Below are 144,179 nucleotides of genomic sequence, written 5' to 3'. Positions count from 1 at the left end.
TGGATTCAGTTTTCAGTATTTTGTTGGGGATTTTTGCATTCACAAGGGAATTGGTGCACACAGTTTTCTCTTCCTGTGATGTCTTTATCTGGCTTTGGTACCAGAGTAATTCTGGCCTCATAGGATGAGTTAGGAAGTATTCTGTCCTGCTCTATTTTTCGGAAGAGATTGAGAATACGTGATGTTAATCCTTCTTTAAATGTTTGGTAGAATTCACCAGTGAAACTCTCTCTCCCTGGGTTTTCCTTTGTTAGGAAATTTTTGATTATCAATCCAGTCTGTTCACTCATATATAAGTCTGTTCTGATAGTCTATTTCTTCTTGAGTCTATTTTGGTCTAGTTTATGTATTACTAGGAATCTGTCCATTTCATCTAAGTTATTGTAATTTGTTGTCATACAATTGTGCATAGTATTCTCATAATCTTTTCTTTTAATTTCACTAAGATAGACAGCAATGTTCCCCTTTCATTCCTGATTATAGTAATTTGAGTCTTCTCTCTTTTTTCCTTAGTCTATCTAAAGTTTTGTCAGTATTTTGGATCTTTTTTAAATAACCAATTTTTGGTTTTGTTTATTTTCTCTATTGTTTTTCTATTCTCTGTTTCATTTATCTCTAATCTTTATTATTGCCTTCCTTCTGCTAGCTTTGGGTTTAATTTCCTCTTCTTTTTCTAGTTCTTTAAGGTGTAAATTTAACTTATTACTTTGGGATCTTCTCTTTTTTTTTTTTTAATACATGGGCTGTTTTGTTTTGTTTTGTTTTGGTTGTGCCTCGCAGCTTGCACGATCTCAGTTCCCTGACCAGGGATTCAACCCTGGCCCTCGGCAATGAAAGCCCAGAATCCCAACGACTAGGCCACCAGTACTCCCTAGGATCTTCCTTTTTAAAGTAGGGATTTGCAGCAATAGATTTCCCTCTGAGCACTGCTTTTTCAGCATCCCATAAGTTTGGCTATGTTGTGCTTTTGTTTTCTTTTTCTTTTTTTTTTTACAGATTGCAAACGATATAATACTCTTTATGTGCTTTTGTTTTCATTCATTGAAATATATTTTCCAGTTTCCCTTGTAATTTACTCTTTAACCCATTGACTAAGAATGTGTTGTTTAATATCCACATATCTGTGAATTTTCCAGTTTTATTTCTGTTATTGATTTCTAGTTTAATTCCATTGTTGTTGGAGCACATACTTTGTATGATTTCAGTCTTTTGAAATTTATTCAGACTTATTTTGTAAGTCTGGTCTATCCAGGGGAATCTTCATGTGCACTTGAGAATAATGTGTATTCTGCTGTTGCATGGAATATTCTGTATGTTTCTGTGTCTGTTAGGTCTAGTTGGTTTATAGTGTTGCTTAAGTCCTCTATTTACTTATTATCTTATGTCTAGTTGTTCTATCCATTATTGAAAGTGGATTATTGAAGTCTTCAAATACTATTGTATAAATGTCTATTTCTCCCTTCAATTTTGTCAATTTTTGCTTCATATATTTGAGGTCTCTCTTGGTAGATACATGTATGTTTATAATTGTTGTACCTTCTTTATTGACTTATCCTTTCATCAACATATAATGTCCTTCCTTGTCTCTTGTAACAATTTTTCATTTAAAGTCTATTTTTTCTGACATTGGTATGGCCACCCCAACCCTCTTTTGGTTACTGTTTACATAAGATATCTTTTTCCATTTTTCACTTTCAACCTATTTGTGTCTTTGGAGTTAAGTGAGTTTCTTGTAGGTAGCATATAGTTAGTTGGCTCACGTTTCTTCCTTTTAACTGCACAGTTTAATTTATTTACATTTAAAGTAGCTACTGAAAAGGAAGGACTTACTTCAGCCATTTTTCTCTTTGTTTTCTGTGTCTTACGCCTTTTATTATTCCTCAATTTCAACATTGTCTTCTTTTGTATTTAATTGATTTTTTGTATTGTAACATTTAGATTCCCTTCTCTTTTCCTTTTATGTATTTTTAAAGTTATTTTCTTAATTATTACCCTGAAGATTACAATTTATATCTTAAATTTATAGCAATCTAGTTTTAATTAATACCAGCTTTGCTTCAGTCCTATACAAAATTCTCCTCCTATACAGCTTCTTCCCTCCCCATTTATGTTGTTATTGTCACAGATTACATTTTTATACGTTGTGTGTGCCCATTAACATAGATTTATAATTATTGCTTTATACATTTTCCCTTTTAATCATATAAAGGGAAAAATTCAGTTTAATTTTAATGTTCATAACACACAAATCTTGGGTAGCATGTCTGTATTCTAAATAGCACCTTGCACATTCAAGTCGCTGCTAAGTATCATAGTGTCCTTGTCTAGAATAGAGAGCTGTCAGATCTAAGTTCTTAGCACATTTCATATTGGTCTGAATAGCTTGTTTAGATCTTCCAAAAGCACTGCAGTTGTTTCTGACCCCTTTCATGTTAAGCACACATAGAAAAATTCTAATATTTGCACAGCTTCCTGAGATATGTGACCAAGGCAGCTCATAGCTTGAGTCCACTAAGCTTAGGGGCTCATTCACCTCAGGTTCTAACTCATCTTCCCAAAGACTGAAGGAGTCAATATTTGGTTTTACATATTACCTGTTCACGGCATATCAATTGAGAAGTTATGCTATACGTCATTCAGCCTTCATTCTGGATGGAGAATTAGCCATTCAAGGGAAATTAAAAAGAAAAAGCAGCGTGTCCTGTTGTAGGTGGGATTATAAAACATCCCTCAAGATTTCCCTCTCCCTGGTGTGCATGTCCTGCATAATCCCCAGGACTGTGAAAATGATGCATTTTATGCCTATGATTAGGTTATGTATGTCCTATGGCGCACTTGATCTTAAATAGGGAGATTATGTAGTGGACCTGTCCTAATCACATGAGCACTTTTAAAAGTAGAGAGTTTTCTCCAAAGAAGAAGTCAGAGAGTGAGCTCCAGCTGGCCTGGAATAAAGCAAACATCCATGTTGTGAACTGCCAATGGAGAGGGGCAGCTTCTAGTAGCTAAGAGCATTCCCCAGTCAACAGCTAGCAGTAAAATAGGGACTTCTGTCCTGCAGCTGCAAGGAAATGAATTCTCCAACAACCTGAATGAGCTCGGAAGCAAATTCTTTGCTAGTCTCCAGCCAACAGAATAATTTCAGCCTTGTGAGACTCTGAGCAGAGAACACTGCTACACCATGTGTGGACTTCTATAGAACTGTGAGGTAATAAATGAATTTTTTTTTAAGCAGCTAAGTTTGTGGTAATTTGTTACACAGCCATAGAAAACTCATATAGTCCTTTTCCCTGATGGTTTATAGAGAAGACCCTCTTAGAGACAAATGTGTGAAAACATACCCTATAACTCTGAGTGATGCTATGGTTACTTTCTGGGATTCTGTAGCAAGAGATCTTAAGGCTTTATGCTACTACTACAAGCATACCTCGGAGATATTGTAGGTTCCATTCCAGACCATAGCAATAAAGTGATTATCACAATAAAGCGAGTCACACGAATTTTTTTGTTCCCCAGGGCATATAAAAGTTATGTTTACACTATACTGTAGCCTATTAAGTGTGCAAAGCATTATGTCTAAGAAACAATGTACATACCTTAATTGCTAAAAGAATGCTAACCATCTTCTGACCACGCAGGGTTGGCAAAACCTTCAATTTGTAAAAACCGCAATATCTGCAAAGCAGTAAAGCAAAGTGCAATAACATGAGGTATGCTTGTATATTACTGTTTCAGGGTCTCACCTGAAGGATGAGAATATTAGTTGTATTAGTCACCAATCAGTTGTGGATAAAATGTTAGATGGGAAACTATGAATGGATGGTGATAAAGGCTTAGGGATATGGGCACTTGGTGGAAGAAAGGAGAATAAGGAATAGGTAACAGGAAATACATTGACTCCTGCCATATGGAGATTTGGAGAGTGAGTAAACAGTCAAGGTATCTAGGAAGTTGTAGTAGCCACTGCCTAGGGGCTGAAGCACAAGTAGCTAAGGAGACAGAATAAAGCATGGGATATGGCTTAAGAGCCTTGTAAGCAAGTTAACTAGTATGGAATTAGAAACAAGTTTTTTTGAAACTTGATTTTGTGTGTGTGTGTGTCTTGTACTTCTTTATTTTCCTTGTGTTCTTCCTTCATTTTTTTTTGTCTTTAAAAATTTCAGCCTTTTACAGCTGTGCTAAGAGAAGCCAAGCAAAGAGGAAATTGTTCACACTTGTGCCAGAGATTTAATGAGAAAATAGTGTTCCTCTGGAGGCCAGGCATGGCAGTTTGATCTGGAAGAGAGGTTTCAGGAGAGTATTTCCTGACAGAGGCTGCTTCAGAGAGGTTAAAATTTAGTTAAAACTGAACACTCCTGCTGTGACTGACTATAAAAGGGTGGCACAAGGGAACTTTTCTCTGGTGATGGAACAGTTTTGTATCCTGATGGTAGTGGTAGTTTACATGTGATAAGATTTCATTTAAAAATACCCAAAGAAATGAATGCATGTAAAACTTGATGAAATCTGAATAAGGTATGTATGTAATTTATAGTATTGTGCCAACGTCACTTTTCCTGGTTTTGATAATGTACTATGGTTATATAAGATGTTATCACTGGGGAAAGCTGGGTGAAGAGTACACGGGAACTCTCTACTATTTTTGCAATTTCTTATGAGTCAACTTATTTCAAAATTAAAAATGTTGAATTGAAAAAAAAAAAGAACACCCTTAGATTTCTGGCACCAGCCAGAAACTGCTTCCTGAAATTGCTAGCCTGATCCAGACAATGAATCAAGTGAACAGTGTTTTTACAAAGTTGTAACAACCATGAGACACCCACTAAAACCCAGCCCTATGACAGAATCACAAAGCACCTGGACATAAGAGGCTCTGCCTCATGCTGCTCTGTCAATATCAGGGCTGCAAACACATTCTAAAGAAATACTAACCATGTCTTTCAATCCTCTAACTCTCTCTTCACCTTCCATCCCTAAACCAGCCAACTCTCCTATGGGAATTAATACCGAGAAGTGAGGAGCAGAGTGTGTTAAGCAAAGACCAACAACACCGTTACTGAGCTGATTGCAAGAAAGCCCTCAGGCCTCTGACTTACTGTCCTGCTGGTACATGTTATACACCACATGGCTTTACTTATTGTCATCTCTCTTGTATCTCTATGTGACTTGATAATATGATGCACTATCTCAAAAGCTAGTGCTTGGCATAGAAACATTGAGAGACCCAAGTAGCAGAAGGCTTTGTATGCACTAAGCAGCTGTTCATTAGGGCTACCTCCCTCCACTGAGAGAATGCAGGCACCTGACACGTTAGCTTCCTGTTTTACCATCCAAGCACACCAGTTTTTGCAGACGTCTATATTTTCTTCCTCCTTATCTCCCTTTGTGTCTTTAAAAAAAAATATGCTTTCTCTTCTTTAAAATCCAGGCTTGAAGAGCCCCCCAAACTACGCCATGCACCCCTGGTTTAAAGCAAAGGGAAAAGAAAATGCATTTTAAAGGAAGACAAGGGTGATATAATATATAAGAACCCTTTGCCTAGGCTAGTATTGGTTTAAGGTAGTTTTAAAAAAAAAAAAAAAAAAAACAGCTTGAGTTCTAAACTTAACCAGATGGAAATGTGTGCCTGCTGAGAGTTGGACCTAATTCAAAAAAGATTGTTAGCCAATAGACAATCCAATTTAGACCAGCATGTGCCAAAAATGGTCAATCAAGTTGTCGAAGTGTGACTCCCCCATAGCAGATGTCACTGTCTCTCTGAAGGCTTTTGAGTGTCATCCTTTAGCATAGAGGTGGGTTTTATACGTGCACACATAGACATAAATAAAACCTTGGTCTGTAGCCACGCTTTATTTTATTGCACTGTGGCCCCATCACTCTATCAGCAAATAGCATAAGCCCTCTCCCTCTCTTAGGGCTTTTAAATGAATACAGATTTTGCAAATCAAACAAAAGCTATGAACATGCACAATTAATTCCAAGCAACTATCTTTACTTTTCTCATTTTTATGTTCTTCTATTGTATAAGCAACAGAAATCTGAGACCATAATTGTCCACATTCTCATCACCTAATAAAAGTCAATATTTTTATTTGTCCATGTTACTTTCTATTCCTTGTCCTTCTGCTTATTCAATTTTGACATTTTCAATTTTTTTAATATGGATCAGAAATGAAAATTTGTCCTCCTAAAAACAGGTACACACTAGAAGGGCTCTGCTTTCCCAAACCTGGACAATAAATGGATATCCAAAATACAATTATGACCTTTACTGTACTTAATGGTTTAAAAGCCCCATTCATATCCGTTGCTTCATTACATCCTTATGACAAGCTTGAAAGGCAGACAGGACTCTAGGAAACTGAAAAAAAGTAGAGGTTCTCTTGTCATCCCTTCTCCCTGGTTAAACCAGAATACAAGCCCTTCCTAGGCAGAAGGCCAGTGTGAAGAGCTTCAGAAGCATAGAGGAGGCTGAGGTCATTTCTAAGTGACCTGAATGACATTTGAATGGGGTATTGAAGGATGGGTAACATTTAGACCTGTAGAGATGCCAAGGGAGGGAATAGAAGTTAACAGCCATAGCAACAAGTTAGGAAAGCATGTGACATATTCAGCAAACTGTTTGCTGGAGTGCAAGATACATGAAGATGAATCATAGGAAACAAGGCTGGATAGATAGGCTGCAGCCAAATCATAGAAGGTCTTGAATGCCATATTTAAAAGTTTAAATTGTTTTCAGTAGGTAGTATGGTTTTTTGAAGGAAAAATATGCCAAAGAGTTCTTGCATTATTGGGGTTCTGTTATTTTCTAATCAGATGATCTTGGGCATATTAACCTATTTGTGCTTCAGTTTCCCCATCTGTAAAATGGGTATAATAACAATTCCTGCTTCAGAGGATTATTGTAAAGATTAAGTGAGATAATGCATGTAAAGCACATGTAAAGCATGTACAGCACTTAGGACAGTGCCTGGCACATAGTAAGCAGTCTGTAAATGCTAGTTATTATTATTATCATGTAACAGTTCCATCATCAGGCTCTGTTTCCTCAACTGTAAAATGAGGAAGTAGGACTATTTAATTTCTAAAGCCCCTTCACATCTTCAACACTACTTATAATCCTCATCTTCTTGCTCCCTCTTGTACTATGCTATCCAAAAGCCCCACCTCTGAGATAGTGGGAATTTTGGCTTTTTATAAAGAGAAAGATTAGAAAAAGTGATCACCAAGCCCTAAAATATTTCATCCAGATGAGTAAACTGCAAGTGTTTAACTGAGAACCTGCAAGCTTTCTTTAGGATAATCACACCCAACTGTGATAAAAAAAAAAATCAGTTTGGATGAGCAGTCCCAATAATTGTTAGATGCTCTGGACTGGAGAAGACCAGCTTGCTCTCAAAAACAAAACGACTCCCCAACCCACATGCACACAATTGTGTGGATTATGAAGCACTTTCACATTTCAGCCTCACACCAACTCTGTGAGATTATTATTACTATCATTTTTACAGATGAGGAAATTAAGGCACAGAGAGGGAAATGACTCTTTCAAGTCATACAGCTGGTTAGTGATAGAACCAGTACTCAAACCCAGGTTTCTAATATTGTTACCACCACAGATCACCACGTCCACTCCATCAATGAGAGATCTAGAAACCTGGTAACTTGCTCAACTTAATTCAAAAAGGCAGACTGAGCCTACCAGAGAAATGGCACCCCATTTGGCTCTCTGTAGAAATACCAATAACAATATTAACAACATAACTTTGTGACAAAGCAGTTGGAACCATTACAAAAAAGTGCGATCTCTTGCTTATGTGAGAACTTTCTCCCCTTCCCCATTTGCTTGGAAAACTGAAGTTGGACCTAAGCTCTGTTTTTGTTGAGAACAAGTAGATGGAAGCAGATTCTGGATCTGCAGTTAAGAAACATGGATTAATGTTTTAAATGAATAAAGAATACTGCTATGGAGAACAGTATGGAGGTTCCTTAAAAAACTAAAAATAGAACTACCATATGACCCAGCAATCCCACTACTGGGCATATACCCTGAGAAAACCATAATTCAAAAAGAGTCATGTACCACAATGTTCATTGCAGCTCTATTTACAATAGCCAGGACATGGAAGCAACCTAAGTGTCCAGCAACAGATGAATGGATAAAGAAGATGTGGCACATATATACAATGGCATATTACTCAGCCATAAAAAGAAATGAAATTGAGTTACTTGTAGTGAGGTGGATGGACCTAGAGTCTGTCATACAGAGTGAAGTAAGTCAGAAAGAGAAAAACAAATACCGTATGCTAACACATATATATGGAATCTAAAAAACAACAAAAAAATGGTCATGAAGAACCTAGGGGCAAGACGGGAATAAAGACAGAGACCTACTAGAGAATGGACTTGAGGATACGGGGAGGGGGAAGGGTAAGATGGGGCAAAGTGAGAGAGTGGCATGGACATATATACACTACCAAATGTAAAATAGATAGCTAGTGGGAAGCAGCTGCATAGCACAGGGAGATCAGCTCGGTGCTTTGTGACCACCTAGAGGGGTGGGATAGGGAGGGTGGGAGGGAGGGAGATTCAAGAGGGAAGAGATATGGGGATATATGTGTGTATATGTATAACTGATTCACTTTGTTATAAAGCAGAAACTAACACACCATTGTAAAGCAGTTATACTCCAATAAAGATGTGGGAAAAAAAATACTGCTATGTCAAGAGATAATGTTTCAACGTATTAGTAGAAATTGACCACACTTTGTGCTAATCTATTTGCACTCAGCACATTGGTCCTTGCTTTAAAATTATGTTTTCTAATTACAGGCCAATATCTTTGATGAATATAGATGCAAAAATTCTCAAGAAAATATTAGCAAACCAAATCAAACAACACATAAAAAAGATCATACTCCATGACCAAGTGGGATTCATCCCAAGTTCACAAGAATGGTTCAACATACACAAATCAATCAATGTGATACACCACATCAACAAAAGAAAACACAAAAACCACATGATTATCTCAATAGATGCAGAAAAAGCATTTGACAAAATTCGACATCCATTCATGATAAAAACTCTTACTAAAGTGGGTATAAAGGGAACATATCTCAACATAGTAAAAGCTATTTATGACAAACCCACAGCCAGAATAATGCTCAACGGTGAAAAGCTGAAAGACTTCCACTAAAATCTGGGACAAGACAAGGATGCCCATTCTCACCATTTCTCTTCAACTTAGTCTTGGAAGTCCTAGCCACAGCAATCAGACAGGAAAAAGAAATCAAAGGTATACAACTTGGAAGGGAAGAGGTAAAATTGTCATTATATTCATATGACATGATACTATATATAGAAAACCCTAAAGATTCCACACAAAAACTATTAGAACTGATAAATGAATTCAGCAAGGTAGCAGGATACAAGATTAACATACAGAAATCGGTTGCATTTCTTTACACTAATAATGACATATCAGAAAGGGAATGTAAAAAAAGCAATACCTTTTAAAATCGCACCAACACCTAAAATAGTTAGGAATAAACCTGACCAAGGAGGTGAAAGACTTATATGCTGAGAACTATAAAACATTAATAAAGGAAATTAAAGATGATTCAAAGAAATAGAAAGATATCCCATGCTCTTGGATTGGAAGAATTAATATTATTAAAATGGCCATATTACCCAAAGCAATATACAGATTTAAACTGATCCCTATCAAATTACCCATAACATTTTTCAGAGAACTAGAAAAAATAATCCTAAAATTCATATGGAGCTATAAAAGACTGAAAATTGCAACAGCAATCCTGAGGGGGCAAAAAACAAAGCAGGAGGCATAACCCTCCCAGACTTCAGACAATACTACAAAGTTACAGTAGTCAAAACAGTGCGGTATTGGCACAAAAACAGACATATGGATCAATGGAACAGAATAGAGAGCCCAGAAATAAACCACGCACCTATGGTCAATTAATCTTTGACAAAGGAAGCAAGAATATAAAATGGGAAAAAGTCTCTTCAGCAAGTGATTCTGGGAAAGTTGGACAGCTACATGTAAATCAATGAAGTTAGAACACACCCTCACATGATGCACAAAAATAAACTCAAAATGGCTTAAAGACTTAAATATCAGACAAGTCACCATAAAACTCCTAAAAGAGAACATAGCAAAACATTCTCTGACATAAATCGTACCAATGTTTTCTTAGGTCAGTCTCCCAAGGGAATAGAAATAAAAGCAAAAATAAACAAATGGGGCCTAATCAAACTTACAAGCTTTTGCAAAGCAAAGGAAACCATAAACATAATGAAAGGGCAACCTATGGAATGGGAAAAAATATTTGCAAATAATGTGACCAACAAGGGCTTAATTTCCAAAATATACAAACAGCTCATACAACTCAACAACGAAAAAAAAACCTAATCGAAAAATGGGCAGAAGACCTAAATAAACATTTTTACAAAGAAGACATACAGATGGCCAATGAAAAGATGTTCAGCATCACTAATTATTAGAGAAATGTAAATCAAAAGTACAATGAGGTGTCACCTCACACCAGTCAGAATGGCCATCATTAAAAAGTCTACAAATAATAAATTCTGGAGAAGGTGTGGAGAAAAGGGAACCCTCCTACACTGTTGGTGGGCATGTAAGTTGGTGCAGCCACTCTGGAAAACAATATGGAGGTTCCTCAGAAAACTAAAAATAGAATTACCATATGATCGAGCAATCCCACTCCTGGGCACATATCTGAACAAAACTATAATTCAAAAGATACATGCACCCCTATGTTCATAGCAGTACTATTCACAGTAGCCAAGACATGGAAACCTAAATGTCCATCATCAGATGAATGGATAAAGAACACATAGTACATATATAAACAATGGAATACTAGTCAGCCATAAGAAAGAAAGAAATAATGCCATTTGCAGCAACATGGATGCAACCAGAGATTATCATATTAAGTGAAGTAAGTCAGAAAGAGAAAAACAAATACCATATGATATCATTTATATGTGGAATCTGAAATATGACACAAATGAACCTATCTACGAAGCAGAAACAGACTCACAGACATAGAGAACAGACTTGTGGTTGCCAAGGGGGGTGGGTGGGGAGGGATGGATTGGGAGTTTGGAGTTAGTAGATGCAAACTATTACATACAGAATGGATGGACAACAAGGTCCTACTGTATAGCACAGGGAACTATATTCAACATCCTGGGATAAACCATAATGGAAAAGAATATAAAAAAGAATATATATATTCATATATATATATATATATATATATATATATATATATATTCTTATATATGTATATAACTGAGTCACTTTGCTGTACAGGAGAAATTAACACAACATTGTAAATCAACTATACTTCAATTTAAAACAAAGTTATTTTTTCTTACCGTACCCACTGAACTGTAAGCTCCTCAAGAGCAAAGAGGGCATCTTCCTCAGCATCTTCCTCATCTGGGTCCCCTATAGTAGGAATTTTCCTTGAACTTTGCACATTAGAGACACTAGATAATAACTACTTGTTCAGCGAATCTATCAGCTCTTTTATTGGCTACAACTTAAGCCAATGATTCTCATCCTGTTTCCTATTTTGTGAAGTGAAATGAAAGGCCATCTTGTCCCCTCCCATAGTGAAAAATCATTAAGTGAAATTAAGTTTGTAAATCGAAGTGAAGAGCTAAAATCTCTAGCAACCCTCACTGGCTCACATTTGTGATCTTTAAAGTTCCTGCCCTTTTTGTTTCTCTCTTTATGTAAGAACAATAAACAAAGTTTTATGGAACGGCAAAAAATAAAACAAACAATGAAGATGTTTTTAATTAAGAAAGCCCTACATAGTGGGCAGCTCTAGCAGCTCTAGATGCCAATGATCATTTGTGGGCTGCACCCTAATAATAACAGCCATTATTGATCAGTTATTATTGGAAGAAAGTTATCTCACCTAATCCTTATTACAACCCATTTTATATCTGGTGAAACTTTACTTCAGTTAGTTTAAGGAGATAACCTAAGATCACAAGGGATCTGCATTCCCAAGACTGATACTAGAGCCAGTGATCTTGACTATGTTATATTCCTCTCAAAGCCTTGCTCTAGGTTTTCTACATCTGGAGGAAAGCCATCATGTGGGAAAATTGACCCTAAAAGAAATCATGAGATAAACAATGATCTTTAAAGATAAATGTATCCTGATTGTATCAAAAAAGATTGTAACTTTAAATTATAAGCAGTTCAAAATATTAATTAAATAAAAATAGACCAGTAGTTTGTTATTTTAAAAGGATATTTACTAGAGGTAGTTAGTTTCTGATCTTATGTTCATTTTTCTAATGTAAAGTACTATTTATACTTTTTGATTTGTACTCAGAATTGTTACTAACACTTTATCAGAAAATGACCTTCCCCCCCACTTAACTGTCATTTTAAAAGACTTCTTGCATTCTTGAGTGTGTGCTTTTAAAATTATCATTTGGTCCCAATTTTTCCTATTATAGAAGCCCATCTCTGGTTTTGTAATGAAAGACATTGAAAATGTGATTTGATTAACAAATGTGCTTTGTAGTAAGGCAGATTTTATTTAAAGTAAATATATTTAAATCACAGGTTAGGAAGACTTGATTTCATAGAACCATAAAATACTGGCATTGGAAGGGAAATTAGAGGTCACTCAAACCAACCCTCTGTCTGACTCATGAATCAGATTATTAACTACAACATCCCTGACATTTTTCTTGGAAAAGTGCTTTCTTGTTGTTTGCTATAGCCTTAATGCAGGTTCTTCAACTCAGCAGTAGATGTAGGCTTCATTTTAAAAGGTACACACTAATACACTTTAAAGCAATGACTCATTTTTTTTACTCTTTTCAGATTGATTTTGCATCTACATAAGGAAACTAAATAATGAATTTTTTTATTTGCCAAGGCTAATTGAAGTAGATACTTGTGAGGTCACTAGGAGACAAGTCATTTACTATTCAACAGGTTAATCACGAATATTGGTGAGTTATTTTTTGCCAGGCTGTATTAAAAACGAGAATTAAGGTGTTTTATTTTAACAACAACAACCAACTTATTTTGTTTTTTTTTCCTTTGCTAAAACACATATAATTATTTTAACAAGACGTGAATATAAACTCTCAAATTGTTTACTTAGTGACTTGTGTGTGTGTGTGTGCGTGTAATTAACCATAATTTTAAACAAAAATCAAGGCCTTTTCCATCCAAAAAACTGAAAGTATTTTATGTAGAGAATGCAGTTTTCATCTTCAACATCCTATTTTTTTGTACACATGAAGTACTAGGATTCTTTTAAAATATTTTTCAAAATTCTTCTTAAAAATGAATTTGTCTAATGGGAGAAAATAATCCCTTTTTATCTGTATAAGAAGCTTTCTGGTATTAAAAACCTAGATCTATCACTGTGAGCATCTGAATCCAGGTATTTATAAGGTTTCTATCCATTTGCCAGTGTAACTTTGCTGAAAGTCTCAATAATGACTATATTGTTGAAGGATTGATCGTTGACAAATATTTTCTGAGAGCCTGCTTTGTACCAAGTGCTGTGCTAGAGGCTGGGGATGTAAACTTGATTCCAACCTAGACCCAGTTCCTACCACTGAATTTAGTGGGGGAGTCAGAGATGTTAAAAAAGCAATTATAATGCAATGTGCTTATAACAGAGGATTGTACACAACATAGAGAACAAACTAGCTACCTCTGCCTTGGTAAGTCAGGGAAGTCTTCACAAAAGGACTGACTTGTGAATTGGACTGATAGATAAATAGGAGTGCACCACGCAGAGAGCATGGGAAGGAGATGGAATAAGATGTGCAAAAGCATGGGGTATGAATAAGCATGACATGTTAGGAAAATTTTAAGAAGGTTGGTATGACTGGAGGGTACACATGTGGGAATTAAGTGGTAGGAGATGAGGCTGAAAGGATAGATAAGATAGAGTTGTGAAAAGCCTTGTATGCTAAAGATGTAAGGATGATTTTCCTGTCAGCATTGAAATGCCATTAATGGTTTTTAAACAAGGGAATGATAGGATGAGTTTTATATTTTTTAAAAAGATCATGCCAGTTGTGATATGGAAAATTAAGTAAGGTCAACAAGAGCAAAGTAGCAAAACTGATGAGGTTTCTATAATAGCCCAGAATGAAGGGTTGACCTAGAGCAGTGGCAGTAGGAGCAAAAGGAAGGGGGGCATATTCAACAGAGATTTCTGAGGTAGAATAGATTTGGATGAGGGAGAAAAGGAAGACAAGGATGACTGAGATTTCTAGGGGACAGGGTGGAATAGTAGGGAAGGTAATAAGTTCATTTTGAAGTACCTGTAAGATAGCTAGGTAGAGAGGGCATGTTGGCATATTTATGTAGTTCAGAAATATATCCCAGATACTGTTATCACAGGATGCTTGCTAGACATTTGTGTCAGATTCTGTCTTTCAGGTCTAGCCAGGACCAACTATTGAAAATTCTCTGAGAGAGAGACAGAGCCACATGCTCTAGTATGAAGGTATTTGTAAACTTTTGAGACCTATTGATTAGCTGAGAAAACTTTTCTAAAATGTTTTACTCTATGTAATTAGAAAATATAATTTCTATTCCACATGAGTCTCAGAATACAAATACATTGGTTCCCCAATGCCTATTGGTTAAGTGCCTACTTTCCAGGCCAGGCCCTGAGCTAGATGCTGGGGATAACAGGATGAGTAAGATGTAAGCCCAGCCCTCCAAGTGCTCAGGGCCTAGTAAGAAATATGTAGAGGCTTTTCTGGGATTCCCTCAAACTTTGAAGTCATCTCCCTGTTCTCTTAAGTTTAACTGAGATTTAGGGAGAAAGTGGGTAAGCTTTGAAAAGAAGAGACGATTGTCTTTCTAACTTAAGGTCATGCCAAGATAAAATTCTCACAGAGAGAGACTTCAGCTTCATCAGCTCTTGCTTTACAATCTTACCACAAGAAGTGGGCTGTTGGTTTGGACCTAGAAATGTTTGTGTCATATAGATTTTGCCTCCATTTTGGGAGAACAGAGTTCTGCTTACAATGGCTAAAACACGAAGGTCATTAAGGCAGTTAATTTTTACCACACTGATTATATTTTTCCTCACATATGTACTTTATTTTTTCTTTCTGTGTGAGTAATGGAAGCCCTCAAACCAAAGGCCTTTAAGAATGTGCCTTCTGAAACAGGGACTTAGGTTGTTGTGCTTGCTCTTATACTAGGTAGTGTCTATTTTTTTTTAATTTATTTATTTATGGCTGTGTTGGGTCTTCGTTTCTGTGCGAGGGCTTTCTCCAGTTGCGGCAAGCGGGGGCCACTCTTCATCACGGTGCGCGGGCCTCTCACTATCACGGCCTCTCTTGTTGTGGAGCACAGGCTCCAGATGCGCAGGCTCAGTACTTGTGGCTCACGGGCTCAGTTGCTCCGCGGCATGTGGGATCCTCCCAGACCAGGGCTGGAACCCGTGTCCCCTGCATTGGCAGGCAGATTTTCAACCACTGCGCCACCAGGGAAGCCCCAGGTAGTGTCTAATTTATTCCTTTCTTTTTTTAAAAAATACTGTTTATTATCTCATATTTCTTTTTTCTTTTCTTGCATTTTTAAATTTCATCTCATTTGATGCAGAAAAAGCATTTGACAAAATCTAATACCCTTTCATTAAAAAAAAAACTCAATAAACTAAAAATAGGAGGGAACTTCTTCAACATGATAAAAGCCATATATGAAAAACCCACAGCTAACATTATACTCAATGGTGAAAGACTGAAAGCTTTTCCCCTAAGATCAGGAACAAGAAATGGTTGCCCCCTCTCAACACTTCTATTCAAAATTGTAATGGAAGTTCTAGCCAGAGCAATTAGACAAGAAAAAGAAATAGAAAGCATCCAAATTGCAAAAGAAGAAGTAACACTATTCCTTTTCATAAATGACATGATCTTGTACCTCAGAAAACTTCAAAAGTCCACAAAGAACTATTAGAGCTAATAAATTAAGCAAAGTTATAGGATATAGCAGGGGCCATGGACCCCCATGGACCAGTCCTTGGCCTGTTAGGAACCGGGTGGCACAGCAGGAGGTGAGCAGTGGGCGAGCAAGTGAAGCTTCATCTGCCGCTCCCCATCACTCCCCATCACTTGCATTACCACCTGAACCATCCCCTTCCCCCACCCCAATCTGTGGAAAAATTGTCCTCCGTGAAACCGGTCCCTGGTGCCAAAAATGTTGGGGACCACTGGGATATAGAATCAATGCACAGAAATCATTAGTACTTCCATACAGTAGCAATGAACAATCCAAAAATGAAATTAGGAAAACAATTCCATTTATAAAAGCATCAAAAACAATAAAATACTTAGGAATAAACTTAACAAAAAAGTACGAAACTTATATTCTAAAACTACAAAATATTGTTTTAATAAATTAAACATACATAATTGAAAAGACATTCCATGTTCATGGATTGAGAAATTTAATATTGCTAAGATGGCAATACTCCCCAAATTGCTCTACAGGTCCCTATAGAATAGGTAAATCTATAGAGACAGAAAATAGATGAGTGATTGCCTAGGCTCAGGGGGAGATTGGGGGAAATGGAAAATTACTGCTAATTGGCACAGAATTTCTTGTTTCTTTTGGGGGCAACAATCGTGTTCTAAAACTAATTGTACAACTCTATGAATATACTAAAACCACTGAACTGTACAATTTAAAATGGTGAATTGTTTGGTATGTGAATTGTATCTCAATAAAGCTGTTATTTTTAATAAAAAAACATAACAAGTTGAAAGCATGGGGAGAGAGAGATGTGAATGTTGCTGAAAATTGCTGGCATGACTGGGGCAGCTGAGGCTAGGTGGTCCCTGCTGATTACCAAAGGAGAGAGAATATCCCAGAGTTGGCAAAATAAATTCTGCAAAGTAAATTACTGGACAGGGGTTAGGATATTGTAACCTAATTATGTTTAAGTGTTGCCAGGAAATGTGCTCCCAATCACAGTCCTCTCAGCTGAAACTTGTCTTCCACCATTTTCTTCTTCCCTGTGGCACTTAACTGCAGGTCTCTTGTATTCCAGAGCTGCTGCAGCCACTGCTGCCATCACTGCCATCACTGCCATCACTGCCATCACTGTCAATGTCTGCCAAAGATGGTGCTACCACCGGGAGCTGATGTTAAGGACCTTATTTTCTGCGCCATGGGTCTTCTTTTAGCCAGGATATGCCTCCATTTTTAAGCTTCATTTAATAAGAAAGCTCCCAAAGCAGGGCTGCCTCGTGTTTTTTAAATCTGCCTTATTTTTGGCAAAAGAGCTGTCAGTGTTCTTCCTCCTGTCACACACTTTTTAAAACTCAGGCTTGAGTGTCCCAAGACCTGGGCCAAAGAACAAACTAAGTGGTAGACACTGCAACTGGTGCTCTATTCAGTCTTACCTTTCTTTCTCATGCTATCCATCCAACCCTGTCAGCCTCCATTCTTTTTTTCCATAGGATGAATTCTTTACCAGAAGAAGTCTCAATCCCTCATCTAAATAGATCACTAAAGAGACTACCCCACCACTCCTCTAGACATGTCTGAATCCTATGCTAAACAGTATGTGCTTAAGCTGAGACCCCCTGCTCTATCCCATAACTGACATAATTTTCATTCAATCATTCATACCTTATTTACTAAGCACCTGTTATGTGTCAGGCCCTATTCTAGACACTGAGGATACAGAGGTGAACACAGTGCAATCCTTGCCCTCATGGAGCTTCTGTCTTGAGGGGGACAGACGACAAATAAGATATTATATAATTTGTTATTTAATTGCAATTGTGCTCCATAGGAAAAGTATAGGCTGTGGTAAAAAGATTTGATAGGAGGATCCAACCAACATTAAGGCAGCAGGAAATCTTTCTTGAGGAAGTGATACTTCTGCTGCATTCTAGAGGCTGTGGGAGAGTTAATCAGGTGAAGGGGGTTGAGGCAGAGAGATGAGATTTTCAGACAGAGGGAGCAATAGTCATCATTCGTTCATTCATTCATCCTTTCCTTTGTTCAACAAATAGTTATCGCAGACTCACAGACATAGAGAACAGACTTGTGGTTGCCAAGGGGGAGGGGTTGGGAGAGGGATAGATTGGGAGTTTGGGGTTAGAAGATGCAAACTATTATATAGAGAGTGGATAAACAACAAGGTCCTACTGTATAGTACAGGGAACTATATTCAATATTACGTGATAAACCATAATGGAAGAGAATATAAAACAGAATGTATACATATGTATAACTGAATCACTTTGTTGTACAGCAGAAACTAACACAACATTGTAAATCAACTATATGTCAATAAAAAATAAATAAGTAAAGGTAACCATCACGCACACAAAATAGTTATTGAACACCTACCATGTATCAGGCAAGATGTTCCATGTGCTGGGATACAATAGTGAAAAAACAAAGAAAATCCATGTTATGTTGCTTACATTCTAAAGAGAGAGGGGCCAAAAATAAATGACATAAAAATGTAAAACAATTGGTATGTTAGATGGTAAGTGCTATGGAGTTCAAAAAACAGCAAAGCATGATAGGGAGTGCTCATGATAGGTATTGGGAAGGGGGGTAGAGTGCAGCTTGCAAAGATCTAAGGTAGGGATGCTCCTACTACTTTCCAGAAGCTGAAAGTAGGTAAGAATGGCTGTGAGGCCAAGAGTGGATGCTTGTACTGCTCTCACTACTAGTACTATCTTCTATTTATATAGCACTTTGTTTTCATGTACATCATTTCATACACTGCCCAGTCTTTCCCAGTCCTTGTCAACACAGCATAGTTGACCCTTCTTCACCAAAAGCTTTGATTCAGTGTTTTGTGGGGACCGTTTCCATGGGAACACACCTTCAACTTTATAATGGAAGTCAAGAGAGAATTAGAATTTTCTTTACAGAAATGTGTTTTTAGCCAACTTTGCTGGGTTACAAGCATGTTTGTGGAAATTAATATTTTAGAGCTTTAAATTCTAGCTGATTAGGTCAGACAAAAGTGAAAGCATGTTGGCAGGATGACCAAATGTGCAAAGGAAGAGAATTCTGATTTCCAGGGGAAGGCAATATTCAATGACTTCTGCAAAGCAGGGAAGCTGTGGATCTAGCTTTCATAGAAGGTGATATGTAGCTGAATGTTCAGAAGTCATGTCTTCTCTAACAAGTAGTCAAGTCAAATCCCATCAGCATGTCTGTAGAGAATGAGTCTATATCGCATTTCCAGAATGAGTTCCTGGCACACCTGACACACTGCATGGCATTCAAAGAAAAGCACTGAGAAATAGTGTAGGTATTAGGGTTTAAAGTGGAGGAGAAGAGGGAGACATTAAAGCTACTGAGCAAACACCTTTTAGTCTGGGCTTTGTCATTTACTACCTATATGAGTCTGAACAAGCCTGAGCCTCAGTTTCCTTACCTGTAAAATGAGAATGGAATACACCTTTCACAGGATATTGTGAGAAATAAATGAGATGGTGAGTGTGGAAAGTATTTTAGGATAACAATAGGTACTTTTTTTGAGATTTTAGTATCTACCAGAAACAATTTTAAGCATTTGACATAAATTAACTCATTTAATCCTCACAACAACCCTAGGAAATTGGTACTATTATTATTCCTCCCACTTTACAAATGGGGAAACTAGGGCTCTGAATTGTTAGGTAATTTACTCAAGGTCACACAATAAACCAGGATTAAAACTCCAGAGACCATGCTCCTACCTCTTATACTACACTGCCTAGGTAGCAATTCAAAGGGTGACAGAGTTAATTTCTCAGAAGGAGGATATGAAATGTAGCTAGTAAATGGCAGAAATAGGATTCAAACCTTGGTCTGTCTCCAAAGTCTGCGTTTTTTCACTATGCAGCTTCCTGAAAGCACATAATAACAGTAGCTATCATTTGCTGACTGTCTATTTACCAAGCACTTTTTGTATAGTCCCACTAATCTTCGTAAGGTAGATAACCCTACAAGGTAGTTATTGTCCTTATCTGAAAGATGAGGAAAATGGGCCTCAGAGAGTTGTTCTTTGCCCAAAGTCACACAGTTCAGGGTTTGAATACATATCTGCTTCACACCAGAGCCTATGTCAACTGTACCTTGCTACTATCCTTGCAAAGTGTAAAGGGCACAGGTGTTCATTGTTAAAGTCAGAGTGCACGACTAGAACTCAATTGATATTATTTTACATGAGGATGGTACCAATTAGCTAATGCCTACAACATCCACCATCTGATTTAAGGTGGCACATCTGCTTATTTCTGGTATCCCCCTCTTTCCTAGTTCTTTCTCTCCCCTCCAGCATCTTTCCCTCCTTGTCTCCCTTCTCTTTCCTTCCCTACTGTCCTTTTTTCTCTTCCTGTTTCCTATTCTAACCTCCTCTCCCTCTCTATGGCCACCTAAGTTCAGGCAGGGAAACATGGGGGCATCTTCTGTGGGATGGGTTATCTTCAGGGTCGCACCAATCCTGGAACTGAACCTCTTGTAGAGACAGTGGTCCCAGTCAGGGTGGCCTCATATTAAATGAGGAGCCTGGCGATTAGCCCAACCTCATCCGGTTTTTGATAAACATGTTGACTCACTGAGCTAGGCTCAAGAGGGAACCAACTTCTTTGGAGATATCCATTAGGAGCACTCACCTGTGGGGCCATGGCTGATATAAAAGTATACATAGAATCTTCAGCTCATTCACTTATTTAGATGTTTTATTCTTCAAATGTAAGTGCCTAGCACTGTCTGAAGAATGGAGAGACAAAGAGAAGGAAGCAAGGTTCCTGCATTCAAGGAGATAGGAATTCTCAGTTCAGTGTGAGAGTGGACACATGCCCAAATATTTGTAATACACCAAGATAAGTACTTTAATAGAGATTTATACTATATTAGGTACTGTAAGAGCTCAGAGGAGATAGCCACTCATTCTTTTAGGGAAGGTAGGAAGAGTCGGGGAGGCCTTTGGTAAGGAGGTGGCATTCAACTAGGCCTTGACAGGTGAGCAGCAGATCACCAAAGAAGGAGGGAAGGCCGTACCAGGCAGAACAAAGTACTCTTGCAAAGGCATAGAGGCATGAAAGAACACACAGCTTCTGGGAATAGCAAGTAGTTCAGTATTTCTGGTAAATGTTCAACTGCATCACTTACCAACTATGTAACTGGGCCAAGTCACTTGCCCCTCTTGGCTTGGTTCCTCTTCTGTTAAATGGTAAGTATAATGCTAATGGTCATTTTCTCCACTAAGATTGTATGAGAAGCAAATGAAATGGTTAACATGGAATTCTGGCATCATGAGGAGGTGTGAATTTAGCCATTCTTTTCAACTTTTAAAGGCTATGTGATAGTAGATGTGAAATAAATTTATAAATTGTAAAGCACCATACAAGTGTGCATTGGTATTATTATAAATCTCATGGACCAAAACTGCAGCACCACAGGAAAGCTCAAGAGTTTAGTTTTCTCTTTCTGACTTACTTCACTCTGTATGACAGACTCTAGGTCTATCCACCTCACTACAAATAATTTTGTTTCTTTTTATGGCTGAGTAATATTCCACTGTATATATGTGCCACATCTTCTTTATCCATTCATCTGGCGATGGACACTTAGGTTGGTTCCATGTCCTGGCTATTGTAAATAGTGCTGCAATGGGATAGGGAGGGTGGGAGGGAGATGCAAGAGGGAGGGGATATAGGGATATATGTATACGTATAGCTGATTCACTTTGTTATACAGCAGAAACTAACACAACATTGTAAAGCAATTATACTCCAATAAAGATGTTAAAAAAAATGGTTCTGATGAACCTAGGGGCAGGACAGGGATAAAGATGCAGATGTAGAGAATGGACTTGAGGACACGGGGAGGGGGAAGGGTAAGCTGAGATGAAGGGAGAGAGTGGCATTGACACATATCCACTACCAAATGTAAAATAGCTAGTGGGAAGCAGCTGCATAGCACAGGGAGATCAGTTCGGTGCTTTGTGACCATAGAGGGGTGGGATAGGGAAGGTGGGAGGGAGATGCAAGAGGGAGGAGATAGGGGGATATATGTATATGTATAGCTGATTCACTTTGTTATACAGTAGAAACTAACACACCACTGTAAAGCAACTATACTCCAATAAAGATGTTAAAAAAAAAGAGTTTAGTTTTCAGTCACAGTGTTCAGCCACCTGACTCCAAGCCCTCCTCCAGTTAGTTTGTTGGGACTCCCCACTCCATCCCCTCACCCCCATGGCTACTTTTTATTAGTTTATGTGAGGGGATATGTGAGCAGTACTATTTCCCTGTACCCAACCTCCATCCTATTCTTACCTTCTTAGCTTTTTGCCCCTGGGCCCCAAAGGGGAACATATATCCTTCCACTTTCCCCTCCTTACTCCACTCTCTGCTACTTCATTCCAGGAGTTTCAGGCAGCCTTTAACTCTACTGCTTTATTCAAGCATCTTAATTGCAGCATCTGGGACCCAGGATTGTAAGTTCCAAAGTCCTATTCACAGTGTCTCCCAGGGTGGGGGTGGTGGTGTGTGTCCAGGGGACACCATGCAAACAAACTTCCTGGTGGTCTGCCTTAATCTCCAGGGATTTGTTGTAGAATAAACAGTTGGGTTACTCTTGTTTTTTAAAGAGTTGGTAGTTAGATAGAATTTGGTAATCAGGCATGTTTTATTCGGATCCATGAAATGGGCAGGATATATGTGCCCTGGGTAATTAATATTGTTTCACAGGAAGCCCAAAGAGAATGAATGTTTCTGGAAAAAATGGTAAGCTTTCTTGGATGAGTCCCTGCTTCTAAGTTCTACTGAGGTAATGGACTCTTTAACTTATCTTTGGCAGTAGTCCTTCAGTCACACCTACCTGCAGATGGTTATATCCGACCCCATAAATGTCATATGTATATGTTTCCTTTCTGGATAGACGCAAAGCTCATAAAGGGCAATATCTATATCTTGTGGATTTATGTATCTCCATACCAGGCCTAGCCTAGCATTTGGCACATAGGGGGTCAGTTAATTGAATGAATGAATGATAGATATATAGGTAGATAGATAGATACTTGAATAAATCAGTAAATGCCAAAAGACATGCTAAGGGAGAAAGTATAGCTTGAATTGGTAATTCTCAAGAAATCCTTGCTGTTTGGATTATAATACTACAAGGAGTAACAACTGCCTCCTGGTGAAAGGGGAGCTAATACTTTCCCAGAGGCAGGCACTTATTCTAAATCATAACTCTGATAGTTAGGTAGCACGTTGTTGCCCCAAGCCTGCCTTCCACAGCTGCTTCCCTCTATGCCAGAAGTAGAAAGTAAATCAACCATTTTAAAATGTCAACAATAACCAACTGAATACCTACTATATGTCAGTCACTGGGATAAGTAATGAATTACACAAAGATGAATAAGACATAGTCCCTGGCACTGAAGAATTTTCCCTCTGGTAAGAGAGACAGAACTGTATTCATAAACCTCTAATATAGATGGGAGAATATGCTGTGTAACGTCAAAAGAAGGGGATATTAATTTGGTCTTAGAGAATGTAATGGGTTGAATGGTGACCCCCACAAAAAAGATACACCCAAGTCCTAACCCCCTGATACCTGTGGATGTGAATTTATGTTTATGTGGATAAAGGGTGTTTGTAGATTTAATTAAGTGACATATCTCAAGATGGGACCATCCTGGATTGACTGGATCGGACCTAAATCCAATGACATGTGTCCATATAAGAAGATGAGCAATACAGAGATACAGGCAAGAAGGTCATATGAAGATGGAGGCAGAGATTGTGGTTATGCTGCCACAAGTGAAGGAACACCAGGAGCACCAGAAATTGGAAGAAGCAAGGGAAGATCTCCCCCTAGAGATCTGGAGGGAGAATGGCCCTGCCGACACCTTGATTTTGGATTTCTGGCCTCCACTGTGAAATAATGAGTTTCTATTAAACCACCAAGTTTGTGGTAAAGTGTTGCAGGAGTCCTAGAAAAGTAATACAGGGGGATTAAAGAAAGGCATTAGAAAGGACATGACACTTCAAGGACCTTAAAGGAAGAGAAGGATTTTTTTTTTCTTTAGCTGCTGCAAAAAGCTTTATTGTTTCCATTTGGTCCAAGGCTTGGGAGAGGGCTCCAGGGTGGTTAAAAACTGCCTAGTGGCTGCCGAGAGGGGCTTCAGGCAGAAGCCCTGACACCAAAGGGGCTCCTCAAAGGCCACTGGGCTCCGGAGGCTCCTAGTCGTACTTGACGGTGAGCCTTTCGAAGAGATACTCGCCCAGCCCAGCCTGGGGACCAGCCAGCATGCAGAGGTTGGTCAGGTGGTCACCCATCTTCTTGATGAGTTTCACCTCTTCATCTAGGAAGTGGCTCTCCAGGAAGTTGCAGAAATGGGGGTCTGCACAGGCAGAACCCAGGGCATGCAGATCCAAAAGGACCTGGTTCAGGTTCTTCTTCATGTTAATGGCGGCTTCCATAGCATCCTGGGTTTTACTCCACTCATCCTGAGATGGCTTCTGCACGTTCTGGAAGAGGGCGCTGCCGCTGTGCTGGTTTTGCCTTTTCAAGAGATGCTCGGCGCCCTCACGCTTCTCTTTGGCCAATTCGCGGAAAAAGTGGCCCACGCCCTCCAGAGCCACATCGTCGCGGTCGAAATAGAAGCCCAGAGAGAGGTAGGTGCAGGAGGCCCGCAGATGCATGTTGACCAGGTGGTTGTCGGCAGCCTACACCTCGGTGGAATAATTCTGATGAATCTGGGAGCTCACGGTTGATCGGTAATAAGGAGTTAAGCTCAAAAAATGGTGTTGGCTGGTCCCGGTGACCAAGGATAGATGAGTGGCTGATTCCGAAGGTTGCGACTGGAAAAAGGGTTGGAGGGTGGTCAGAGGCTGGAGCAAAGGGCATCCCTGGGTCTGTTCCGTCCAAACACTGTTGAAGCAAGAGACAGATCCGGGGGACCACCGAGCGCACTGCCAAAGAGAATTTTGATGTGCAGAAGAGCACAAAGGGAATTCCAAGCTGAGGGAACAGCATAAGGAAAGACATGGACATATTAAATAGAGGATGTCCTGTGGTTGGAGTGCCAGCTATGTAGAGCTGGAAAGATACTGGAACTATTTCATGATTATTAGCCTGGGGATTTTGACATTTTGTTATTCAGACTTTAGGAAGCCACTGAAGATTCTGACGGTTTGAAGTAACGAGAGAGAATACCCTGTTATTTAACAAAGCTGAGGACACTCGTTGACTGCTCTGTGTGTGTGTGTTGACTCCACATTTCCGAGATGCCAATGGATTGGTTTGTATGTTTGTATACCCAGCCAAAGAGGGTGCTCAGGGAGCATTTGTGTTACATGGATGGGAACATCTCTTTTCTTGCCTTGTTCTGCGCTTGCTCTTTTGAAACACATCCTCCATTCTTGGCAGGATCTAATTAGGACCACATATTTTGCTGCATAATCCCCAGTGCAATGTCCTTGGGGATTTGACATGATTGCCTATATGGATGGAGCTGGAGAGGTTAGTTCAGGGAAGGCCAGGCCTCAAACTCAACCAGAGCTTCTGTTTCCTTCCTAAAGTAATCTTTTCTCACTCTCCTTTTACCTGTATTATTTGTTCCATGATCTGAGACAGTCATTATTCACCACATTACACTATCACCATCACCATCATCACCACCATTACCAACGTCAGCAGTAGGAGCAGCAGTTATGAACAGAGTAAAAGGAAGATACAACAGGAACTACTAGTGTGGATAGAAGGAAACTCACGACTTCGTCAATGACTTAGGAAAGCTTTCCTGCAGAAAGGGAGATTTCAGGAACTTCTGGAATACATGCACAAGCAGACATATTTATTTTATGCTTGTATATGCCAAGCCTTTTGCCAGGTGTTTTCATACACCTTAACTCATGAGCTTCTCTCTGTGAGGTAGAGATTATAATTGTTAGCCCCTTTTTACAAATGAAGAGATTGTGGCTTTGAGAAGACTCTGTAAACCATCTAGGATTACACTAGTAAGGGGCAGAACCCGAGGTCATTTGATTCAAGTCCAGTGCTTTTCTACTACGACACAGCTCAGCTTGCTTTCCTCTGCCTGGGTTGGTGGCAGTCAGGGAATGAGGTACACTCTGGGGTACTGGATTTTATATTAAGAGGACTCCTTTAAGGTCCTTTCCTTAAAGGAGAAGAGGGAACCATGTCCAAGAAGCCTTGAACCAGATGTTTCCAAGGCTAGTTGAGCTCAGTCTGACTGGGTCTCTTTACTCTGAGGCTACTGTTCAAACCACAAGACTACATTGCAGTTTCCAACAGTGTACATTTGGCACTACTAGTACCTCCCACACTAAATAAGGCCTGTGAGTCCGTGCCTGAGAGGGAGATCACACTGTGCAGGGCAGTCTGATGGTGCCCAACCCAAGGAAGCTCAAAACCCACATCATACGTTCCATACATTATCCACAGAACACAGAATGCACAGCCGCATGATGGAGAGCTGCATTTCACTGTGGGATCTGGTTAAAGATGCCTGCTGATCTCTGTCCATGGTCCTGCTCTAAGTCTGGACACACTCACCACCCACCAACACCCCTACTACCACCTTGCTTAGGCCCTCCTCAGTGCTGCTAGGCCACAAACATTTGGCCTGTGCCTTCATCTGGGGCTTCTTCAATGGCCCTTGGCAACTGAAGATGAAAATGGTTTTCTCCAGACCTCAGTTCCCTAACTTTGAGTCATGCAGCCTGTTCCAGCATGTTTCAAAGGCTCATCCTGAGAAAGCGCTCAGTGGGAGAAGCTGTCCTTGCCTAGGCTGGCTTTGAACACAGCAGCCAAGGCATCTGAGCATGCTGAGAAAATGGGGGCAGGACACCCCAGACACGCTTAATTGGAACCAGCACTTCACTCATTTGGCTTTGATTTGTGGGCCCAGATGTTACAACTCAGCTCTACCTTCAAAGAACAATGAACTCAAGCAAAGGGTTTTGTTTGTTTATTTGTTTTAAGGCTTCAAGGAAGGGAATGTCCACAGTGGGGCATTGTTTTTTAATAGATTGTCATGAACAAATGACATGATGTATGTGAATGTCCATCATAAATCACAAATGTTCATCATTGCTATCATCTAAACACTAAGGTTCAGTGCCTCGTCTACCTACCTAATGTGTGACCATGACCTTTATTTTCCACGTTTATAAAGTAGAGAGTGAGAATTCAAGGGTAAAATGTCCTAAAGTTCCAAAGCCTTCCCAGTCTGGCCCCATTCAACCCATCCAAATTTGGCTTCCTCCTTGGAGCAAGCCCTGGCTCCAGCCATGATGTTCATGTCACTGATTCCCAAATACATTGCTCACAATTCCTCTTCAGCACTTCCTCAGCTCATGCTCTTCTCACTGCCTAGCAAGTCCTACTTCTCCCCCAGGGCCACCCCTACCTGGCACATGCCCTGGGGAACCCCAAACTCCTTTGGTCTCCTGACCAAAAAGGCCCTGACTTATTCTCACCTCTCACTCAGCCCTCATTCTGCACTGCCTGAGAGTATTGCTCTCCTGTGTTTCCATCCCTAGGCTAATAGACTTTAGGTTTCTTTGAGGTAAAGACTATGTCTTTAGTTGTCTTTGTTTTCTCCTCCTGAGACCTAATACAGGTTCCCAACCAAACACTAACTGAATAGCTCATAAATGAAGATCCCCTTGCTCCTCCTAGGGCTGCTGAAAGAAAAAAAAAGTGACATGCCTGTCTATTGTCAGGAGGGAGAGAGCTATAGTTTTCTAATGCTATTTACGACAAAGGAGGGAAGTATTGAGGCAATTTGTCAGTTCCATTATATTTAATGGGAGCCCTCAATGTGCTGGGTGCTGCCCCGCAAATATTTAATGGGAGCCCTCAGTGTTCTGGGTACTGCCCCTCAAACACGAGGAACAGCTAATGCTGGTTTCAATTCACTGCCCTCTCAAATCTGCCCCCCACCCCGAGTTCCTTTGGTCCATTCTTTGGAATTCGCAAGGGAAAGGTGCCATAAAGTCCCAGCCAGAGGCCATTATTATGATGGTTATATAGTCTCTGGGCACAATGGTGGTACATTATATGAAAAATAATATGGTAGTTTCCTCCCTTGTATATGCATGTGATACTGTGATAATGTTATTCTGTTATTCACCTTATTTTATCCCTGTGGGCTAAGGTAGAAAACAAATTTGAGCTGAAAAACATCCTATGTCTGTCCTCAGCATGATGGAGAGAAACTTTCTGGGTCCAGCTCCAGGATAGAAGCACCTCTTATGTCCCCAAAGTTTCCAGACACTATAGTTCCCTTCACTGGGAACAGGCTGAATTGTGGGACTGTTAGGGAGTATGGCAGGCTAAAAAATCACAATACCCATGACACTCGCTTGGCATCTGAAAGGCTGTGACCATTTTGGAACACCAGTTCCAGAGGCTAAGAATCATCCAGGCATGCAACATGGAAATAATGGAGGAGTTAAATATTTTCCCCAAAGAGAAACTCCAGTAAACTCTTTTTAATCTTGCTATCAAGCTCTATTAGCCAGTGAATAAAGAGATTATGCTCTCCATTTCTGCCATAGAGAAACTGAAAGTCAGAGAGGTTCAGTGATTTGTTGAACATCACACAGTTTGTCAACAGCAAAATTAAAGTCAAAACCCAAGATTCTAGGTCCTAGTCTCATACTCCTTCATTATTCCACTTTGCCCCAATGGACATGCTACAATTGACTGCTAAATAGCAGGGGCCAGTTGTTCCCAAATGGCACCTTCTTGCATTGAAGTCTTATGGTGACTCTCTCCTTTAGATCTACATTATAGGGAGAACACTATGTAAGAGATCCTTTGTTACATTTTTAGTCGGTAAAACCCCAGGGAAAGGGGCAATGTGAGCTAAGACAAGGCAGCTAAGACAGCTGCCTTGACCTGAGTTCCACTTCAGACAAGGCAAAGAATGTAGTGAAAATCTGATCAATGCCTTATATTCAGTGCTTCTGTTGTGCTAGGCACTGTGCTCAGACATGGGCACCAAAGTTACAAGTACCTGCTTTCAAGTGAAATCAGTATCTTGAAGATATCCATGTTCATTTCAGCATTATTAACAACAGCCAAGATACGGAAACAACCTAAATGTCTGTCGATGGATGATTGGATAAAGAAAATATTACACACACACACACTCACACACACACCTACACATTCACAATGGAATATTATTCAACCTTACAAAAGAAGGAAATCCTGCCACTTGTGACAACATGGATAAACCTGGAAGACATTATCCTAAGTGAAAGTAGCCAGAAACTGAAAGACAAATACTGCATGATCTCACTTACATGTGGAATCTAAAAAAGTTGAACTCAAAAATGGAATAGAGTGGTGTTTGGTAGGGGCTGGGTGTGGGGGAAATGGGGAGCTATCAAAGGGTACATAGATTCAGTTATACAGGATGAGTAAGTTCTTAAAATCTAAGGTACAGCATGGTAACTATAGTTAATAATACTGTATTTTATAGTTGAACTTTGCCAAGAGACTTGATCTTAAGTGTTCTCACCACACCAAAAAGAAAACAAAATCATAACTATGTGAGGTGATGGATGTGTTAATTAGCTTGATTGTAGTAATCATTTCAAAATGTATACATATATCAAAATATCACATTGTCCACCTAAATATATACGATTTTTATTTGTAAAGTTTAAAAGTACCTGCTCTCCTCTCTATAGGTGAACAGTCTAGAAAGGGAAGAAGACACATAAGCAGACAGCGTCAGTATCATATGCTGAGTATAGTGATTAAGGTAAACATGGGTGCTGTGGGAGCATAGAGGAGGACACTCAGGCTAGTCTACAGGTAGGAATGGAGCCTCAGAAGTTTTCTTGGAGTAACTACAACTAACAATAGTGCCTGGCCCATTGAAAGCACTCAATAAAAGTTATTTATTATTACTATGGCAATAGACATTATTCCTGCCCTCAGGGAGCTTGTAGTCTAGTAAGAGAGAATGTATCAATACATAACTATAACTTCATGCTAAATGGTCTGCTTGAGAAGAGAGAAATGGATAATAGCCCATATTCAATGAACGCCACCTATGTGCCAAGCCCTGTTCTAAGGACATTATGTATAATCCTCCATTTATTTCCCACAACTACCCTATGTTTAATTCCATTTCCCTCAAGTATAGGTGAGGCAACTGAGGCACAGAGAAGTAAAGTAACTTGCCTAAAGCCAAGTTAGTTACAACTAATGAATGGCATTAAGTAGTCACATACGAGAAAGGAAAAAAAAGCAGCCCCTTACATCTGAAAGCTGGCCTGGCACTCACAGGTAGGACATAAACCTGTTGTTCTCCTGCAGGACATAAACAATCTCACAAAATACCCACAACAGACAATATTACTCTGAGAACATCATAAAGTGAGACAAAGCAAAGCTGCTTCATAATTTAGTCTAAGCACAGACAAAAACAAGGTCACTGTGCCACCCACAAAAGCTTAATTCTCACTTTAGTCTTCCTTCCTTATAGATAAGATTTATTAAGGTGCTCAGTCATAGAATTGCCCTTCCTTTCTGATAGCATTCAATATAGAATGAACCCCTACTTTCTTAGACTCTCCCCCAAATTACCCAACCAAAGCTCACAATAAGTCCTTTCTACCACCTGTAATAAGGCCTTTCTACCACCCTTTTACTAAGACACCTCATAGTTTCCTATTGTATTAGTCTCCTAGTTCTGTCATAACAAAATACCACAGACTGAGTGGCTTCAAAATTTTTCTCACAGTTCTATGGAGGCTAGAAGTCCAAGATCAAGGTGTTGGCACATTTGGTTTCTCCTGAGACTTCTCTCTTTGTCTTGCAGATGGCTGCCTTCTTGCTGTGTCCTCACGTGGTCTTTTCTCTGTATTCATGTGCCCCTAGTGTCTCTTTGTGTGTCAAAATTTTCTCCCTTTATAAGGGCACCACTCATATTAGATTTGGGCTCACCCTAGCCACCTCATTTTAACTTAGCCACCTCCTTAAAGACCCAACTCCAAATACATTCTGAGGTATTGGGTGGTTAGGGCTTCAATATATGAATTTGGGAGGGGTCACAGTTCAGCAGTTACCCTTATTTTTCTTCACATTTATCCCAGTGACTGAAAGATGCAAATGTATTTGCACAGGGCCTGACAGATGCAAGATAAAGAAGATATTGCTTTTATTCTCAAGATATGTATATCTAACTTCTTTGTGGCTCAGTTTTCTCACCTGTAAAACAGGAAAAATAAAATTGTGTTTGTTCTGAGGCTTAAATAAAATAATTCATGTAAATTGCTTAGCATAGTATCTGGCACATAGTAGGGACTCAAAAAATATCAATTACTTGAAGATGAGCTATTATTTATAGATGAGTTTCACAGATATAAAATGAGAAGGAGAAATACAAACATATGCAGGCTAAACAATACACTGCTTAATAACCCAGAGATCACTGAAGAAATCAAAGAGAAAATTAAAAAACACCTAGAAACAAATGACAGTGAAAACATGATGACCCAAAACCTATGGGACGCAGCAAAAGCAGTTCTAAGAGGGAAGTTTATAGCAATACAATCCTACCTTAAGACACAAGAAAAGTCTCAAATAAACAACCTAACCTTACACCTAAAGCAATTAGAGAAAGAAGAACAAGAAAACCCCAAAGTTAGCAGAAGGAAAGAAATCATAAAGATCAAATCAGAAATAAAAAGAAATGAAGGAAACAGTACCAAAGATCAATAAAACTAAAAGCTGGTTCTTTGAGAAGATAAAATTGATAAACCATTAGCCAGACTCATCAAGAAAAAAAAGGGAGAAGACTCAAATTAACAGAATGAGAAATGAAAGCGGAGAAGTAACAACTGACACTGCAGAAATACAAAGGATCATGAGACATTACTACAAGCAACTATGTGCCAATAAAATGGACGATCTGCAAGAAATAGACAAATTCTTAGAAAAGCACAACCTTCCGAGACTGAACCAGGAAGAAATAGAAAATATAAACAGACCAATCACAAACACTGAAATTGAGACTGTGATTAAAAATCTTCCAACAAACAAAAGCCCAAGACCAGATGGCTTCACAGGCTAATTCTATCAAACATTTAGAGAAGAGCTGACACCTATCCTTCTCAAACTCTTCCAAAATATAGCAGAGGGAGGAACACTTCTAAACTCATTCTATAAGGCCACCATCACCCTGATACCAAAATCAGACAAAGATGTCACAAAAAAGGAAACTACAAGCCAATAACTCTGATGAACATAGATGCAAAAATCCTCAACAAACTACTAGCAAACAGAATCTAACAGCACATTAAAAGGGTCATACACCATGATCAGGTGGGGTTTATCCCAGGAATGCAAGGATTCTTCAATATACGCAAATCAATCAATGTGATACACCATATTAACAAACTGAAGAATAAAAACCATATGATCATCTCAATAGATGCAGAAAAAGCTTTCGACAAAATTCAACACGCATTTATGATAAAAACCCTCCAGAAAGTAGGCATAGAGGGAACTTATACCAACATAATAAAGGCCATATATGACAAACCCACAGCCAACATCATTCTCATTGGTGAAAAACTGAAACCATTTCCACTAAGATCAGGAACAAGACAAGGTTGCCCACTCTCACCACTGTTATTCAACATAGTTTTGGAAGTGTTAGCCACAGCAATCAGAGAAGAAAAAGAAATAAAAGGAATCCAAATCGGAAAAGAAGAAGTAAAGCTGTCACCGTTTGCAGATGACATGATATTATATATAGAGAATCCTAAATACACTACCAGAAAACTACTAGAGCTAATCAATGAATTTGGTAAAGTAGCAGGATACAAAATTAATGCACAGAAATCTCTTGCATTCCTATACAGCAATGATGAAAAATCTGAAAGAGAAATTAAGAAAACACTCCCATTTACCACTGCAACAAAAAGAATAAAATACCTAGGAATAGACTTACCTAAGGAGACAAAAGACCTATATGCAGAAAACTATAAGACACTGATGAAAGAAATTAAAGATGATACAAACAGATGGACAGATATACCATGTTCTTCGATTGGAAGAATCAACATTGTGAAAATGACTATACTACTCAAAGCAATCTACAGATTCAATGCAATCCCTATCAAACTACCAATGGCATTTTTCACAGAACTAGACCAAAAAATTTCACAATTTGTATGGAAACACAAAAGATCCCGAATAGCCAAAGCAATCTTGGGGAAGAAAAATGGACCTGGAGGAATCAGGCTCCTGGATTTCAGACTATACTACAAAGCTACAGTAATCAAGACAGTATGGTACTGGCACAAAAACAGAACTATAGATCAATGGAACAGGATAGAAAGTCCAGAGATAAAGCCATGCACATATGGTCACCTTATTTTTGATAAAGGAGGCAAGAATATACAATGGAGAAAAGACAGCCTCTTCAATAAGTGGTGCTGGGAAAACTGGACAGCTACATGTAAAAGAATGAAAGTAGAACAGTCCCTAACACCATACACAAAAATAAACTCAGAATGGATTAAAGACCTAAATGTAAGGCCAGACACTTAGAGGAAAACATACGCAGAACACCCTATGACATAAATCACAACAAGATCCTTTTTGATCAACCTCCTAGAGAAATGGAAATAAAAACAAAAATAAACAAATGGGACCTAATTAAAATTAAAAGCTTTTGCACAGCAAAGGAAACCATAAACAAGACGAAAAGACAACCCTCAGAATAGGAGAAAATATTTGCAAATGAAGCAACTGACAAAGAATTAATCTCCAAAATTTACAAGCAGCTCATGCATCTCAATATCAAAAAAAGAAACAACCCAATCCCAAAATAGGCAGAAGACCTAAATAGATATTTCTCCAAAGAAGATATACAGATTGCCAACAAACACATGAAAGAATGCTCAACAGCATTAATCATTAGAGAAATGCAAATCAAAACTACAATGAGGTATCACCTCACACCAGTCAGAATGGCCATCATCAAAAAATCTACAAACAGTAAATGCTGGAGAGGGTGTGGAGAAAAGGGAACCCTCTTGCACTGTTGGTGGGAATGTAAATTGATACAGCCACTACGGAGAACAGTATGGAGGTTCCTCAAAAAACTAAAAATAGAACTACCATACGACCCAGAAATCCCACTACTGGGCATATACCCTGAGAAAACCATAATTCAAAAAGAGTCATGTACCACAATGTTCATTGCAGCTCTATTTACAATAGCCAGGACATGGAAGCAACGTAAGTGTCCATCGACAGATGAATGGATAAAGAAGATGTGGCACATATATACAATGGAATATTACTCAGCCATAAAAAGAAACGAAATGGAGTTATTTGTAGTGAGGTGGATGGACCTAGAGTCTGTCATACAGAGTAAAGTAAGTCAGAAAGAGAAAAACAAATGCCGTATGCTAACACATACATATCGAATCCAAAAAAAAAAAGGTTATGAAGAACCTAGGGGCAGGACAGGAATAAAGATGTAGACCTACTAGAGAATGGACTTGAGGACATGGGGAGGGGGAAGGGTAAGCTGGGACGAAGTGAGAGACTGGCATGGACTTATATACACTAGCAAATGTAAAATAGATAGCTAGTGGGTAGCAGCTGCATAGCAGAGGGAGATCAGCTCGGTGCTTTGTGACCACCTAGAGGGGTGGGATTGGGAGGGTGGGAGGGGGACGCAAGAGGGAGGAGATATGGGGATATATGTATATGTATAGCTGATTCACTTTGTTATAAACAGAAACTAACACACCATTGTAAAGCAATTATACTCCAATAAAGATGTTTAAAAAAAAAACGAGAAGGAGAAAGGACAAGAGTGTTCCAAGAAGGTGGAATGGCAAAACGCAAGGCATGGAGATGAGGAATTGTAAAAGGGCCCCGTTTACTGCTCAGTGATGAAAGACCCAAGGAGAGTGCCTCAAACTTGAAAAGGCAACCCAGACCTTGTTGGCAATGAGATATCTAGAAGTATGATATCTCATACTTTGCCAGGGAAAGGGAAACAGACCCCTCCCAACCTGTGCTATTTCTGGGGAAGGGTTGTGTGACAGGCCATAGAGGTTCTGTTGAGGGTGACTGTGACAGTTGCACATAACAGGTCTCAAAGCCTGAGCTTTGGCAGCAAAATGAGGCTGCAGCTGTGGCAGCAGATAAATTTGAAATTGGGCCCTGCCAGACTGGAGAAGCTGTGCTTTGGTAATGGCTTGCTGGAACAAGTGCACACAAAGTAGCTTAGTTTTACCCCTTCTGTTCTAGCACTAGCCTTTCCATCTTTTGCCCTGGCTCCTGGTGGTGGTGACTCAGGGGATTAGGCCCCAACATTACACCCAGAGCTCCAGGAGTGCTGAATGGTCCCTTTTAAGATGCTCTCAAATCCCTTGCTGTTTCCTATTGGGTTCCCAGGAATTCTGAAGGAAAATGACCACCTAAGGGATTTCTCTATGACAGCAGTCAGGCACATCCCATATCCTTCCAGGCACATTCACGTTTCCTTCTTCTCTCCTTCTTTATTCCAAAAAACCCCTCACCCTTCTCCAGTTCTCTGGGGATTGTCCCTTCATCCAACCCTTCCAACACAACCCACCCTACTGGGGGCCTAGACTCTGAAGTTAAGGGTAGATAGAGGCTGACGCTTGGTGGAAGAAGCCATTGCAATATTCTTCCCCAAACTTCAGAGCGCCCTCTCGGTACACATAACTACCCTAAAAGGCGTGGGAGAGTGATGTCCAGCTGCGTGTCTGCTGGGGGTAGAACGCGTCACTGGCGCGGTGGACTGGGCTGGCTGCAAGAATGCGGGGTGGGGGGTGGAGGTGGGGTGGGGGTGGGGAAGGGGGTGCGCGCCCTTTATGACAGGTGGCCGCGCAGTGCGCGCTCCCGGGCGCCTGAGGGGAGGGAGGGACAGACGGACAAAGTGGGAGGGGGCACATGGGAAGGGACCGTAGAGAGGGTAAAGAGAGCGCGGGAGGAAAAAAGAGGGCTGTGGTGAGGAAGGGAGGTAGAGGGGGGATCGCGTCCAGCAAGAACAGCCCTGTTGGAGGAAACAATGGCAGGGGCAATAGCGATGGTGGCAGCCGAGGCAGTCCCACTCTGGGCACCTTTCTGAATGGGCAGAGGCAGCTCGGGGAGAAGAGGAGACCAGGCAGCGCCCGCAGAGGCTCTGAGAAAAGCGGCGCGGGAGGAGAAGGGGGAGGAGGAGGAGGTGGAGAAAGGCCGGGGCGGGGGGGAGGAGGAGTGGGCAAGAGGCAGGGGGAGAACCCGGGAAGGAAAACCAGTAGCATCAGCAGCAGCAGCAGCAGCAGCAGCCACCGCCACAGCAGTAGCAGTAGCGGCAGTAGCAGCATTTAGCAATAGCTTTAACAGCGATAGCGACAGTAGCAGCCGCCCTCCTTCTCTCTCCTTCCCGCGGACGGCCACAGCGACCGCACTGAGCAGGGCTCCAGCGCCGCGCGCGCAGCCCGCTGGTGAGATAGCTCCGGCCCGAGCAAGCGGAGGTGCACGCTAAGAGCCGACTCCAGGAGCAGCCGGCGGCCGCTGAGGCGCTGAGTTTCAGGGCCAGAACCTGATAGCTCTGAAGCCATCTAGCACCGCCGCAGCGGCGGCGCCTGAGGGAGATAGTCGCGTCCACCTGGCGGGCCCGGCGCATGGAGCTGAGGCAGAGGCGGCGGCGGCGGCGGCAGCAGTAGCAGCAGCGGCGGCGGGGGCAGCTCGAGCAGCTGCGGCGACGGCGGCAGCCCAGCCTTGACTGCGGCCGCTCTAGCCCCAGCGCCCGCTGCCTGAGCCCGCCGGCGACTTGCACCTCGGGAGTCGGCCCGGGAGGTGAGTATGAGCGCTGCCATCCAGCCCCCTGGCCTTCTCGCCAGCTTCCCGGTTGGTGCAGGTTGGCGGCGGCAGGGGGTGGAACGGATTGGGGGAAGCCGAGCGAGAAGAGGAAGGGAAAACAGAAGGGAGGACGTCTGTGTGAGAATGGCGTGCGTGTGTCTGTATACGAGGGAGTGAGGCCGCGAGGGCGAGAGATCCCGGCTAGCCCTGACAGGCACTGCAATCTAGGAAAGGCCTCTGTGCTTGCGCCGGCGTGTGTGTGTGGGGTGGGGGGGAGGGGAAACGAGCGGGCCGGAGCCGCCGGGCTTAGAGCCGGGCGGCGGGGGCCAGCTGAGTGCCGCTTCCTTTCGGGCCGGCTTTCGGGAGATCCTGTCTGGGGAACGGGCACTAACACTGCACGCTCCGGCGCGAGCGGGCAAACGCACGCGGCGGCGGCGACCGGGCGTCAGGGCCAAAGCGGCAAAGGTGCGAAGCGCGGTCGCCGGCGGCTCCCGTGCGCGCTGGGCTGCCCTGGCGACCACAGAGCGCCCCTGAGCACGCGCCACCCGACCAAGGCCGCGGGCGGGTCTAAGTTGGGGGCCTACCGAGCCTCACCCGGCTTGTCACCTTTGCGTAATTGGCCCGCGGCCCCTTCCCGCTCTCGGTGGCAGTCGAATCGACGCTTTCCTGCGTGGCTTCTGGCGCTTCACTCTGCCGCGCCCCGCAGCACACGTCCGCTCCGCTCTCGCACACCCGGTGGGGCGGGGAGGCCGCGAGCCCGCTCGGGGAGCGGGGCCAGGCTCCGGGAAAGTGTGGAAAACGCGCCGCTGAGTTGGCGCCGTTCTGCTGAGGAATCCAGTGGTTTCAGCATGAGTGCTTCTGTCTGTCTGATCCGTGAGGGACCGAATAACCCGCGCAAGGTTTTCTGTCTTTTTGAGAAGTTAAAAAAAAAAATCGGCATACCCATTTCGACACCAGCACATTTGATTTTCTTTGAGCTTCTGCATTTTGGAATAAGTGGGTTTCGTATTTTGCTTCTGGGTTTTGGCTCCCAGCATATTGTTGAATTCTGTGCACAGCAATATACTTAGCTCCGTGGCCTTTTCCTAACATTCCATTTTCTACACTGTTATCTGAAAAGACATGATTTGTGTGTAGGGCTGCCAGGGCTGTTTTTAAAAAGCATCTAAAGCACTTTAACCTGGGATTTGAATATCTCCTCGGTTGTTTTTGGTGGAGGAGCAGGGTGTGCTGATAGTTGCTGAGATATTTTGCTTGGTGAGAAAAGGTGCTCCATGGTTTTCTGTGAACTATAGGGATCATTTGGGTTTCGGGGAATGAATCTCCCTTACATCTTTTACACATAGGGTAACATGACCAAACGTTTTATTTACAGCCATGACGTTCTCATGGCTGAGGAGAATTTACACTTATTTAAAACATATTTTTAGAAGGGAACAAAAAAGGCCTAAGTAACTCATTTTACATATTAACTGGGAAACCGGCTAATCAAATAAAACTGGCTGAGTGTCTGAAACTCTATCCCAGTGAAATATGTGGCTGTGAATATAATTAACCATCTGTCTAGTGAGCAATTTAAATTTGGGCTGGTACATTTTTATTACAGTGTCTAATTTCTGGAAGACTTGGACATTTTACCCAACAGTAACAACAAAAACGTAGTCACTTACTAGGTCAAAGATTCACTTGTGTGATGGTGGGATTTCCCTTCCTCTCTCCCACACCTCATCTCTACTAGTCCCCATACTCCCTGACCTGGGAGGTCCAAACAAACCTCTTGCTTTTGCAAATGGCATATTTACAATAGAGGAACTCAAACTAGGCATGGCAGCTAGTAATTAGACATTTTTGTTTCTTGGAAATACCTTCCAATATTTTACCTCCCACAGAACCTAGATAAATTGCATGCATTTGAGTTAAAAAATATAATTCTTTGTGCACATGTGTTCAGACGGAGTAGGGTGATTCAACAAAATTTGTCTTGAAATTTGATTCTGTTTACTTTCTCTTATTCTAATTATCTACCTAGCTCTCCCCTAGCTGTCCCAACTGCCCTTCCACACCCCACAGACACACACTCACATACAAAAAAAAATCATATCCTTTTGTCCTTATAGCCAGTTTTTTAGGTTAACAATATTCAGATCTGTGATTTTAACAGTATGTTGAGAAACTGCTTTTTTTTGGAAATCAACAGTGTAAGATAGCATAACATGAAAGGACATCGTACATATTTTTAAAATGTTCCCTATGATGTGATTTTAACCAAAAATTTATTATGAGGGAAAAAAGAAATAGATTTTGGGTAAAAAGAAATAGATTTTGGGTGGAGATGAAATGGCCCTGGGAAGATTAGATTTCAGAGACCTCCACCAAATAGCTGTTGTTAACACAACACAACGTAACGTAACATAATATAATTAAAATGAACCACGGATTGATTGTGCAGTGAGCTAGAGAAAGTCATTTAAAGGAAAATGCTTTTAAAACAAATATTTGGCTAAATAAAAGCTCTGATAAATGGGTAACAATTATGTAAGCACATGGTAGAATTTGACATATGTCAAGTCTGTTAAATAAATCAACCTGTTCAGTGAATAAATATTCGATGCATCAATGCATTTTAAAACACGCACACACACACAAGCAAACCTATTGCACCCTGTTGCCAAAGTCAAACAAGCACAGAACACTGCTGCTTTCTCTCTGTTTTACCCGATCTGTCTCTCTTCCCTTTTCCTTTTTTTCCACAATTGTCTGATTACCTGTAAACTACCCAGTGAGCAGAGAGAGCTAAAGATGTGGTGGTGTTGACTGTGTTTAGGAGGTGGGAAAAGAGAGATGAGAAAAGTGATAAGGGCTGGATTTTAAACACATATGCTCATGGCTTTCTGACACAATCAACGGTGGAGATCCCAGTCTCACAGAAGTATTTGCTTAGGAGACGGACTAGCCTAACCAAATCATTTAGAATCATTGATTGCAGTTTCTGTGTTCCTAAGTCCAGTTCTAGTGAATACTTTCTTTTTCTCCAAACCCTTTGCTGGGAATGTGTTCCTTTTGGTCTCATTTTCTGTAGATAAGCACTATGGCTTGATGTCTTTCCCTCTCTTGTTCTCTGGTGGAAAAAGGACTGATGTCTTCAGGACCAACTACTATGCACATAATCTTAATTTTTCAAAAAGGAACTTCAATAGGTCATCTTCTCCATCTTCAGTAAGATGATTTTGATATAAGCAATTATCTACTATTTTCTCAAACACCCCAAAGTCCCATTTAAAAGTTATACCTCTCTCCCTCAGTAGCTCATTTTAAGTATTACACAACTAGCCTAAGCAAGAAGTTGCTCCTAATATTTAACCTGAGGGGGTTTAGAAGTTAGAGACCAAGATTATACTGTGGGCCTGACTACTAGAGTAGTGCCAAGCTATCTTCCATTGACAACAGGCATAGAGATTCATTTTGTTTGGGGGAAGTTAAAGCATTTCCTCTATGGAGGACTGTAAGTAGGATGGCCATATGTTGTGGTTTATACCTGTTGTCCCAGCATACTTACTTCACTCTCAACTGTCCCATTTTGGACAAAAAAATTCTATGGTCACCCTAACTATAAGTCACCTTTAAATCAAACTGTGCTTCTTGATTTGGCGAGATGGTTATATTTGTAAAACTTTCATGAGCTTTGAAGATGTCATAGTCCCTAATCAGCTCAGTCTGTCTTTTTCCTAGCTAAGAAGTCTTTCTGGAGGTAGAATCCCAGAAATGATTCAGGCTTTGGGCTTGACGGAATTGGATTATTGGGCCTAAAGACATCCCTCCAAAATGCATTTGTGCGTACACACACACACACATACACACACAGAGGTGTTGTCTGCATGCTGGAGAGTGGCTGATCTTACTTTCATGAAAGACTGGTAATAGGTTATAAGCTTAAAGCATATCAGGAGGCATTTAGGTTTAGAAAGATCATCCTGACCATAGTAGTTCTAAGACAAAAGAGGGTGGTACCAATTGAGGTGTGAATTCTTCTCTTTTTATTTTTATTTTATTTATTTATTTATTTATTTATTTATTTAGTTGCCATTCTGTGCGGCATGCAGCATCCTAGTTCCCCGACTAGGGATCGAACCCAGGCCCCCGACAGCGGAAGCACAGAGTCCTAACCACTGGACCTCCAGGGAATTCCCTGAATTCTTCCTTTCTTAAATTTTTTTATTGGAGTATAGTTGATTTACAATGTTGTGTTAGTTTCTTTTTAGAACACGTTTTGAGAAGTACACAGGTAAATCTCTGTCCAGAATAGTTTGCATGTGGTCTTGTCAAATATACAAATATATGAATAAAATTTTAATATACATATTTATATTACATATACAGTAAGTCCCCTACATACGCAACTTCAAGTTGCAAACTTTCAAAGATGTGAACGTGCATTCGCATGTCCAATCACATAAGTTAGTTCACGTGTCTGGTGTACATTGTCACGTGCATGCATCCTCTACAAGTGGTTGTGCTTTTGTGTACTTTACTGTACAGTACTGTATAGAGTACAGTAGTACAGTATCTTTATTTCAAGCCCAGGATGTCCAGAATCAAGCCTAAAAGCAGCGGTGATGTAGCTGGTACTGCTAAGAAGTGGCAGGCGATAACGATGGAAACAAAAGTGAAAATAATTGAGAGAGTAGAGAGACAAAAGGAAGAAGTAACTGAAGAACCGAAGAGATTCACAGAGCAGGAAATGGCAAGGGGATTTTCTTTATTTGAGGAGGCACTGTTAATTTTTGAGGCACAGGACCCGAGCCTAGAATGGTACACGAAGGTTGCAGCAGCCGTTCAGAATGCAGTCCAGTGCTACTGTGTCATCTATGACGAGAAAAAAAGAGCTACTACCCAGACATCACTGGATCGTTTTTTCAAGAGGGTAGATAGAATTGAATCCAACAAGGAACCAGAACCTGTGCCATCAACGTCAGGCCTGAGTGAAATTGCAGCTTGCCCTCCATCTGCTATTGCTGACGATCCTTCAGCTCTATCATCTCCCACCTCCTCTCCCTCCTCCAGTCAGTAACTCTTCTTGCCTGTTCACTCCATGCCAACCCCTGTATGCCAGCTGTTGTACTGTACTACTGTACTTTGCAAGGTACTGTACTCTAAGATTAAAAATGTTTTCTTTATTTTTTTGTTTGTTTTTAATGTATTATTTGTGTGAAAAGTATTATAAACCTATTACAGTACAGTACTATATAGCCGATTGTGTACCTAGGCTAACTTTGTTGGACTTACGAACATATTGGACTTAAGAACGTGCTCTCGGAATGGAACTCGTTTGTATGTACGGGACTTACTGTATTATGTATATTTCCATTTGCCTTTTGTGGAATGGACAACATGACTTTTTAAACTGCCTTCCAGTCTTAAGTGTCTGTGATTGGCTTTCATTGATCTAGGGTTAGAGTCAAAAGAAACTATGGCCCACAGGCCAAATCTGGCCTGCTATGGAAAAAGAAATAATGTAGACAAGAAGAAAATGTGAAGCCATTTAGAGTTGCTTTTATAAATGTTTTCAAGCTTCCTCTTCATAACTGAGCTTTACTTAGGCCAGTGTTAAACTGAGTCCACATTTCCTGAACACATGTCTATCAGCTGATATCTAGGGTTTGGGAGATTGTCCAGACCTGGTGGGGTGGCAGGGGGATGACCCCAAAAGTGAAATCCACATGTGGATTTTGTTTGTTTGAGTCAAAATGTCAATAGTGATCTTTTCTTTCCTGCCTATTGCAGTAACTTAAATTTTGTAGTGCTAATAAATTCTTCCTGTCTTCCTTTCCAATATTTGCTATGTCATTCCAGGCATCCGTGTGATTTATTAACCCAGAGACCAGGTCTCAGCAACTTGCTTGAACAGAGACCTGCTGTCTCTTTAGTTACTAAATAACTGGAACACATTCTGAAGAAGAGCTTTACTGAGTAGGGGAGTAGAAAAAGTAGGCCATCACTGTCTAGCTCGGTGGTTCCTAACCTTTTTTTTTTTGGCATGAACCCCTTTGAAAATGTGATGAATGCCAAGGATTCTCTCTTCAGAAACGTGCTCATTTAAATATATGACACTTTCATACACTTTCAGAAAGTCCAACCATGTATTGTGAGTTAAAAACCTCTGCACTAGCCTTTGCCCAGTTGTTAAAACAATTCCTGTTGCATGGCTGTCATGGTCAAGGTAACTTGAAATGGAAGACATGAAAACGACTCTTTCAAAAAAGGCTGTTATTAGTATACTTGTGGTTCACAGCTACTGTTATAAGCATTTTTCTGATTAGCCTTCACAGGCATTTTTTATTATGAAAAAGAGTCACTTAGCACTCATTTTGACATTACTATTCTCACCAAAAACAAGTCGTCTAGTTTCTCCAAATCCTTGACGTGTCAACTTTCAGATTCTTAAAAATGTCTGTTCAGCACTCACCCTCCACAGGTTCATTATTAATATATAAAATATATTACATAAAAGCTCACTCATGCTTACCTGCCCCTATCTCTCTCTCTTCTTCATCTCTCGCTCTATCTCTATATATTCCTCTTAGCCAGTGACCTTGACAAAAATAGGAAACTCTTGTTAGCACTGATTGTTAAGTACAGTGATGGAGCCAGAGAGGGAGGTGGTGTCCAGATATCTTCATAAGGACCCTTGGGACTCATGGGCCTTTTGCAGTATTAGCCATCCTGGAGATCTAACATCATATATTAAAGACAAAGCCCCTTAACCTCTGCAAACATGAATATATGTCACATCTGTGCCGTGCAGTTGTGATGGTAGGAATATGTGGTATTCCTGTCCATGAATAAATGTTTCTTGCCTGTCTCTTTGCTTCTTTTCTTAGCAGTTTGGGGTATGGCAGAGTATGAGGGCTAATGGAATTCTAAATCCGGATGGATCTATTAATGATCATTTCTAATTCAATTCAGCAAACATTTATTGAGCATCTACTATGTGCTAAGCACTGGGATACTGGGGAAGAGAAAACAATAAAACAGATTCTCCTGTCTTATAGAAAATTAATTTTGTTTCTGGCTGGGTCTTTTTACCATCTTTATTAATTTACCTTACCCTTTTTCTAATTTAATGCATTTTTCTATTATTTCTACATTCTCCCTGTTAGAAAATAAGTATAAATGTCCTCTTTTCTAACACAGCAGGAAATTCCCTACCAAACGGTTATTACCTCTAGCTAAGTTGAGACAAGATTTCCAGCCTCCATGGCACAAATGTTTCTGTTCTTATTTCTGCATTGGCTTAGCAGGCCCCATTTAATAGGGAGTAACATGTTTCTTTTCCCTGCAATTCTGAGGCAAGATTTCTATCATTGATATCATTGGTGATGTGGAATTGCAGATAGCATTAGCCATGATGTGCTGACCATTGACTCAAGATTTTACTCCTTAGTTATTGACTTCTGACTAATGAATTGAATGTACTCTGCAAAAAGCCAGTTGTCCATCTTTGAGTGGGTTAGTTTTTAACTCCTAGTTGGTGATTATATTAGTTTTCTATAGCTGCTGTAACAAATTACCAAAAACTTAGTGGTTTAAAACAACATAAATTTATTATCTTACAATTCTAGAGGTCAAGAATCTGAAATAGGCCTCACTGGGCTAAAATCAAGGTGTGAGCAGGGCTGAATTCCTTTCTGGAGGCTGTAAGGGAGACTCCATTTTCTTGTCTTCCAGCTTCTAGATTCTGCCCACATTTCTTGGTTCATGGACCCCCCTACATTCTTAAAGTTAGCAATGGTGGATTGATTCCTTACATTGCATCACTTCAATCTTGCTTCCATCGTCACATCTCCTTATCTGACTCTCACTCTTCTGCCTCCCTCTTCCACTTTTAAAGACCTCGGTAATTACATTGGGTCTACTTGGATGGATAGTACAGGATTATCTCCCTATCTCAAGGTTAGTTGATTTGCAAACTTAACTCCATCTGCAACCTTAATTCCCCTTGTGCCATATAACCTAATATATTCACAGATTATAGTAGTGACCCTACTTTGGAGGGTCATTACTCTGGCTACCACTTGATTTTTTTTTCTTTCCATTTTGAAATAATTATAGATTCACAGGAACTTGCAAAGACAGAGAGGTCCTATGTACTTTTTACCCAGTTCCCCCAATAGTTATATCTTGCATAACTATAGTATAAGACCAAAACCATGAACTTGATATTAGAACAATGGGTTTGTTTAGTTCTATGTCATTTTATCACATGTGTAGATTTGTGCACCACTACCACAATCAAGATAAAGTACTATTCCATCACCAGAAAAGATCTGTCTTGTGCTATCTCTTTATTGTTTTTTATAGTCATACTCACCCCCCTCACCTCCACTATTCCTAACCCCTGGCAATCACTAATCTTTTTAAAATATAAATCTATAGTTTCGTCACTTTAAAAATGTTAATATAAATGGAGTCATAGAGTATGTGACCTTTTCAGGTTCGCTTTTTTCACTCAGCATAATGCCCTTGAGATCTATCCAAGTTGTCTTCTGTATAAACAGTACATGCCTTTATAATGTTGAACAGTATTCCATGGTATGCATGTATCACAGTTTGTTTAACCATTTACCTGTTAGGGACATTTTGGTTGTCTCCAGTTTTTGACTATTACAAAGAAAGCTGTGCAGGTTAGTGTACAGTTTTTTGTGTGAACATGTTTTCATTTCTCTGGGGAAAATGCCCAAGGGTGTGATAACTGGGTCATATGGTAAGTGTATGTTTAGCTTTTTAAGAAACTGCATAACTGTTTTCTAGAGTTCCTGTACATAACTTATCACAGTCTACTAGTATCAACATTTTACCTGTTTAAATAAACCTTACCTCTCTTTAAGTCCTTTTATCCTCCCTCATTTATAATATTATAGTCCTAGATATTTCCTCTACATATATTTAGAACTATGTCAGACAGTGTTATAATTTTTGCTTCAACTGTCAAACATAATTGAGAGAACTCAACAGGAGAAGCAAAGTCAATTGTATTTACTCTTACTTTTACTCTCTGTTGTTCTTCCTTCCTTCGTGAGGTTTCAAGATTCCTTCTTCTATATTTTTCTTTCTGTTTAGAGAACTTCCTTTAGTCATTCTTTTATAAATTTATTTATTTATTTATTTGTTTGTTTATTTATTTATTTATGGCTGTGTTGGGTCTTCGTTGCTGCGCACGGGCCCTCCCTAGTTGAGGCGAGCGGGGGCCACTCTTCATTGCGGTGCATGGGCCTCTCACTGCGGTGGCCTCTCTGCTGCGGAGCACGGGCTCTAGATGCACAGGCTTCAGCAGCTGTGGCTTGCAGGCTCCAGAGCGCAGGCTCAGCAGTTGTGGCACACGGGCCTAGCCACTCCGTGGCATGTGGGATCCTCCCAGACGAGGTCTCGAACCCATGTCCCCTGCATTGGCAGGCGGGCTCCCAACTGCTGCATAACCAGGAAAGCCCTAGTCGTTCTTTTAGTGCAGGTTTGTTAGCAGTGCATTCTCTTGGTTTTTCTTCATCTGAGAATTTCTTGATTTTTCCCTGCATTCCTGAAGGATATTTTCACTGCATATAGGATTCTGAGTTGACAGTTCTTTTCTTTCAACTCTTGAAAAAGGTTGTGCCACTCCCTTCTGGTCTCCATGGGTTCTGAAATCTGCTGTCATTTGAATTGTTTTTTCCACTGTTAGTAAGACATAATTTCTCACTGCTTTCAAGTTCTTTTAAAAAAAGTGTCTGTAGTTTTCAAAAGTTTGACTCTGATGTGCCTTGGCATAGATTTCTTTGGTTCATCCAGTTTGGAATACTCTTAGCTTTCTGAATCTGTAGGTTTATGTCTTTTGCTAAGTTTGGGTAGTTTTCAGCCATTATTTCTTTGAATACTTTTTCTGTCCTGCCTTCTTTATCCTATTGTTCCAGGCCTCTTATAATGATAGGAAAGTTAGATATTTCTTTATAGTCCCACAGAGACCCTGAGACCCTGTTCGTTTTTTTTTTTTCAATCTAATTTTCTTTGTTGTTCAGATTGGATAATTTCTATCATTTTATCTTCAAGTTAGCTGATTCTTCCCTCAGTCCTCTTCATTCTATTGTAGAGCACATATATTGAGATTTCTAAAAGAATTTTAGTTATTGTATTTTTCATTTCTAAAATTTCCATTTGGTCCTTCCATGTATCTTGTATTTCTTTGCTGAGACTTTCTATTTTTCATTTGTTTTAAGAGTGTTTGTAATTGATTATTGAAGCATTTTTATCATGGCTGCTTTAAAATCTTTGCCAGATAATTCTAACATCTCTGTCATCTTGGCTTTGACAGCTGTTTGCTTGCCTTTTTCATTTAGCTTCAAATATTTCTGGCTCTTGGTATGATGAGTGATTTTTAACAGAAACCTGGACATTTTTGTAGTACATTATGAGACTTTGGATCTTACTTAAACCTTCTGTTTTAGCTAGCTTTTCTGATACTGCTTCAGCAGGGGAAGGGAGTGTGCTGCCTTTGTTACTGCCAGGTGGAAGTGGAAGTTCAGGTTCCCCACTCAGCCTCTGTTGACACTTGGAGGGCAGGGCTTCTCATTACTTCTGGGTGGGGGTTGGAATTCAGTCACATTTCAAGTGCTTAATACCCATATGTTGTTAGTGGCTACCATATTGGACAACACATACATAGAACACTGTCATAGGAAGACAAGGGGTGGGGAAGGGAGCTTGGTCCTATAAGAATTGAAGTTTGGGGTTAGATACTGTGGCACAGGTAGAATACGACAAAGACCTAGTTATTGGATTTGAGGTCTATGGCTGGGGTTTGTTTCCAAAGCCTGAGGTGCTATGAATACTACAGAGATATGGGTACAGGGGACTTAACTGGACATTATCGACCCAGTAGAGTTGATAGAAACTATAGCATAGTATTAGCCAAGTTTCTTCCTCTCAATCTTTGTAAGAGAGGTGGGGTGACATGTTGCAGATTCCTATACCATTCCATTTGGTTAAAGGGAAATTCTCCCCTATTGGGGAGAAGTTTGTTTATTCATAGCAACAAACTCCACCTCCATGACTGAAGTAACCATTGATTGAGGAAATATTAACAGAAAAGAGTAGGTTATGAAAAGGGTATTCATTTGATTTGTAGAATCTAGGGTTTATTTGGCATGTTGGTGGCCCCTGTGTTCTGATACTTGAGGCTTCCAGCATGCTCAGCCAGTTGGGAGCATTTGTGAAAGAGCTCTGTCCTTCACAGAGCTCCGTGTTGACTTGGCACTTTTTTTGTCCAAGGCCTAGAGAGTCAGTAGACCCTGTTACACAGCTTCTTTGTGCACTGGCATAACTGTTGCCTTCTCAAATCTCTCTTTGCTTAGACTTGTAGCAGTGTCCTTAATGTAGAGTCAGTGTTCACAATTTCCCCTAGGGGTAGTTCAGTAACATTTTCCCTTATTGGATCTCTATATTTGGAAGTACATCTTTTAAGTGTTTGCTTTTATGGACTGCCTATGTACTTTATCTCTCAGCAAGGGAAGGGGTGTACCCATTGTCTATTGAATATATGTTATATGTATGGTATATAAGTCACATTGCCTTTTCCCATAGCAAATCCTACATGTCAAGGTGCTGTGGCCTTGACATGTTAAGATGTTTCATAAATGACACAGTCAAACCACTTGGCTAAATAAGTGAAAGAAAGGGAATTGTGCAGTGCTACAGTGAGTTTTTCAGATTTATGTGGTTTGACTCAAAGCTAAACAAAAATGCATACTCATCTGAGGGAAAAACAGTTTGGAAGTTAGGCTGTAAAGAGAGAGATAGGCATACTTTATAACCCAAGGTCAAGGTATAGGTTGTAAATCCAGGACCATGGCTCACCTAGATCCTTCCATATGTGTATTTGTGGGGAAGAGGTGAGTATTCCTGGTTTGTTACTCAGAGATATGGAGATAACATAGTGGGAGCAACCAAAATCCTGATTTGTTACTTTGTCTCTCAAGAAAGCTGCAAATACACCATTTAATTTTGAAGACAATGATCACTAGTTAAGCAGAGGGGCCAAAGGACCAGGATACTGTTATACAGATCTGGAAAGAGAACCTGGAATCAGCCTTCCTTGTCATTGATCTCACCCTTTTCCTATAAGCCACTGTTTTTGCCCTATTTCAACAATGCTTTGGTAGCTACATGTACATATATTTAGCACCTGAATAAACGGAAAGACCCATTTGTTTAGATAAAGTGGTAATGTCATGATATTTCTGACCCCAATGACTCATGATTCATCAAGGACAAGTCACTTCTAGCCAACCACTGAGAGATGCTGGAAAGCAGGTAGGTGGACTAATCTCTCCTTTTTGATTCTCACCTCTACCGTTCTACCCTCAGGTATGACTTTGATATCTTCCAGCACTGAGCACCATTGGTTAATGGAGGCCTAAAATGGATGCAGCTAATGCCCGGAATGGGGTTCCTTTATTTTCTGAAAATCCAGTTTATTAGCAGAGGCCTTCTGTTTGTTGGAAGATGTTTAATCACAGTTTTGATTTCATTACTTGTGATTAGTCTGGCCATATTTTCTATTTCTTCCTGGTTCAGTCTTAGAAGGTTGTACCTTTCTAAGAATTTGTCCATTTCTTTCAGGTTGTCCATTTTATTGGCATATCGTTGCTTGTAGTAGTCTCTTAGGATGCTTTGTATTTCTGTGGTGTCAGTTGTACTTCTTCTTTTTCATTTCTTATTTTATTGATTTGAGTCTTCTCCCTTTTTTTCTTGATGAGTCTGGCTAAAGGTTTATCAATTTTATCTTCTCAAAGAATCAGCTTTCAGTTTTATAGATCTTTACTATTTTTTTTTCATTTCTATTTCATTGATTTCTGCTCTGATCTTTATGATTTCTTTCCTTCTACTAATTTTGGGTTTTGTTTGTTCTTTCTCTAGTTGCTTCAGGTGTAAGTTTAGGTGGTTTATTTGAGATGTTTCTTGTTTCTTGAGGTAGGATTGTATTGCTATAAACTTCCCTCTTAGAACTGCTTTTGCTGCATCCCATAGGTTTTAGGTCATCATGTTTTCATTGTTATTTGTTTCTAGGTATTTTTTAATTTCCTCTTTGATTTCTTCAGTGATCTCTTGGTTATTTAGTAGCATATTGTTTAGCCTCCATGTGTTTGTGTTTTTTACAGTTTTTTCCCTGTAATTGATTTCGAATCTCATAGCACTGTGGTCAGAAAGGATGCTTGATATGATTTCAATTTTCTTAAATTTACCGCAGCTTGATTTGTGACCCAAGATGTGATCTATCCTGGAGAATGTTCCATGTGCACTTGAGAAGAAAGTGTATTCTGCTGCTTTCAGATCGAATGTCCTATAAATATCAATTAAGTCTATCTGGTCTAATATGTCATTTAAGGCTTGTGTCTACAAATTCAATGCAATCCCTATCAAATTACCAATGGCATTTTTCACAGAACTAGAACAAAAAATTTTACAATTTGCATGGAAACAAAAAAGACCTTGAATAGCAAAAGCAATCTAGAGAAAAAAAACAGAGCTGGAGGAAACAGGCTCACTGACTTCAGACTATACTACAGGGCTACAGTAATCAAGACAGTATGGTGCTGGCACAAAAACAGAAATATAGGTCAATGGAACACGATAGAAAGCCCAGAGATAAACCCATGCACATATGGTCACCTAATCTATGACAGAGGAGACCAGAATATACAGTGGAGCAAAGACAGCCTCTTCAATAAGTGGTGCTGGGAAAACTGGACAGCTACATGTAAAAAAATGAAATTAGAACACTCCCTAACACCATACACAAAAATAAACTCAAAATGGATTATTTAAATCCATTATCTAAAATCCAAAATCTAAATATAAGGCCAGTCACTATAAAACTCTTAGAGGAAAACATAGGTAGAATACTCTTTGACATAAATCGCAGCAAGATCTTTTTTAACCCACCTCCTAGAGTAATGAGAATAAAAACACAAATAAACAAATGGGACCTAATGAGACTTAAAAGCTTTTGCACAGCAAAGGAAACCATAAACAAGACGAAAAGACAACCCTCAGAATGGGAGAAAATATTTGCAAACGAAGCAACTGACAAAGGACTAATCTCCAAAATATACAAGCAGCTCATGCAGCTCAATGTCAAAAAAACAAAAAAACCAATCCAAAAATGGTCAGAAGACCTAAATAGACATTTCTCCAAGCCAACAAACACATGAAAAAATGCTCAACATCACTAATTATTAGAGAAATGACAATCACCACTACAGTGAGATATCACCTGACACTGGTCCGAATGGCCATCAACACAAAATCTGCAAACAGTAAATGCTGGGGAGGGTGTGGAGAAAAGGGAACCCTCTTGCACTGTTGGTGGGAATGTAAAATGGTATGGTCACTATGGAGAACAGTATGGAGTTTCCTTAAAAAAACTGAAAATAGAACTACCACGTGACCCAGCAATCCCACTACTGGGCATATACACTGAGAAAACCATAATTCAAAAAGACACATGCACCCCAGAGTTCATAGCAGCACTATTTACAATAGCCAGGACATGGAAACAACGTAAATGTCCATCAACAGAGGAATGGAAAAAGAAGATGTGGTACATATATACAATGGAATACTACTCAGCCATAAAAAGGAACGAAATTGAGTCATTTGTGGAGACATGGATGGACCTAGAGACTGTCATACAGAGTGAAGTAAGTCAGAAAGAGAAAAACAAATATCGTATATTAATACATATATGTGGAATCTGAAAAAATTGGTATAGATGATCTTATTTACAAAGCAGAAATAGAGACACAGACTTAGAGAAGAAATGTATGGATACCAAGGGGGAAAGCGGAGGGTGTGATGAATTGGGAGATTGGGATTGACATATATACACTACTATGCATAAAATAGATAACTAATGAGAACGTACTGTTTAGCACAGGGAATTCTACTTAGTACTCTGTGGTGACCTAAATGGGAAGGAAATCCAAAAAAGAGGGGATATATGTATATATATATAGCTGATTCACTTTGCGGCACAGTAGAAATTAACACAACATTGTAAAGCAACTATACTCCAATAATAATCTAAAAAAAAGAAGAATCCAGAGGCCTGCCTCAGACAGCTGGGGCACATATTAGGCAAGAACACCCTCCAATTACTCTTTTAAATGAAAAACCATTTGGGCATAATATGCACTGAAAGGAAACGTGTGATCCTAGGTATGCTCTTTATTTTGCCCTCTGTCCTTTTGGTCTTCCTCAGCCTTTCTCTGGTCTGCATTGCTCTGACTCCACTCCCAAGATTCCTCTAGAAGGCCCTTAGTAATGAGCTTCTCCCTTCTCCATGTGTTTTACTTATGGCACTGAAATCCTGGGTGTCACACAAAGTAAGGCAGCATTGGCTACAGTGAGCTCAGAGGAGGATGCTGGGGCTACCAGCTGTTTCTAGACCCTCAGATAGAAGGAGTGCTTAGGCAGCTGGGATAGCCTGAGGTGGGAGAGGCAGCAGTGGATGATAGGGCAGAGAGCTGCTGTCTGAGCTTGTTGCTGAGATGGCCAGCTGAGAGAGACAGCTGTGTGTTCAGTGGTCCTGAGGAAGTAAAAACTAAGATTGGTATGTCTTCTTTAGGAGACAGTTATGTTAAGGGACCATAGGCACTAAAGCTGCCAAAAATAACACCTTATATTAATTCTATACACCCTCTCTTCTAGAGGATTGAAAGGGCTCCTATGTTTTATTTCATTTGACCTCGCAAACAACCTCATGGACTTAGGAAAGGTAAATATTGAAGACCACATAGGACAAATTGCTTCTCCTCCCTGGGCCTCAGAGTTTTCAAACTGGAAATGAGGGCTTGGTCTAGAGCTAATCGCTAAGGTCTTTTCCCGCAGCGACAGTTTCCACGATGGTAACTTTTTCCAGATGGGGAAGTTGAGTCTCAGATACTTTAAAGTGAATTTCCCAAAGCCACACTGTAAATCAGGGACAGAGTGATAACTACAGGCCAAGCCCTGATTCCTTCCCTTAGATTGCCCTATCAGTGGTCTCTTTGAATAGTGAGGTAAGGGGGACTTTCACTTCCGAACCCATGAAGCCTGTGCTCATCCATTCCATTTAACACTCTCCCTCGCCTTCACAGCCCACCCCCTCTCACTTATCAGCAGAGCCTTTAACCTTCCACTTGATGTTGCCCGGGATCCATATCTCCTTTGACTATAGCTGCTTTCCTGGCATATTGTGTGGCTGGATGCAAGTTCATTGCTACCCTTAGAGAGCTAAGTGTGGAGCCAGCACTTTAGTTACGTCAGCCAAGGGAGGCTATGGCTCCTGGGTGTGGCAGAGGGTCAGGGTAGGAAGAGCCATTCAAAAATATATTGTGAGGTGCCCACAAAAAGCAAGGAGGGCTGCCGGAAAAGGGCTGACAGAAGGGGCCATGGGGGAAATCAAGAGACAGTGAGTTGATAAAAGCAAATGGATTCAATTATCAATCAGAATGCAGCAGAGAGCCGAGATGACTGAGATTTCTTCAGAGTTGGAGGATAAAGTGGCATTTCTGACTGTGACAGGGATTTAGCTTGGGGAAGGGCAGTAGGGGAAAAATGAAAAGCTTTTATCTTCAGCAGGTTCAGCTTTTGTAGTAAGACATTTAGTTTAAGAAATGTTGTGTGCTGAGTACTGTGAGGGAATAAATTCAGAGAGCCATATTCCCCATATGATTCCTGGAAACCAGTAGGAGTTTGGCTCAAGAAGGGATGGCAGAAGGTGATTTGTGGTGTTGTAACAGCCGCCTTGGAAGCCAAGATGGAAAATTTGTCCCTGAAAGGCTAGGTAGTTGGAGGAGACTCACTGGAAGTTTCTGTCCGGAGAAAATCAATGAAACAGAGTAGGGTTTTAAATACATATGGTGGGGGATGGGGGATAGAACACCCAAAAGCACCCATCTTGCAATGGGTCCATTCATTAAATCTTTGGCTTATAGAGTTTGTTAGTTTTGGGCCAAAAGTTCCTGAGGCTCCCAGGGCCTCTCTGTATCTCATCCCGGTGACCCCCTCTTTCATTTTTCTTTGTCCTGTTACTTTTTTCTCTTTTCCATTTTCCTAGTTTTGAGATTAAATTCACTTACCATTTATCAAAATAATCCATGAACATTTCACAGATTGTGAAAAATATGGAAAAGAAATAATCAACCTTTTGCTTTTAAAAATGACTTACATTTTATTTTGAGTGATTAGAAAAATACTGAAGAACATTTAGAATCAGTAATATAACAAACACACTTGGATCTTTACTCAGAATTGACAAACTTAACATTTTTTTTATTGTGGTAAGAACATTTAACATATCTACCACTTAACAACTTTTTAAGTTTACAGTACAGTATTGTTAACTATAGGCACTATGTTGTACAGCAGATCTCTAGAGGTTATTCATGTTGCATAACAACTGTTACCATTTTTAACATAAAGTTTGCTTTAGATTTTTTCCCAGTGGGAGAAATAATACACTAGAGGCAAGTTAAATTCTGTCCCCTATTCCTCTCCAGTCATTCACAGAGGCAAAGATGAATTTGGTATGTATTCTTCCATATAATTTATATATCCATAAGCAATATATAGAATTGTCCTGTGTGTTTTTCTTAATTTACATAAATAATATCCTAATGTATGTGTCATTCTGTAGCTAGTTTTCTTTTCCTTCATTCAACATCTTGTTTAGGGATGTATTCCATTTTCCTTTTTACATTTCCTTTTCCCACTCTAACTGTACTGTAGAGCAGTGGTCCCCAACCTTTTTGGCACCAGGGACCAGTTTCGAGGAAGACAGTTTTTCCACAGATGGGAGGAGGGGGGATGGTTCAGGTGGTAACGCAAGGAGCGATAGGGAGTGGCAGATGAAGCTTCGCTCCCTCACCGGCTGCTCACGTTCTGCTGTGCGGTCGGTTTCCTAACAGACCACGGCCTGGTACCGGTACGGGTCTGCGGCCCAAGGGTTGGGGACCCCTGCTGTAGAGCCAATTACATGTACCTTACTTTTTCATGATAATTTTCATGATAAAATAATATCTAATCACATTATGAGAAAATTGGAGAATCCAACCAATTGATAGCTCTTAGGACCAGAGAGCAATTTGCAAAGGCTTTAGGCAGCTCAGCCAGCCCAGTGATTTTGGCTATAAAACATTGAGGAGCAAAATTGGAAGGGTCTCTAGGGACACCACCTTGTCAGTCTCCTACCCCATTTTATGAAGGAGTAACAGAGGCCCAGAGAAGGAAAATTAGTTACAAGGGCACACGTCCATTTAATATTGTACTTGAGACCCCTGGCTCCCTATCCTGTACATGAAAACTTTCCATGGCAAAAAAAGAGAGAAAAAAGAAACCTAAAACTGAAATTGTTTGTTATAAAGACAATCCATTTTAATAAAGTGTGGTAAATACAGAAGAGTATTAAAATGAAATCAAGGACTGCCCAATTTAATATTTTTATTTTCTAAACTTTTTTTCCTGTATGTTTTTAATGTTTCTATGGTTGCACCTTCCCTTGCTTTTTTCCCCACTTAACATTGTAATGTCATAATGTACAGTTTTCAAAAGACAGATTTGTACATTGAAATCTTGCCAATGAACAATTTTTAAGGCACACTTTTGCTATGTAGCCATTAAAATAGCATAGGCAGGGACTTATGTAGAGAAAGAAACAAGGACCACGCTATATCCCCCAGCAAGTTTGTTCCTGTCCTTTGACCAGATCTTGTTCTTCTAAACAACAACAACAACAAAACCTCGACTGACATTTTCAGGGTTCCTGCTCCTGAATTATTCATACATAACAGTTAGATTATGGTCTGAAATGGCTTGGGGTATGACCAAGTGATACCCTGACACACCCCTCCACCTCCAAACCAAGGATAAGAGGTGCCTCTGAGGCCCATGGGGAGCCAATTCTGGGGCTTCCAAGCTCAGAGAAGCCACCCCAAGGAAGAGACAATGGTTTGTTTTCTTGTTCTGTGGGGTGAGATCAGGTTCTCAATTTTTCAAAGCTGGAGCACAAACAGGATAACAGTGTTTAAAACTTCCTCAGTATTTATGTGAGAGGGGCATCCATCCCTGACAAAGCCACACCACTTCTACACACACACATACATAGTTAGAACTGTTGAGTACAATTTTGGTTACGCTCATTGTCATATATGCAAAACTACATTCAACTATCTAAACCTGCTGGGAGAGAGGTGATGGGTTATCATTCTAGACAGTTCAATGTGTTTGAAACAATGAAGCACCAAGAGATTAAGCCCGTCACTCAAGGTTACATAGCAAGAAAAGCAGGATGCTGAGATTAAAAAATAAAATAAAGTGAAATGAAAGCATCGTTATTCCTGGTCTTGGGTCTTGGAAAGCCAGACCTTAGCCCACTGAAGCTCACCACGCTTCTGCTTTAATCAGTTTAATTCATTGCTAACTTGCCCTTGATGCCTTTGATTCTCTTTAGATGGGCCAAATGTCAAATCACAGTAGTTGTTCAGAAGCACCTGACAGTTTCAATTTTTCAGTTCCAGGCTCTGTTCTTTCACGCAGGGCTGGAAAGCCAGGACTCACGATAGTGGCTAACTGCATTTCTGCCTCAAGCTCTCTCAGGGCTGGTATATGTGTGTGTGTGTGTGTGTGTGTGTGTGTGTTGACGAGTGAGTGTATGCCTGCAAATTAGTGAGGACTGCAAGATTGGAAATGTTCAAGATTTTAAATTGAAATAATTAAACAAATTCCTCTAAAAAGAACACTCTCCCCAGCCAAAAGATTTTATTTTTAAAGATACTTATTTCTGCAGTTGATTGAGGTTTAGAAATAGGCAGGATGAGACTCAGCAAACGTGTGTTTTGCTGGGACATAGGGTGCTCTTGTTTCCAGGTCATGGAAGACAGCGTTGGAACAAGTCCCAGCTGTGTTTACCCCCAGATTCAAGTTTCAATTCAAGGGAGCTTCTTTCCACACCCCTTTCCCCTCCCCCAGCAAAAGCTGCAGAGCTAAAGCTGCCTTTATAACAGGGAGTGGCTTTAGGCACTGAGGAGCATTTCCCCTTCAAACTGGGTAGACAACTTCTCTGTGGGAGTCTGAACCTGCCACACCTATCAAAGGCTTTGGGAAATGTGAAGTGGCACTTGCTGCATCTACAGTGCAGTGAACTTGCCTGTATGCTGACCAGGTTGGCTGTGGGAAATCTTGCTTTTTTTTGTTTATCCAAAGGCCTCCACTTAACCAATCAGGTCTCAATGCATGGGTGTAGCAGGTATGGGGGGGAGCTGCAGAAATTTCACAGCTGTCCTCAGACCCTAGGAGGGTGGCAGACCAAGAAGTCCATTATTCATCTGTTTCCAGTGTCTCAGGTAAGTGAAGATTGCAGTCCTTACTGGGAAAGACAAGAGAGACAAGTAGATGTGGGAGCCTGGAAGAGTTGTAAGGGACCTCAGCCACAGATAAGCGAGATTAGTGCTTCCCAATATTTTCATGCCCTCCCAAACCCTTCCTTTACCTTTTTTCATAAGGCCTACTGCTTCAAAGAGGTTTTTTTTCTCCTGAAAAAGCTACATTTATTAAACAATAGCTTCTCTGTGTTCGTACACAACACACACGTGTGTGTCAGAATTTCTAATCAGCATGGACAACCAATATTATTGTGCTTGGTTGCTGTAATTCCAGGCAAAAGCATAGAAACTTGGCATTTAGATAACTAGGGCAGCTGTATGGATAGTTAAGTGCTCTGTTTTCTTTAAAGTTCTGAAATATTGAAAATGACTTGAGGATCCCAATGATTACCTTTGTGATGTTAAGATGACCAGGAACCTCAGGTTGGGAACTACTGATTTAATTACCCCACCCCCGCCTGCCATTTTTGAGTTAGCAAGTAAGTCTTTGGCCAAATAGAAAGTTAATCGTTGAGCTGGAATTAAAACTGACCCAATTGGGGGCCAGTTTGTATCCTTATACTTGGCTTCCCTTATGACTCTTCTGGCCTGTAACTTTGACTCATCTGTGATCATAAAATCTGTATTAGGATTCTCCAGAGAGACAGAATCAATAGTCTGTCTGGCCTAAGGACCAGGAGAGCCAATTGTGTAAGTTGCAGTCCTAGGGCTGGAGAAGACTAATGTCCCAACTCAACAGTCAGGCAGAGAGAGACCTTAATATACATTAAAGGCACATAGGGTGGTTTGGAACTGCCTTGGTATTTGAGACAGGCCCTCAACTTCTGGGAGGGGTATTAAAGGAGCTCTCTCAGTGCATTTATCTGAAGCTCAAAGTCATTCATAGATATGATATACTTAAAGAATACCTACTAAGTATAGGATACTATAGCTGGGACAAGGGAGGTGGTTGGAGTAATAATGGAGTCATAGGTGAGTAAAATACCCCCTGTTTCAGGGAAACTGTTTTATTAGGGAAGAGAGATGTGCACAGGACTATTTCTAAGGCTAGGCGTAAGATAGTCATGCCTCTGGGGGTTGTAAATTGCATTTGTAATACTTTCTTCAGCAGGATTCCCTGGGCCTGAAAGGTGTATAGTGGAACCAGGTAAACCAACAACTGCACTATTCCTAACTGTCTGCTAACAGAAGACAAATGTTGTAAGTTGTGCCTCACTGGTGCTTTGTGAAGCAAATCACAACAAAATTTAGAAGCACTACCACCCTGGCCATCTGTATGCTTACTCATTAAGCCTCACATTGACATCTTGGCCCCAAGTGTTTTTTGCCTCTTAGAAATAACTAGGAAGTCATCTAAATATTGAATAATTTTTATCTGGTACATTAATCATTTTTTCTAGATTACCTTGCCTAGATATATCCATGGACAAGCGACTACCTCCAAAGGCAGTCCATGCCAGATGCTCATTCTTTTTATTTTATTTTATTATTTTTAATTGTGGCAAAATACACATAAAAATTTTGCCATCTTTAACCATTCTTAAGTATACAGTTCTATGGCGTTAAGTACATTCACGTTGTTATGCAACCATCACCACCATCCATCTCTAGACCTCTTTTCATCTTGCAAAACTGAAACTCTGTACTCATTAAACAGTAACTCCCCATTTCCACCTTCTCCCCAGACCATGGCAACCACTATTCTACTTTTGTCTCTATGAATTAGACTATTTAACGTTCCTCATATAAGTGGAATCATACAGTATTCACTTGTCCTTTTGTAACTGGCTTATTTCATTTAGCATGAAGTCCTCACGGTTCATCCATGTTGTAGCATGTGTCAGAATTTACTTCCTTTTAAAGGTTGAATAATATTCCATTGTATGTTTATATCACATTTTGTTTATCCATTCATCTGTCAGTGGACATTTGACTTGCTTTCACCTTTTGGCTATTTTGAATAATGCTGCTATGAACAAATATTGCTTTGAGACCCTGCTTTCAATTCTCTTGGGTATATACCCAGAAATGGAATTGCTAGATCATATGGTAATTCTATTTTTAATTTTTTGAGGAACTGCAATACTATTTTCCATAGCAGCTGCATCATTTTACATTCCCACAAACAGTACGTAAGAGTTCCAAATTATCTACATCCTTGACAACATTTGTTATTTTCTATTTTTTAACAATAGCCATCCTAATGTTTGTGAGGTGGTTTTAATTGTATTTTTCTAATGATTAGTAATGTTTTTGTTTTTGTTTTTTTTTTTAACAAAGCATGTTCTTTTTTTTTTTTTTAAAGATTTATTTATTGATTGATTGATTGCTATGTTGGGTCTTCGTTTCTGTGCTAGGGCTTTCTCTAGTTGCGGCAAGCGGGGGCCACTCTTCATTGCGGTGCGCGGGCCTCTCACTATCGTGGCCTCTCTTGTTGCGGAGCACAGGCTCCAGACGCGCAGGCTCAGTAGTTGTGGCTCACGGGCCCAGTTGCTCCGCGGCATGTGGGATCTTCCCAGACCAGGGCGCGAACCCGTGTCCCCTGCATTAGCAGGCAGATTCTCAACCACTGCGCCACCAGGGAAGCCCATGATTAGTAATGTTGAGCATCTTTTCATGTGCTTATTGGCTAAATTGTAGGAGTTTTTTATATATTCTACATATTAATCCTTTTTTAGATACATGATTTGCAAATATTTTCTCCCATTCCATGAATTTTCTTTTCATTTTGTTGGTAGTTTCTTTTGATTCACAAAAGTTTTTAATTTTGATATAGTTCAATTTATCTATTTTTTCTTTTCTTGCCTGCTTTTGGTATCATATCCAAGAAATCATTGCGAAATCCAGCATTATGAAGCTTTCCCCCTATGTTTTCTTCTAAGTGTTTTATAGTTTTAGCTCTTACATGTAGGTCTATGATCCATTTTGAATTAATTTTTGTATATGGTGTAAGGTGAGGGTGCAACTTCATTCTTTTGCATGTGGATATCCAGTTTTCCCAACACTGTTTGTTGAAAAGACTGCCCTTTCCCCATTGAATGGTCTTGGCACCCTTCTTGAAAATCTTTTGGCCATATAGTGAAAGTTTATTTCTGGGCTCTCTATTCTATTCCTTTGGTCTATATGTCTGTCCTTATCCCAGTACCAATTTTTAAGAAAATTACTGTAGCTTTGTAGTAAGTTTTGAAATCAGTAAGTGTGATGCCACCAACTTTGTTATTCTTTTCAAGATTGTTTTGGCTATTTGAGATTCCATATGAATTCTAGGATGGATTTTTCTGTTTCTGCAAAAAATGTCATTGGGTTTTTTTAATATAGATTGAATTGAATCTATAGATTGTTTTGGGTGGTTTTGACATCTTAACAATATTAAGTCTTATAATCCATGAACATGAATATCTTTCTGTTTATTAGTGTCTTCTTTAGTTTCCTTCAGCAACATTTTATACTTTTCAGTGTACAAGTCTTTCACCTCCTTGCTAAGTTTATTTCTAAATATTTTATTCTTTTTGATGCTAGTGTAAATGGGATAATTTTCTTAATTTCCTTTTTGGCTTGTTCATTGTTAGTGTATAGAAACACAACTGAGTTTTGCATGTTGGTTTTGTATCTTGAAACTTTGCTGAATTCATTTATTAGTTCTAGCAGTTTTTTGTGGAACCTTTAGGGTTTTCTATATATATGATCATGTCATCTGCGTACAAAGATAAATTTATTTCTTCCTTTCCAATTTGGATGCCTTTTATTTCTTTTCAGAAAGCCTATTCTTAAGTTGAGATGAAATATGTTTTCTGGTAGCTTTCCCTGTTTTTTTTTTTTTAATAAACTTCATTTCAGAACAGGTTTAGATCTACAAAATTATTGTGATGATAGTAGAGAGAATTCCTATATACCCCACACCCAGTTTCCCCTATTATTAATATCTTCCATTACAATGGCACATTGGTCACAATTAACAAACCAATGTTAATACATTATTATTAACTAAAGTCTATATTCGTATTTCCTTAGTATCCCCATAATGTCCTTTTTCTGTTCCAGTATCCCATCCAGGATACCACATTACATTTAGTCATCATGTCTCCTTTGCTCCTCTTGACTGTGACAATTTCTCAGACTTTCCCTTGACAGTTTTGAGGATTAGTGGTCAGGTATTCTGTAGAATGTCCCTCAGTTGGGATTTGTCTGATGTTTTTGTAATGATTAGATTGGGATAACGTGTTTTAAGGAGGAAGACCACAGAGATAAAGTATTCTCATCACATCATATCATGGGTACATACTATCAACATACTATCAACATGATTTATCACTACTGATGCTGACCATGATCACCTGGCTGAGGAAGTACTTGTCAGGCTTCTCCAGAGTAAAGTTACTTTTTCCTCATTTCCATAATGTACTCTTTAGAAGGAATTACTTTGGGCAGTCTGCACTTTAAGACTGGGGCATTATGCATCACTTCCTTGAGGATGGACTATCTACATAAATTATTTGGAATTTTTGTGCACTGGAGATGTGTCTATTCTCTCTCATTTATTTATTTATTCAGTCATTTATATCAGTATTGGCTCATGGATATTTATTTTAAACTTAGGGTTATAGTCCAATATTACTTTATTTATTTTGTTTCTAAAATTGTTCCAGCTTTGGCCATTGGGTGCTTTTTTAGTTGACTCCTGTGTCCCTTTGACAATACCTCCATCACTGTAGGTTAATTTTTTTTCCTTTTGAGCCTGGTTGATTTTTGTTCTGCCTTCTGCCATGAAAAAAACTTAATCTCTCTTGTGATAGGCCTTCAGATTTCTGAAAACAGCCATCATTACCTCCTCTAGTCTGCTCCAGACTAAACATTTCCCACCTGTTCCTTCAGACATTCCTCATGTGGCAGATTTATTGACTCCTTTCTCTCCTAGTTTCTTTCTTCTGGAAACATTCCATTTTGTCAGTTACTTGAACTACCTTCTCCCACTCTTCTTACCCTTCACAACTTTGCATTCTAAAATTAGAGAGAGGGCAGTCCCTGGAGGTCCATTGGTTAGGGCTTGGCGCTTTCACTGCCATGGCCCTGGGTTTAATCCCTGGTCAGGGAACTAAAATCCCACGAGCCGCGCAGAGTGGCCAAAAAAAAAAAAAAAAAAGATTTGTATAATAAAAAAAAATTTGAGAGAAATCAAAAGTAGTTCCACTTCTGGAATCTATTTGTGATAGTACCTAGTACACAGACTTTATCACTGAATGAATACATGACCCTGTATCAGAATGAAGACCCTAGGGGGAAATATAATGCTTCTGCTTTGTGCAGAGCTTAATGTTTTTCAAAGCCATTTAGAAATTTGTTTCTTTGACCCTTCTAATCCCTTTGTGAAGCAGGTAGGGCATGTAGCGATATGCCCAGAAAAAGTCTCAGAGAGGGTGCCTTGTCCAAAGTTGCCGTATGAGTTAGACCCCGTTCTCTTGACTCTTCCTCCAGTAACCTTTACATTTTGTTTAAACTTTGACTGTGTAGGCTAACATTTGTTTGTCAGACCTTCATCCTTAATCAGAATTGTCTACACATTTGCATATGGGCTGAACTTAACCTCCTGATATAAAATGAAATATGAAAGCTAAGTCTGAAATGCAAACGTTTATGAAAAGTTTTAAAAATAAAAATTGTTTTTGTATGCTAGTAGGTATCAATTGGGTGGTCAAGCCAGAACCTAGAAAGCATATGGTTAGCTTTGGGAATAGAAGTGTGAACAGAACAAAAATGAGTGTTTTCTAATTGTCCTTGCTTGCTGAGGATATTAGGCAGCTAGCTTTGTCTCTTTTTCAGCACCTATCAAATTCTAATGGAAAGGTGCTGAGGTGCAGCTAATCCTGAACAGTGTATAATCCCCAAATAATTTATACAGCAATATTTTGTCACACATGCACACCCTAGTGCCCAGTCCCTGTTCTTCTATTTCTGAGGTTTCAGAGACTGCACTGGGAGACTTGGCTAAAGGCACCAATTTTTATTCCTGGGATGTCTCTGTTCATTCACAATCAAGGCAAGAAGATAGTAAGTCTTGTCATGTGGGCTAGAACTGAGATGTGGTGAAAAAGGAAAGCTAGAAAACTTTTCTCTCTTTCTACCTGACCACTCCCTCAATCTTAAAACCAGTTTGTACAAACCAGAAGTTGTGTTGTATACAGAATATTTCAGATCACAACTCTCCAGAATGAATGGTTGCTATACCCAAAAAGCCTGCTGCCTTCAAGGAGTCATCAGTTGAAAAGAGCGCGCTAGCTGTCTGCGGTGCCACCTACTGGCCAGAGTGGGCTGAAGGAAGTAATGTAACATTTGGAAGGAAGTGGTCTGAGGTTTGGCTGGCAAATGGGAAAGGCTGAGTTTCAGGGCTGAGGGAGGGGGAGTACCCAGAGAAGGAGGAGGGCAGCAAAGGGATTGAGAGCTAGATTTTTCAACTCTGGTGATAAAGGATGGAGGCAGGGAGTACGTGGGTATAGACACAAATCCCTACTCCAAGAGTAGAGCTTGGTGAGGATGATCTCTTAGCTTTAATATTTTATGGATCTCTGAGATGGAGGGATGATAGAGGAACCTGGGAAGCATGACTAAGTAGTTGTTCTGCTATAGGAAAAGGGGAGATGGGGCTGGCTCTTAATTATTTGAAGCTATGAACTTTACTTCTTTGCTACCTGAAAGAGATTCTGAGGTAAATTGAGTGAGGATTATGAATTCTGCTGATATGATTCTTTTTACTTAAGGAAAAACTAAGTCCTTTGGAAACTTGAACTTTTAAATTCTCCTTTACCCCCCAAAGTATTAGTCAATGTAAATGCAATCAATATGCTCCTTCCCTGCATAGGGGTATCTAAGTTAATGGCAGAGCCAGGTAATGACTCCAGGTCCAAATGTCCCTGACTAACCCTGGTGGTTGGGCAGCTTTGAATAAATGTAGGAGATAAGAATTTCTGCAAAGGGTCTGATGAGCCTCAGTTAAGACTGAGGAAAAGCTTCCACACCATCCATAGATGTTATCTGATTGTGTGTACATGGGTGCTGGATATTTTTTAAATCTTCCAACTTACCTGAACCCAGTCTTGCCATCTCTGTCTTGGGTGCCATATCTCCTCATTCTCTCATCTCTTCTCTCTCCCATGTTTGTTGAATGCAGAAGATTGAGTATAATAATGTTGCACATAGAATGAAATGCCTTGTTTAGCTGTGACTTTAAGGCCAGGTGTAAGATAATCTATGTAAGTCTTAGCTCCCTCATTAGATGAACTCTTTAAAAAAACGTGCAGGCGAGAAACAAGAAAACTTTTAGATTATTATTCTTCCATTTGTTCTGCAGCCTGAGGACTTAGAGCTAGGTGGCAAAGATAGATAATAAACTTTAAAAAAAGCCAAGTCCCTTTTCTTCCTTGTGCCTTAGCTTCTTGAATGATAAAATGAGACATATTCAGTTTTCTATTGTCTAAAGTCATCTGCTTTGTGGATTATTCAGACTCTTGTTTCTTCATCCTTCAGCTGTTCAGTGTCACTTCTACCAAAACATATATATATATGGGATTTTTTTTTCTGATTTTACCGGAAGAGCAGTGCCAGGCTTAGGCATGTAGGGGAAAACAGAAAAATGTGGGGGCAAAAATCAGTCCACTTTCTAATACTTCCTTCATACTTAAATCAGCATCTTTACTTTAAACAATAACTGTCTAGTTCTTCCTCCTTGCTCACCCCTACTCCCATGCGTATATATCCTCTCCCTTTCCCTCTCCACCTCTCCCTCCTCAGCAAATCTGGTGGAGAGACTAGTCTGACGCCTCAAAAATCCTCTAATTCTAAAAAAGAAACTAAACTCTGCCTCTGACATTCCATTCCCCCTATGATTTTAATTAGGTATAAATTCTCCTATGCTTGCTTTGAAACATGCCTCAGGATCTTAGGGAGATGGCAGGCAGATGGGGTATTAATGCAGGGTGATGTTTCTCACTTCACGGTGCCCATGCAACATTTATTGTCATTAAAATAGTGTCATTCAAATGAGGTGGCTGATGTTGGAAAATGAATGCAAAGTTGATCATTGTTCTGTGGATTCAAGCTTTGATGAAGAAGCTGAATTAGAGGCAGCACTTCAACTCTGCTTATGCAATATGTATCAATATCTGTATCACTCAATAGTGAAACCCTGGAGACTCTGACAGGAGGACAAAGCTTCTAAGGTATATTAGGGTGGTGGGAATAAAAATACCTGCCTCTCCTATTTTATCAGGCTGTGGGGAGAATGAGGAATATACTATGTGTACTGTAGCCTGAGTGCCTAGAAAGAAAAATGTGGATGTTTTATTAGCCCTGTGTAAGATCTTTGGTTAATTCCCCAGAGCCCTGTAGAATCCTGGAAGCCTTATAACTAATTTCTCTTTCCCCTTCTCAGGTTTTTGTTTTCCCCTGGTGCCCAAGTTAAAAAAAAAATTGATTCCTTTCTATTTTGTGTTTAGCTTTTGTCCCTCTGCATTGAGGCTTTGAATTCAGAAAACCTCTTTGGTATGGCTGTCCACTGATGGTTAGGCTTAAACATTAAACAACCTTACAGAGCTAATTAGGTTTTATGGCCTATGGCCCAGTCAACTAATTTTGCTTCATAGAATTTCTGAGCGAAAAAAATACATATTTAGGACTTGGTAAAACTTCCCTCAAAATAGCTTCTTGTACATGCAAGTATTGCTGACCCTGGGGAAATGTTTTGTGTTAGCCCAGCTTGCAAACATGCAGCTTTCTGTGCCATATTCTTTACGACTTCACTCCAGGCTGAGCTGTGAAAAGGTGAGGGGAACAGGAGCCATTTTGGAGAAGTAGAATAAACTGAATTCAAATGTCTAAAGAACACAACTTGATTAATTCAAAACAGAAGCCGTGGACTCCCCAGTCTTATGCTCCACAGCAATAATTTCTCCTTGGCCAGAGGCCTAAAAATCTTTGTCCAAATCTCATACTCTTTCCTGGACAGATTCATCGAGTCAAACCTCCAGTTGCTTGGGGGTTTTTTCCTGCATCATCCCATATTTAAGTTAAGCTTTAAAATGAGAGCTATTAAATAGGAAAACAAACAAACACACAACAATAACAGAACATTATGTCCTGGCCCTCAGAGGTCAATTTAATGCGATTAGCGGCATAAAACTTCACAAAGGCTTTTGCTGGAGGATTACCAGAAACAGCATCATTCAATATGTTACCACGCTTTGCCATTCTTCCACTTTGGCATTATTTATTGATGTAGCAGAAGCACAATACTTGTACCTATTAAACCTTTTAGTTTCCTTTCAGCTTTTCCTTAGTAAAAGTGGAACAGCACCATTATTGTTAAACCCTTCTCAAGGCCACAAATTCTCCTGAATATTGTTTACATCCCTGGTTACAAAGGCGAGTACTGAGGCGGAGCTGCTCTGCCTGCTTTGATTCATATCAAGGGTAACACTGTGTGTGTGTGTGTGTGTGTGTGTGTGTGTGTGTGTGTTCACGAAGGAGTGGGTAGTGAATGGAACAAGAGTTTTAAGGAAGGAGGAGGAGGGTGCTGGAAAGAAAAAAAAAACTTTCAATGAATTGAAACTGCATAATGAAAAGATTCTGAAATTTAATTACAAAAATGGCTGTGTTTTTTCTCTCACCTCCTCCTCTCTCTCCTTTCTTCCTCCCCACCCTGCCCAAAAGCACTGAAGTAAAGTGAGACTGTCAGATTGAAGCCACACACCCACTCTAGGTCTGTTTTGAGAAAGGGAGTTTTTTTTTCTCCCCTTATTTACTTTGTGGCTCTGGCAGAATGGATACTGCAAGATGCAGTTACGGTGTGGAGACTTGCCACTGTTTGGCTTGTTCCCCTCCCCTGTGCTGCTCTCCGGTCTGGCAAGCAGGGTCAAAGCTTAAAAGGCTTGCTGTGGCCAAGTTTCTCACCATCTCTTGTGGTTTCACACTTGGTCACTGAGTATTCATTCAGTCACTGTCCCTCTGCCATATGGCCTGAAAGAATTGGAGATTTAGTTTCCAAGTTTGGAAATCCTCAGGTGTTGCAATGGAGGGTGGGTTTGTCCTTGTGGCTGCAGGTCCTGTTGAGAATTTTTGGAAAAGGAATAAAATGCCTTTCTAACCAAGTAATCAAGAATATGTTTGTGAACACGTATGTAATTCAAATGATGCATTTTGGGGCACAACTACATTGTTTAATATTGGGGTTTCCCTTTTTAATTTTTGTCTAGGACTCTATTTAGAGTGCCTGTACCTGACTCCCTTAATGTTTTTTTCAGGCTAGTTGTCAATTTCCAGCTGCTCTAAAATGTAGCTTCTGTATTTTCTTGGTCTCTCCTGGCTTCTGTTCTTCTACAGTTTGTGTTCTCTCCTCAAAATAAAATTGCACCTAATTAATAAGGGTAGGTGGGTATTCAGTTTTAATACTGTCCATGAAACCCTGTCTCCTACACCCACTCTGTTAGGAATATCTTCCTCACATGCAACACATACCTCTCCTGTAGGTAGTTGAGAGAGACATGTAAGTCTAGGATTAAAGACCTAGGATAGGATCAGAGTCATCAGGCATGCAACCAAGATGGGGACAAGGATCTATGGGACAAGAGCTGGAATGTGTACTGTAGTGAGCTGTAGAGCGGAGGAAGAAACAGTACAAGTTTGGTGGAAGGAGAGAGAAATTAAGTCAGGAAGCACCTGCAGCAGGCAGACAGTGAGAAGGAAACTAAAGCAGACTCAGGAGAAGTGTGTCTTTGGTTATGGCTGTTCATTGAACACCCCTTGTTGCTCCCTCTGTTCCTATTAAGTTACCCTTCAGCTATCTCTGAGATGTATACAACGTAGATCTTTCAACTCATTCCTTTAATGAATTTTATCACTTTCATGGTCTTTTTTAGCTCTCTCTTTTTCATGGCCTTTGGGAGCCCAGAACTAGATGTGCTACCTTAGGAATAATTTGATCAGTGCTCTGGGAAGATGGATTTACCATCCTGGCTTGTATTTTTATACATGCAATCACAGGTACACTCAGCAACCACCTTACTGACTTATTTTCTTTATAGTCCATTCTGATCCTGAAATCCTTTGAGTGTTACATTTCTCAATCTGATCTTAACAGGGAGATAGATAGATAGATAGATAGGGTTCTCAGGTCAAATATGTTTAGGAAATAATGGATTAAACAAAATAAAACAATTTCTTTACTACATGTCTTCCCAGAGTCTTTCTGTTCGTGTGTATTGTGACTCTAAGATGCAACTTCTCCCAAACTCATTTACTGAAAATACCTATTAGCATTTTGAGAAATACTTGTGTTCCAAGGCACACAGTTTGAGAAAGACTATTTTTGAAATTTAGAGGACATGAAGCTTTTAAGTCAAATGATGTTTCCTTTATAATTTTGGTTCCCATGCCCATTTGGTCTTTGCCACTTCTGTACCCTAACAAAAGGAAACATTTTACCATCTGATGTTAGTACTTGGCATCCTTCCATCTCACTGTTGTTTTCATTTTCAAAGCCTAACAAGTTGTTTTCCCATCCCATTCCATTCTTTTCTGCCTTTCCACTTTGGCCCTGGGAATTAAAATATCCCATCCTTCCCCTCAGCTTATTTCTTCCTCTCAGTTTTGCAGACCTGGACATTAACAGAAATAATAAAACACCTTATAATTGTATAGTGCTTTCTATTTTCAAGGTACTTTCACATTCATGATCTCATTTGATCCTCTCCACACCTCAGTAGGTAAGCAGAGCATGGATTATTACCCCATCATGACCATACAGCTAACTAAGGATAGAGACAGTAAGGTTTTTTAGATGAATAAATTCCACTACAGTTAACCTACCATCAGTTCTCTAGTCTAATTCCTTTCTTGCTATTTTTGGGAATGGAAAATATATATATTCACATATATATGAATTTGCTTGGCAAATATGAAAATTTGCTGAGACAGCAAATGTGAAAAATTGTTTGGCAGGAAATGACATGTGGAGGGGCCCAAATGGGTCACTTGGTACTTGAACACTATGTGGGAAACTATGTCAGAAGGAAGCCAAGACAATCCTAGATTAGGCCGTCATAGGGAAGACTCATTACTAGGTGGCAGGGATACTTTCCTTTTGTTGAGAGGGACTTCTGGTTATGAAAATCTCTGACCTCCTCCCTGACTCTGTACTAAAAGGATTGACTAGTTAATCTTGCATCTATTTTTTGTAATGTGGCAATTTGTGCACTGGTTGGAGTCATTCTGGGCAAACCCTTTTGGTCTAAGTCAGTGTCTTCAAGGGGAAAGAGGAAAAATTTTCCCTTTGGGACATTTAGCAATGTCTGAAGACATTTTTGACCACAACTAGGTGGAGGGGTTGCTGCTGGCATCTAATGGGTACAGGGCAGGGGTGCTTCTAAACTTTCTACAGTTGATGGGAGAGGCTTGCCATTGCTACCACCCCCCAGCCCACGACAAAGAATTATCTGACCCACGATGTTAGTAGTGGCCAGCTCGAGAAACTCTGATCTAGGTGAAGAGCCTGAGTCCCATAGAAGTTGTTTTGATTTGGTCTCTGCTTTTCCTCCCTTACTTGCTCTGTGTATGTGTGTGTGTGTGCATGTGCACTCATCTGTGTACGTGTGTGTATGTTGGGGGTTATCCGTGTAAGTAAATATAGGAAAGCCTTTCAGAGCACCTGAATACTATCACTGTACTGTGAAGAAATGAGTGCGAATCATGGTGAACTTAAGGGGACATTCACTCGAGATTTTGGGTTCCTCTGGGATTGTAGGTACAGTGCGCACACCTGAGGACACAGAATCATCTGCCAACACTTGCCTGGACATGTCTCTTTGTCTGTCTGTCTCACTTTTGACTCTAGCGGTTCCCAGACTTCATATGCCTCAATTCCTACTTGTAGAGCAGGCATCAGGGGCTGCTATCAGTTTTAGGATACGAATCTGGCCGGAAAAGCCTAGAAGCTGTCTGAAGAGGTGCTGCTGGGATTTGAGGATGGATTGGGTTCTTTCTCTTAGGTTGAGATGAGAGGAAAAGTGAGAGATGGCACCTGTGATGGTTGCCTAGGCTTTTCTCCAACAGTCTTATGCATAAAAAGATACTGTGATGAACCCAAGCACTGCAGTTGTGAACATGCAGGATCCAAGGAGAGAGCAGCGCACATGGGAGGAAGGGGTGCAGCCATTTGGTGTGCAGAAGGGATGCCTGAGCATCTGGGTATGTGTTTGTTGTTTTGTATGTGGGCTTCAATTCAAAGCCCTTTGATTTGCGTGATAAATAATTTCCTATCTGCTCCTAATTTCCATTGACTAATGGTGATTAACCTTTTCAATTTTGACATTATTGATAATAAATGAAGCTCATTCTTTTAGGCTTTACTATAGTGCTGGTTTTTGAGTAGAAACAAAGACTGAGATAAGAATTCCTTCTGTGCAGCCCTGAAAGGATTACAAACTCTTGTAAAGCCTCTACCTACAGTGCCCAAAAGCCTCTACCTAGCCTCTACCTACAGGGGTGGGGCTCTGGGAATGACCAAATATTGTAACCAAGGCCAAGTGTTGGTGAAGTCCTGGAAACCTGGCCCTTTTCAGTTTCCCTCCTTCCCTCTTCTCTTAGACCATCCTCATTATGTCAGATGAAATTCATAGGTGGCACAATGCTGAGTTCTGAGTTCTGCTGGTGAAAGAGGGAGTTTAGTCTGTGGCCTTCCTTGGGAAGTTATGTTTGATTTCCATTCCTTCTCCTTTTCTGTCCCCTCTGAATTTGTGTCGGGTTTCTGCATTGGGAGGGTGTAAGGTAAGGTGATGCGGAAATGAGATAGTCCTCTAATTGTAGTCTGCCTTGCATAAAAACTCCGTCATTTGAAATAGATGCACTTAAGTTCCTAAAGGTCAGGAGTTGTAGTTGAGCCTTCAGCCATTAGCATATACGATACAGTTCAATGGTGAGTACTTATGAATTTATACACGCATGCATAATATTGGAGATATTTTGTTAGTATGATAATTAGAGAATGCATTTGATTATCAATATAAGATCATTTCTTCATTATCCACGACAAAGGAGAAAAGCAGTGGTACAAGTAATCCCAAGTATCAGGTAATTTTAAAAGTCTTTTCTGTTGAGTTTTAAAGTATATTATTATGATTTTTTTTAAATGAGCTTCACCTACATGTGTCAGGAGAATATGGGAAGTCAGAGTGGATTAAAAAGAAAATAAAATATCAAATAATCCACAGGGAAATAACTATGAGTAACAAATAGTTCAATTATGTAGTCTACAGATATTATGACCAGTGTTCAGCAATGGCTCAATATCAGACCACAATTCTAAATGTCAGTGCGTTCTTGAAACGGGAGTGCTCTTTACTATGTATTCTTTGCATGGCTTTCCTGAAATTTACTTCCCTGGTGTTTTCACATACTAAATATTGCAACCCTGATTTTTAAGTGATAAACAATTGTCTACAATTCTAACATTTTTCCCCTTGATTTTCTCTTTACTTTCTGCTCCCTAGCCTCTTTCCTCCTACTTTTACACCATCATCTAAAAATAATTCCTGATGCACTTATCATAGATATATAATATGTCTAGGTGTAGAGCTCTTTGAGTCTTCCCTACTTGGAATTTGTGAGCTTTTTGGATGTGTCGATTAACGTTTTTCATCAAATTTGGAAAGATTTTGGCCATTATTTCTTCAAATATTCTTTCTGCCCCCTTTGTACTCTCCTCTCTTCTGGGGCTCCCATCATGTGTATGCTGGTGTCCCTCAGGTCTGTAAGGCTCTGTTCATTTTTCTTCATTCTTTTTTCTTTCTTTTTCCTTAGACTTGTTAATCAAAATTAACCTATCTTCAAGTCCATTGATTCTTCTGCCTGCTCAAATGTGCAATTTTGCTCTTCTAGTGAATTTTGCACTTCAGTTTTAGTTTTCAATTCCAGAATTTCTATTTGGTTCATTTCATAATTTCTGTGTCTTTATTGATATTCTCCATTTAGTGAGATATTACTTCCTTTAGTTCATGAAAATATTTATAATAGCCAACTTAAAGTCTAGTAAATTCAACATTTGGGCTGCCTCAGGAACAGTTTCTATTGATTGCTTTCCTTTTTATCCTGTGTGTGGGCAATACTTTCTTGGCTTTTGCATATCTGGTAATGTTTTTGGTTGTTGTTGCTGAAACTGGATGTTTTAAATGATACAGTGTGGCATATCTGGAAATCAGATCCTCTCCTACCTCCTCAGGGTTTGTTGTTGTTGCTTATTTTCTGAACTAATCTGCAGAGTCTCTATTCTTTGTCCTTTCCCCCATTTTTCCCTTTGGTAATCACAAGTTTGTTTTCTATGTCTGTGGGTCTGTTTCTGTTTTGTAAATAGGTTCATTTTTATCCTTTTTTTACATTCCACATATAAGCGATATCATATGATATTTGTCTTTCTTTGTCTGTCTTACTTCACTTAGTATGATAATCTCTAGGTCCAACCATGTTGCTGCAAATGGCATTATTTCATTCTTTTTTATGGCTGAGTAATATTCCATTGTGTGTGTGTGTGTGAGTGCGTGTGTATCCCCCACATCTTCTTTATCCATTCATCTGTAGATGGACATTTTGGTTGCTTCCAGGTCATGGCTATTGTAAATAGTGCTGCAATGAAAATTGGGGTGCATGTCTCTTTCTGAATTATAGTTCTCTCTGGATATATGCCCAGGTATGGGATTTTGGGATCATATGGTAACTCTATTTTTAGTTTTTTAAACAATGCCTCCTGTCTTTGAGAAGATAAACAAAATTGATAAACCATTAACCAGACTCATCAAAAAAAGAGAGAAGACTCAAATTAATAGAATTAGAAATGAAAAAGGAGAATTAACAACTGACACTGCAGAAATACAAAGGATCATGAGAGATTCCTGCAAGCAACTATATGCCAATAAAATGGACAACCTGGAAGAAATGGACAAATTCTTAGAAAAGCACAACATTCCGAGACTGAACCAGGAAGAAATAGAAAATATGAACAGACCAATCACAAGCACTTGAAATTGAAGCTGTGATTAAAAATTATCCAACAAACAAAAGCCCAGGACCAGATGGCTTCACAGGTAAATTCTATCAAACATTTAGAAAAGAGCTAACACCTATCCCTCTTAAACTCTTCCAAAATATAGCAGAGGGAGGAACACTCCCAAACTCATTCTACGAGGCCGCCATCACCCTGATACCAAAACCAGACAAAGATGTCACAAAGAAAGACCAATATCACTGATGAACATAGATGCAAAAATCCTCAACAAAATACTAGCAAACAGAATCCAACAGCACATTAAAAGGATCATATACCATGACCAAGTGTGGTTTATCCCAAGAATGCAAGGATTCTTCAATATACGCAAATCAATTAATGTGATACACCATATTAAAAAATTGAAGGGGCAAAACCATATGATCATCTCCATAGATGCAGAGAAAGCTTTTGACAAAATTCAACACCCATTTATGATAAAAACTCTCCAGAAAGTAGGCATAGAGGGAACTTTCCTCAACATAATAAAGGCCATATATGACAAACCCACAGCCAGCATCATCCTCAATGGTGAAAAACTGAAACCATTTCCACTAAGATCAGGAACAAGACAAGGTTGCCCACTCTCACCGCTATTATTCAACATAGTTTTGGAAGTGTTAGCCACAGCAATCAGAGAAGAAAAAGAAATAAAAGGAATCCAAATCAGAAAAGAAGAAGTAAAGCTGTCACTGTTTGCAGATGACATGATACTATACATAGAGAATCCTAAAACTGCCACCAGAAAACTACTAGAGCTAATCAATGAATTTGGTAAAGTAGCAGGATACAAAATTAATGCATAGAAATCTCTGGCATTCCTATACACTAATGATGAAAAATCTGAAAGTGAAATTAAGAAAACACTCCCATTTACCATTGCAACAAAAAGAATAAAATATCTAGGAATAAACCTACCTAAGGAGACAAAAGACCTGTATGCAGAAAATTATAAGACATTGATGAAAGAAATTAAAGATGATACAAATAGATGGAGAGATATACCATGTTCTTGGATTGGAAGAATCAACATTGTGAAAATGACTATACTACCCAAAACAATCTACAGATTCAATGCAATCTCTATCAAACTACCACTGGCATTTTGCACAGACCTAGAACAAAAAATTTCACAATTTGTATGGCAACACAAAAGACCCCGAATAGCCAAAGCAATGTTGAGAAAGAAAAACAGAGCTGGAGGAATCAGGCTCCCTGACTTCAGACTATACTACAAAGCTACAGTAATCAAGACAGTATGGCACTGGCACAAAAACAGAAATATAGATCAATGGAACAGGATAGAAAGCCCAGAGATAAACCCACGCACATATGGTCACCTTATCTTTGATAAAGGAGGCAAGAATATACAGTGGAGAAAAGACAGCCTCTCCAATAAGTGGTGCTGGGAAAACTGGACAGCTACATGTAAAAGAATGAAATTAGAACACTCCCTAACACCATGCACAAAAATAAACTCAAAATGGATTAAAGACCTAAATGTAAGGCCAGACACTATCAAACTCTTAGAGGAAAACATAGGCAGGACACTCTATGACATAAATCACAACAAGATCCTTTTTGATCCAGCTCCTAGAGAAATGGAAATAAAAACAAATGTAAACAAATGGGACCTAATGAAACTTAAAAGCTTTGGCACTGCAAAGGAAACCATAAACAAGATGAAAAGACAACCCTCAGAATGGGAGAAAATATTTTCAAATGAATCAACGGACAAAGGATTAATCTCCAAAATTTACAAGCAGCTTATGCAGCTCAATATCAAAAAAACAAACAACCCAATCCAAAAATGGGCAGAAGACCTAAATAGACATTTCTCCAAAGAAGATATACAGATTGCCAACAAACACATGAAAGAATGCTCAACAGCATTAATCATTAGAGAAATGCAAATCAAAACTACAATGAGGTATCATCTCACACCAGTCAGAATGGCCATCATCAAAAAATCTACAAGCAATAAATGCTGGAGAGGGTGTGGAAAAAAGGGAACCCTCTTGCACTGTTGGTGGGAATGTAAATTGATACAGCCACTATGGAGAACAATATGGAGATTCCTTAAAAAACTAAAAATTGAACTACCATACGGCCCAGCAATCCCACTACTGGGCATATACCCTGAGAAAACCATAATTCAAAAAGAGTCATGTACCAAAATATTCATTGCAGCTCTATTTACAATAGCCAGGACATGGAAGCAACCTAAGTGTCCATCAATAGGTGAATGGTTAAAGAAGCTGTGGCACATATGTACAATGGAATATTACTCAACCATAAAAAGAAACGAAACTGAGTTATTTGTAGTGAGGTGGATGGACCTAGAGACTGTCATACAGAGTGAAGTAAGTCAGAAAGAGGAAAACAAATACCATATGCTAACACATATATATGGAATCTAAAAAAAAAAAAAGTTCATGAAGAACCTAGTGGCAAGACGGGAATAAAGACACAGACCTACTAGAGAATGGACTTGAGGATACAGGGAGGGGGAAGCGTAAGCTGGGACAAAGTGAGAGAGTGGCATGGACATATACGCTACCAAATGTAAAATAGATAGCTAGTGGGGAGCAGCCGCATAGCACAGGGAGATCAGCTCGGTGCTTTGTGCCCACCTACAGGGGTGGGATAGGGAGGGTGGGAGGGAGGGAGATGCAAGAGGGAAGAGATATGGGGACATATGTATATGTATAACTGATTCACTTTGTTATAAAGCAGAAACTAACACACCATTGTAAAGCAATTACACTCCAATAAAGATGTTAAAAAAATAAAAATAAAAAAAGAGTGCCTCCTGAATTGCTGCAAGCCTTGGTTAATTTCCAGAATTCCAAAAATCTTAATTTCTGACAGTGTTTGCCAGTGGTCTCATAGGTTGGATGAAAGAGGGGATTTTCTGAGATCTTTATTCTGTCATTCCTGCTGATTGTCACTCTGAATTCCTAGATATATAATTTGACTTTTCTGTTTTTGGTGGAGAATTGGGATAGTCCTTTTAGTGGGACCATTTTTAAATTTTTTATTTAGAAATAATTTCAGGTTTATAGAAATTTTCCATAAAGTAATACAAAGAATATCTGTATACCCTTTACCCAGATTCACCTATTGTTAATATTTTGCCTCACTTGACTTATCACTTTTTCTTGTGTGTGTGTGTATGTGTGTAAGTGTGTGTGTGTGTGTGTGTGTGTGTATATAATCTTTCCATTTCAGAATACCTTGCATATATCATGGCTCCTTACCCTAACTACTTTAGTGTATGTTTCCAAAGAATAAGAAAATTATCTTAAATAATCACAGTACAGTTATCATATCCAGTAAATTTAACATTGAGATGACACTTTATCTTCTGTATTCCTATTTTGTCAATTGACCCAATAGTATCCGTTACTTTTTTTTCCAATTCAGGATCCATTCTAGGTTCATGTACTATATTCAGTTGTGATGTCTCTTTAGTCTCCTAAATGGATCCCCCTATTTGCTTGCAAGTTCACAAGGGAGAAGAGCCATAGTAATTTTTCTAGGAATAATATTTCAAAAGATTGACTTAAATAATGGCCTAGGAAACTCTCCATTTCTCCTTCTTTCTGAAACCTCTCACCCCAGGTCCAAAAGAGTCGTCAGGTTAGCAAAAAGGGAGAGTTATGTAGCCCTCTGGATTCAGGTATTTTCTGAGAATCTTCCTAGGCAATGGCATTCTCCTGCTTCTCTCTTTTAGTTTACTGTCTCAAACCTATCTCCTTTCTCTTCTGACTGCTATCCCTTTGGTACGAAACACATGACAGATACGATTTGCTTGGGTTTAATTTGTCACAGCATATCTGACTGCGGAGCTTCACAAAATAGCTGGGGACCACAGTGAGCTTTCCTTCCAGGAGACCTTGTTAATTAAATTTTGTTTAAAGGAGCCCAGGTGGACTAGCAAAGATCTTTCTTTTTTCCAAGCAAAATGTAGCAGGCATTTCCCAAAGAGACCTCATCTATGCACTTCTTTGTGAAAATCAATTAGTGTTATGAATGTCTGATAGCTTTCCTAAAACAACTAAAATTTGTCATGATGGGAAAGTCTACGAGAGAAATCTCTCTGCCTTCATTTTTTGCCCCTCAATTATCTTCTGGAATATTCTACTCCCCAAATATTAATTTGAAGTGGTTATTTTCTAGTGGACAACACATCAGACCCTTTGCCAGTGCTCCGTAACCTAGCCCTCCCAATGTTTTTTCCACCCTTCATTGTCTTACCTGCCTCCCTCCAGTATACACACACGTTTATGGCCTGAAGCTTATGACTGCCTTGGGTCTGAAGACTTCCATAATCTGCTTACTCATGTTACCGTAGCCTGCCTGTCCCTTCCTAAATTATCTTAACCGGTAAAAATCTTGTTGAAATTGGTCCATTTTTTATTTGTGTAAAAATGCCTTTTAAAATTAATTTTTAATCATTATCTAATTTTAGTTGATTCAATACAAATTTGCTATCTAACAGAATTCTGTAGCTTTAACTTAGTATTTCTCAGCACTGTATCCATTGTGCTTTAGAGATCTCAGGGGTTAGGTGCTTCAGTTTGAAACCTTCCATTTTTATACACTTCTAAATGGTTAAATGTCAGGTATCCTGCTTTTGGATGACTTGTTCTTCATTGATTATGTTCTTGCCCTTTTCTGCCTCTTCCCCTCCCCACCCCCCGTCCATACTATTCTATCCATCTGTGGACTACTCATCTTTCACCTCTTAATATTGAAATCTTTACCATTCTTATCCTAGTTAACCAAATTATACACTCTGAGAAGATGGAAACCTTGTTTTGTTCATTTTTAAACCTTACATGGCGCTAAGTGATGGTGCCTTGATACAGTAGGTGCTAAATGTTGAATGCCTCAATATTGAATAACCAAATTGTATTGAAAAACTGAACTATGCTTCAGTGAAGCTTTCCTTGGTAATGCAGACGATGCTGTTCTTGTTTGTCTAAATGTCTATAGCCCTTTTACCTATCAAGGTGTACTATATCACAAGCTGTTTTGAACTATATGTATACATGTATATACTTAAATTTTTTTTTCCTGAGACCCTAAATCCATAAGGGTTAAAAGTCTTCTGGAATGAGTCTTCATTAAAATTATGAAACCTTTATGGCAAAATATCAATGAAATGGATAGGACACTTTTATTAGTTGATATATCTATGGATCCATATTAATTTATTGGCAGAGTATGACAGGTTTAGCATCAGTTTTCTTCATTTTTTTAAGATATAAGTGATCATAATTTTGCTCATGTAATGGAATGGGAATAGAACTTTTGTTTATCAATATTACCCAATTCTTTGAATTCCTTTCAAGTTATTTGCCACGAATTACAATGATCTATTATCAAAATTATTTTAATGATTTATAAGCTGAACATCCTTCTTTAATTTTGTTTAAAGAATTAGATGCTATCTGCCTTGCAAAAGTATGTGTTACCCAGTTGATAGAATAATTGACTTTTTCAACACCCACACTGATATTTGGAATTATTCCTTTATTTAGTGCCCTGGAGGTTTTTATACCCTGGGACTTTGCATGTATTATGATTCAGAAGAGGTGAGAAGTATACGTTTCTTTAATAAAGATGGGGAAGGGCCTGTAGTTAAAGGAGACTTCTTTTTCAGATTCTTTCTAAGGCAGTTCAGTTTTAGGAAAGAATACAGATGCAAGTTAAATATCTTCCAGTGGATTCCCTTGAAACTATCATTGCTTCCTTACTCACTGAAAAATCTTCATGATACAGGCCACAGTTTTAAGACCACTGCTCTATAGCATTTAGCACATTCCTGTGATTTCTGAATACTCCAAAAGGAGTAAATCAGTGCCTATATTAATTAGAACTGTGGAATGGAAGTGTTACTACTAGAATCCTTGGGTTGGTGTGTCATCATCATCAAGGTGGGTCGAAGACACCCCACCTTAATCCCAAACGGATGAGAATATCACCTGTTTTTAAAGATATCTCTGGAGCAAAGATGCCCTGCCTTCTTCCTGTTTTCCATACTTACACCTAGCATCTTTCATTCTCAAAATAATATCTCATTACAAGTCTGTAGTTTTATAGGCTTATATTTTTTGTTTTAAAATAGTTACATTGTAAGTTATACTATCTTTATAGGTAGATGTGGTTGAAAAAATGAAATTTGTGCCCATTTGCCTATTCAACTAATATCCCTATTGTCTTTGTAAGCATATTAACAATTACTACCATTTTTAAATGTTCAGGTTTTTTTTAACAAAGACTTCCTTATTAGTTTCTTTTTTTTTTTGCTATTTCGAACTTTTTATGAGATGTTGATGTGTCTTTATTTTTTAAGGATTGATTATTGTAGTGGGTTAAATGGTAGCCCTCAAGAAGATCATTTACATCCTAATCCCCAGAACCTGTGAAAGTTGCCTTATTTGAAAAAAAGAGTCTTACTGGATTTGTCCATTTTTTTTTCTCTGCCTCTACTGAGGTGGTCTTATGGTTTTGCTTCTTTAGTCTGTTAACATTGTGATTTATATTGATTGATTTTAAGTACTGAACCAGCTTCACATATGTCAGGATTTATTATCCTTTTTGTATGTTACTAGATTTACTTTTCTAATATTAAGTTGAGGATTTTTCCATCTATATTCATTAGGGATATTAGTTGGTGATTTTTTTTTCTTGTAATATCCTTGGCTAGTTTGCTACCAAGGTAATACTGGTCTCATAAAATGAGTTGGGAAATAGTCTCTCCTCTTCTATTTTCTGGAAGAATCATTTACAATTGGCATTATTTCTTAATTATTTGGTAGAGTTCAACTGGGTCTCTAGTTTTCTTTGTGGGAATGTTTTAGACTACAATTTATTTAATAAATACAAGTCTAAAAAGAGAAAAAAAAAGAGTCTTTGCAGGCGTAGTTAAGTTAAGAATCTCAAAATGAGGTGATCACCCTGGATTATCTCGGTGGGCCCAGATGCTATCAACATGTGTCCTTATAAGAAAGAAGCAAGGGAAAATAACACAGGCACACAGAGGAAAAGAGACATGTGGAGGAGAAGGTAATGTGAAGACGAGCAGAGAAAGATGCAGCCACAAGCCAAGGAATGGCATCAGCCACCAGAAGCTGCAAGGAATGGAGCCTCCAGAGGAGAGTGTGCCCTGCTGACACCTTGATTTTAGACTTCTGGCCTCTTGAACTGTGAGGGAATAAATTGCTGTTGTTGGACTTCCCTGGTGGTGCAGTAGTTAAGAATCCGCCTGCCAAGGCAGGGGACAGGGGTTCAAGCCCTGGTCCGGGTAGATCCCACATGCCACAGAGCAACTAAGCCCATGCACCACAACTACTGAGCCTGTGCTCTAGAGCCTGTGAGCCACAACTACTGAGCCTGCAAGCCACAACTACTGAGCCTGCATGCCACAACTACTGAAGCCCATGCACCTAGAGCCCGTGCTCCGCAATGAGAGAAGCCACTGCAATGAGAAGCCTGTGCACCACAACAGAGAGTAGCCCCCGCTCGCCACAACCAGAGGAAGCCTGCACGCAGCAACAAAGACCCAATGCAGCCCAAAATTAATTAATTAATTAATTAAAAATAAATAAATAAATTGCTGTCGTTTTATGCCACCACGTTTGTGGTATTTGTTATAGTAGCTATAGGAAACTAATACAATTACTAATGTGCTTCAAGTCCATGGTATTTTGAGGACACGGGCCCAATATGAAGCATCTGGCTTCTTTGTCAGCTGGCTTGAATTTGGTTTGTTTATCATGGAGGAGTAGGTCATTTGTTTTAATTACTTTCCCAGCCAGTAGTTTTGCTAAAGGTAATTATCATTTTTTTAAAATAAATAAGGACACATTTTTTTGACCACAGGAGAAAAATAAGACACAGGGAATAATCATAACCTTTGAATGTTATTCAGAAGGAAGGGCTTTTGTCTATAGGAATGCAGAATAAAATTGGTAAATAAGCAGTCCAGACCAGACATGAGCTGTTATCAGTGATTAAAGGAAAAGAAATGATTCAGCCTTAGAACTGAGCAATTCAGTTGGAGGAATGGGGAGGAGTCAGTTAAGCCTCTGAGTTGCCTGACCATTCAGTTCACTAAAGAGCCATTTAATGCATGAGATGAATATATATGCTCAGCAAGTGTCTTACACATAATATGTACTGAAATTTTAATTTTGTATCATGTTATTCTTATTACTATTTTTACTATTACTAATTAACTCATAACCTTGAGTTGACATGGATACCTTTTAAGATCTATGAAGAGGGTGTTAACAGACTGCGCACATTGCCACCTTGAAAGTGTCCTTGCCAACAGGCACTTATAATTGAGGTGGAGAGACAAGGTATATGGGCTGTGATTATAAAGTAATTGATATTTTCTTTAAAAAAACCAACAGTTACGTATGCAAATGCATATTTCCCCCTTCCAAATTGGTCACTTTAGGAAACATATTATTCTCACAAAACTGCCATTGCTTAAGAGTGTTTTGGGCACTCCTCCCTGGTGATTGTCTCCAGAGCCTGCAGCATGTTGCTTAGAATCTACTCTAAGATGACAGGTCTTTATCCTTTGAGAGTGGAGCGGCTTCATCATTTGGAGCCAAGTTCAAGTTTTCTAGGGTGACTTCTTTTTTTTTTAAAATTAAATACCATATATATATATATTTTTTTTTAATTAATTAATTTATTTTTGGCTGTGTTGGGTCTTCATTTCTGTGCACGGGCTTTCTCTAGTTGTGGCAAGTGGGGGCCTCCCACCATCGCAGCCTCTCTTGTTGCAGAGCACAGGCTCCAGACGCGCAGGCTCAGTAGTTGTGGCTCACGGGCCCAGCTGCTCCGCGGCATGTGGGATCCTCCCAGACCAGGGCTCGAACCCGTGTCCCCTGCATTGGCAGGCAGACTCTCAACCACTGCACCACCAGGGAAGCCCAGGGTGACTTCTTTGAAGTAGAAATACATATGTGCTCATGCACTTGGATTTGCTTTCTAAAGACAAATTTGTTTCATTACTTCATGGGCATACCCCATATAATATCAGCATTGAAATGGGATATTTTGAATCTTCTAGTCCCATACCCTCACCCCTCAGGCCCTCTCACGGGATCCTTACCTCCAACAGTTCTGATGAAAAGAGCTGATTACTCTGTAAAGCATACTGTTCCATTGTTACCCAGTTATATTGTTAGAAAATCCTTCTATAGTTAAATGAGACAAGATGTGGGCAGGTGCCCAATTTAGTATATGGAGCATAGTGAGTACACGATAAATGTTTATAACTTGCTTGTGTAGCCCTTCAAACTCTACCTTCTGGAGCAGCAAAGATTAATATTTTTAACTGTATGCCATAGTTTATTTGTGTACAGTTGTGTGGGTTTATAGATTACAACAAAGATTAATTTTTAATTCTTCTGTATGACAAAGCTTAAATTATTTAAAAATATGTCTACTCAGTGTGTCCCTGAAATATCTCCCTTCCAGGCCAAGCACCCTCAGGTCCTTCTGTCATCCTAACATAGAATTTCTAGACAGGATACTCTCAAAACAGGTAATAATACTACATAGTATAAGATAAGGGAGAAATGAGTGGTACAGAGAGCTAGTAAAATAGTCCATAAGTGGAATATCCGTAGGCTAGAATGGTCTTGAGAAGGTTTTGTGATGGAGGTGGAACTCACACTGGGCCTTAAAATTCAAGTAGAATTTGGACGGACTGAAAACAGAATGGAGTACGTCCCTTAAGTGAGGTGAGGGGTCTTTTGACTAAGTCCTGTACAGTGATGGGTATGCTTATTATTTGTTGTATCTGCCCAGGTAACGGGGTTTGTTTTAAGGTGTGAAGGGAGGATAGTGGTAGATAAAATTGAAGATGGTTTCCAACAGACGAATGGTTAAAGAAGATGGATATATATAATGGAATGTTACTTGGCCATAAAAAAGAATGAAATTCTGCCATTTGTAGTAACGTTGATGGACCTAGAGAATATTATGCTTAGTGAAATAAGACAGAGAAAGACAAATACTGTATGTTGTCACTTATATGTAGAATCTAAAAAATAATACAAATGAATGTATATGCAAAACAGAAACAGACTCACAGATATAGAAAACAAACTTGTGGTTACCAAAGAGGGGAGGGGCAAATTAAGGGTATGGGATTAACAGATACAAACTACTATGTATAAAATAAATAAGCAACAAGGATATATTGTATAGCACAGGGAATTATAGCCATTATCTTGTAATAACTTTTAATGGAGTATGATCTGTAAAAATACTGAATCAGTATGCTATACACATGAAACTAAATATAATATTGTAAATCAACTATTCTTCCATAAAAAACAAGAAAAAAATTGAAGATGGTTTCACCCTATAAAGCTGGGCCCTTTAGCTAGCAGCTGAAGCAATTGAGAGTGGCTGGGAGGAGAATCAATGGTTTTGGCAAAGTAGAGCCTCTAGCTTTGGGGAAGAAGATGCTAATTACAATGGGTGCTGATTGTTTCTATTTGAAAATTCTCATAGCAGGTTTTCTGAAAACACTTACATTAAGTAAGCATTAGGTGGGTAACTAAATCGCTACCAGTAAAGAATCTTCTCTACAAATTGTGGGGAAAGATTCAGTTGCATGATGAAATGAGCTTGGTGTCTCTTCTTTTGTTATACTGTTCTTGGGAGCTGCTAATTGGAAATGTTTTGAGAAAGAAGGTCATAATTAGGGTTTAGGGGATTTGGTGTATAGTTTTTTTCCCATTTAAATTGTTATTCTTTATTTTTAAGGCAAATTATGACTCACTTTTAGGAAGAAACAGTTTTTGTCAGTGGTCAAATACATTGTCTACTTGAATTCTTGAATTACATCACAAGTGAGTTTGTATGATGTTGGAATAGCACTATGTATACTGGAAACAGTAGAACATGATTCATTTGTTAGCTGACTGGCCATATAGGCCCATATGCTTAGCATCTTCACTTTTCCTTCCTCTTTTGCTCACTATCTCCTTCGTTCCCCCACCCTTCCAATATATCTTGAGCTCTTGATCTATATTTGTTGTATACTAACATGCTTGAATCTCTTGATTGGGGTTTCTAGCCCTTGCCCCAAAGAAGAGCATAGAATGTGAATTATTTGAACAGTGTCTCAGTTGAGAATTTGCCTTTTTTTTTTTTTTTTTTAGAAACAGCACTTTTATTTTTGTTTACTTTTGATCCATGTGTATCTTCACAGGAGATTGTCCATTTCCTGAAGGGGAGAAACAAGGCATAGCATATTAGTGGTGAGCAAGGGGTGTGGCCTCTATTTTATACCATAGGGAAAATTATGATTTGATCATCCTTATTTATCATGGCTTCTACTTCTCTTTGTAATTCCTCCCCGTCAGCACTAATTACCTAGTCATGCACATAGTAGATACTCAATTAAATAAAATCTAATTCAGGGATCCTGTTTCCTGTAGCCAGTGAGCAATTAATCACTTGATAGTTAACAATAGTTAATAATAGATTACCATTAATTATCTTTACAAATAGCGGCCCTGGTAGGGTTTATTTAGTTAGTTTATTTATTTAGCTACCCCAATTGCTATATCTGCCAATCTCTAACCAATCAGGGCAAGCCCTGGCCCATTTAAAACATTCATGTCCAACTGGTTTTGCTGAAAAAATGGTGCAGGATGTATTACTAGATACAGTTAAGGTGATATCCTAGTCTCTTGTGTTTGTATTCCTTCTTACCTCACCGTATACATAGGAGGCGTTCTGAAAATGCTTGTTGAATTATTGAGTTGAATCATAGATCTAATAACTATCAAATCATTAGTAGCACCTCTTCCAAAATGTTTTGGAGCTTCGATAGAGTTACAGCCAAAGTATAGAGAAGCTATTTTGGTTTAGATGAGTAACCAAGGCTCGTTAGCTGACTTAAAGAGAAATCAGGCAAGTCATCTGTGAATGAGAAATCTCCTCAGTCTCTCCTCTCTAGCCGGCCCCCCCCCCCCGCCGTATTAGGTGTTCATGAGGCGCGCCAGGGGAGTTGAGGAAGTTTACTGCAAGCAACTATTCTTTGTTCTCCTGAGGTAAGTGTTGTGGGCAAAGTATTGAAAACCCCAAACAGGAGCCCTTAGTTTTGAGAGCCTTCATTAATGATGATGATTTAAAATCCCAGGTAGAGCAATGAAAAACGCTACAGCGTTATAGTTAGAAGGCTTCCTCAGTGATACCTCCCAAAGAAGAGTGTGGAGCTGGGGTAGTTCTCTCAGATCTCTAGGAGAGGACCCGAAGGGTCATTCTTAACTGGCATTGAATACCTACTATATGAAAAGCTCTGTGGGGAATGCAAGATGAACAGGATCCCAGCCCCTTGCCACCACCTGGTTTTTAGTCTAATTAGGTTAAGAGAAATAAAGAACAATGGGAGGCAAATTATGTTAACTGTTCTAAATGGCACAAGGTGCTGAGAAGAGATAAGAGTGATCTATAATAACTCAGTGAGTGAGATTATCACACGGTAGGGAATACATGTTTATTTTTCCTGAATAGTTATTTTTAATGGCAACTGGACTTAGCTCATAGTGACAATAGCTGCACTCCTTCGAGAAAAGGAGGATAATTATTTATATCCTAAGTAAGGATTGAGCAGGTTACTAGAATTTTATCACAAGACTATACAGAAGAATTAAAAATTTAGGTTTATACTTGTACATATTTGCAGGTTTTTATTTAAATTTTTGCCATCCATGGTCTCTTTATATCATAATGATATATGAAGATGATACTAAATGATGTATGAAAACCCTGTTTGCTTTATACCCAGGTATGGTAGGATGCAGTTTGGTGGGGAGAGCTCTTCAGTTTCAGCATGACTGAGAGCTTAAGGCAGAGCCTTAAAAACCCAACAGTTAAAAGAAAAGTAAGGATACTGGAGCAGAGCAAAAGTTGTGTACACTGTCTGGAGCTTTCAGAGTACACCCATGCATTGTTGCCATGTGTTGTTAATAGCACCTATCCAAGGAACAGCCCATTGGCAAACTGGCTGATGGGCGTGACCATTTCAGATATAGAGAAATCTTCATTGGGAGCATAATAAAATGTTAATCAAAAGATACTATTACATGTTTTCAAAACTTGCTTTGAAAAACAAATTTAAGGTAAAATTACTCCACTTTGATTCTATTGTTTTAAATGAATTTTATATTTAACTTAATATCTAGTATCATAAGATTTTCCTTTGTAAAAAAATTTAAAATGCTTTTAAATAAAAAATTCGGGGTTCTGTTAGCTTTTGCTTTCCCCGTGTTCAATCTGGTTAGTTATCACACAGATTGTAGGGACCATGTTCAACCATATACAGGTTTTAGCACATTGTACATACACATGCACCTACATCAAAACGTCAGGGTTTTCTGGGTTCCATTTTTTATTATTTTTTATTAAAATTTATACTTACTCGGATTCCAGTTTATTCTGGACCGAAACTAGTTTTTCTTTCAGGTCCAAGGCTTGTAAGGTATTTGCTATTTGGGACCTGTTTTGATTACTTCTTCTATCTACAGTGGTTACCACTCTCTTCTTTTTCACCGGTCATTCGGAAAACACACACACATATACATACACATACATATTTATAGACTATAACTGTGTGCTATGCCATTTAAATAAGAAATCACTGTGGCTTTCTCATGAGCTCAGGGTTTATTTTTTTCTTTCAATGTCTCATTTATTTCTTCCTCTTATAAAAACCTGTGTGGATGGTTACATGTAATCATTGCCCCCATCATTGCCCCCATGGATGACTACTCTGAGAACCTGACCCTTTCATTTTCAGACCTGCACTGATACTCTTGTTTTGCTTTCTTCACAGTAGTCTGCACAGTCCTTCCCTGGTGTTTGCATTTTTACCTTTGTAGATAGAAAAGTACTTTCGAAAAAAATGCAGAAATGGTAGAAAGAAAGAGGGGCAGGACAAGACAGTAAAGAAATTCTTCTTCTGTTCATTACCTTTCTTTTGGATTGGCTGAACTGTGGAACGTGACAAAAGCAAGAAACAGAATAATTATAATTATATAGTCTGTTTGTGTTAGGAGGTAATTAATATGTACTTCCCTCTTAAGTAACCAAAATGAGAATCTGGTCAGTGTAAGGGACATTAAAAAAGACAGTTCTTGTGTTTGCTGGCATATAGGACTATTGGAATGTGTAGAAGATTGGGGGAAATTAATTTCTGTCCTGTCTAGACCTATCATGTGTTGCCTTTCCTAGGTAACTGTGCAAGGTTGATTCTCAGTATGTGCAGGTGTTGTAAATCATAAGCTGTTTTAGTTTTAGATGCGTAGGAGAAAATATGGCCCCTAATGGGTATTGTTGGCTGTTGACTCCATAGCGCAGATGAGGAAAGAGGAGATTAGATGGGGGAAAATTTCAGGGGCTGTGGTAAAGATGAGATTTTCTGCTACTTTGTAAGGATAGGATGACAAAAACCTTAAAGTAACACTGCTTTCCTACAGTGGTTTGTTGCCCTAAGTGACTTCAGCTTAATTTATCATTTCACAGTTACCTGGTAGGCAAGAGAACCACTAAAAGCAGAAGCAATCATAAGCCATTTTATCTGTGAGATAGAAGGTATTACTATTATTTAAAGTCTGCTATTTTTAAGAAGGAATCAGATTATCAAGAAACAAGAGACTGACTTGAAATTACACAGCAAGTTGGTAGCATTCATTTTATGATAATACTAATCTAGACTTCCATTTCCTTTCCTACTCTTTTTTTATACATTTTTTTTTTGGCTGTGCCATGCTGCTTGCAGGATCTTAGTTCCCCGACCATGGATTGAACCCCTGCAGTAGCCCCCTGCAGTGGAAGAGTGGAGTCCTAACCACTGGACCACCAGGGAATTCCCTTCTTTCTTACTCTTGAAAGCCTATAGTGAGTTGGTTAGTTATATGGTCAATTGTATGGTAATCAGCATGACTCTTTTAACTTCTACTGGATACCTGTAGCACAGCAACAGAATGGGAGTCTTTGAAATGATGTAGTACTTGGAACTTTGCATGGTGCATACTGTATTCCTACAACAACTCTGTCACCTCTTTCAACATAGTACCTCAAATACCTTCCACTGCAGTTTAAGCCCCATTTTCTTTTTCTATCCTCATTGGAGATTATTAGCTAGTCCTATGCCTCCTCCTCCTTTTATCTCATCCAGAACAGGTTAAAAGCCTTTCGTATTAAGAATGATTGTTCTTTCTACAAACCCACCCACCTTCTTTCTCTACTCTACAACCTTCTCTTTTACAAGCTGAAAGATCCAAGTAACTTAAACCTGTCTCCAACCCTTGTTTTCATCATTGTCTTTGTGGTTTTCTTTCTCTAATCTTATCTCCTCACTAAAGATGTGGTATGGGACATACGGTTTTCTCCACTACATAATTAAGAAACTATATGCACCAATTGTATGGGATATGTCTTTGTTTTTTTTTTTTTAACATCTTTATTGGAGTATAATTGCTTTACAATGTTGTGTTAGTTTCTGCTGTATAACAAAGTGAATCAGCTATACATAGACATATATCCCCATATCTCCCCCCTCTTGCGTCTCCCTCCCACCCTCCCTATCCCACCCCTCTAGGTGGTCACAAAGCACCGAGCTGATCTCCCTGTGCTATGCAGCTGCTTCCCACTAGCTATCTATTTTACATTTGGTAGTGTATATATGTCCATGCCACTCTCTCACTTCTTCCCAGCTTACCCTTCCCTCTCCCCATGTCCTCAAGTCCATTCTCTACGTCTGCATCTTTATTCCTGTCCTGCCCCTAGGTTCTTCAGAACCTTTTTTTTTTTAGATTCCATATATATGTGTTAGCATATGGTATTTATTTTTCTCTTTCTGACTTACTTCACTCTGTATGAACAGTCTCTAGGTCCATCCACCTCACTACAAATAACTCAATTTCGTTTCTTTTTTATGGCTGAGTAATATTCCATTGTATATATGTGCCACATCTTCTTTATGGGATATCTCTTTGTTTCAATCTGCCTTTTGTGTTATCTACCTGTGAAGGCAACAAGACAAAATGTCTTGGGAATGACTTTCTTTCCCCTGGGAGTGGAGTTGGGTGGAGAGGGACCTGTCCTAATTTATTTCCAGCCTGTATCCAGTGGTGTATTGGAGTTGGCTTGCATCAGCTCATGACAACCAGTTGTGCACATCGCTTCCCAACTCCAAGCTTATGTTCAGTGACAAGTTCATGTACAGTGATTGGTAGCTTGAAATTAGCCATGGTTGGAGTATTTATCCCATAGAAATTAGCAAAGGCAACAAATCAGGCCTCCTCACCCCTCAAGCTGGTAGTTAAACATTTACCAGCATATGACTACCTGTTTCATAATAATTCTTGATCAAAAAATTTATCTAAGTACTTGTCTGCCTCTAGTACTTTGTGAACATGGTCAAAAAGTAGTTACTAGAAGCCACATATCGATATCTGTATATCTGTCTATCTATTTGCAGATTTGAGTCTGGAAGATATAAAACCAGACCTAAGAAATCAGGCAAGTAAGAATTATAATGTAAGTGGGAAGGATCATCTACAACTCTGACACTTCATCTTTAAAACTACGTTAGTAGTTTTAGTGGACCTAGGATAGCTGCTGTTTAATTGAGCAGGTAGGTATTAGATACTGAGAATGAGTTAGATGTTTATAAGAGCCTTTTTTAAGGTAAATGAGCCATTAGAGGTGCTCCATATTTGGATACAAAAGCTAACACTGGAAAGAATGAACCTGATTCTATTTTGACAGCATTTGTCTTCAAACCTCAGATTATGTATGACAGGCAACATGTCCAGAACACTTTCTTATTCTGATGTTTGTATTATTGTGTCTCTGACATTCCTATAAACGAGAGCTCCTCTGCAAACAATATCTGGTTGCTACAGTATTCTCCAGAACAAATCACATATTATTTCTTCCAGTTTTATTGAGATATAATTGACATTTAATGTTGTATAAGTTTGAGGTGTACAATGTGATGATTTGATACACATATATATTGCAAAATGATTCACAATAAGGTTAATTAACACATCCATCACCTCATGTAATTACCATTTCTTTTATGTGATAACATTTAAGATCTACTCCCTTACCAACTTTCAAGTGTATAATACAGTTTCATTACCTATAGTCACCATGCTGTACATTTGATTCTAGAACTTATTCATCTTATAACATTAAGTTTGTACCTTTGACCAACATCTCCCTGTTTTCCTCACCCCAAAGCCCCTGACAACCATCATTCTACTCTCCATTCTATGAGTTCGACTTTTTCAGGTTCCAAATATAAGTGCCTCATAAAACCTACCCAAGGACAAACTCACCTGATTTTTAAAATTTAGAACAAATAATTTAAATGTTCTTCACTTTTATATGATGGCCAGTTAAAGAATAAAGAAGAAAGGGGAAGGAAAGAAAGAAGACAATGTTGGATAAGGAATGAGGGAGGTGTATGAAGAGAAGGCAGAAAAAGGTTCTTCTTAAAAGCAGTTGTGGGCTTCCCTGGTGGCGCAGTGGTTGAGAGTCTGCCTGCTAATGCAGGGGACACGGGTTCGAGCCCTGGTCTGGGAAGATCCCACATGCCGCGGAGCAGCTGGGCCCGTGAGCCACAATTACTGAGCCTGCGCATCTGGAGCCTGTGCCCCGCAACGGGAGGGGCCGCGATAGTGAGAGGCCCGCGCACCGCGATGAAGAGTGGCCCCCGCTTGCCACAACTAGAGAAAGCCCTCGCACAGAAACGAAGACCCAACACAGCCATAAATAAATAAATAAATAAATAAACAAACAAACAAACACAGCCAAAAGTAAATAAATAAATAAATTAAAAAAAAAAAAAAAAAAAAGCAGTTGTTTTCTACTAAAGCACAGAGATTAAAGTTACCATTTCTACTGTGTAACATCACCTAGAACTAAAGAAATTAGAGCTATTATTATTAGGAAAGTGGAGTTGCAGAAAAGATTAAAGGAATCGGGTTGTTTACCCTAAAAAAGAAAAGACTGGGAAGAGGTGGCATGATTTCTGTCTTTATCTCAAAGGCTTAAAAGACAGGAATTAGATGTCTATTATATGGCAGAAGCTATAGGGAAAGAAAGTTTGTCTCAACATAGGTGAGCACGGAATGTGATGACTACTTTCAGGAGGTAGTGAGCATACTCTTCAATGGAGGTACTTCAGCATCAGAGGGGGCTTTGATTTAGGTGACTTTTAAGGTCTACCTGACTCAGTGGTATGTGGACTGTTAAAGGAATCTGGTGTATTTTCTTTCACTATTCATAAAAGATGGTGTGGGAAGCTTTTGTTGTCTTGCCTTAATCTTCTGGAATGTGGACCATGATGTTGTATGAAGTGTGTGATGACTAGTGTAATGTGGGGCTTCTTCAGTAGGAACTGGTAGTTTAAGACCGGCCACAGCATTGATGTTACGGTCATCTTCCATTCTTGTGAGTCCATTTGTAATGGCTAAAGACTAAGAATAAAAATAGCAAATTCATGTATTGAATTTCTGTTTAGCTTTCTATTCCCAACACTAATTATTTGTTTCACTGAAGACTTTTGCCTAGATTAGAAACCTAACTAAATAAAATATCTCTGAATATCTCAAGTTCTTTTATTTCACAACAGTGAATAAAATATACTTTCATATTCTAATGGTACAAATGAAGACAGAATAGGGTGAATAAGAGTAATTTAGGTGGAGAAATCAGATTTCAAATTGGGCTCTAAAGTGTATTAAAATGCGTTTTGTAAGAAGTCTATACAAAAATACATTTTAATATGTTAATGCTCACAGATTTCATTATATTATCATTTAAGTTGTTGGGAGAGCTTAATAGGTCACAGCTGATGCTATGCTACCTCATACTCATTTTCTTACCAAGTCCTCAACTGCTGAAGAAAAGGAGTTACTTGTGATATGGATATTTTACTGTCATCCCTTCATATAAAAGTAAGAAATTTCAGGGTTAGGGATAACTCATTCAGGAATCTATGTTTACTGATGAGGTTTTAAAGAAAGTCATACCAAGTGGAGGGGGATGCACTTAAGCAGGAGGGTTATTAAAAACCATTAAAATGTTAATTTAGCTTTTAAAAGCAATGCTTTTATCTCTAAGTATAAAGAGGGTGTTTGCTTATTCATTATCTATTCATTCTAAATAGAATAAATCATTTGGGAGTTAAAAAAGTAGGAACTCATCTTTTCCAATCTGTAAAGGAAATGGCTGAATAAATTAGCTACAAAAGCCAATATTTTAGTTTCTTTTCACATTAACGGGGCTTGAATTTAAAACAAAAAACCTTACCTTAGATTTGTAAGATTCAAAGATATGTTCACTTAATTTAGCATGTAGATAATTTTGCTCTAAATAAAAATAGCATAAGTGCTCATTGTTTGGTGAGAAACAATCAACAAAATGAAAAGGCAACCTACGGAATGGGAAAAAATATTTGCAAATCATATATATCTGTTAAGGGGTTAATCCCCAAAATATATAATGAACTGATGCAACTCAATAGCAAATATATATATATATATCCAATTTAAAAATGGGCAAAAGAACTGAATAGACATTTTCCCAAAAATGTGCAAATGACAATATGCCCGACATAACTAGTCATCAGGGAAATGCAAATCAAAACCACAGTGAGATGCCACCTCACACCTGTTAGATGGCTGTCATCAAGAAGACAAGAAGTAATAATTGTTGGTGAGGCTGCAGAGATAAAGGAACTGGTGTGCATTGTTGGTGGGAAAGTAAATTGGTTCAACCACTATGAAAAGCAGTATGGAGGTCCCTCAAAAAATTAAAAATAGAACTACCCTTTGATCCAGCAATCCCACTTCTGGATATATATCCAAAGGAAATAAAATCAGAGTCTTGAAGAGATATCTATCTGCATTCCCATGGTCATTGCTGCGTTATTCACAATAGCCAAGATATGGAAACAACCTAAGTGTCTGCTAACACTGATGGATAAAGAAGATGTGATATATATATATATATATATATATTATATATATATTATAACATATATATATACACATAATTCAGCAATGAGAAAGAAGGAAATCCTTCCATTTGGAACAATGTGGGTGGACTTGAGGGCATTATGCTAAGTGAAATAAATCAGACAAAGACAAATACTGTATGATCTCACTTATATGTGGAATCTAAAAAAGATAAACTCATAAAACAGAGTAGAATGGTGGTTTCCAGGGGCTGGGCCAGGTGGGGGCAGGAATGGGAAGATGTTGGTCAAAGGGTAAACAATTCCAGTTATAAGACAATTAAGTTCTGGAGATCTAATGTACAGCATGGTGACTGTCGTCAGTGATACTGTATCATACACTTGAATTTTGCTAAGAGAGTAGATCTTAAATGTTCTCACCACAAAAAGAAATGGTAGTTATGTGAGGTTATGGAGGTGTTAACTGATGCTACTTTGGTAATCATTTCACAATATATAAGTGCATCAAATCAACATGTTGAGCACCTTAAACTTACACAATGTTATATGTCAATTATGTCTCAATAAATCTGGGGGGAAAATTTTAAATAAATAAATTTTAAAAAGTAAGAAAAAGGTCATTGCGAGCTAAGGTAGTTGAAGAAAACTTTTTGAAAAAGGTAGGACTTGAACATGATGGTGAAGGAAAACTGGAACTCAAGGAAAAGAATGGAATTCTCTACGTTGTTAATAAATAGTGTTAAGGTGCAGAGACAGAAATGGAAATACTGTCATATGAGGGAGGCAGTAAGTGCAGCAGTTTGTTTAGGGGGCAAGAATTTCATATTAGGGAGTAGTGGTTGAGGATGTTGAAATGCACTAGGTTCAGATCGTAAAGCTCCTTAATACCAAGATAAAGCCACTGTGAGCAGTAGGGAACCACTGATGGTTTCTGAGTGGGGAGACGAGGACATGTGCAAAGGGATATTTTTCAAGAGAGTGTTTTGCTAGCAGTGTAGAAGACGTTTTAGAGGCAGAGAGAGGAGCTAGAAAGCTCTTGCCTTAACCCAACTGTGAGGCAAAAAAGGCCTAGCATGGGGCACTATTAGCACTGCGAAAACATACAATAGAGATTAGATTTGGTGACCCTGATAGATTTTAGGGCATAGGAATGGCTCCCAGTCACTCAGATTTGAAACCCTGAAATGATCATGCCTTTGACACCAATAAGATAGTGGCCTTAATTCCATATATTTCCAAGTGATCATGAAAGGATTTATTTCAGTTAGCTTTGATAAATAAAATAAAAAATTAATCATTCAGTGTCATGATGAAGCTGAAAACTAATCTTAAAATGTAAAATATAAATCACTGCTTTAATTGTACACGTACATATCTTCTAAAAATAAATCCTGCATCTGTCTAAGTTGTAAAGAATATGTATTAAGGTTAAATAAAACAAGTACGCATTCTTTTTTCTTTTTCCCTCCAAGTGCTTTATTTATTTATTTAATTTATTTTTTTATGCAACAGGTTCTTATTAGTTATCAATTTTATATATATTAGTGTATATATGTCAATCCCAATCTCCCAGTTCATCACACCACTCCCGCCCCCCCCCCGCCACCGCTGTCCCACCTTGGTGTCCATACGTTTGTTCTCTACATCTGTGTCTCCATTTCTGCCCTGCAAACTGGTTCATCTGTACCATTTTTCTAGGTTCCACATATATGCATTAATATGTGATATTTGCTTTTTTCTTTCTGACTTCACTCTGCGTGACAGTCTCTAGATTCATCCGCATCTCTACAAATGATCCAATTTCGTTCCTTTTTATGGCAGAGTAATATTCCATTGTATATATGTACCACAACTTCTTTATCCATTTGTCTGTTGATGGGCATTTAGGTTGCTTCCATGACCTGGCTATTGTAAATAGTCCTGCAATGAACATTGGAGTGCATGTGTCTTTTTGAATTATGGTTTTCTCTGGGTATATGCCCAATAGTGGGATTGCTGGGTCATATGGTAATTCTATTTTTAGTTTTTTAAGGAAACTCCGTACTGTTCTCCATAGTGGCTGTATCAATTTACATTCCCACCAACAGTGCAGGAGGGTTCCCTTTTCTCCACACCCTCTCCAGCACTTGTTGTTTGTAGATTTTCTGATGATGCCCATTCTAACTGGTGTGAGGTGATACCTCATTGAAGTTTTGATTTGCATTTCTCTAATAATTAGTGATGTTGAGCAGCTTTTCATGTGCTTCTTGGCCATCTGTAGGTCTTCTTTGGAGAAATGTCTATTTAGGTCCTCTACCCATTTTTGGATTGGGTTGTTTGATTTTTTGATATTGAGGTGCATGAGGGGCTTGTATATTTTAGAGATTAATCCTTTGTCTGTTGTTTCATTTGGAAATATTTTCTCCCATTCTGAGGGTTGGCTTTTCATCTTGTTTGTAGTTTCCTTTGCTTTGCCAAAGCTTTTAAGTTTCATTAGGTCCCATTTGTTTATTTTTGTTTTTATTTCCATTACTCTAGGAGGTGGGTCAAAAAAGATCTTGCTGTGATTTATGTCAAAGAGTGTTCTGCCTATGTTTTCCTCTAAGAGTTTTATAGTGTCTGGTCTTACATTTAGGTCTCTAATCCATTTTGACTTTATGTTTGTGTATGGTGTTAGGGAGTGTTCTAATTTCATTCTTTTACATGTAGCTGTCCAGTTTTCCCAGCACCACTTATTGAAGAGACTGCCTTTTCTCCATTGTATATCCTTGCCTCCTTTGTCATGGATTAGTTGACCATAGGTGCGTGGGTTTATCTCCGGGCTTTCTATCCTGTTCCATTGATCTATATTTCTGTTTTTGTGCCAGTACCATATTGTCTTGATTACTGTAGCTTTGTAGTATAGGCTGAAGTCAGGGAGTCTGATTCCTCCTGCTCCGTTTTTTCCCCTCAAGACTGCTTTGGCTATTCTGGGTCTTTTGTGTCTCCATACATATTTTAAGATTTTTTGTTCTAGTTCTGAAAAAATGCCATTGGTAATTTGATAGGGATTGCATTGAATCTGTAGTTTGCTTTGGGTAGTATAGTCATTTTCACAATGTTGAGTCTTCCAATCCAAGAACATGGTATATGTCTCCAACTGTTTGTATTATCTTTAATTTTTTTCATCAGTGTTTCATAGTTTTCTGCATACAAGTCTTTTGTCTCCCTAGGTAGGTTTTTTCCTAGGCATTTTAATCTTCTTCTTGCAGTGGTAAATGGGAGTGTTTCCTTAATTTCTCTTTCAGATTTTTCATCATTAGTGTATAGGAATACAAGATATTTCTGTGCATTAATTTTGTATCCTGCAACTTTACTGAATTCATTGATTAGCTCTAGTAGTTTTCTGGTGACATCTTTAGGGTTCTCTATGTATAGTGTCATGTCATCTGCAAACAGTGACAGCTTTACTTCTTCTTTTCCGATTTGGATTCCTTTTATTTCTTTTTCTTCTCTGATTGCTGTGGCGAAAACTTCCAAAACTATGTTAAATAATAGTGGTGAGAGTGGGCAACCTTGTCTTGTTCCTGATCTTAGTGGAAATGCTTTCAGTTTTTCACCATTAAGAATGATGTTTGCTGTGGATTTGTCACATATGGCCTTTATTATGTTGAGGTAGGTTCCCTCTATGCCTACTTTCTGGAAGGTTTTTATCATAAATGGGTGTTGAATTTTGTCAAAAGCTTTTTCTGCATCTATTGAGATGAGCATATGGATTTTATTCTTCAATTTGTTAATATGGTGTATCACATTGATTGATTTGCGTGTATTGAAGAATCCTTGCATCCCTGCGATAAATCCCACTTGATCATGGTGTATGATCCTTTTACTGTATTGTTGGATTCTGTTTGCTAGTATTTTGTTGAGGATTTTTGCATCTATATTCATCAGTGATATTGGTCTGTAATTTTCTTTTTTTGTAGTATCTTTGTCTGGTTTTGCGACCACGGTGATTTTGGCCTTATAGAACGAGTTTGGGAGTATTCCTTCCTCTGCAATTTTTTGGAAGAGTTTGAGAAGGGTGGGTGTTAGCTCTTCTCTAAATGTTTGATAGAATTCACCTGTGAAGCCATCTGGTCCTGGACTTTTGTTTGTAGGAAGATTTTTAATCACAGTTTCAATTTCATTACTTGTGATTGATCTGTTCATATTTTCTGTTTCTCCTGGTTCAGTCTTGGAAGGTTATACCTTTCTAAGAATTTGTCCATTTATTCCAAGTTGTCCATTTTATTGGCATAGAGTTGCTTGTAGTAGTCTCTTAGGATGCTTTGTATTTCTGTGGTGTGTGTTGTAACTTCTTCTTTTTCATCTCTAATTTTATTGATTTGAGTCCTCTTCCTCTTTTTCTTGATGAGTCTGGGTAAAGGTTTATCAATTCTGTTTATCTTCTCAAAGAACCAGCTTTTAGTTTTATTGATCTTTGCTATTGTTTTCTTTGTTTCTGTTTCATTTATTTCTGCTCTGATCTTTATGATTTCTTTCCTTCTAACTTTGGGTTTTGTTTGTTCTTCTTTCTCTAGTTCCTTTAGGTGTAATATTAGATTGTTTATTTGAGATTTTTCTTGTTTCTTGAGGTAGGATTGTATTGCTATAAACTTCCCTCTTAGAACTGCTTTTGCTGCATCCCATAAGTTTTGGATCGTCGTCTTTTCATTGTTATTTGTCTCTACGTATTTTTTGATTTCCTCTTTGATTTCTTCAGTGACCTCTTGGTTATTTAGTAACGTATTGTTTAGCCTCCATGTGTTTGTGTTTTTTTACACTTTTTTCCCTGTAATTGATTTCTAATCTCATAGCGTTGTGGTCAGAAAAGGTGCTTGATGTGATTTCAGTTGTCTTACATTTACTGAGGCTTGATTTGTGACCCAAGATGTGATCTATCCTGGAGAATGTTCCATGCGCCCTTGAGAAGAAAGTGTAATCTGCTGTTTTTGGATGGAATGTCCTGTAAATATCAGTTAAATCTATCTGGTCTATTGTGTCATTTAAATCTTGTGTTTCCTTATTAGTTTTCTGTTTGTATGATCTGTCCGTTGGTGTAAGTGAGGTGTTAAAGCCCCCCACTATTATTGTGCTACTGTCGATTTCCTCTTTTATAGCTGTTAGCAGTTGCCTTACGTATTGATGCTCCTATGTTGGGTGCATATATATTTATAATTGTTATATCTTCTTCTTGGATTGATCCCTTGATCATTATGTAGTGTCCTTCCTTGTCTCTTGTAAAGTTCTTTATTTTAAAGTCTATTTTATCTGATATGAGTATTGCTACTCCAGCTTTCTTTTGATTTCCATTTGCATGGAATATCTTTTTCCATCCCCTCACTTTCAGTCTGTATGTTTCCCTAAGTCTGAAGTGGGTCTCTTGTCTTGAAGTGGGTCTCCATATATGTGGGTCTTGTTTTTGTATCCATTCAGCGAGCCTGTGTCTTTTGGTTGGAGCATTTAATCCATTCACGTTTAAGGTAGTTATCGATATGCATGTTCCTATTACCATTTTTTAAATTGTTTTAGGTTTGTTTTTGTAGGTCCTTTTCTTCTCTTGTGTTTCCCACTTAGAGAAGTTCCTTTAGCATTTTTTTTAGAGCTGGTTTGGTGGTGCTGAATTCTCTTAGCTTTTGCTTGTCTGTAAAGCTTTTGATTTCTCCATCGAATCTGAATGAGATCCTTGCTGGGTAGAGTAATCTTGGTTGTAGGTTCTTCCCTTTCATCACTTTAATTGTATCATGCCACTCCATTCTGGCTTGCAGAGTTTCTGCTGAGAAATCAGCTGTTAACCTTATAGGAGTTCCTTTGTATGTTATTTGTCGTTTTTCCCTTGCTGCTTTCAATAATTTTTCATTGTCTTTAATTTTTGCCAATTGATTACTATGTGTCTCAGCATGTTTCTCCTTGGGTTTATCCTGCCTGGGACTCTCTGCGCTTCCTGGACTTGGGAGGCTATTTCCTTTCCCATGTTAGGGAAGTTTTCGACTATAATCTCTTCAAATATTTTCTCTGGTCCTTTCTCTCTCTCTTCTCCTTCTGGAACCCCTATGATGCGAATGTTGTTGCATTTAATGTTGTCCCAGAGGTCTCTTAGGCTGTCTTCATTTCTTTTCATTCTTTTTTCTTTATTCTGTTCTGCAGCAGTGAATTCCACCATTCTGTCTTCCAGGTCACTTATCCGTTCTTCTGCCTCAGTTAATCTTCTGTTGATTCCTTGTAGTGTAGTTTTCATTTCAGTTATTGTATTGTTCATCTCTGTTTGTTTGTTCTTTAAATCTTCTAGGTCTTTGTTAAACATTTCTTTCATCTTTTCGATCTTTGCCTCCTTTCTTTTTCCGACGTCCTGGATCATCTTCACTATCATTATTCTGAATTCTTTTTCTGGAAGGTTGCCTATCTCCACTTCATTTAGTTGTTTTTCTGGGGTTTTATCTTGTTCCTGCATCTGGTACATAGCCCTCTGCCTTTTCATTTTGTCTGTCTTTCTGTGAATGTGGTTTTTGTTCCACAGGCTGCAGGACTGTAGTTCTTTTTGCTTTTGCTGTCTGCCCTCTGGTGGATGAGGCTATCTAAGAGGCTTGTGCAAGTTTCCTGATGGGAGGGTTTGGTGGTGGGTAGAGCTGGCTGTTGCTCTGGTCGGCAGAGCTCAGTAAAACTTTAATCCGCTTGTCTGCTGTTAGGTGGGGCTGGGTTCCCTCCCTGTTGGTTGTTTGGCCTGAGGTGACCCAACACTGGAGCCTACCCGAGCTCTTTTGTGGCGCTAATGGCAGACTCTGGGAGGCCTCACACCAAGGAGTACTTCCCAGAACTTCCACTGCCAGTGTCCTTGTCCTCTCGGTGAGACACAGCACACCCCCCCCCGCCTCTGCAGGAGACCCTCCAACACTAGCAGGTAGGTCTGGTTCAGTCTCCTATGGGGTCACTGCTTCTTCCTCTGGGTCCAAATGTGCACACTACTTTGTGTGTGCCCTCTAAGAGTGGAGTCTCTGTTTCGCCCAGTCCTGTTGAAGTCCTGTAATCAAATCCCGCTTGCCTTCAATGTTTGATTCTCTAGGAATTCCGCCTCCCATTGCCGGACCCCCAGGTTGGGAAGCCTGACGTGGGGCTCAGAACCTTCACTCCAGTGGGGGGGACTTCTGTGGTATAAGTGTCCTCCAGTTTGTGAGTCACCCACCCTGCAGTTATGGGATTTGATTTTATTGTGATTGCGCCCCTCCTACCATCTCATTGTGGCTTCTCCTTTGTCTTTGGATGTGGGGTATCTTTTTTGGTGAATTCCATTGTCTTCCTGTCAATGATTGTTCAGCAATTAGTTGTGATTCTGGTGCTCTTGCAAGAGAGAGTGAGAGCATGTTCTTCTACTCCACCATCTTGAACCAATCTCAGTCTGCATTCTTTATAGAAATATTGATTAAATTGATTCTTCCTGATTAGTGATTTAAATTGACATGGTTTATTCCACTGACGCAAAGATTCTGTGCCCTCCAGGGGTCTCTCTGGAAAGGCAAGGCAGCTCACTGACAGCAGGGACTGGAACATTTCCAATCCAGTCCCAGAGCTCAGCCCACTTTATCTAGAAATTAAAGCAAATAGAAAGTTTCCTGAGGGTCCATGACAACAGAAAAATGTATGGGGTGTCATTTATGAACCAACACAGAGTTAAAAATCAGGAAGTCAATTATATATTTAGTTTCAATTGTTCTGTAATTGTATCATGTTAATTATATATTCAGTCATGTATTGTTGGCTATTGGTTTGTGTCAGTTACATAGTCTACCTTGTATTATTGTCAAGTTGTTTGTTTCACATGCATCGGATACAGAACTCCTAGATAAAATGGAGGCTCCCCAGGGGTAGGGACTACACTTCTGTTTTGTTCCCCACCCCCCACCAGTGAATAGCATGAGACCTGGCACATGGCTAAGTACTGAAGTAGAATAAGGTATTTCATAGTATTTAAGTCTGGATCCATATACTATTGTGAACCTCTCTAACACTTTGGATTCCACAACAGTACTGGAAATGTTGACTTATACCAGCAAGATGACTTTATATTCCTTTTAGAGTTGTTTCCAGAGATACTGTTCATGTACAATCATGCAGGATACAAAGTACAAAGTAGAAATATATACTTATTTGTAAGAAGAGAGGATCTGACTGATTAATGGTCAGTTCTTGGCTTTTCCACTTGGGTCTGCCAGTTAAACTTGCTGAGCTCCGAGTTTCCCTACCTGCAAAATAGGACAGTAATTCCTGCCTTGGCAAGTGGTTGTGATAATTAAATACAATAACATGTCAGTGTCCTGGCAGCACCAGTTCCTTGGAGTAAGAACAGGTAACCCATTGTCCATCTTGTTGAGGTGTGCTACAGGGATGACAATAAATCTCTCTTTATGACAAATCAATTCAGAAATTCTGGTTCTCAGTAGCAGTGTCCATGGCCAATACTAAGGTACTGTTAAGCTCTGAAATGCTGTGATTTTATTCTCATGACCCCTTTTCATATGTATTGTCATTTATAAACAAAATGTTTTCACAACTGTTATCTCATTTGACCTTCACAACTGAAAGAAATGCATTAAAAGCATTAACTTCTTTATTGAGTCCTTAATACATGCTAAATGAATACATGTTCTCAATAAAATCACTGAGTACTGGTGATGCTGGCAATACATCAGTGAAAATACAGATGTACAGATGAAAATTCCTGCTGTCATAGAACTCACATTCTGGTGAATTGAACTCTGAGTGAAGAAACCTGGCTTCTAGTTCTGATGTAGCTACTAGCTCACTAGCTGTGAGAGAAAAATGTATGTGTTTATTTTCATGTATGCACATGTTCTTACCTAGATGCTTTCACAAGACCTTTATTGTCTCAAATAGAATACTTGTTTAATCCTACCCATTGTCAAAGTTTACAGAACTTGCCTTTAGGATGTATAGAATTTCTCTGGACTCTGTTTGGTGGCACCTGTGGGCAGCACTTGGTAAAAAGTGCCTTGTCTCAAGGAGGGACCTGGGAACAGTTATTTACAGTGTGGATTTTTTTCAGCATGTTATTTTAGACATCTGCCTTTCATTTTGATTTTCATTTTGTTTAAATTTTGAATTTAATGCAGAGTAGTGTGGAGGCTCTGAATTGTTTGCTTTCTTTCTGTGTAATAAGGCTGTGCCATCCAATTATTGCAGCTCCTTAAAGGATCTCAATTGCATAAAATAATTCTTTTCTAAGTGCTTTCTCACCTCTCTTCTTTAGCCTCACATCCTCCCTGGGAATTTTGGGCCTGTTATTATGATTGCTGTTTGACAGTAGGAGGAACTAAAGTATAAAGAAAATAAATAGGTAGGCCAATATTCTCTGGGATTAAAAAGCAGTGTTACTCTTAGACTTGTGATTTTTTCATTACAGTAGGTTTTCCCAACTCAGCCGCCAGAGAACAACCACACCAGGAGAGAAAGCTACAGTTGTGCTGCACTTGGAATCAAAATACTTGGCCTCTTGTCCTAGTTCTACCTCTTTTATGACCTTGGACAAGCAGTTAAGCTCTCTGGGTTTCTGAAAATATAGGATAAATGATAGGCTTTTCTTGAAACTCTCTCTTTAGATATCTTTCCCTAATCTTATTTTCTTTCCTCTGATTTTCTTTTACTCTCAACTTTTCTTACTCCTATTTCTTGTCCTCCTGAGGCTTGTTGTCTCTTGTAGCCCTGACTCTGATCTTCTTTAGCCTTCCCCCCCTCCTCTTGGTGTCATATTGCCCTATGTAATATTTGCTGATCCGTTTCTTACATCATCCTTGAATGAAGAGAAAAGAAGCCTGATTTGGCATCTTTACAAAGAATACGAGATCTTAATTGTCAAAAGAATATGGAACATTAAACACAATGAAGATTAAAGGTCCTAACTAACTTGGTAAAGGTCTGTTTTACTTTAAGGAGCTAACAAAGAACTTTATTTAAATACATTTTTTAAAAGAAGCTATTGAGCTAGGGAAACTATATATTAATTTGGTGTGAGGGGATGCATGTATATGTGTGTATAATTTTAATTAAGTTCAGATGTTGTTTGGATCCCATGTGTAAATTGTATGTACCAAATGAGTTATTGTTAGTCATTAATAGTGAATAGAATAGCTTCTGAGATGTGTTAGTCACTATTTACTGCGGCAGAATGCTAGAAATACTGATAGCACGAAACTCTACCTCCTAATTATTCCCAGGGTCCAATTCTGCTCTCTATCTAATCTTCACTAAGTCATAGCAACATATTTTTCAGCAAATTATGGTTTAGATACCTGGTTGGAAGGGGAGGGATTAATTAAACCACGTAAGTGTTTTCTTTGAAGCTAGAGTTTTCCTTCTCTTATGTTCAGATGGGAATTTATCATACCAACCCAACCCCCTTACTAAGAGATACTTTTTAATGCCTGGAAGGCAAGGCCAAGGAGCACAGAGGCTTTCTTCCTACATAACTCAGGAGTTTACCATCTTGGGACCCTATGAAGAAAATGAGAATCCTGTTACTGTGCTGTGGGTAGCCAAGAAAGTGGGAAGCTGGCTGTATGATACTGCTAGTTTCCTCTCCAAGTTGCGTGTGTGTGTGTATGTGTATGTGTGTGTGTGTGTGTGTGTGTGTGTTAGGGGTGGGTTCGAAGAATCTAAGCAGCCTACAGGCTCAGAGAGATGGCTAGGCAACACTAACTACCTTGCTTAGAGGTGTGGATGACTTTTGCTGACAGCATGTGAACTCAAACAGTCTTACCCCTCACTGCTAGTCTCCTCAATCTAGGCTATGTTAAAATTGCTACTAGCTCGGTGCTTTGTGACCACCTAGAGGGGTGGGAAAGGGAGGGTGGGAGGGAGATGCAAGAGGGAGGGGACATGGGGATATATGTATACATATAGCTGATTCACTTTGTTATACAGCAGAAACTAACACAACGTTGTAAAGCAATTATACTCCAATAAAGATGTTAAAAAAAATTGCTACTAGCTAAGGAATAGAGCTGTAAGTGAATACCTGAAACCGGTGGAGTGTTTGGATTTGTCTATAAGATTACTATGCTAAATATGTGAATTGCAGTTTTTAACACCAGACATAAGGGAATATTATCAATAATGAGACCCTGAAATGCAGACAGCTTCTATTTCAAGTAGGATACTTTCTTATGCACTTACGGGAAGGAACCAATCCCATGGCACATGGTCTACAGGTGATATATGGAAGGAAAGGGAAAATGAAAGGGGAAGTCATATTGGGAGATGACACTGGAAAGGTAAACTATGTAAGCCTTATCTTTGAAGACTGCGAATGCCAGGCTGAGTGATCTAAAATGTATTGTTTACATATACAGTTAGAGCAAGTCTCGTTGTGATCTGGACTATATGGGGGTAGAGGAGTGTATCCTTAGGGTTTAAACAAACCTGGCTTTGAATTCCTCTTTCTCACACTTACTATAGGACCATTGCTATGTTGCTGCTTCTTTAATGTGCCTCACTATTCTCCTTTGTAGAATATAGATAATAGTAATTTCTCTTGCATAGTTGTTAATATTAAATGTTGTTAATATTAAATGTTGTAAATATTATGTGAGATAATGTATATAAAGTTCGGTGCCTGGCATGTTGTAAGTACTCAATAAATAGTAGCTGTTATGAGTAATCCTTGGACTTTGTATTACAGCCCTTTGATTCTGGTTTCTTCATAGAGTTTTGGAAGAAGTAAATGAGGTTGCTCTGTTGAGCCATTATGTCATTCCTAATTTGTAGAGCAGTTGATAAACTTCATTTGTGTTATTTCATTTGATCTTCACAATGAACCTTAGAAGTTGTTAGGACTATTTTACACATGAGAAAACTGAGGCCTAGAGGAGAAATGAACTGCTTAAGGTGACATAATAATGTCAGAGATAGGACTAGAACCCAGAGATCCTAATGCTGCATTCAGTGCTCTTTTCATTGCACCATACTCCTCAAAACGAGCTTAGGTTACTTTTACTTTGATTTGTTTCTGCCAAGGCTATGGTAGACCATATTGCGTAGGTTTTAAAGTTAGAGCTATATGATTGGCACAAGATTAAGCAAGAACAGTAATTTACATACTAATGTATGTTATTTAATGTAAACCCACTAGAAAACCTCCACCTCCACATCTCTCCCCATTTTATCCTTGAAGGCTAGCATTTATTAAAAATTAAAATAAATAAAAAGGCCTCTTATCCTTGAGATGAGCTTTTTGTAATTGTAATTTTCTAAAAAATCCTAATTACAAAGCAATACAGCTTTCAAGTAGTACAAGGATGATTCAATTTATAACTTGCAATCATTATCTTTCTCTGTCTAGAGAAGAAAACACACTGAAATTTTCTTCTTTTCAAAAATACCAAAACGATGTTGATATATTTTCTTTCTTCCTTTTGATAGAACCTCCTCTCATAGAATTATTTTGTAATCCTGTTTAAAAGCCGGTTCCACCAATAACTGACTTTGAGTTTCCTGGGTTCCAATGTTTATTACTCCACTCTCTTATTTCTGCTCCTTCACGTGCAGTAAACCAAACACCCTCATCATTCAGCCAAACAATGCGTACCTACCGTGTGCTAAACACTGCATAAGATGCAAGTGTGATTGATACTGGAAAGTCTTGAAACTTAGGCACTGTGGGTATGGGTATTGGGGGAGGGGGGCTGCAAATGCAGTGTGTGCAGTAGAAAGAGCAATGGATTTGGCATGAGGAAACCTGAGTTCAAGCTCCAGCATGTCATATGAATCAGTTTCTTTATCTGTTAAATGAGGCCACTGAACTAATGTCTCTGCTTAGTGCCCTTTGGTCCAGTGTTGGCCCAAAATTTCTAGTTCGATATTTTAGGCTATTAAGCTATTAAGCTGGGGGTTGACCAACTCCTCTGAAGATTCCACAAATAAAGAAAAAACAGTGTAAGTACAGCTCTCTGACTTTTCTGGTGATTTTCTGTTCAGGTTTCTTGTGAAACAGAGTTCCATGTTTCATAGATTCCAAGTCATACACCCTGAAGTGAACAGTTACCTTTGCCCCATCTGGGCACAGGAATGGTCCTACGATTTTAATTATATTATGACTTTTATTTTTGCTTTTTATTCCTAGTAGAAATAATGTTCCGGATGTGATAGGAAAGTGTTAGAACTTTTTGGTTTTTTAAGCAGAAATGTACTCCCTCCTCCAGCAACAAAAAAGCTCCTTTCCATTTCCATTGTAATTTGAAAGGGTCATCTTTGTTTAGAGATTAGAGAGCCTTAGAATGCCATATGTAAAAGCTAATAGAGCCTATATAGCTATTGAAGAAATTGAATCAATAATTAACCTTCCCAAACAGAAAGCACCAAGACCAGATTGGTTCACTGGTGAGTTCCACCAAACATTTAAGGAAGAAATTGTACAATCTCTTCCAGAAAATTGAAGTAGAGGGAATACTTCCTAAACCATTTTATAAGGCCAGCATTATCCTAATAACAAAACCAGGCAAAGACCAAGAAAGGAAAGCTACATATCTCTCATGAACATAGATGCAGAAATCCTCAAAAATATTAGCAAATCAATCCAATAATGTATCAAAAGAATTATACAACACCAAGTGGGATTTATTCCAAGTATGCAAGACTTTTTCAACATTTGAAATACAATTAATGTAATCCATCACATGAACAGGCTAGAGAAGAAAAATCATATGATCATATCAATAGGTGAAGAAAAAGCATTTGACAAAATCTAACACCATTTTTTGATTAAAAAAAAAAACTCTTAGCAAACTAGGAATAGAGGGGAAATTCCTCAATTTGATAAACAACAACTACCAAAAACCTACAGCTAACATCATAGCTAATGGTGACAAATTAAATGCTTTCCTAAGATGGGGAGCAAGACAAGCATGTCCACTCTCACCACATCTATTAAACATTTTGCTGGAAAATCCTAGATAATGTAGTAAGACAGGAAAAGGAAATAAAAGGTATTAGGAAGGAAGAAATAAAGCTATCTTTGTTTGCAGAAGACCTGATTGTTTACATAGAAAATCCCAAAGAATCAACGACAAAAAACTCTCTTGGAAATAATGAGTGATTATAGCATGGTTATAGGATACAAGGTTAATATACAAAAGTTAATTGCTTTCTTATATACTAGCAATTGTGAAATTTAAAACACAATACAATTTACATTAGCACCAGAAAATGAAATACTTAGGTATAAACCTAACAAAATATGTACAATGTGCAAAAATATGATCTATATGAGGAAAAAAGCAAAAGTCTGATGAAAGAGATCAAAGAAGATCTAAATAAATGGAGAGATATTCCATGTACATGGACAGAAAGACTCAATATTATCAAGATGTCTGTTCTTCCCAACTTGATGTATAGAGTTAACCCAATCTCAATCAAATCCCAGTAAGTTATTTGAAAGATGCCAACAAACACTCTAAAGTTTATATGAGAAGGTAAAAGACATAGAATAGCCAACACAATATTGAAGGAGAAGAACAAAGCTAGAGGACTGACACTATCCAACTTCAAGACCTACTATAAAGTTACAGTAGTCAGGACAGTGTGGTAAGAGCAAAAGAATACACAAATAGATTAGTGGAACAGAGTACACACACACACACAAATAAAGCCAGCTGATCTTTTACAAAGGAGCAAATGGAGAAAGGATAGTCTTTTCAACAACTATCCAATGGAGATCCAATTTTCAACAACTTTCTCAATGGAGAAAGGATAGTCTTTTCAACAACTACTGGTGGAACAATGGGACATCCACGTGTAAAAAAGTGAATCTAGACACAGACATTACATCTTTTTCAAAAATTAACTGAAAATGCATCATAGACCAAAATATAAAACGGAAACTATTAAACTTCTAGATGATGACAAAGGAGAAAATCTAGGTGACATTGTGTTTGGTGATGACTTTTTAGATACAACACCAAAAGCATGAACCATTAAAGAAACATTAGTAAGTTGGGCTTATTTATTTATTTATTTATTTATTGGCTGCATTGGGTCTTCATTGCTGCACACGAGCTTTCTCTAGTTGCGGCGAGCCGGGGCTACTCTTCCTTGCAGTGCGCGGGCTTCTCACTATGGTGGCTTCTCTTGTTGCATAGCATGGGTTCTAGGCATGCGGGCTTCAGTAGTTGTGGCCTGCAGGCTCAGTAGTCGTGGCTTATGGGCTCTAGAGCGCAGGCTCAGTAGTTGTGGTGCACGGGCTTAGTTGCTCCGCGGTATGTGGGATCTTCCCGGACCAGGTATCAAACCCGTGTCCCCCACATTGGCAGGCAGATTCTTAACCACTGTGCCACCAGGGAAGTCCCTGGGCTCAGTTAAAACTTAGAACTTCTGCTCTGTGGAAGACACTATTAAAATAATAAAAAGACAAACCACAGACCAGGAGGAAATATTTTCTGTTAAAGGACTAGTGTCCAAAATATATAAAGAACTTTAAAAATTAAACAATAAGAAAACAACTTAATTTAAAAATGGGTAAAATATCTGAACAGAATATATACCAATGGCAAATAAGCATATGAAAAGATGCCGAACATCTTATATCATGAGGAAATTGCAAAATAAAACATTAATGAACATACCCATGTTCAGGGCAGTGGTATTCACAATAGCCAAGAGGTGGAAGCAACCCAAATGTCCATCAATGGATGAGTGAATAAACAATATGTGCTATATACATGCAATGGAATACTATGCAGCATCTGAAAAGGAAGGAAATCCCATCACATGCTACAACATTGCTGAACCTTGAGGACATTATATTAAGTGAAATAAGCCAATCACAAAAAGACAAATACAAGTCCAATTATATGAAATATCTAAAGTAGTCAAATTCATAGATATAGAAAGTAGAATGATAGTTACCAGGGGCTGGGGGAAGGGAGCAAAGAGGAGTTGTTGTTTAATGAGTATAGAGTTTCAGTTCTGCAAGAAGGTTCTGGAGATCAGTTTCACAACAGTGTAAACATACTTAATACTATTGAACTGCACTTAAAATGGTTTAGATGGTAAATTTTCTGATATGTGTTTCTTACCACAAAAAAGATCAGCTATTAAAAAACAACAACAATGAGATACCAGTATACAATATAATAGATACACATATTAGAATGGCAAAAGTCCAAAACACTGACAATACCAAATGCTGGCGAGGATGTGGAGCAACAGGAATTCATTGCTGGTGGGACTGAAAAATAGCACAACCACTTTGGAAGATAGTTTGACAGCTTCTTACAAAACTAAACATATTCTTACCATATGATCCAGTAATTGTGCCCCTTTGTATTTATCAAAGTGAGCTGAAAACTTATGTCCACACAAAAACCTGCACACAAGTGTTTATAGCAGATTTATTTATAATTGCCAAAACTTAGAAGCAACCAAGATGTCCCTCAATAGGTGAAGAATAAACACACCATGGTACATCCACACAATAGAATATTATTCAGCAATAAAAAGAAATGAGCTATCAAGCCATGAAAATTACTGAATATCAGATTAAAGAATAAAAGGAGCTCCTACGGAAAATACTAGAGGGAGGAAAGTTAGACTCATTATCTGAGGATTTGGTGCTCTCAAAAGTAGAAACCTTTCTGATGACACTTATGCAAGTTGGTTGCTTGAGATTTGATTTGCTCATCAGGTCTATAAGGAAGACTCATAAATGCCTCAGCAAACCTCTTAAATGCATATTGCTAAGTGAAAGAAGCCAATCTGAAAAGGCTACATGCTCTAGGATTCTAACTATATGACATTCTGGAAAAGTCAAAACTATGGAAATAGTAAAAAGATCAATGATTGCCAGAAATTCAAGGGGAGGGAGGGAAGAATGAACAGGTGGAGCACAGGGGATTTTTAGGGCAGTGAAACTATTCTGTGTGATACTGTAATGGTGGATCCATATCGTTATACATTTGCCAAAGCGCATAGAATGTACAGCACAAAGAGTGAACACTAATGTAAACTATGCACTTTAGTTAATAATGTATCAACATTGACTCATAAGAAAGAAGAAAAACTACGTTAAATATTATTTATCTTCGAAAAATGATAGTACTGGCCCTACTTACTTGTCAGAGTGTGGGGAGGTACTAATGAGATTGAGGAGAGTCTTAGATTTGAGTTTGAACCCTTTCTCTGCTGTTTATTAGCTGTGTGATTTGGGCAGGTTATTTAACTTCTCTGAGATGTGGTTTGTGGGTTTGTTTTTTTTTTAAATGGAGTTAATTGTGGCTACCTTGCGGCATTATTGGGAGGATTATAAACAGGAATGTATGAAAAGAGATTTAGCATGAGGCCTGGTACAGAGTAAGTGCTCAGTATCCAATAGACTTTGAAGCAAAAGATTGGAAACAACTGAAATGTCCATCAGTAGGGGACCAGCTAAATAAATTTTACTGTATGATCTCTCCATGCAATAAATATTTTGCAGCTATAAAAAAGGATGAGACATTCTGAAAAAGACAAATCTGTAGGGACAGAAAACAGATCAGTTGTTACCGGGGATTTGGGGAAGGATTGCCTCCAAAGGGAGAGCAAAAGTCATTGTGTCAGTGTTCCAATTTCTCTATTCTCACCAACACTTATTTTCCTTTTTTTAAATTATAGCCATCCTAGTGGATGTGGAGTAGTATCTCATTGTAGTTTTGATTTGTATTTCTCTAATGACTAATGACATTGAGCATCTTTTCATTTTCTTGTTGACCATTTGTATCTCTGGAAGAATGTCTATTCAGGTCCTTTGCCCAAGATTGTTTGTCTTTTTGTTGTTTAGTTGTAAGAGTTCTTTATATATTCTGGATACCAGACTTGATACATGATTTGCGTATATTTCCTCCCATTTTGTGGATTGTGTTTTCACTTTCTTGATAGTGTCCATTGAGATACAAAAGTTTTTAATTTTGATGAAATCCAACTTATCTATTTTTTTCTTTCATTGCTTATACTTTTGGTGTTATCTAAGAAACCAATGTCAAACCCAAGGTCTTGAAGATTTATGCCTATGGTTTTCATCTAAGAGTTTTATAATTTTAGCTCTTACATTTAAGTTTTTGATCCATTTTCATTAAAAATTTTATATGGTGTGAGGTAAGTGTACATCTTCATTCTTTGGCATGTTGCTATCCAGTTTTCCCAGCAGCATTTGTTGAAGAGACTATTCTTTCCTCATTGAATGGCCTCAGCACCCCTGTTGAACTCTAACCATAGATCTATGGGTTTACTTCTGAAATCTAAATTATGTTCCATTAATCTCTGTTTCATTTCCCATGCCTGTACCACACTGTTTTGTTTACCATAGTTTTGCAGTAAGTTTAGAAACTGGGAAGTGTGAGTCCTCCAAATTTGTTACTCTTTCTCAAGACTATTTTGGCTATTCTGAGTCCTTTACAATGAATTTTAGGATTACCTTCTCTATTTCTGCAAAAAGGTCACTGGGGTTTTGATAAGGATTGCACTGATTCTGTAGATCTTTTCAGGAGTTCTGCTATCTTAACAATAGTAAGTCTTCCCATACATAAACACAGGATATCTTTCTATTTACTTAGGTCTTATTTAATTTCTTTCAACAGTGTTTTGTAGTTTTCAGTGCACGTCTTGCACTTCCTTGGTTAAATCTATCCGTAAGTATTTTATTCTTTTTGATACTATTGTAAATGAAATTGTTTCTTTTTTATTCATCACAATGTCCTTATTTTAAAAATTGGCAACAAGTTAACTGTTCTCTTATAAAGAAATAAACATACTGTAGTCTATTCAAAGGGTAGAATATTTTTCTATATAACTTAATAACAGGAGGGAAATCTCTTGAGATATTGATAAGTGCAAAATCTTAGATACACTAAAATAACAATTTTAAGATGCATGTATGCATTCAACAAATACAATTAATTAACATGAAATTGTTTCCTAATTTCCTTGTAGAATTACTCATTGCCATTATATAAGAATACAGCTGATTTTTGTGTGTTGATTTTGTATGCTGCAACTTTGCTGAATTTGTTTATTAGCTCTAATGGTGTTTTGCAGGATTTTTTAGGATTTTCTACATAAAAGGTCATGTCATCTGTCAATGGAGATAGTTTTACTTCTTCCTTTGCAATTTGGCTGCCTTTTATTTCTTTTTCTTACCTAATACCTCAGGCTAAAACTTTTGGTACAGTGTTAAATAGAAGTTGTTCCTGATCTTAGGCGGAAAGCTCTCAGTCTCTCACCATTGAGTTTGATGCTCACTGTGGGTTTTTCACAAATGCCCTTTACCATGTTGAAGAAATTCTCTTCTGTTCCTAGTTTGTTGAGTGTTTTTATTGCAAAAGTTGTTGAATTTTTCCAAATGATTTTTTTGGCATCCATTGAGATGATCATGTGATGTTTTTTCCTTCATTCAATTAATGTGGTATATTATATTGATGGATTTTGTATGTTGAACCATACTTTCATTCCTGGGATAAATCCCACTTTCATTCCTGGGAAAAATCCCAGCTGCTTTTAATATGCAGCTAGATTCTGCTTGCTTGAAGATTTTTGCACCTATATTTATAAGCAATATTGGTCTGTAGTTTTCTTGTGATACCTTTGGCTTTGGTATCAGGGTAATGCTGGCCTCATAGACTGAGTTAGGAAACGTTCCCGCCTCTTCCATTTTTGGAAGAGTTTGAGGATAATTGGTGTTAACTCTTCTCTAAATGTTTGATAGAATTCATCAGTGAAACTATCTGGTCCTAGACTTTTCTTTTAGGAGGGTTTTGATTACTGATTCAATCTCTTGTTAAAGTTCTGTTCAGATTTTCTATTTCCATTTGACTCAATTTTGGTAGTTTGTGTGTTTCTAGGAATTTGTCCATTTTGTCTAGCTTATCTACTCTGTTGGCATACAATTGTTCATAATATTTCTTATAATCCTTTTCATTTCTGTAAGGTTGGTAGTAATGTTTCCACCCTCATTTCTGATTTTAGTAATTTGAGTCTTAGCTTCTTTTTCCCTAACCGGTCTAGCCAATGGTTTGTAAATTTTGTTGATCTTTTCAAAGAACCAACTTACAATTTCATTGATTCTCTTTATTGTTTTTCTATTCTCTATTTCATTTATTGGCACTCAATCTTTATTATTTCCTTCATTCTGCTCTCTTTGGGCTTAGTTTGCTATTCTTTTTCTAGCTCCTTAAGTTATAAATTTAAGTTATTGATTTGAGATTTTTCTTCTTTTTACATATAGGCATATACAGCTATAAATTTCCCTCTGAGCACTGTTTTCACTGCATCCCATAATTTTTGATATGTTATGGTTTTTTTCATCTCAAAGTATTTTCCAATTTCTCTTGTGATTTCTTCTTTGACCTACTGGTTGTTTAAGCATGTGTTGTTTAATATCTACTTTTGTGAGTTTCTAGTTTTCTAATTTTGATTTCCAGTTTGGAAGAGATACTTTGTATGATTTCTGTCTTTTTGAGTTAATTGAGACTTGTTTTATGGCCTAATATATAGCCTAGCCTGGAGAGTGTTCCATGTGCACTTGAGAAAAACGTGTGTTCTGCTGTTGTTGGGTCTAGTGTTCTCTATATTTCTGTTAGGTCTTAATAGTTTATGGCTTTGTCCAAGTTCTCTATTTCTTCATTGATCTTCTGTTTAGTTGCTATACCCATTATTGAAAGTGGGATATTGAAGTCTCCAACTATTATTATAGAACTGTGTATTTCTCCCTTCAGTTGTCAGTTTTTGCTTCGTATATTTTGGGGTTCTGTGTTATATGTGTATATATTTATAATTATTATATTTTCTTGATGAACAGATTCTTTTATCAATATATAATGTTCTTTTACTGGGTTTGAGGAGTTTATTATTATTTTGGGCCAGCTAAATCCCCAGATTTGAGGAAGTATGTGCATGTGTGTGTGTGCTACTGGTCTGTGAGGTAAATAGCAAGGGGAGAGGGGACCACATGATCTTTAATTCCATGAGAGATCAGAAGCATTTTCTGTAGCAGCTCTGAAACCAGCATGAATTTGGATCATTAACTCCCTAGTCTAATAAAATCCTATAGCTGGGTTTAGAATGTGTCAGTAGACTTACTGTGAAGGAGAGCCAGGCCTTCATTGAGGCCTTTGTGAAAATCTCCCTCTATGCACAAATAGCAATTGGAATCCAATCTATTTCACACTCAGCAACAAATATTCTTAGATCTACAGTATCACTATTCAATAAAATTAAAAAGCAGTGGCAACTTGAGGCTTTTCTTCATTGCTTTATTATTTTGCTATCATCTTTTTCCTTTTTTTTTTCAGGTACTTTTTTTTTTTTTTAATCAGTTGCTAACATTATATGGGAATGTGCTTAACAAATTAAAGCTATGTTTTAAATTGTCTTTTCAGGCCTTACAAAGTCATAATGAACAACTAAAATGGAAGAAATCATCAACAAATATTAATGTGAAGTTGGAAGAATTTCCTTTACTTCTTTTTCTTCCTCTGTTTTTCTCCAACTATTTTATTTTCCCTTTTTTCTTTCTATCTTTCCTTTTTTTTCCTCTTCACTTCCCCTTTTCCTTGCCCTTCTCTCCCATCCAACTTTCTCTCTGGTTTCTCCTTTTCTGTATTATTCCATTTACCCTATGACTGTTGCATTATTGAATACTGGCCATGAGACTAAGTATTTTAAGTTAACATCAATAGGGATGTGTTAATAGAAGGAATAACCATAATTTTGTTTCTTTGTGGGGAAAATTGCAGAAATTAAAATTAAAAAACGTATACTCTATTGCCATCTAGCTAGAGCTTCTGTGTTGGCAGCAAATGTACTGGGGGAAAATAAAGGTTAAAAAATTTTTAACCTGGTAAGAGAATTATAGTAACCAAATGTTCACCTTGCTCTTTATGAAAATTATCTAAATACAAAGAAGAAAGCAAGACTCTGTCCTAAGAAACACCTTCTGCAAAAGCCCCTTTGGCTTCAAAGCCATGAATTTCAGGCAAAAACCAGAGTTTCTCAGGTTGTCTGTCACACTGACAGTTGGGCTTCTTGAAAGTCCTGATTGAAGGAAGAATGAAATATAAAAGCAGCTATTAGGTTTAAGTACAGTTAAATGTGGTGGTGGCAGAATAGACTTGTGTTCCTTTCCGAGTGAGGTACTCCTTATTTCTCTGCAGGTTGATAAGATTTGGAAATCTCCATTGAATTTTAGGTTTATTTTCCACCTTTATTATTTTAATCTTCCCGTAGGCTGTAGTCAGGCTGGAATCGGCTAGGAAGACTTTTGGCAGTTGAAATCTTTTACAGGATGGTGATCTGGCCCTTTAGTTTTGAGGTTGGTGTACTGTGTGTGAGAATATATATATATTTATCACACACAGTCACTATCTTCGAAAGTGAGGGTGCACATCTTTCTCAGCCATCTCTTTCCTACAAAGCCATTGAAGTAATGTCAAGGTCTGAAGCTAGCACATTCTGGTCATAGGGAGTCAAGTGATATTTCCTTGAAGAGTTCGTCCTGACAAAGGACCTTCAAGGGTAGGGAGTAATAATATTGTGATTGCTCTGAGTGGCCCCAACTCTCCTCTGGGAGGTAGGCATTACTGGCTCTAAAATATTACCTCTCTATGTCTAGTGAACAGGAAGAGTGATATTTTGAAGGCACTTTGGTTTACTGGCAATGTGTCCTTCTTAGCCAGTGTGGTTGAGTGGCCATGGCTCACCAAGAAGCAACATGTATCTTAACCATAGAAATACAAGTTTTGTTTCATTCTCCCTTCTTTTAAAAATGTCTACCTAGAGATGGCTTTCACGTTGCCCTCATTTCTTGTAGAACACAGAACTCTGCCTAGGAAGAGTTATATCATGCACAGTTTCATCCTGCTTCTTACTGAACCCATCTCTCTGGGATTGCTGGTGATTGGAACTCACATGGAACATTCTACTTCGAGCTTATGTTTGGTAAAACAGCTGGTATTGTGAAGCAAACCCACGGGAAGTTCCTAGGGTATGTTTCTGCCTCCCATGCAGCTAAAAAGGAGCTCAGAATGTGTAGCTCTGCAAGGGCCTTTGGAGACCATCTGGTTCAACCTCTCATGGTATGGATGGAAAATTCAGGCCCCGAGTTGAAAAGGAACTTCCTTAAGGTCACACAGTCAGATAATGATGGACCTCTGCCTTCAGAAGGCTGTTATTCCTCCCTAGTTGTATGTTAAGGAGGAATCTAACTGGTGTATCTGTTTAAATTAACGATGTGTGTGTGAACGTTTTCACATATTCCATATGGTTTAACTTTAAAAACTTTATTTTGAATTAATTTTATATTTACAGAAAAGTTGCAAAAATATTACAGAGAGTTCCCATACACTCCTCACCCAGTTTCTGCTAATGTTATTGTCTTATGCTACTATGGTACATTTACCAAAACCAACATTGGTATATTACTATTAACTAAACTCCAAACTTCATTCAGATATCACCAATTTTCCCATTAATGTCTTTTTTTTAAATGCCAGGATCCAGTCCAAGGTACAACATTGCGTTTAATCATCATGTGTCCTTAGTTTTCTCTGGTCTGTGGCAGTTTCTCAGTTTTTCCTTGTTTTTCATAAATTTAACATTTTTTGTAGAGTACTGGTCAGATGTTTTGCAGAATGTTCCTCAATCTGTGTTAGTCTGATGTTTTTCTCATGATCACGCTGGGGTTATCGGTTTGGGAGAAGAATACCACAGAAATAAAGTGCCGTTTTCATCACGTTATATCAAGGGGTACATAATATCAGCAAGCGTTATCACTAGTAAGTAACACTACTTAACTTTGATCACTCCGTTAACATAGTGTTCGCCATGTTTGTCCAAAGTAAAGTCACTGTTTTTTGCCTTTTCTTTCTCTGTTCTTTGGAAGTAACTCACTAAGTTCAAGCCACACTCAAGCTTGCCCTCCAGGAAGGGGGAGTATCTACACATATTATTTGGAATCATCTGTAAGGAATATCTGTGCCTTTTCCACCTTTATTTATTTATTCAATCATTCATTTATATGTGTATGGACTCACATATACTTATTTTATACTTTGAGTTTTAATCCAATACTACCTCATTTATTTTGTTGCTCAAAATTGTCACAGCTTTGACCATCGGGAATTCTTTCAGGTTGGCTCCTGTATCCCTTTGAAATGCCCCCTTCCTTTTATATTTTTAGTACTTCCTTATTTTCTGGTAGTACAAGATACTTCAGACTCATCTAGTATTTTCCCTTTCTTAGCCCTAGAATTAGCCATTTCTCCAAAGAACCCCAGTTCCTTTTACTGGAAAATTGTATTTTAGAAATGAAGGTATGGGAGCCCAAGAAACCTTGAGAAAGAACAAAGCTGGAAGTATCATGCCCTCTGATTTCAAACTATACTACAAAGCTACAGTAATCAAAACAGTATGGTACTGGCACAAAAACAGACACACAAATCTACGGAACAGAATAGAGAGCCCAGCAATAAACCCAAGCTTATATGGTCAATTAATATATGATGAAAGAGGCAAGATATATATATAGGTATATATATACATATATATATATACACACACACATATATATGTGTATATATACATATATATGTATATATGATATAATTATCTTCAATAAATGGTGTTGGGAAAACTTGACAGCTATATTATAAAGAGCCAAACTGGACTACTTTCTCACACCATACACAAAAGTAAACTCAAAATGGATTGAAGACTTCAATGTAAGACCTGAAACCATGAAACTCCTACAAGAAAACATAGGCAGTACATTCTTTGACATCAATCTTAGCAATATGTTTTTTGCTCTGTCTCCTCAGGCAAGGGCAACAAAAGCAAAAATAAGTAAGTGGGACTACATCAAACTAAAAATCTTTTGCACAGTGAAGGAAACAATCAACAAAATGAAAAAACAGCCTAGTAAATGGGTGAAGATAGTTGCAAACGATATATCTCACAAGGGGTTAATATCTGAAATATATAAGAAACTCATACAACTCAACATCAAAAAAACAAACAACCCAATTTAAAAAATAGGCAGAGGACCTGAACAGACATTTTTCCAAAGAAGACATACAGATGGCCAAGAGACACATGAAAAGATGCTCAACATCACTTATCATCAGGGAAATGCAAATCAAAATCACAATGAGATATCACCCTACACTTGTCAGATTGGCTATTATCAAAAGCACAATAAATAACAAATGTTGGTGAGGATGTGGAGAAAAGAGAACCCTTGTGCACTGTTGGTAGGATTGTAAATTGTTGCAGCCACGATTGAAAACAGTATGGAAGTTCCTCAAAAAGTACAAAATAGAACTGCCATATGATCCAGCAATTTCACTTCTGGGTATTTACCTCAAGAAAACAAAAACATTAATTCGGAAAGATACATACACACCAGTGTTCATAGCAGCATTACTTACAATAGCCAAGGTATAGAAGCAACCTAAATGTTAATTGATAGATGAATGAATAAAGAATGTGTAATATATGTGTATATATCATATATATACATATATACATACACAATGGAATATTACTCAGCCATAACAAAAAATGAAATCTTGTCGTTTGTGACAGCATGGATAGATCTAGAGGGTATCATGCTAAGTGAAATAAATCAGACAGAGGAAGGCAAATACTGTATGCTCTCACTTATATGTGGAATCTAAAAAAGAAAATGAAACAAAAACAAGCTCATAGATAGAACAAATGGGTGGTTGCCAGAGATGAGGGGAGTGTGGAGGGTGTAAAATAGGTGAAGGGGATTAAGAGCTACAAACTTCGTTGTACAATAAATAAGCCTCGGGGATGTAATATATAGCATAAGGAGTCGATAATAATGTAATAACTTTGCATGGGGACAGATGGTTACTAGACTTATCATGGTGATCATTTCATAATGTATGCAAATGTCAAATCACTATGTAGTAACACCAGAAACTATCAATATTGTATGTCAACTATATTTCAGTTAAAAAAGAGAAAGAAATCAAGATCTGGAGTGATCACTGTTACTGAGTTGTTATTGATTCTAGGCTTTCTTAGTTGACAGGGCTAGGTAATATATGTTTGTATATTAACCCGTGTATACATGCATATCTATAGTTGTTTCTATATCTTCTGTCTATCTATGCATTTGTATATATATTACGCTAAGCATAAGTTCATACTGATGTCTTCAAATCTAATCTAGTACAGGGTTCATTCTAGCCTTCCTTTCTTGTTATCTGTAACTTCTCTCTCTAACAGTGAGCGACCTGGCTTTCACTGTCCACCATCCATTTATTTATTTGTTCAACCCTAGTATACGTGTAAAGTAGGTTCAGAATTGTTCACTCATACCCAATAAGAAACAAATGTACCAACTAGAGTACAGTGCTTATGTATGGTTCTTTTGTCTTTACCCTTATAGTTTCCAGTCAAAACACAATTTTCCAAAGTCAACTTCATACCCCTAGCCAGTGCAGTTATGTCACACATTTGTAACACAGTTAGATTCATTTGTCACAGGCTGCATTTCATCATTTATCTCTTGACATCTGGTTGATTTTTTAATGTGCATACACTAAGGCTCATTCTCTGTGAATTACAGTTCTATAGGTTTTGATAAATGCATAGTATCATGTGCTCATCACCCCAGAGCCATAAAGAGGAGTTCTATCACCCTCAAAATTCTTCTGTGTATCCCCTTGGTTATCAACCAGCCCCCCTTTTTTCAACACCCGGAAACTACTGATGGGAATTCCATCCCTATGGTTTTACCTTTTCCAGAGTGTCATGTGAATATAATCATACATCATGTAGCCTTTGTGTATGCCTTCTGTCTCTTAGCAAAATGCATTTAAGGCTTACCCATGTTGTTGTGTGAATCAGTAGTTCTTTCAAATAGTTCCTCTTTATCACCAAATAATATTCCATTGTAAAGATGTTTATCCATTCTCCTATTGAAAGAAATCTTGATTGTTTATAGCTTTTAGAAATTATGAATAAAGTTTCTATAAACATCACATGCAGGTTTTTGTGTGGACGTAAGTTTTCAATTCACTTGGGTATATACCTTGGAGTGTATTTGCTGCTATGATTAAACTACTTTTAATTCAATCCCTTTCCAAGAAGTCCGACTGGAGGTTGTGAGTATGGTGCAGTGGGGTATCTGCTGCTGAGCTCATTGATTGCAGTAGTGGTCACTTTCATAGCCTATTCTATATGGATGGAAAATGGAATATCCAAAGGATGTTTCCTCCCATGGGTACCAGAAAGATGAAATTTCTACAAATGACCACTAGATGGCAGGGTACTGGCCCCCTGGGAGTTGGAAATCTTTGGAAGATTCTGGGAGACTGTTAAAATTGTATCGTCCTCTCCTCTTTTCTTGATAAAGGGATATTTGAGCCAAAATCAGGAAATATAATCAAGATTTCTGGCTCCCAGCATGTACCTCCCTAATAATTCAGGAAGTTAGGCTTGGGTTTCATGTTGGCAAGCATTCCAACAGATAAACTTGTGTAATGATAAACTTTGGGTTAGATAACAAGTTTTGACCTGGAATGGGGTATGTAGCATTACATCATGTTTGTGTCCCTTGCTGACCTCTCTGCAAAGCAGAGGAAGCTTGGAACATTGATGCCTGGTTTCTAATGCCAACTATCTAGTGCTCAACCTCTCCTAGCCTCCTATTCATGACATCAATAAAATGAGGATAACACCTACCCATTCACATTTACAGGGTTGTTGATAGGGATCAACATAAGGTAAACAATATGAAATATATTAAAGTACTTTATAAATTTAACATCATACAACTGTGAATTATTAAGTATTAATGATCAGATTAGACAGAATATAAAATGCTACATGTGTTAGGTGGTATCACATGTTTAAAAATCAGTCTTGAAGATACACTCTGTTTTTCCTCCATCAGGAGAGGTAGATATTTAGTTCTTAAAGTGACCCAGCATTTTCCTCAGAACTTAGTAGGTAGGTAGCTTTTTCTTTTTGTTCTAGCAGTTGTAGAAAATACATCAGCTTGATTCCAGATTGAGCTAATTTTATAGAGTACTACCTCACCCTCACAAAATCCACATTATTTCAGTTTACCAAGTAAACACTGGCATATTCAGTAGATATTACTATTTGGGGTTTCCTTTGGAATTCTTGATTGACTTTGGTCCTCTGGGCCGAGGTTATCCCCTTATGTTTGATGTGTACCAGGGTCTAGCAAACCCCACCTTTAGATGTGCCTTCGTCCTTAGCCTAGAAATCATCTATAGTTTCTCTGGCTCAAAGCTCAAAGAAAGATTTGGCCTCTAAGGAGGAGGAGGAGTGTACTCTTTCTCTTCACAGCAGCACAAAAACCAGTAGCCATCAAAGCACTGTCACCACAACTGTGCTCAGATTCTTTGAGACCTTGCCATTGTAGCTCAGCATTCCTCTCTCCGTAAAAAGAAGCAAACTTGGGTAAAAAGCATCTAGTCATTATAATCTTCTCAGCTTATTTATCTGCATTTGAGAAAGTCTTGACCCTTGAACTCCCCTGCCTTTCTGAGCCAAAAAGAAAATCCTCATGTGTATGTGTGGGCCTATACATAAGAAGAAAGGCTTGAAAGCATCTTTGGCATCTATCTTGTGGCCTGTGGCATGTGCAGTTGTTTGTAATAGAGTCAAACAGCTGTAAGATATTAGCTGACTTAGGAGGTCCAGTTCTGTCCCTTCATTTTACAATTGTGGAAATTGAGACCCAGACCAAAAAGCAATAGCTCTGATTTGGTAGGTAGGTCTCACTTTATTACTGGTTACATTGAGTGAATCTTAACAGAAGCCAGAGTAGATACCGGGCAAGTAGAAAAGGGACTATGAAATGCCCATGGCTCCAGTCTTTATCTTCCTAGTGAAAGGGGCATAGCTTAACTGGAAATAGCTGATGCGATATAGGGCATTAGAAGGATGGCTGTGTGTGTGTGTGTGTCTGTGTGTAAACAACCCTGTTTTCAATTACCTACTTTCATTTTGCCTCTAAGTTCTGCATTTTACCACTTCCTCCTGTTGGAACTGTTTAGTAAATATGTGCTTTTTTTGTTTGTAAAGGAAGGCAGAGTTAAAGAGTGTCATTAGTTTAACAATATTGTGTGCTCATCTGGCTAGGTGTGTATAGTTATATGGGGGCAGGTGGTGGATTCAGGATAATAGTATTTTCTCGAAACTGGAGCTTTTTAATAAGAGCAAATAATCTACCTTTTGTCTTGCAGAGCCCAGTTTTATTAACAGATATGAGATACTGTGTGCCAGTGTGTACTTGAAAATATCTTTATAAGTAATTGAGCTGCCTCTTCCTCCTTTCTCACCAAACATTCCCTTCTGTATATGATAAAAACTAATCTTGATGTGTTTAGGTGTCGTTTAGTGCTTTCTCAGAGGTATTTTCTATCTCTGGACAAGCCAAATTCTATCCCCCCACACTGTACAACTAACTCAACATTCTCCGCATAGACAAACAAGCTTCTTTTCTGAGTGATATAAATCTGTGAGAACCCCCAAACATTGTAATGAAAATGGACTTGCTGATGCCAAAATCAGAGCAGAAAGACCCTTTAGGAAGATATTGCCAAGGATAAGATTGATTGTTACACAGGTGGGTGTCTGCCCACTTTCCCTGCTCAGTGGAAAACTTTGCCCAGCATAGCAAAGCAAAGCTCAGCCCAGGGCCTTGAAATTCACCCAATGATGTTTTAATATTGGGGATAAAAGCAAGGTTGCAGTGTAATTCATTCATTTACTTTAGTGTTCTCTTTAAAACATATAACATGTTTTATAAATATTAAATTTCATGAAAGGGCAGGGGAATTCCCTGGCAGTCCAGTGGTTAGGATTCTAGGCTCTCACTGCCAGGGGCCCAGGTTCAATCCCTGGTCGGGGAACTAAGATCCTGCAAGCCGCGTGGCACAGCCAGAAAAAAAAAATTTATGAAAGGGGATTTATTTCTTAAGTTTTATCTATTATCCTACCTAGGCACAATCTCTTCCCCCACCATTCGCAGAACACACAGGTTAGTTAGTGACACAGACTACACAGATGTATGGGTCCTTTGGGAGTTTAGAGCAAGGCAAGGTTATGTTGGCAATATCAGGTCATAGAAGGCTATAAACTTTCCCTTCCATTCTTACCCGAATAATGATACTAAACAAATCCAGCCAGGGTCTTTCTCAAATCCACGTGTACAGTTTTATTTGTCAAGTATTAGACAGAATGGGGAAAACCATGCATAGTAGAACTAGTCATTCTTTAAAGTATAATATTTTTCCTTGCCCATGCATTCTTGTAGAGTGTCAGTAGAGCCCTGGACACTCTATGACAGAAACGAGGTGTGCAAAATGGGGATAGGGAGAGATGACCTGAATAAACTTTGAATTTTTAAAGTTGTACTTCCTCTTTTTTTACGTGGGCTTCTGGACATACACTTATGGGCTGTCAGAGCCGAAAGAGACCTAATACCATTTTATCTACCCCTCCAAACTCAACAAAATTTATTGAGGGAGCAGTTTAGTGTAGTAGAAAAAGCTTGAGATTTGGAGAGAAGAATTGTGTTCCAGTTCCAGCTCAAGCACTAACTCCACTCTTGAGGAAGTCTTTTGATTTCTCTGAAACTCAGTTTCCTTATATGTAAAATGGAAGTGATAATCCTCTTAACATTGTGAGACTTGTATTGGTGATCCCCAATTTCACCCTCAGGTTCACTGATGTGCTAGAAGGATTTGCAGGACTCACAAGTCATTATAGTCAGACTACAGTTTATTACAGCAAAGGGATAAAAAGCAGGATCAATAAAGGAAAAAGGTACATCAGGCAGAAGCTGGAGGATACCAGCTATAAGCTTCCAAGAGTCCTCTCCCAGTGGAGTCACACAAGACATACTAAATCCCCCAGAATGAACTGCAGAAACACATGCAAAATGTTTTCTGCCAGGGAAGTTTGCTTGAGCCTAAAAGTCCAGGGTATTTATTGGGGTAACTGCAGTGCTGATTGCAGTTACTGAAACTTCAGACCCCCCAGAAGGAAAGCAGGTGTTCACCATAAATCACATTTTTTACACAAACTATCCTCACAAGCTGGTATAATGTAGTTCAACACCTCAAGCATGCACAGTGCCCTAATCAGTTAGTAGCATAGGGGACATTCTAAGACCTCAGTTCCTAGGAGCCAGCCAAAGGCTAGTCATACAAGTAGGCCCTTCTGAGAACGTACAAGATTTGAGTAACTCAAGGCTGCTGGGTTAATTCTTTACTTCACACATAGGTATCAAGTTATTGTGAATTTAATGTACTATATATACATATATGATAAAGCAGTACATTATAAAATACATACATCAAATTATTAAATTATAATTAAATGTAAATAAATATATCATAAATGTCATATGACATATCATATATATGATAAGCAGTACATTAAATGCAAGGTATTATTATTATTACAAATGAGTAATGAGGGCTAGAGCTGTCCTAGGGTGTGACTGAGCAGAGTAATAATGGACATTTGCAAGGCAGCTCCTCAGAGCAGTGAATGGGAGGCTGTGAAAATAACCCCACTGAAGAGTTTTTCTCTCTGATAGAGATAATTTTGTCACTAGAACCATTTTGTCCCTCCAGTTTGACACCGTACATTCTTACCATTAGCTACATATTCCTTGGGGGGGGGGCGTGCACAAGCCAAATTGTTCCACCACCCACGATGGAGTTTTGGCAAGGAAGTGACCCTTCCAAGGAAGGTGTAGAACTGAGCCTCTGGGAAAAGGCATAGACAGGTGCTTCCTAAAAAACCCTGAGCAAGGCCCAGTAAAAGGCTGTGATTAATAATATGATGACTAATACCAACAGTGAATTTGAGTCTGAATTGAATTGAGATGAATTTATGTGAACCTGAATACTGTTGGAATATCATTTTGAGCTAAATACTGGACTAGATGCCCAGCCAAACCCTGATCTTTTTTTTTTCCAAAAAAAATGTGCCCTCTAAAGATGAAGAAGAAGACTATGGAAATGAAACTTGGGCACTGTGCATTAGAATGATTTCCTTGTGTAGAGGGGGAGCAGGAGGGTCATCCTGAGGAGGCACACTTACTCATGCCTAAAACTGCCAAAAGCATTTACCAAGGCATAGTCTGTATTATCTGAACCCAGTTGGTGGTGGCAGCCAGTAGACTGGAGAACAACTTGGGGGAGGGTGGATCTTACAGATGGACAACAAGCCTCCTGATGGAGCTTTGGTGAGGGAGTGCATGTTAGAGTATTTAAGCTGCCGTCAGGCTCCTCCCCTGCTTTATACCTGCGTAGCTGCTGTAGCTCCCCCGACCAACTGCCCAAGATCGGGACCTGAGGCAGTTGCCCTTATTCTGCATATAAGATAAAACCAGCTCGTTTGTATTGCTGGTATATTCTTTCACCCTTTGTCTTGGAGGTACCAGTGGTTCTCCTCAAATTGGCCGTCTGCTTCCAGAGTTACTGAGCAATATCTGAGGCTCTTTCTGAGCACCCTCCTCCAGGTGGCCCCGGAAAGTTTTCATGCACAATGTAATGTAGGCTCTTTTGTGTGCTGGCAGAAAAGGACAGAGAATATAGATGGAGGCCCTGCCATCAAGGGACCCCACTGCTTCTTCTGAAGTAAAGTATTTGGCAGGTTGTGCCTAAAGAATTAAGGGATTGAAGCACTCCTTGCTCCACTTCATCATTCCTTAGAACAGCTTCTCCTACCACTCACCCCAGTTAAAATACTAGCCCTTGCATTTGTATGGCATTTTCCATGTATTATTTCCTAACACTTTCCTATATATTTTTTGATCCTTACAATATTTTTGTTCATGCTCCAAAGGCAAGTTCCAGTGCTATTTTCTACACAGGGAAATTCAAACTTCCTCTGACCTCTTGAGGAACTTTCTATGATGCTCTCTTGATATTTAACTACTTTTCCTATTTTTACTTCTAATTATTTATATACATATCTCATTTAATAGACCGTAAAATCTTCAATGGCAAGATCTAGATAGGATTGAACAACAACTAGCATATAGCAGACAAGTAATGAATAATGGAGTAGAAATAGAGTAAAACACAAACAAATACTTAAAGCTTAGATAACTTTGCCAAAGTCATTTAGTCTATTTACTGGCAGACCTGGAACTTGAATTCAAAATTTCTCCTAATCCTCTACTACTATTTTAAATTTCACCACACTGCTTCCATTATCCTGGCTGCTTACTGCAGATCACATTTACTCTTCAGAAATGAGGGAGATCAGCAAAGTCTCTAATAGTTAGGAAAGGCTTTAAGGAGGAGGCAGACTTCGACATATGGGTATAATTTCACTGGATGAGATGCAGAGGGGAGGGTGTTCCAGATAGACCTAGCAGTGACATCACATAGGAAGATAAGGGGAAGAGCATGATCTGTGGACTAATGAGGCCAAACCTAATAACCAGGGCAGCAGGAATTGTTTGGCGGCAGGCCTTGAAAGCCATGTAGAAATGTTGGGACGTGATATGGTAGGAAATAAGGCCCATGCAGGTGGCCTCATATGGGGGAATGGCGTGAGTAGAGGGTGCTTAGGGTTTTCTGGTCTGCCGACCCTTTTGGATTTAGAAAATGATGGCAGGGACCTAAATCTCTGAACCTCCTGCCTCCTGGCTTGTTCAACTCTGAATATGAAATATATTTTATTAAAATATTCGAAATTGCTAAGTAGCATAATATGTTAGTTGCCAAATTTCCAAACCTAAGCTCTGAAGCAGCCCTCTTGCAAGTTTGAAAGAGTTTCAGAACTCTTTGTCATGGTAATGAGGATTTTGCCTTGCCCAGGAGATGCTGCCAGCTCCTAGAGACCTCTCTCTGGCACAGTAAATTAGAGGAGTTTAAAGTAAGTGGAGCTCCTGAGGGAGAGGTGCATCCTTAAGCCACCCTCCCCTCAACCTTTTTAATCTCTGGATTAAGCGGAGAACACTGTCATTTAGCCACCATTTTGGTTCAGGGCACTCAAGTTCTTACCTACTGTTCAGACTTTAAAATGTTCATGTCAGTCTGGTTGGTTCCCTATATTGTGGAGACTTACCAAATTCTCAATTAGCCCATCCCTGCCCTGTCCTCAAGAATAGCAAGTATCAATAAACCATTGGCCTCCACTAACAGAAGCTATACCATATCCTGGTAAGAAGGTAAATATTAGTATAAATTTCATATACACCAAACCTGAGGCTTCTCTGTTGTTCTCTCTCCCTCTTCTCCTCACCTGCCTCTCTCTCCCTGTACTCTCCCTTTGACTCCCTCTTTCAAACATACTTCTTATAGTTTGCTGTTCAGTACCCATTGCATATTTGGCAGTGGACCAAAATACAAAGTTCCTGCTCTCATTTGTTCACACCACTAACCTCCTGATTCAGTTATCTCTGTAGGAGAGCCTAGCAACCTCTCCCAATGTTCCTTTCCAACCAATATGCTCTTATTCTTTCTCTGGGGAGCCATGGGGCTTCAGCAGAGTCTACTTTGCAGATATTCCAAAAGGTGGCCTCTGAACACTAAAAGGAGAAGAGACAGAAGGTGGTAAGTGGGAGCTGGACCCTTGCAGCAGAATTGTAGGAAAAGGAGCATTAGGTGTGATGACTTTTGGGCTTAGTTTTCTTTCAACTACAGTTGTCCAGCTTTTTCATTTATTTCTCACACATTTATGTGTCTTTAGGGTAGGAGTATGGTTCATATTTTTGTCATGTGACAGTGCCTAGCACACAGTTGATGTTCAGCTGAGTTACCAGACACCCCCTGTGCTGTACTCTCCCTTCCCTGCCCAACTTCTCTGTACCCTGGGTTTAGGCCTTGTTTCTTCCTCTTCCTAGCTTGAGGCCTTGGGTAGGGTTATTAACTTCTCTGACTCTGAACTTGTTTCACCTTACACAAAAGAGAGATAATACCTGTTTCATAGTTTTATTGCACAGATCAAACAAAATAACAGATATGGAATATTTTATAACCTATAAAATACTGTGAAAAATGTAAGGCAGTTTTATCAGATTAGTCAAGAAATGTTGAAAAGCACACAATTTTATCACATCTGTGAACCATGCTTCCAACTAGATTATGTTGTAGAGTTCCAGGTCTAATTATAGACCTAGGTTTGCTTAGGTTCAGCTCATTTGGACACTTTGGTTAAAGTTAAGGTTAAGAAAGAAAAAAAAATTCAACCTTTATCTGTGTTTGATACAAAGGCCAATAGCAATTACATCACTTGAATATAGTTAGATTTCATTTTCCTTTGGTATCTTGGTGAAATTCCCAAAAGAATACCCAGGAGTAATTAAAGCAGACTGGCTCTGGTGGAGGAAGTACGTTAAAGGCAATTAGTGAAATGTAACAAACTTAGATGAAAACTGAGTCTATCTTCTCCCAGCCATTTCCAAGTATAAACTATATAAATTTGGGTTCTAAATTCCCCAAAGAAAATATTTTTTTTGGAATCAAGCAGCAAGGATCCCTTCTTGCATGCCCAGCTTTGTGCTATGGGCATGGTATGGTAGTAGATATAAAATCCTGAAAGCCTGCTTTCCAGAAGCACGAATTCTGGTTGAATCCACAAAACATAGGTGGGAAAAAAAGTTTTTTGTTGTTGTTGTTAGTGGTCTGGGCCTTGGAAGGTGAGGTTTACAGAGGCAGAAAAGAAGGCGGCAAGGAAACCTTGTCTATGTTGGGACAGTAAGCATGTCAAGTGCTGTGCATGGTGCTAGGTAAGGCTGCTGAGGTATGGTGGAGCCAGATTATGAAAGTCCTTGAATTGAAAGCCTTGTAGAGGAGACTGGATTTGATCTGATAAGGAGTGATGACTCATTGTGAGTTCTTGAGCCAGGATATTGATAAGAGAATAGTGTTTTAAGAAGCAATGTGCAGGGTGAATTAGAGTAGAGACAGGCACGTACTATCAAAAACCCATTTGTTAGCTCCCTTTGTAGGATGTGATGATAGGCATGAAGAATGACTGTTGAAAACAAGATATGGCTTAAAAAAGAGAACAAGAACAATGGGTCATAACAGAAGGTCAAGTTGTCTCATTTAACCAGTTAGAACTCGTGGTATCATAGGTGACTTTTGTGAAAAAACATGTCTGTCAGTTATAAACACATTTTTAACATTAACTGGTTATTTAACCTATAGGCTTAAAATATAGTGGGTTCCCAGAGTTGAATCAGTCAATGGTTCTGAAAAGAAATTAAGAACGTGCCACACGGGGAGGGAGAAGGGTAAGCTGGGACGAAGTGAGAGAGTAGCATTGACATATATACACTACCAAATGTAAAACAGATAGCTAGTGGGAAGCAGCGCATAGCACAGGGAGATCAGCTCGGTGCTTTGTGACCACCTAGAGGGGTGGTATAGGGAGGGTGGGAGGGAGACACAAGAGGGAGGAGAAATGGGGATATACGTATATGTATAGCTGATTCACTTTGTTATAGAGCAGAAACTAACACAATACTGTAAAGCAATTATACTCCAATAAAGATGTTAAAAAAAATCTTTTTAAGTTTCTGTCATGTATGACACAATATTTCCTCAATAAAGAAAAAAAAAGTACCACAGAAAAACTGAACAAAACACTAGCACAAAAGGACTGTAAATGAAGGGGAAATTACATGAAGATAAGAAAAAAAACATTGAAGTAGCAATTTGTTCTTAGTTATTCAGGAAAGTACTGTTCACTTTTATACACACACACACGCACACACACGCACACACACACACACACACACACACACGTCTCTTCCCTCTATTAAAATTTCTGTATGCGACCTGAACGTATTGTCCTAGAATGATGGTAATAGGCTGTGTGCCTTTGAGCAAGTTACTTAAACTCTCTGAGGAGCTTCAGTTTTCTCATTTATAAAATAGCAATTTTAATTCCTACCTATTTCACAGGGCTTTTGTAAGGGTTAAATGCAAAAAAATATAAACCTTCTAGTACACAGTAAGTGATAGATAAATGTTAATACCCTTATCACTAGACATCATGAGGTGATAGGTCAGCTTAGTTTTTTGACTTACTTGCATTCATCTAAAGGCCGCCAAAATGTTCTTCAGTTTACTGTTTAAGCAGTTGCAAATGTGTAGAATTTAACCTGGTCCCATCAGCAGCTGCTTAAGTAGCAGCCTGGGTTTCAGTTCATATAACTTCCTACAGTTGGGTTGGGGTTATGTTGGGGGAGTGATCAGCAGCTAGTAAATCCAGTGTATATCTTGTCCGGGGGAATTACTATATTTTTAACCTTAAAAAGTTGACTTATTCATTGCAATATAAGGTAATGCTACTCTCTACGAATGAAGTGAGGCCACTCCTCAGGGTAACGTGATTCCAGTTTAACTGGTTCAAAAACTACATCCCTGTATTTCCCCATGAACCTTGACTATGGTGTAGCTTCACTTGGCAGAGCTCCAGAGAGAATGAAAGATAGCATATGAGAGGTGTTGACAGTGAGAGCTGTTTATTGCCATTTACCTGCAAGTGCTGTCTGTGCCACCCGTTCAGGCATACTAGAACATGAACACTCTCCATTTATCTGCAGTACGTGAAGAAATTTTGGCATGTCCATATTTTTGGAGAAATTCCCCTTCTGCTTGAATGGGTTTCCTTCTCTGTTCAACAGGGCCAGGATTTCATCTAAGATAGTACAAAGGCCACGAGGCCTTTTCCAGGTAAAGTACTCTGTACATCTTGCCCCCTTGTCCTTGATCACTTTTATCGTTAAATAAATAAATAAGCAAGTAAGTAAGTAAATATATAAAATATGTTTTCAGTATAAATAAATCTACAGAAAAGTGCCAAAGAACTCACTTAGCTGTAATTAAATATTTGGAAATCATTGGCTCCAAAGTACCACATAATCCTCCACAGTAATTTAGCAGATAATACAATGCTGAGCCTACTGTGCCTATTCCATCGAAATGGAATCAAATCACAAATTGCCTTATCACTCCAAAGCTTGTTGGTGACAAATGGTTTACAGCAGAGATTTTAGATAGTGTCAGCAGCTAGACCTGCCACCCTGAGGTAACAGGATTGAGCCCTAGTATATTCAAGCTGGGGGCAGAGGTAAGAAATAGCAACAGACTTTGTCCTGTTAACCCACTGGAAAAATTTTCAACTCTCCATACCCATTGAATGGAAAACTCCAGCTCCTTTGTCTCAATTCTTTATATTTCAAGAACCCAAGAATACCTCTCTGGCAGAGTGAGCTCAGTAATGAGCAATGCATGAGCAAAATGACAGGCTCTAAACTGATTCTGTGACGTATTGCAAATGGCAAGGTGCCTTTTATTAGATAGTATCAGTGGGAGTTCTGAATTGTTAATTACTTGGTCACATTTCAGACACTGTCTTTATAATACTGGCTTTCACCTTTTCAAGGCTGAGCATCCTGGCAAAAAACCACCAATTCAGACAAACTGTGGGGTAGGGTGGGGATGGGATTGCCCTATCTAAAGGTGGTACAATTATTTCAGAACCGTTATAATATTTTGGAATATTTTGTGACCAGAAGAGGTGAATGATAGCACAAAACTAGTTGAAACAAGAAAATTGGGAAAATAGTTGGAGCAAAAGTGAAAAGGGGCCAGTAGGAGGTAGGACAAGAAGAGAGGAATAAAGAAAACATGGGTTAAGATAACAATCTCCTTTCTCTCCCCAAAAACCTTGTCATAGGTATCAAGATGCTGCTGCTTGTCTATAGTCTATAGGCAAGCCTAATAATGGACTTATTTTGTCAAAGTATATAATGAGACTTTTATCTAGGTATATTATGAGAGCTAATTAAGCTGTCTCTGGCACTGGGAAAATATTAAAATGTGAGTGTGCAGATCTTCTTTTTCTTCATCCTGCACCCCATGATAGCAGATGTTAGGAGGCATTACATCATACCTCTCTCTCCTGTGATTCATAAGCTCGCTATTCCTGCTTTCTTACATATATCTTGGCCTTTAAATGAGGCTGCTTCCTTTGGGGACTAGTGAGTCCCGAGGAAACTCGGGTTAGGTAAAGAGGTAGCCAGATAAGGGAAGAGTCAGAAATTCCATCACATTCATCTTATTCTTAACTAATTCAAGAAAAGTACCTAATTCAAAACAACCTCAGACCTGTTAGAATGGCTATTATCAAAAAGAACACAAATTACAAATGTTGGTGAGAACGTGGAGAAAAAGAAACACTTATACATTATTGGTGGGAACGTAAATTGGTACAGCCACTATAGAACACAGTATGGAGGTTCCTCAAGAAACTAAAAATAAAACTACCATATGATCCAGCAATTCCACTCCTGGGTATATATCCAGAAAAAATGAAAACACTAATTTGAAAAGATACATGCATGTATGTTCATAGCAGCACTATTCACAATAGCCAAGATATGGAAGCAACCCAAGTGCCCATCAACAGATGAATGGATAAAGATATGGTATACATATACAATGGAATATTACTCAGCCATAAAAAAGAAGGAAATTTTGCCACTTGCAGCAACATGGATAGACTTGGAGGGCATTACGCTAAGTGAAATAAATCAGACAGAGAAAGACAAATACTGTATAATATCACTTATATGTGGAGTCTACAAAAATAATACAGGTCCTGAGAAGCTTCAAGATGGCGGAAGACTAAGACATGGAATCACCTTCCTCCCTACAAATACATCAGAAATACACCTACATGTGGAACAACTCCTACAGAACACCTGCTGAACGCTGGCAGAAGACGTCAGACCTCCCAAAAGGCAAGAAACTCCCCATGTACCTGGGTAGGGCAAAAGAAAAAAGAAAAAACAGAGACAAAAGAATAGGGACAGGACCTGCACCTCTGGGAAGGAGCTGTGAAGGAGGAAAGGTTTCCACATACTAGGAAGCCCCTTCGCGGGCGGAGACCGCGGGTGGCGGAGGGGGGGAAGCTTCAGAGCCATGGAGGAGAGCGCAGCAACAGGGGTGCGGAGAGCAAAGCAGAGAGATTCCCGCACAGAGGATCGGTGCCGACCAGCACTCACCAGCCCGAGAGGCTTGTCTGCTCACCCGCCGAGACGGGCGGGGGCTGGGAGCTGAGGCTGGGGCTTCAGAGGTAGGATCCCAGAGAGAGGACTGAGGTTGGCTGTGTGAACACAGCCTGAAGGGGGCTAGTGCCCCACAGCTAGCCGGGAGGGAGTCCGGGAAAAAGTCTGGAGCTGCCGAAGAGGCAAGAGACTTTTTCTTGCCTCTTTGTTTTCTGGTGCGCGAGGAGAGGGGATTAAGAGCACCCCTTAAAGGAGCTCCAGAGACGGGCATGAGCCATGGCTATCAGCGCGGACCCCAGAGACGGGCATGAGACGCTAAGGCTGCTGCTGCAGCCACCAAGAAGCCTGTGTGCAGGCACAGGTCACTATCCACACCGCCCCTCCCAGGAGCCTGTGCAGCCTGCCACTGCCAGGGTCCTGTGATCCAGGGACAACTTCCCCGGGAGAACACACGGCGCGCCTCAGGCTGTTGCAATGTCACAAGAGCCTCTGCCGCTGCAGGCTCGCCCCGCATCTATACCCCTCCTCCCCCCGTCCTGAGTGACCCAGAGCCCCCGAATCAGCTGTTCCTTTAACCCCATCCTGTCTGAGCGAAGAACAGACACCCTCAAGCGGCCTACACGCAGTGGCGGGTCCAAATCCAAAGCTGAATCCTGGGAGCGGTGCGAACAAAGAAGAGAAAGGGAAATTTCTCCCAGCAGCCTCAGGAGCAGTGGATTAAATCTCCACAACCAACTTGATGTACCCTGCATCTGTGGAATACCTGAATAGACAACGAATCATCCCAAATTGAGGAGGTGGACTTTGGGAGCAAAGATATATATGTTTTTTTCCCTTTTTCTCTTTTTTTTGAGTGTGTATGTGTATGTTTCTGTGTGTGATTTTGTCTTTATAGCTTTGCTTTTACCATTTGTCCTAGGGTTCTGTCTCTCCATTTCTTTGTTTTATTTTTTTCTTTTATTTTTATTACTTTTTAAGAAATTTTTCTTAATAATATTTTTATTTTAATAACTTTATTTTATTTTACTTTATTTTATCTTCTTCTTTCTTTCTTTCTTTCTTTTCTACCTTTTATTATGAGCCGTGTGGATTAAAGGCTCTTGGTGCTCCAGCCAGGCGTCAGGGCTGTGCCTCTGAGGTGGGAGAGCCAATTTCAGGACACTGGTCCCCAAGAGACCGCCAACCTCCACGTAATATCAAACGGCGAAAATCTCCCAGAGACCTCCCTCTCAGTGCCAAGACCCAGCTTCACTCAACAACCAGCAAGCTACAGTGCTGGACACCCTATGCCAAACAACTAGCAAGACAGGAACACAACCCCATCCATTAGCAGAGAGGCTGCCTAAAATCATAATAAGGTCACAGACACCCCAAAACACACCACCAGACGTGGACGTGCCCACCAGAAAGACAAGATCCAGCTTCATCCACCAGAACACAGGCGCTAGTGCCCTCCACCAGGAAGCCTATACAACCCACTGAACCAACCTTAGCCACTGGGGACAGACACCAAAAACAACGGGAACTACGAACCTGCAGCCTGTGAAAAGGAGACCCCAAACACAGTAAGTTAAGCATAACGAGAAGACAGAGAAACACACAGCAGATGAAGGAGCCAGGTAAAAACCCACCAGACGAAACAAATGAGGAGGAAATAGGCAGTCTACCTGAAAAAGAATTCAGAGTAATGATAGTAAATATGATCCAAAATCTTGGAAGTAGAATGGAGAAAATACAAGAAACGTTTCACAAGGACTTAGAAGAATTAAAGAGTAAACAAACAATGATGAACAATACAATAAATGAAATTTAAAATTCCCTAGAAGGAATCAATAGCAGAATAACTGAGGAAGAAGTACGGATAGCTGACGTGGAAGATAAAATAGTGGAAATAACTGCAGAGCAGAATAAAGATAAAAGAATGAAAAGAATTGAGGACAGTCTCAGAGACCTCTGGGACAACATTAAACGCACCAACATTCGAATTATAGGGTTCCCAGAAGAAGAATAGAAAAAGAAAGGGACTGAGAAAATATTTGAAGAGATTATAGTTGAAAGCTTCCCTAATATGGGAAAGGAAATAGTCAATCAAATCCAGGAAGGGCAGAGAGTCCCATTCAGGATAAATCCAAGGAGAAACACGTCAAAACACAAATTAATCAAACTATCAAAAATTAAATATAAAGAAAAAATATTAAAAGCAGCAAGGGAAAAACAACAAATAACATACAAGGGAATCCCCATAAGGTTAATAGCTGATCTTTCAGCAGAAACTCTGCAAGCCAGAAGGGAGTGGCAGGACATATTTAAGTGATGAAAAGGGAAAAACCTACAACCAAGATTACTCTACCCAGCAAGGATCTCATTCAGATTCGACGGAGAAATCAAAACCTTTACAGACAAGCAAAAGCTAAGAGAATTCAGCACCACCAAACCAGCTTTACAACAAATGCTAAAGGAACTTCTCTAGGCAGGAGACACAAGAGAAGGAAAAGACCTACAATAACAAACCCAAAACAATTAAGAAAATGGGGGCTTCCCTGGTGACGCAGTGGTTGAGAATCTGCCTGCCAATGCAGGGGACACGGGTTCGAGCCCTGGTCTGGGAAGATCCCACGTGCCGTGGAGCAACTGGACCCATGAGCCACACCTACTGAGCCTGCGCGTCTGGAGCCTGTGCTCCGCAACAAGAGAGACCGCGACAGTGAGAGGCCCGCACACCGCGATGAAGAGTGGCCCCGACTCGCCACAACTAGAGGGAGCCCTCGCACAGAAACAAAGACCCAACACAGCTAAAAGTAATAAATAAATTAATAGAAATTTAAAGAAAATGGGAATAGGAACATACATATCGATAATTACCTTAAATGTAAATGGATTAAATGCTCCAACCAAAAGACATAGACAGGCTAAATGGATACAAAAACAAGACCCGTATATATGCTGTCTACAAGAGACCCACTTCAGACCTAGGGACACATACAGACTGAAAGTGAGGGGATGGAAAAAGATATTCCATGCAAATGGAAATCAAAAGAAAGCTGGAATAGCAATTCTCATATCAGACAAAATACACTTTAAAATAAAGACTATTACAAGGGACAAAGAAGGACACTACATAATGATCAATGGATCAATCCAAGAAGAAGATATAACAATTTTAAATATTTATGCACCCAACATAGGAGCACCTCAATAGACAAGACAAATACTAACAGTCATAAAAGGGGAAATCGACAGTAACACAGTCATACTAGGGGACTTTAACACCCCACTTTCACCAATGGACAGATCATCCAAAATGAAAATAAATAAGGAAACACAAGCTTTAAATGATACATTAAACAAGATGGACTTAATTGATATTTATAGGATATTCCATCCAAAAACAACAGAACACACATTCTTCTCAAGTGCTCATGGAACATTCTCCAGGATAGATCATATCTTGGGTCACAAGTCAAGCCTTGGTAAGTTTAAGAAAATTGAAATCGTATCAAGTATCTTTCCCGACCACTAGACTATGAGACTAGATATCAATTACAGGAAAAAATCTGTAAAAAATACAAACACATGGAGGCTAAAAAATACACTACTTAATAACCAAGAGATCACTGAAGAAATCAAAGAGGAAATCAAAAAATACCTAGAAACAAATGACAATGGAGACATGATGACCCAAAACCTATGGGATGCAGCAAAAGCAGTTCTAAGAGGGAAGCTTATAGCAATACAATCCTACCTTAAGAAACATCTCAAATAAAGAACCTAACCTTACACCTAAAACAATTAGAGAAAGAAGAATAAAAACCCCTCAAAGTTAGCAGAAGGAAAGAAATCATAAAGATCAGATCAGAAATAAATGAAAAAGAAATGAAGGAAATGATAGCAAAGATCAATAAAATTACAGCTGGTTCTTTGAGAAGATAAACAAAATTGATAAACCATTAGCCAGACTCATCAAGAAAAAAAGGGAGAAGACTCAAATCAATAGAATTAGAAATGAAAAAGGAGAAGTAACAAGTGACACTGCAGAAAAACAAAGGATCATGAGAGATTACTACAAGCAACTCTATGCCAATAAAATGGACAACCTGGAAGAAATGGACAAATTCTTAGAAATGCACAACCTTCCGAAACTGAACCAGGAAGAAATAGAAAATATGAACAGACCAATCACAAGCACTGAAGTTGAAGCTGTGATTAAAAATCTTCCAACAAACAAAAGCCCAGGACCAGATGGCTTCACAGGCGAATTCTATCAAATATTTAGAGAAGAGCTAACACCTGTCCTTCTCAAACTCTTCCAAAATATAGCAGAGGGAGGAACACTCCCAAACTCATTCTACGATGCCACCATCACCCTGATACCAAAACCAGACAAAGATGTCACAAAGAAAGAAAACTACAGGCCAATATCACTGATGAACATAGATGCAAAAATCCTCAACAGAATACTAGCAAACAGAATCCAACAGCACATTAAAAGGATCATACACCATGATCAAGTGGGATTTATCGCAGGGATGCAAGGATTCTTCAGTATACGCAAATCAATCAGTGTGATACACCATATTAACAAATTGAAGGAGAAAAACCATTTGATCATCTCAATAGATGTAGAGAAAGCTTTTGACAAAATTCAACACCCATTTATGATAAAAACCCTCCAGAAAGTAGGCATAGAGGGGAGTTTCCTCAACATAATAAAGGCCATATATGACAAACGCACAGCCAGTATCGTCCTCAATGGTGAAAAACTGAAACCATTTCCACTAAGATCAGGAACAAGACAAGGTTGCCCACTCTCACCACTATTATTTAACATAGTTTTGGAAGTTTTCGCCACAGCAATCAGAGAAGAAAAAGAAATAAAAGGAATCCAAATCGGAAAAGAAGAAGTAAAGCTGTCACTGTTTGCAGATGACATGATACTATACATAGAGAATCCTAAAGATGCTACCAGAAAACTCCTAGAGCTAATCGATGAATTTGGTAAAGTAGCAGGATACAAAATTAATGCATTGAAATCTCTGGCATTCCTATACACTAATGATGAAAAATCTGAAAGTGAAATTAAGAAAACACTCCCATTTACCATTGCAGCAAAAAGAATAAAATATCTGGGAATAAACCTACCTAAGGAGACAAAGACCTGTAGGCAGAAAATTATAAGACACTGATGAAAGAAATTAAAGATGATACAAATAGATGGAGAGATATACCATGTTCTTGGATTGGAAGAATCAACATTGTGAAAATGAATATACTACCCAAAGCAATGTACAGATTCAATGCAATCCCTATCAAACTACCACTGGCATTTGTCACAGAACTAGAATAAAAAATTTCACAATTTGTATGGCAACACAAAAGACCCCGAATAGCCAAAGCAATCTTGAGAAAGAAAAACGGAGCTGGAAGAATCAGGCTCCCTGACTTCAGACTATACTACAAAGCTACAGTAATCAAGACAGTATGGTACTGGCACAAAAACAGAAATATAGATCAATGGAACAGGATAGAAAGTCCAGAGATAAACCCATATATGGTCACCTTATCTTTGATAAAGGAGGCAAGAATATACAGTGGAGAAAAGACAGCCTCTCCAATAAGTGGTGCTGGGAAAACTGGACAGCTACATGTACAAGAATGAAATTAGAACACTCCCTAACACCATACACAAAAATAAACTCAAAATGGATTAAAGACCTAAATTTAAGGCCCGACACTATTAAACTCTTAGAGGAAAACATATGCGGAACACTCTATGACATAAGTCACAGCAAGATCCTTTTTGACCCACGTCCTAGAGAAATGGAAATAAAAACAAAAATAAACAAATGGGACCTAATGAAACTTAAGAGCTTTTGCACAGCAAAGGAAACCATAAACAAGACGAAAAGACAACCCTCAGAATGGGCGAAAATATTTGCAAATGAATCAACTGACAAAGGATTAATCTTCAAAATATACAGGCAGCTCAGGCAGCTCAATATCAAAAAAACAAACAACCCAATCCAAAAATGGGCAGAAGACCTAAATAGACGTTTCTCCAAAGAAGATATACAGATTGCCAACAAACACATGAAAGAATGCTCAACATCATTAATCATTAGAGAAATGCAAATCAAAACTACAATGAGATGTCATCTCACACTGGTCAGAATGGCCATCATCAAAAAATCTACAAACAATAAATGCTGGAGAGGGTGTGGAGAAAAGGGAACCCTCTTGCACTGTTGGTGGGAATGTAAATTGATACAGCCTCTATGGAGAACCGTATGGAGGTTCCTTTAAAAACTAAAAATAGAACTACCATACAACCCAGCAATCCCACTACTGGGCATATACCCCGAGAAAACCATAATTCAAAAAGAGTCATGTACCAAAATGTTCATTGCAGCTCTATTTACAATAGCCAGGACATGGAAGCAACCTAAGTGTCCATCAACCGATGAATGGATAAAGAAGGTTTGGCACATATATACAATGGAATATTACTCAGCCATAAAAAGAAACGAAATTGAGTTATTTGTAGTGAGGTGGATGGACCTAGAGTCTGTCATACAGAGTGAAGTAAGTCAGAAAGAGAAAAACAAATACGGGATTCCAATGAATATATATGGAATCTAAAAAAAAAGAAAAAAATGGTCATGAAGACCTAGGGGCAAGACGGGAATAAAGACGCAGACCTACTGGAGAATGGACTTGAGGATATGGGGAGGGGGAAGGATAAGCTGCAACAAAGTGAGAGACTGTCATGGACATGTAAACACTACCAAACGTAAAATAGATAGCTAGTGGGAAGCAGCCGCATAGCACAGGGAGATCAGCTCGGTGCTTTGTGACCACTCAGAGGAGTGGGATAGGGAGAGTGGGAGGGAGGGAGATGCAAGAGGGAAGAGATATGGGGACATATGTATATGTATAACTGATTCACTTTGTTATAAAGCAGAAACTAACACACCATTGTAAAGCAGTTATACTCCAATAAAGATGTTAAAAAAAAAAATACAAACGAATGTGTACATCAAAACAGAAACAGACTCACATATATAGGAAGCAAACTGATGGTTAGCGAAAGGGAGAGGGAAGTGGGGAGGGACAAATTAGGGGCATGGGATTAAGAGATACAGACTACAATGTATAAAATAGATAAGCAATGAGGATATATTGTATAGCACAGGGAATTATAACCATTATCTTGTAATAAGCTATAATGGAGTATAATCTGTAAAAATACTGAATCACTGTGCTGTACACCTGAAAGTAGTATAATATTTTAGATCAACTATACTTCAGTAAAAAGTACCTAAAGTAACCAAGAGCTTTGGAGCATATTTTCAGGTGAGCTATTGTCTTATTACTTCACTAAGAATGTTTTAGATTGTCATGACAGTATACTTAGGTACCATAAGTGGCAACAGAATGAATGATCCTCAGAATATTTATTAAAAACTGACTGTAATTCATCTAGTCACCAAGGGTCTGATTTCTTTCAAGGTGTCTAATGACCTATTAAGCATACTTACATCCATTATTTCTCTCATTTGAGTCCCCAGCAGCCCTGTTAAGTAGAAACGGCAGGGATATTCATCTTCGCTTTAGATGCTCCCACATTAATAAAGGTGATAAAACCATGACTAGAACCCAGAGCCCTTGACTCCTAGTCCAGCATTCCTCTCAGCTACAGCCCTAACTCTTACAATTCATCCTGAGTCGACTAGTATTAAAATACGACTTTGAGCATGTCACTCCCCTACTTAAAAATGTACTGAAGAAAGGATAACAGTCACGACTTCGGGGCCCACCCAGCCGCATCTCAACAACTTTATGTTATTACTTCCCTGATCCTTAGTTTTCTCATGTGTAAACAGAAATGATGATACTTATTTTCCTGACTCACTGGGTGGTAATTTTCAAGTGTCAGGATGAATGTGATAGTTCTACTAAACTGTCAAGCCCTCTATAGCCCTGTTATCATATTCACTTTATTCCTTAAGTTTAATTAGGACTGGTCATGGAAAAATAGTATATATGACTTTCTTAGCTGTGCAAGAGTCTGTTCTCGGATAAGACACTATTGTGTTGGGGGTCTTTTGTTAAGTTTGACCTGAAAAAATATCTCAAGTAAATGCTAGCTCTTGATTTCAGATATTCTTCAGATTGGGAACCTACTGCAACCTCTTCTCTCCTTTCTTTCTTTATTTCCTTTCAAGGGATGTTTTATATGTAAAGAGTTCAACTGGATTGTTTAGAGCAGCATGTTACTGAATTGAAGTTGTCTAGGGGTGAGTCAGTCCACTTTTATGGTCCCACCAAAGACTGAACCCTGCCCTCAGCCCAGGCATCTCGGAAGCTTGTGGTGAGTGGCAGGACTGTGAGCTTTGGAGTAACTCAGTGCTAGGTTTCAATCCTCATTCCCCTCCTGCTAGCTAGGTGGGCCTGAAAGAGTTACTTAACTTTCTTCTGAGTCTCAACTTTCTTATCTATTAAGGAGATTATAATATATATCTCATAAGACTGTTGTTTGAATTAAAATAATAAATATATTTAAAGTACTTAGTAGAACACCACTCAGTAAATGTTAGTTTCTTTCTCTTCCCATACTGTGAACATAGGGTAACCAGGTGAGGTTGTGGATGGATCAGTGTAGAATCTCCCAGTCCTGGAGAAACTCCTTCTGAGTGCATATCTTAGAGATGGGGAGGGTTCCCAGCATCATATCTGAATACTAATGACAGCATTATTATAGATATACATGCACAGCAAAGACATCATCTTTAACAGCTGTGTTTAGTTAAGTAACAGATTTAGAAAGCACAGACTTTAATCTATGTTTTCTCCTGGGATTTCATCACCATCTGATTTGTTTTTTTCTGGCTAAAAAGTGTAATTGTAGCTTGATTCCCCCACTCCCCTCCCCCACCAGACACATCCCAGCCATCCTCTTAAGAACTAGCTGCCTTTAAAAAATCTGAATAAGAAGCTGGATCAGCATTTTGAAAACATGAGGTAGTGGATACCTGAGGAGCTAAAGAGTTGAGGACTTTGGAATGAAAGCTTTAATGGCGTGTTTTTTTTTTTTCCAGAAGGTCCTGTTTCCTTCATATCTGCAGGGAACAGATGACTCTAGGGATACTGCATCAAAGCTTGATTCCTCCTTGTTGCATAGCCGGTGAGGCAATAAGCAAGATAGAAACTGTCATTGAGTGAAAGAAGCTCAACAGAGCAGATAGTGGAAATAGAGGGTTTTCTCTTTCCCCAAGGAGAGGTTGGAAGGGAAAGGTAGCAGAGGCTTTTGTCATCAACTTTCTGGAGGTGGAAACCACTGGAGGCAAAAACCCTCTCTCATCCCTCTCCACCTAAAAACCCAAATGGATTCTGCATTTGACCTCGGGCTGTTTTGAGATTGACAGCATCAGCTTGTCAGGATGTGGGGGAAAGGCAAGATTCAGTCACCAGGATAGCGCTAGTGGGGAGGGGCGAGAAGGTGGGGGGATAAAAGTAGAATTATACTAAGGCCATGTAAAACCATCCAGTCTGCAGCCATGGGGGAGCTCAGCTGCATGGCAGAGGGCAAGGTTTTTTCATTTATCTTAAACCATGTCCCACCACTTTCTACAGCCCCTCCTTCACTCAGCAATACTTTTCAGGCACCAAATAGATTGTAGGAACTTTATCATTCCCATTGCTATTAGTACCACAAAATATCTTAGAGATCAACAGGAAAGATGAAGGAAGGACCAGACTGCCCCATTCAGGTAGTTCTCCTCTTCCAACCTGTTGAGTTGCTTCAAAGCTGGTTTCTGTGCCCCCTGCCTTGAACTATCCCCAAGATCCTGGGGATTCTACCTCCCAACTTAAGAGTATACTGCCAGGAATTTTTTAAACGGTACTTTGAGGTGGGGAGGGAGAAGAAGATGAGAACTACTACTTTTGAGGACCCACTGTGAGCCAGGTGCTGTACTACTTTATGTGTATTCATAAACCAGTTAACTCTCACAGTAACACTATGAGGTAACTATTCCAGGTATCCCCCGCTGTTTAAAAGTTTGCTTTCCATCACTTCACTTTTATGAAAGACCTACATTAGTACCTGTTTTCACTAACCAAAGTAAATCCGAAGAGGATTTTCGCTTTTATTAAAAAAAGTGAAAATCGAAAATAGTGCTCAGTGTTTGTTTGCAGAGAGCTGTTATAAGAGGCAGTGTGCACCCCAGTCAGTGAGAGTAGCACCACCAAGCTCCTTTCCAGGAACTATACTCAGCATCTCAGTGTCAAGCCACCATAGTGTTGAACTATGTCTGTGAGCACCTGTGCTTTATCTCGATTTATTTTGTGTATCCATTAGCAAGATGTGTCCTAAGGTAATTGCTTCTTCACTTTACACCATTTTGGCTTACAAAAGGTTCCCTGGGGATGCTCTTCTTTCAGATAGTGGGGGAAACCTGTACTTTTGTTTGACAGATGGGGAAACTGGAACTTGGGGGGTTTAAAGGATGTCCTCAGAATCACATAGCTACTAAGTGGAAGAGCTGGGGTACTAGAAGCCAGCCTACTGACTTCATTCATTACTGATTAAT

The 144,179-nt window shown here is 39.0% G+C and overlaps 1 pseudogene; it reads right to left on the bottom strand.

Annotated features, from left to right (window-relative positions):
* Nucleotides 1–24,204: 24,204 nt before the first annotated feature.
* LOC132356960 (ferritin light chain-like) lies at nucleotides 24,205–24,761 on the bottom strand (annotated as a pseudogene).
* Nucleotides 24,762–144,179: the final 119,418 nt, after the last annotated feature.

The sequence above is a fragment of the Balaenoptera ricei genome, chromosome X (genome assembly GCF_028023285.1).
Source record: "Balaenoptera ricei isolate mBalRic1 chromosome X, mBalRic1.hap2, whole genome shotgun sequence".
Classification (NCBI taxonomy): Eukaryota; Metazoa; Chordata; class Mammalia; order Artiodactyla; family Balaenopteridae; genus Balaenoptera; species Balaenoptera ricei.
The sequence above is the reverse complement of the archived record's forward strand: the minus strand, read 5'-3'. Positions and strand labels throughout refer to the sequence as shown.